The 144179-nt window shown below is 46.3% G+C and overlaps 2 protein-coding genes across 5 annotated transcripts; one reads left to right on the top strand and one right to left on the bottom strand.

Annotated features, from left to right (window-relative positions):
- Positions 1 to 21574: 21574 nt before the first annotated feature.
- On the bottom strand, positions 21575 to 22555 carry LOC127308924 (uncharacterized). Its single transcript, XM_051339858.2, has one exon. The coding sequence runs from the start codon at positions 22479 to 22481 to the stop codon at positions 21816 to 21818; it is 666 nt and encodes a 221-aa protein (XP_051195818.1). The 5' UTR covers positions 22482 to 22555; the 3' UTR covers positions 21575 to 21815.
- A 27860-nt stretch (positions 22556 to 50415) lies between these two features.
- Positions 50416 to 111103, top strand: LOC127308894 (flavin-containing monooxygenase FMO GS-OX-like 2). Of its 4 annotated transcripts, none has more exons than XR_011743716.1 (6): positions 50416 to 51076; positions 51206 to 51276; positions 51430 to 51579; positions 51648 to 51866; positions 51945 to 52138; positions 52227 to 52361. XR_011743716.1 is itself a non-coding variant. In XM_051339800.2 (6 exons), exons 1-6 carry the CDS (start codon positions 50491 to 50493, stop codon positions 52371 to 52373), a joined length of 1347 nt encoding a protein of 448 aa, XP_051195760.1. In that variant the 5' UTR covers positions 50417 to 50490; the 3' UTR covers positions 52374 to 52499. The 4 variants fall into 4 exon arrangements, 3 of the variants coding, with proteins under 3 accessions (XP_051195775.1, XP_071675371.1, XP_051195760.1); XM_051339800.2 differs by having other exon boundaries at positions 50417 to 51076; positions 51965 to 52138; positions 52227 to 52499; XM_051339815.1 differs by having other exon boundaries at positions 51430 to 51866.
- The last annotated feature ends 33076 nt before the right edge of the window (positions 111104 to 144179 follow it).

The following is a 144179-nucleotide window of genomic DNA, read 5'->3' as shown; positions in this document are numbered from 1 at the left end:
CCTGAATCGCGCTATGAGGGGAGACTGCGTGGAAAAGGCACGCTAGGAAACAAAGCAACAACGTGTATGGACGGATATTCTTTCACTCAAGCACACTACACAGTTCTACATAATTCCATCTTGGTGGCTCCGTACAAAGAGGAACACAAGGATATCTTACGCTCTAAATACCCGGAGCAACGTGAAGATTGGATTGATGGAGAACACATGAAGTCTTTTGGCGGTTGGTTGCAAACACGTCTCATGAATGTCACTGATGACGAGCAGCTGTACTTGTTGGCCAAGCAACCATCTTCTACTATATTGACTTTTCAAGGGTACGAGATTAATGGGAACACATTTTACACATTCGCCCAAGACAAAAAGAGCACCAACCAAAACAGTGGTGTCCGCTTTGATGCAGAAGATGACAATGGGAACAAGGTCACATATTATGGGTACATAGAGGAGATATGGGAACTTGACTATGGACCTAATTTCAAGGTCCCTTTGTTCCGGTGCAAATGGTTCAACCTTTGAAAGACGAGTGCAGGTAGACCCGCAGTACGTAATGACTACAGTGGATCTCAAGAATCTAGGGTACGACACCGAACCATTCGTCCTAGCCAGTGAAGTGGCTCAGGTTTTTTATGTGAAGGACATGTCTAGCAAACCGAAAAAAAGAAAAGAAAGGCAAGAGGACACATCATACGATGAGCCAAAGCGGCACATAGTTCTTTCAAGGAAAAAGAAACATCGTGGGAGTAGAGGACAAGACAGACATGTCAGAAGATTATAATAAGTTTGATGATATTCCACCCTTCAAGGTAAAAACTGACCCAAGCATCATCTTAAATAATGAAGATTGTCCCTTTCTTCTGACGAAAGCTTTGAGTCAGCTTTGAGTCAGAAGAAAGGGAAACAGACGAAGAAAACTCAGAAGACTAGCTAGATAGGGATCATAACTTGTGTATCTCAATATGGAAATCACTTTTGTGTAATGATGTTACTGTATGTAAGATATTAACAATGGAGATGGTTGGCTTGTTTTACTAGTTAAGTAGCTTTCACGGGCTTGCAGGGAAATTTTTCCGAGGCGGAACTTCCGAATATGCCATATATAGGGCATGTGCACCAAGGGCATATTCAAGAAGTTCCGCCACGGGAGATTTCCCAACCCTTTCCCCAACATTGTTAGAGGAGATGGAGTCTTTCACGGGCTTGTAGGGAAATTTTTCCGAGGCGGAACTTCCGAAGATGCCATAGGGCGTGTGCACCAAGGGCATCTTTGAGAAGTTCCGCCACGGGAGATTTCCCAACCCTTTCCCCAACATTGTTAGAGGAGATGGAGTCTTTCACGGGCTTGTAGGGAAATTTTTCCGAGGCGGAACTTCCGAAGATGCCATAGGGCATGTGCACCAAGGGCATCTTCGAGAAGTTCCGCCACGGGAGATTTCCCAACCCTTTCCCCAACATTGTTAGAGGAGATGGAGTCTTTCACGGGCTTGCAGGGAAATTTTTCCGAGGCGGAACTTCCGAAGATGCCATAGGGCGTGTGCACCAAGGGCATCTTCGAGAAATTCCGCCACAGGAGTTTTCCCAACCCTTTCCTCCATCCATTGTGATGAAACTCTCCATCCATGTTGGCTTGTTGAGCTGCTTGCCATGGCGTATCGATGCTCCTTTTATAGGCACGACGCCTGATGGCGTGTACAGCACACGTCCGTTGGGAACCCCAAGAGGAAGGTATGATGCGCACAGTAGCAAGTTTTCCCTCAGAAAGAAACCAAGGTTTATCGAACCAGGAGGAGCCAAGAAGCACGTTGAAGGTTGATGGCGGAGGGATGTAGTGCGGCGCAACACCAGGGATTCCGGCGCCAACGTGGAACCTGCACAACACAACCAAAGTACTTTGCCCCAACGAAACAGTGAGGTTGTCAATCTCACCGGCTTGCTGTAACAAAGGATTAACCGTATTGTGTGGAAGATGATTGTTTGCAGAAAACTTGATAAAGAACAAGTATTGCGATGGATTGTATGCGATGTAAAGAATAGGACCGGGGTCCACAGTTCACTAGAGGTGTCTCTCCCATAAGATAAATAGCATGTTGGGTGAACAAATTACAGTCGGGCAATTGACAAATAGAGAGGGCATGACAATGCACATACATGATATGATAAATATAGTGAGATTTAATTGGGCATTACGACAAAGTACATAGACCGCTATCCAGCATGCATCTATGCCTAAAAAGTCCACCTTCAGGTTATCATCCGAACCCCTTCCAGTATTAAGTTGCAAACAACAGACAATTGCATTAAGTATGGTGCGTAATGTAATCAACAACTACATCCTTGGACATAGCATCAATGTTTTATCCCTAGTGGCAACAGCACATCCACAACCTTAGAACTTTCTGTCACTGTCCCAGATTTAATGGAGGCATGAACCCACTATCGAGCATAAATACTCCCTCTTGGAGTTAAGAGCAAAAACTTGGCCAGAGCCTCTACTAATAACGGAGAGCATGCAAGATCATAAACAACACATAGGTAATAGATTGATAATCACCATAACATAGTATTCTCTATCCATCGGATCCCGACAAACACAACATATAGAATTACAGATAGATGATCTTGATCATGTTAGGCAGCTCACAAGATCCAACAATGAAGCACATAAGGAGAAGACGACCATCTAGCTACTGCTATGGACCCATAGTCCAGGGGTGAACTACTCACTCATCACTCCGGAGGCGATCATGGCGATGAAGAGTCCTCCGGGAGATGATTCCCCTCTCCGGCAGGGTGCCGGAGGCGATCTCCAGAATCCCCCGAGATGGGATTGGCGGCGGCGGCGTCTCTGGAAGGTTTTCCGTATCGTGGCTCTCGGTACTGGGGGTTTCGCGAGGGAGGCTTTAAGTAGGCGAAAGGGTAGCGCAGGGGGGCACACGAGGGCTCCACACGCTAGGGCCGCGCGGCCAAGGCCTGGGCCGCGCCGCCCTAGTGTGGCGGCGCCTCGTGGCCCCACTTCCTTTCCCCCTCGGTCTTCTGGAAGCTTCGTGCAAAAATAGGACCCTGGGCGTTGATTTCGTCCAATTCCGAGAATATTTCCTTACTAGGATTTCTGAAACCAAAAACAGCAGAAAACAGCAACTGGCTCTTCGGCATCTTGTTAATAGGTTAGTGCCGGAAAATGCATAAATACGACATATAATGTGTATAAAACATGTAGATATCATCAATAATGTAGCATGGAACATAAGAAATTATTGATACGTCGGAGACGTATCAACGCCGCTTCTACATTGTCTTCTTCCTCCGATAGGGCGTCCTGCGCTACATGCTTTATCTCATCGAGCAGGGCGTCCTTATCCTGCTGACAGCTTTAGTACCGGTTGCACCCACCAGCCGGTACTAAAGGTTACCCACGCGTCCTTATCCCACCGACAGTTTTGTTACATGACAGAAAAAACACCTTTAGTACCGGTTGCACCCACCAGCCGGTACTAAATGTTACCCACGCGTCCTTATCCCACCGACAGTTTTGTTACATGACAGAAAACCACCTTTAGTACCGGTTGCACCCACCAGCCGGTACTAAAGGTTTGCCGCGCCATTGCGTTCCCGCCTATTTTATTCTCGCGCTTTCCACCGGTTCCCGCCTCTGTCTTCCCGCCTCCGTCATCCCGCCATTTTTTCACTATATATATGTAGGCTTGGCCTCCATTTACATATCACATCTAGACTCATATCTGCAAACCTCATCATTCTCTCCCATGGCTTCCATCGTATCTCTAACCCCCCAGGAGGCGGAGGCGCTTTGCGCCTCGAACTACCCCTGCCCGCCGGGCTACCGCGTCCCGACCGGCTGGTTGCTAAGGGTCGGAGGCATACCGGTCCCTCCAGTGCCTCTAGGTGTGGCGCGCGAGATGGCCATCACGAACCACTACTACTTCGAGCTCACGCCAGAGCAGCGGAGGAATCCCCAGTGGCATCCCGACTACAGCCCGACTTGGGAAAGCTTCTTCATCAATCGGCGTGAGAGGGCGCTTGCTAGGCACGAGGAGGGCGGCCCGCCTCCTTCGAACTTCAACGAGGCCGGCCGTCGGCTGTGGTGGCGCGACCGGACTCTCCAGGGCGTCATGGCCTACCGTGGCCCCCGCCTGCGCTACCCTCAGTCCCAGCCCACGCGTGCTCTCCCGCCGAGGTTCGACTACCGCGACCCCAATGCTAGCGACGATGATGATGGCGACTACGACGATTACAGTGGGGAGTACTATAGGGCTAGGCACGAGTATGACTGAATGACTCGAACAGTCAAATCTGGCCATGTATCTTAATTTTTAGTTGAGCTATGTACTTTTAATTCGAGTTCAATCGTAATAAAATTTTATTCCCGCCCTTTCTTTCTCGCCTTTTTTCTCCCACGCGCGGCGTCGTGGCGGGAAACTTAAAAGAAAAGGAACATAAAGGAAAAAGAATACAAAAAGAAAAAGGAACAGCAAATAAGAAATAGAAAATAAGAAATAGAAAAGAAAAGAAAAAAAGAGAAATAGAAAATAAGAAATAGAAAATAATAAATATAAAAGAAAAGAAACATACAAGAAAAGAAAAAAGAAAAGAAAAAGAAACATAAAAAAAGAAACAGAAAAGAAAAAAAGAAAAAGAAAAGAAACAGCAAAAGAAAAGAAAAAAAGAGAAATAGAAAATAAGAAATAGAAAAGAAAAGAAACATACAAGAAAAGAAAAAAAGAAAAGAAAAAGAAACAGAAAAGAAAAAAGAAATAGAAAAGGAAAAAGAAATAGAAAAGAAACAGCAAAAGAAAAGAAAACAGTAAAAGAAAAAAGAAAACAAAAAAAACCCTTTGGTACCGGTTGGTACCACCAACCGGTACGAAAGGTACCACCAACCGGTACGAAAGGTCTTTTGTACCGGTTGGTGGTACCAACCGGTACCAAAGGGGGTTCGCCTCCATTACACTTAGCCGCGCAGGGAAAATTCCCCCACACGCACAGGAGACCGCGCGTGCCGTCCACGCCGCCGCGCACCACGCCTTCGCCGCCGTCGCGCACCACGCCTTCGCCGCCATCCGTCGTCAGCGCCACGCCGTCGCCGTCGTCCATGCCGTCGCGCACCACGCCATCGCCACGCCGCGCCTCTGCGGGTATGTCTTGGGCCGCACCCGTCGCCTCCCTCCCCTTCTCCGGCGCCGTTGGCCGCCGCCGATGCGCCGCCACCGCGCGAGACCGTGGCCGCCGCCGCTACGCGCCACGCCGCCGTGAACGAGTACTGCTGGAGGCCGTCGCCGTCCGCGCCACGCCGCCGCACACCACCGGTCGACGCCGCACACAAGGTGCTCGACGGAATGGCCGAGCGGCGCGAGCACGGCGTCGGCCCGATGGCGACCTCGCCGGTAGGCGTGGAGCGCTAGGCGAGCGTGAGCACGGCGTCGCAGCGCGCGCATGGCGTCAGACGCCTTGCCGATGTCGATGGCGCGGGCCTCGGATGCGGGCAGGGCAGCAGAGATGGCAGCGCGTGCTGGGGCTATGCGGCGGCGGCGTGGCGTGGGCCTGGGCGCGGTGGTGGTCTGGGACTGCTTGGCTTGGCCGCGGGCGTGCGTGGGGCTGCTGCTGGTTTGGTCAAGGCGGCGAGCGGCGGCGTGCAGCGTGGAGGCGGCCGGGTCGGGACGTCTTGCTTGCGGAAGTGGCACGTGGCTCACGCGTGAGAGCGAGGAGGGAGCGGGCGGATGCGAGGGGTGGCGCTGCGTGGAGGCGATTGGCGGCGGCTATGCGCGTGCGGGCTGGATTGCAGCGGCGAGGTGAGCTCGGAGGTGAGCGGCGAGGGATGGATTGCAGCGGCGAGGTAAGCTCGGAGGCGCTCTGGCGTTGGTCGGTCGGGCGGAGTTGCCACCGGTGGTGCTTGCCGATGTCGGGTCCCAATTTCGAGCATCACGCCCGCCGCAGACGCCCCGCCGCGCCGCAGACGCCCCGCCGCGCCGCAGACGCCCACGCTGGCGACGCCAAGCCGCGCTCTGCGGCTTCGTCGACACCACCCTTAGCGCCAAGTAGAAGAGAGAGAGCGAGAGGAGGAGGGGAACGCCGAGTCCTTAGCGCCGAGTCTGTGGCGGTGCCGCCGCGACATAGAGAGAAGAGCGACAGGAGGAGCGCCGAGTGTTAGGGTTAGGGTCGAGAAAAAGAGAGAAGAGCGAGAGGAGGAGGGGGAACGCCGAGACCGTGGCCGTGGCTGAGTCCGTGGCGGTGCCGCCGCGACATAGAGTTAGGGTCGAGAAATAGGAGCACCAAGTATTAGGGTTAGGGTTATTGCTTTCTTCATTTCAATTGTTATCCATCTAGCAATCTGTTATATGATCATGACATGATGAATGAATATAATTGCTTTCTTAATTTTGTAGTGACATTGAGGTATGGCGGACGGCACCTTCGTCCGAGATGAGGAGGGGGAAGAAGCGGTGCAGAAATTGATCTATGAGAGTGCCCGTGGTACGGAACCCGATGGAGATGACAACGAGTTTGAAGACTTTCTGAATGATTTCGGCGAGGGACTTGAGTCTGAACAAGTTAGAAGAGACAAAGAAGTGTCCATAACAAACTCCGGCGAGGTGTATATTTATGTATCAATTAGTCTATGTTCATCCCTAGATGCATTCATTTATTTGTATTGCACTTATTAACGAATAATTTTTTCTTTTAGCCTTCTGCATCATCGAGCAAGTCCGTTAAAACAAAACGAGGCCCGACGAGAGTGTTAAAGAGCGAGGGCAGGTTAGCCCTCACGACATTTAAGGCTAATGGTGAACCGGAGCATCCCAAAGAGTACTGTCGCAAATTTACAAATCAAGCCGGAGTTCTTGTTAGGGACCATGTACCGATCAACATTCAAGAGTGGAATAAGCCGAAGAAAGCGTGGACTGAAGCTAGTTATGTCAACGACGCGATGATTTTTTTTTCTTTGGGACAGTCTACTGACACGATTCAGCCTACTGGAAGACATGACGGAAGGCCAGAAGAATAAAGTCAGGGAATGGACATGGAAGAAGATGGCCATACAATTCCAGACTTGGAAGAAAAATTTATGGGACAAATATAAGAATGAAGATCCAGTATTCGATGATAATCTAGTGAAGATAAAAGATCACTGGCCCGAATTTAAGAGGTATAAGCAATCGTCTACTTTTGTGTCCCGATCGGTCACAAATACGAAAAATGCTTCAAAGAAGAAATTTGGCATCATTTGGGGTTAGGTGGCTACAAGACTGCCATTCCGAAGTGGACAGCGTTTGAATATAAACTGATGGATGCAGGAATTGATGGGGTTCGTAGCATAGAAAACAAAAAAATTTCCTACCGCAAGACGAATAAATCCAAGATCTAATCTATGGAACACCCAAGATCTAATCTACAAGATCGGAGCAACGAGATTGATGTGAGACTAACCCTCGAAGATTTCCAAAGCCTACGAGATTAGATCTCATTGTTGGTGTAGACGATCATCCCCAGTGCTGCAATCCGGCAGCACTTCCATACTCGGTCGCGCGTACGGTGTCGATATATCCCCTACCTCTCCCCGTTCCAGCGGGCATCGGAGGTGTGGTAGATCTCCACGGAATCCCAGCAGCACGACGGCGTGGTGATGGTGGTGGAGAAGAATTGCTGCAGGGCTTCGCCTAAGCCTGCGCAGCATATGGAGGAGGAAGAGAGGGGGCGGCCAGGGTTTTCTGGATGGTGTGGTGGCCGGCTACCCCCTCCCCTCTTTATATCGGGGAGGGGTCGGCCTAGGGTTCCCCCTGGGCCCCACCTATCCCTTTTGGCCAGCCATGGGGGGAGACTTTTCTTCCCCCTCAAGCCTTCCCCTTATCTCTTCGTTTAAACACTTTATTTTAGAGATAGATCTTATCTCTAGATTTAAACCATTTAAATTAAGAGATAGATCTTATCTCCAAGGGGTAGGCCGGCCTGGGCCCACATGTCATAGTGGGTAGGACCCACCATGCCATGTGGCGCCTATGTGGCCTCTCCCGTGGTGGTGGGCCCACTGGTGGCCCTCTATAACCTTCTAGAAGCTCCGGTCAAAACACCGGACTTTTTCCCGAACCCCGGAAAATGACTTCCCTTATATGAATCTGATTCTCCGGACCATTCCGGGCCTCCTCGTGATGTCCTGGATCCATCCGAGACTCCGAACAAAAAATTTGGACTCCATCTCATATTCCAAATCTACTTATGCGACATCGAACCTTAAGCGCGTCACCCTACGGTTCGTGAACTATGTAGACATGGTCGAGACTCCTCTCCGAGCAATAACCAATAGCGGGATCTTGAGATCCATAATGGCTCCCACATATTCAACGATGACTTAGTGATCGATTGAACCATTTACATACGATGCCGATTCCCTTTGTCACGCGATATTTTACTTGTCCGAGGTTCGATCATCGGTATCTTCATACCTTGTTCAACCTCGTTACCGACAAGTACTCTTTACTCGTACCGTGGTATGTCATCTCTTATGATCCAATCATATGCTTGCAAGCTAATCAGATAACATTCCACTGAGAGGGCCCAGAGTATATCTATCCGTCATCAGGATGGACAAATCCCACTATTGATCCATATGCCTCAACTCACACTTTCCAAATACTTAATCCCATCTTTATAACCACCCATTTACGCAATGGCGTTTGATGTAATCAAAGTACCCTTCCGGTGTAAGTGATTTACATGATCTCATGGTCGAAGGACTAGGTAACTGATACGTCTCCGACGTATCGATAATTTCTTATGTTCCATGCCACATTATTGATGATATCTACATGTTTTATGCATACTTTATGTCATATTTATGCGTTTTCCGGAACTAACCTATTGACGAGATGCCGAAGGGCCAGTTGCTATTTTCTGCTGTTTTTGGTTTCAGAAATCCTAGTAAGGAAATATTCTCGGAATCGGACGAAATCAACGCCCAGCATCTTAGGATCACGCGAAGCTTCCAGAACACCCGAGAGAGGCCAGAGGGGGGCCACAGGCCCACCAGACACTACCCCGGCGCGGCCAAGGGGGGGGGCCCGCGCCCCCCTGTTGTGTCGTCGCCTCGTTGACCTTCTGACGCCGCCTCTTCGCCTATATAAAGGTCTCTGACCTAAAACACGATACGGAAAAGCCACGGTACGAGAAACCTTCCAGAGCCGCCGCCATCGCGAAGCCAAGATCTGGGGGACAGGAGTCTCTGTTCCGGCACGCCGCCGGGACGGGGAAGTGCCCCCGGAAGGCATCTCCATCGACATCACCGCCATCTTCATCACCGCTGCCGTCTCCCATGAAGAGGGAGTAGTTCTCCCTCGAGGCTAAGGGCTGTACCGGTAGCTATGTGGTTAATCTCTCTCCTATGTACTTCAATACAATAATCTCATGAGCTGCCTTACATGATTGAGATTCATATGATGATGCTTGTAATCTAGATGTCATTATGCTAGTCAAGTGGATTTTACTTATGTGATCTCCGGAGACTCCTTGTCCCACGTGTGTAAAGGTGACAGTGTGTGCACCGTGTGGGTCTCTTAGGCTATATTTCACAGAATACTTCTTCACTGTTATGAATGGCATAGTGAAGTGCTTATTTATATCTCTTTATGATTGCAATGTGTTTTGTATCATAATATATCTGTGTGCTACTCTAGTGATGTTATTAAAGTAGTTTATTCCTCCTGCACGGTGTAATGGTGACAGTGTGTGCATCGTGTAGTACTTGGCGTAGGCTATGATTGTGATCTCTTGTAGATTATGAAGTTAACTATTGCTATGATGGTATTGATGTGATCTATGCCTCCTTTCGTAGCGTGAAGGTGACAGTGTGCATGCTATGTTAGTACTTGGTTTGGTTATGTTGATCTGTCATGCACTCTAAGGTTATTTAAATATGAACATTGAATATTGTGGAGCTTGTTAACTCCGGCATTGAGGGTTCGTGTAATCCTACACAGTTAGTGGTGTTCATCATCCAACAAGAGGGTGTAGAGTCTAGCATCTATTTATTTATTCTGTTATGTGATCAATGTTGAGAGTGTCCACTAGTGAAAGTATGATCCCTAGGCCTTGTTCCTAAATACTGCTATCGCTGCTTGTTTACTGTTTTACTACATCTTTACTTCCTGCAATATTACTACCATCAACTGCACGCCAGTAAGCACTTTTCTGGCGCCGTTACTACTGCTTATATTCATTCATACCACTTGTATTTCACTATCTCTTCGCCGAACTAGTGCACCTATTAGGTGTGTTGGGGACACAAGAGACTTCTTGCTTTGTGGTTGCAGGGTTGCATGAGAGGGATATCTTTGACCTCTTCCTCCCTGAGTTCGATAAACCTTGGGTGATCCACTTAAGGGAAACTTGCTGCTGTTCTACAAACCTCTGCTCTTGGAGGCCCAACACTGTCTACAAGAATAGAAGCACCCGTAGACATCAAGCTATTTTCTGGCGCCGTTGCCGGGGAGGAAAGGTAAAAGGCACTCACACACCGGATCCCGGCAACGAAGCTATTTTCTGGCGCCGTTGCCGGGGAGGAAAGGTAAAAGGCACTCATACTCCGGTCCCAGGTAAAGTACTTTTCTGTTGCCGTTGTGTGTGTGCTCGAAGCTATTTCCTTTAGATCCTGCAATTGCATCTTTTTGTTTCTTGTTTACACTAGTTAGGCATAATGGACAACAATGAGCTTCTTATTCTATTTCCTGATTTAAGACATGGATGGTTTGATGCGAAAATTAAAAAACCTATGGAACATATTAGTATGAACGCTTTGAACACCATTGTTGCTAATGATATGGAAAATTCTAAGCTTGGGGAAGCTGGCTTTGATGAGCATGATATTTTTAGTCCCCCAAGCATTGAGGAGAAAATTTACTTTAATGATACTTTGCCTCCTATTTATGATGATTATACTGATATTGGTCTTTTAGTACCGCCTGTTATGGAGGATAAATTTGATTATGATTATATTATGCCTCCTATATTTGATGATGAGAATAATAATGATAGCTACTTTGTTGAATTTGCTCCCACTACAACTAATAAAATTGATTATGCCTATGTGGAGAGTAATAATTTTATGCATGAGACTCATGATAAGAATGCTTTATGTGATACTTATATTGTTGAGTTTTTCATGATGCCTCTGAAAATTATTATGAGAGAGGAAAATATGATTGTAGAAATTTTCATGTTACTAAAACACCTCTCTATATGCTGAAATTTTTGAAGTTACTCGTGTTTTATCCTCTTATGCTTGTCACTTTGTTCTTCATGAATTCATTTGTGTACAAGATTCCTTTTCATAGGAAGCATGTTAGGCTTAAATTTGTTTTGAATTTACCTCTTGATGCTCTCTTTTGCTTCAAATACTATTTCTTGCGAGTGCATCATTAAAATTGCTGAGCCTATCTTAATGGCTATAAAGGAAGAACTTCGTGGGAGATAATCCATGTGTTTATTTTGTTACAGTACTTTTATTTTGTATTTGAGTCTTGGAAGTTGTTACTACTGTAGCAACCTCTCCTTATCATTATTTTGTTGCATTGTTGTGCCAAGTAAAGTCTTTGATAGTAGGGTTGATACTAGATTTGGATTACTGCGCAGAAACAAATTTCTATCTGTCACGAATTTGGGCAGGGTTCTCTGTAGGTAACTCAGAAAAATCTGCCAATTTACGTGCGTGATCCTCAGATATGTACGCAACTTTCGTTCAATTTGGGCATTTTCATCTGAGCAAGTCTGGTGCCACTTTACAATTCGTCTTTACGGACTGTTCTGTTTTGACAGATTCTGCCTTTTATTTCGCATTGCCTCTTTTGCTGTGTTGGATGGATTTCTTTGTTCCATTACCTTCCAGTAGCTTTGGGCAATGTCCAGAAGTGTTAAGAATGATTGTGTCACCTCTGAACGTGTGAATTTTTGATTATGCACTAACCCTCTAATGAGTTTGTTTCGAGTTTGGTGTGGAGGAAGTTTTCAAGGGTCAAGAGAGGAGGATGATATACTATGATCAAGAAGAGTCAAGAGTCTAAGCTTGGGGATGCCCCCATGGTTCATCCCTGCATATTTTAAGAAGACTCAAGCATCTAAGCTTGGGGATGCCCAAGGCATCCCCTTCTTCATCGACAACTTATCAGGTTTCTTTTCTTGAAACTATATTTTTATTCAGTCACATCTTATGTACTTTGCTTGGAGCGTCTGTGTGCTTTTGTTTTTGTTTTTGTTTGAATAAAATGGATCCTAGCATTCATTGTGTGGGAGAGAGACACGCTCCGCTGTTGCATATGGACAAATATGTCCTTAGGCTTTACTCATAGTATTCATGGCGAAGGTTGAATCTTCTTCGTTAAATTGTTATATGGTTGGAATCGGGAAATGCTACATGTAGTAATTCTAAAATGTCTTGAATAATTTGATACTTGGCAATTGTTGTGCTCATGTTTAAGCTCTTGCATCATATATTTTTCACCCATTAATGAAGAAATACATAGAGCTTGCTAAAATTTGGTTTGCATATTTGGTCTCTCTAAATTTTAGATAATTTCTAGTATTGAGTTTTGAACAACAAGGAAGACGGTGTAGAGTCTTATAATGTTTACAATATGTCTTTTATGTGAGTTTTGCTGCACCGGTTCATCCTTGTGTTTGTTTCAAATAACCTTCCTAGCCTAAACCTTGTATCGAGAGGGAATACTTCTCATGCATCCAAAATCCTTGAGCCAACCACTATGCCATTTGTGTCCACCATACCTACCTACTACATGGTATTTCTCCACCATTCCAAAGTAAATTGCTTGAGTGCTACCTTTAAATTTCCATCATTCGCCTTTGCAATATATAGCTCATGGGACAAAATAGCCTTAAAAACTATTGTGGTATTGAATATGTACTTATGCACTTTATCTCTTATTAAGTTGCTTGTTGTGCGATAACCATGCTCCTGGGGACGCCATCAACTCTTTGTTGAATATCATGTGAGTTGCTATGCATGTTTGTCTTGTCTAAAGTAAGGGCAGTTTTCACAATCAAATGGTTTGAGTATGCATACTGTTAGAGAAGAACATTGGGCCGCTAACTAAAGCCATGAATCATGGTGGAAGTTTCAGTTTGGACATAAAACCTCAATCTCTTATGAGAATATTAACTGTTGAATGCTTAAGCATTAAAAGAGGAGTCCATTATCTGTTGTCTATGTTGTCCCGGTATGGGTGTCTAAGTTGAAGAATGATCAAAAGCGAGAAATCCAATGCGAACTTTCTCCTTAGACCCTTGTACAGGCGGCATAGAGGTACCCCTTTGTGACACTTGGTTGAAACATATGTCATGCAATGATAATCCGTGTTAATCCAAGCTAATTAGGACAAGGTGCGGGCACTACTAGTATACTATGCATGAGGCTTGCAACTTGTAAGATATAATTTACATGATACATATGCTTTATTACTACCGTTGACAAAATTGTTTCATGTTTTCAAAATAAAAGCTCTAGCACAAATATAGCAATCGATGCTTTCCTCTTTGAAGGACCTTTCTTTTACTTTTATGTTGAGTCAGTTCACCTATTTCTCTCCACCTCAAGAAGCAAACACTTGTGTGAACTGTGCATTGATTCCTACATACTTGCATATTGCACTTGTTATATTACTTTACATTGACACTATCCATGAGATATACATGTTATAAGTTGAAAGCAACCGCTGAAACTTAATCTTCCTTTGTGTTGCTTCAATACCTTTACTTTGATTTATTGCTTTATGAGTTAACTCTTATGCAAGACTTATTGATGCTTGTCTTGAAGTACTATTCATGAAAAGTCTTTGCTTTATGATTCATTTGTTTACTCATGTCATTACCATTTTTTTGATCGCTGCATTCATTAGATATGCTTACAATAGTATGATCAAGGTTATGATGGCATGTCACTCCAGAAATTATCTTTGTTATCGTTTACCTGCTCGGGACGAGCAGGAACTAAGCTTGGGGATGCTGATACGTCTCCGACGTATCGATAATTTCTTATGTTCCATGCCACATTATTGATGATATCTACATGTTTTATGCATACTTTATGTCATATTTATGCGTTTTCCGGAACTAACCTATTGACGAGATGCCGAAGGGCCAGCTGTTGTTTTTGGTTTCAGAAATCCTAGTAAGGAAATATTCTCGGAATCGGACGAAATCAACGCCCAGCATCTTAGGATCACGCGAAGCTTCCAGAACACCCGAGAGAGGCCAGAGGGGGGCCACAGGCCCACCAGACACTACCCCGGCGCGGCCAAGGGGGGGCCCGCGCCCCCCTGTTGTGTCGTCGCCTCGTTGACCTTCTGACGCCGCCTCTTCACCTATATAAAGGTCCCTGACCTAAAACACGATACGGAAAAGCCACGGTACGAGAAACCTTCCAGAGCCGCCGCCATCGCGAGGCCAAGATCTGGGGGACAGGAGTCTCTGTTCCGGCACGCCGCCGGGACGGGGAAGTGCCCCCGGAAGGCATCTCCATCGACATCACCGCCATCTTCATCACCGCTGCTGTCTCCCATGAGGAGGGAGTAGTTCTCCCTCGAGGCTAAGGGTTGTACCGGTAGCTATGTGGTTAATCTCTCTCCTATGTACTTCAATACAATAATCTCATGAGCTGCCTTACATGATTGAGATTCATATGATGATGCTTGTAATCTAGATGTCATTATGCTAGTCAAGTGGATTTTACTTATGTGATCTCCGGAGACTCCTTGTCCCACGTGTGTAAAGGTGACAGTGTGTGCACCGTGTGGGTCTCTTAGGCTATATTTCACAGAATACTTCTTCACTGTTATGAATGGCATAGTGAAGTGCTTATTTATATCTCTTTATGATTGCAATGTGTTTTGTATCACAATATATCTGTGTGCTACTCTAGTGATGTTATTAAAGTAGTTTATTCCTCCTGCACGGTGTAATGGTGACAGTGTGTGCATCGTGTAGTACTTGGCGTAGGCTATGATTGTGATCTCTTGTAGATTATGAAGTTAACTATTGCTATGATGGTATTGATGTGATCTATGCCTCCTTTCGTAGCGTGAAGGTGACAGTGTGCATGCTATGTTAGTACTTGGTTTGGTTATGTTGATCTGTCATGCACTCTAAGGTTACTTAAACATGAATATCGAATATTGTGGAGCTTGTTAACTCCGGCATTGAGGGTTCGTGTAATCCTACACAGTTAGTGGTGTTCATCATCCAACAAGAGGGTGTAGAGTCTAGCATCTATCTATTTATTCTGTTATGTGATCAATGTTGAGAGTGTCCACTAGTGAAAGTATGATCCCTAGGCCTTGTTCCTAAATACTGCTATCGCTGCTTGTTTACTGTTTTACTACATCTTTACTGCCTGCAATATTACTACCATCAATCGCACGCTTGACAAGCACTTTTCTGGCGCCGTACTACTGCTCATATTCATTCATACCACTTGTATTTCACTATCTCTTCGCCGAACTAGTGCACCTATTAGGTGTGTTGGGGACACAAGAGACTTCTTGCTTTGTGGTTGCAGGGTTGCATGAGAGGGATATCTTTGACCTCTTCCTCCCTGAGTTCGATAAACCTTGGGTGATCCACTTAAGGGAAACTTGCTGCTGTTCTACAAACCTCCGCTCTTGGAGGCCCAACACTGTCTACAAGAATAGAAGCACCCGTAGACATCAGTAACTATGTATCAAAAGCTTATAGCAAGTTGAACTTAATGACTTGATCTCATGCTACACTTATTTGGGTGTATGTCCATTATATCATTCACCCAATGATATAACCTTGTTATTAACAGCATCCAATGTTCATGATCACGAAACCATGATCATCTATTAATCAACAAGCTAGTTATACAAGAGGCTTACTAGGGACTCCTTGTTGTTTACATAACACACATGTATCAATGTTTCGGTTAATACAATTATAGCATGGGATGTAAACATTTATCATGAACACTAAGATATAACAATAACTAATTTATTATTGCCTCTTGGGCATATCTCCAACAGGAATCACTCCACAGACATGGGACTGGCCCGAACGGTCCAAGTTCTGGTTGTTCGCGCATGGGGCAGGGTTGGACCCAAAGACAGGGCTGATCGTTGCGAAGGGAAAATGGAAGGAAAAATTGAGGCAATCGTACCGAAGCTTGTAGATGCAATTGAAAATGTCAGAAAGGGAGAGTACATTCCCGATCGAGAGAATGACGAGTTGACACTCGCTCTGGGGAATCCTGAACACATTGGACGGGTACGAGCTCACCCAGGTCTCACCATGAAGGAAGCGTGGCCGGACAGCGCTGACACTTATAGAAGCCGTTCGCGAAAGAAGAAGAAGGACGCCGACACGTTAACAGAATTGTTAAATAGGGTGGAGGCGCTTGAGAAACATCAGAAGGCACCTGATCAGCCGCTGTTTCTACAGGATCCACAAGCCAATGCTGCCCCATCTCAGCGAAGAAGCGGTGTCGGTTCCTCGCATCTTGACGGATGTGGAGGAAGCTACCCCGTGGATTATGTCACGGAGAAGATAGATTGCGAGCTACATATGTTATTCAGGACCGCGTCCGTTAAGGTGGCGGTCGGCTATGTGTACCCAAGTGAAGATGGAGCAACGCATCATCATATGCCCATTCCACCTGGCTGTGTTCGTGTCGGGGTGGATGAAGTTGTTCCGGGTTTTGAAACATTGGAGCTTGATATTCCTAGAGGTGAAGATGAGAGGACACTGGCCGATGTCAAGCACGGTTTTGCCCTATGGCCGAAGAAGTACATCGTCCTTTTGCAAAGGCCACCGACTCCTCCACATGAGCAGCAAATGCCATCGACTCCTCCTGGTAGCAGTCCTCGTGAGCAGCCAAGTCCACACCTACCTGAGAGGGACCCCAGCGTGAGTCCACCATCTCGAGATCCTCTGCGTAAGACAGCGCCCGTTAAGCGGAGCGGTACGCCGCCTAGGAAGAGATCTAGAAAGAGAAACCACAGCTGCCCATTGAGAAGTTACCTTGGGAAAAAGGTGCCGAGGAAAACAGGGAAGCCATTGAGTCCGAGCTGAGAAATTTTTTTGCACCGAAAGTGCCAGAGATACCTTTTGAGAAGACACTCGATCCGGTGAAAGTTGTGTGTACCTTTGAGAATCTATATGACCCTGTACCATCGCCGCCATCTGACTATAGGCGTTCTATTGAAAGGTCGTATGACAAGATGATCGAGGCGACAAAACCCGTTCAATCGGGTATCAAGGAGATAAAAGGGATACACCAAGTCTACCAGCTCGGACAACAACCCATTCAATCGGTCCCCCCTCTCAAGGTGTTTGACGGGAAGCCCGTTCAAAGTTCTCGACAAGACACAACCGATTACGCCATCGCTAAAGTAGCATATAAATTTGTTCAAGGGAAAGATTTGGTCGAGAATCTCAGGAAGCTACCAACATGTATGCGTAACTTGCATTCGTGGTACCTTAATGCCTCAAAGGGAGGGATCGAGACTATCATGATGCGAGTTAGGGAAGAGCACTACTTCCAGGAATACTGTGTGAACGTTGACTTCAGCGAGCTTTTCCAGTTATACAATCTCCGGGCCCTCGACAAATCTATCATCAGTTGCTATTGTCTGTAAGTGATTTATTTCATTTGAGAAGTCTTTAGCTTAGCTCGTTCATTGTCTGCAGATTATAATCTTTTGTGCGCTATATTATGCAGATCGAAGATGCTTGAATGCAAAAGGGACGAAATCACGAACATTGGGTTCATTGACCCGCACACAATGCATGTTAAAACCATAGAAGATCCCCTCTATAACAAGGATACACCGGAGACTTTGCTAAGGTTTTTGAAGCGACAACGTGACAAAAGGCTAATATGTTGGCCTTACAACTTCCAGTGAGTCTTACTGTCTTATAACACATTATATTTTGCTCACCGTATGTCAAAATTTTAACTAATGACTTATATATATGACAGTACATATTTAAACGTGCGTAGGTTTCACTTTATTCTTCTCGTCATCAATATGTATGATGGAGAAGTTGAAGTCTTTGACTCACAAAGCAAAAAATCGGAACTATACATGTCTTATTATTTAATGCTCAAAAGGTAATTTTAATTCTTATCGGTTTGTTTCGTTAATTTCCTGCTATCAACTAATTGATAACTCTTTTATGCATTTTCTTTTGTCGGGCAGCGTATGGGAAACTTTCATCAAGGAAGATAAGTCCCATGAATGGCCACCGAAGCTGCGATGGCGTGCGAAAGTAAGTTGTACTACCTAGGTCCACACACCTTTAATTATCATACTTGACTATTGTTTGATTGAATTATATTCTTGTAAAGAAATGCCCACAACAACCAGAAGGGACTGATCTCTGTGGATACTACGTTTGCGAGTACATCCACAGAATTGTCAGTGAGAGAATGAATAATGACAGAAATAAAGAGGTACGAAAACAATATTCACAAATTTATTTTCTTATCATAAGAATTTTTTTACGTATACATATGCATGTATTTCGGATATATAGTGCAAACTATGGATTCACTTGCATTTTTTTCACCAAATTTGGTTTGGAGTATCTTAGATATAGTATATGAACATACTCAAACCGATAAAGTATTGTATATACTTCCGTACGTAAGTATATAGATATGGGTGTAACTACACCCAGGGGTAGGAAGTATTTATATATAGACACACACACATAGCTCATGTATTCATTTGTATCTTATTATTTTATAGTTGGCAAGAAAGCGGAATAAGCTCTCAATCGAGGACCGCTTCATAGCAATAGGCTTGGAATTGGCGGGATTTTTCCTTCGGGACGTCATACCACCATTCGCAGAGTTCCACTATGAATGAAGATGTACATGTTACATATATAGTTGACTCGAAGAGTACCACTATGCTACATGTAATAGACATATATAGATTATGCCTCGGAGAGTACCACTATATATGCATGAAGATCGATCTTCATGCATATATACTACTTAGTTTGCGATCTTATGCAATTACATGTGTTATATTATATGCACCAAGTTGCTATGCATCACCTTTATCTTCATTTACTACCTAAACCCAAACGCGTAGCAGGCACATCGACGCGATATGAAACGGTCCGATACCCCTAAACCCCTCCTAAAACCCTAAACCCTGAATTCTCTGCCGCGGCAGAGATTTCTGCATTTTCTCTGCCGCGGCAGACAACCTTTGGTACCGGTTCGTATTACAAACCGGTACCAAAGCTCCCTAGCCCTGAGCTCTCCTGTGTGCCCACGTGGAGGCCCTTTAATTCCGGTTCGTAAGCAACCGGTACGAAAGGGGGGGGGGCTTTTGTACCGGATATTTTGTACCGGTTGCTTAACCGGTACAAAAGCCCCTTAGGAACTGGTATTGATGAGCGATTTTCCACTAGTGTTAGTGTTACTTCAACGATCTTCGGTGTTCACTCGCCTTGATGAAGGTTATGCTCCACTGGTCCAGTATCAGGTTAATGGCCAGCTCTATGACAAAGGGTACTTTCCAGCTGATGGTATCTATCCTCAATGGTCCATACTTGTGAAGACGGTCCGTGTAAATAAGAACGAGAAAGAGAGTAGTTTTGCTAAAGAGTAAGAGGCCCGTAGGAAGGATGTGGAGCGGGCATTTGGTGTGATGCAGTCTCGTTGGGCTATAGTTCGGCACCCTTCTATGACATGGAGCCGTAAGACTATGTGGGAGATCATGCCTGCTTGTGTCATCGTGCACAACATGATCGTTGAGGAGGAGTGCGATGAGATCATGTTTGGCCAAGGCTTGGAAGATCCGGGTGAGAAATTGCGACCGAACCTGAACCACCGGCATGATTGGTAGATTTCCTGGTTGTGTAGTATGAAACGCATGACATAACAACTCACATCCGGCTCCAAAAGGATTTATCGAACATATGTGGACTCATTTGGGAAACAACTAGTCCTTTAGTATTTATTTGTTTTTCATTCGAATGATTGTCATTTGTGTAATTAAACTATGTCGTATCACTTTGTGTTTGTTTTATGAACTTGGTTGTTATGATTGTGTCGAATCATCCTGAAATCAAGATATGAATTTGTTTGTACTTATTTAAAATGTAAAGAAATAAGCAAATATTGATGAAAAATGCTAAAAAAGTATGAGGCCGCAGACATTTGCATGCTGCCGTTACGGCCGCTGCCACCCGCAAACGAACCAGCATTTTTTACTTATCTGCGGACTTTCACATCTAGACCAAAATAAACCGAAATACGGTTTGTTTTGCGGGTGATCGTTGAAACTAGCTTAAGTGCACGTACATGCAAAATACAACTGAGACAATCGGAGAAAGAGCGCCGACATGCACGTGAACTCGTGAAGCACCACAAGCTCGGACCTGGCGTTGCAGTAGGAACATGCCCCTAGGATTAGGGCATGGCTGGAAATGAGTACGTCTAGGTGTGCATATTGCATACACCTAGCCCGTGACCGGTAAGTTGCATTCATTGGGAACATTTGAGACGTAGCTCACGTGTTGGACGCAGACTCGAGAATGTTTGTTTGCCGGTTTGTGGTTTTGATTCCTTTTGAGCATGGAAGTACATTTTTCTAAGATCCAACTTGAAGTAGATCTTGAACATCAAGTACAAGTTGAAGTCAAGTAGGCTGGCATTTGGGGGATGGCCCCCCTTTGTAGTTTAGGTTATCTTCAGCAAGGAGCAGAGGATGCATGGCGCGGGTCGCGAATGGAGAAGCCAGGATAATTTTTCTGCGAGGTTGTCACCTCTATTGCAATGTGGTTATTATCTACAAGTGAACAATGTTCACTACTAATTTAATGAACAAATTGCTGATTTTAGCGAGGTCAGCGGATCCCAGTGCTAACAAGTAGTTGCGCACGCACCCTATTATCGGCTTTCGAGTATTTAAAATATGTGAAATAAATAATAGACATAGATTATGTTGTATATTGTGCATCAACAAACTTTCATCCAAAGATATGACGGGTACACATAAACAAATGATGTGTGAATATTGCGCAATGCTATTCACTTTGGTTTTTTTTTTTGCGTAATTCACATATGGTCAGAATATGGGACGAAATTTTGTAGATATATAAGATACAACATAATCCATGTCCTTTATCTATTCACATTTTTGAAAATCCAGAAGTGCGACATCAGATAATGGGTCTGGACGCAAATAATTGCGGAATACTCGCATTCCACAAAGGAGGGGGGTTGAGCCGGGGTGATGGGTGAGCCTTCCACTTTTGTATGATATATCCTAATATTTTCATAGGGTATTAAGATTGCCAATCCATTAAGGATATGGAGGTAATGTGCAGGGCACGCGGATCGGCGGCAAGATTTGTGCCGGTTCACATGAGGTAAGCAACGGTGTGAGGTGAAAGCATTACGGAAAATGGAAGAGAGCGGGCTTGGATGAAGATCTTGCCGAGTTGCCAAGAACAAAGACAGTTGTAAATAATTTGATCATATATCAGCTGACTGCCCTCGGGCAATCACAAATTATCAAACATCTCAAGAAAAACTAAAATTCATTAGATGGCGTGCGCCTTTCATGTTCAAACAAGAATTCCGTCGCCCGCCAAAATGCAATGGGCAGCTAGTACAAGCTACAAAACTCAAACGTTACGAAACAAATTCAGAGAAACAGCTAAATCGAAGCAACAATAGTGTTGATTATTGAACGCATCCATGCATGCATGGAGGTGACCTCTTGATGTGGATGTGGAGGGATCGATCATGCGTGCCACGGTTGTCAGTTAGGGCACATGAAGCCGGTCGGGACGCCCTTGCCGCAGAAGTTGAGGATGAGGCTGAGGTGGATGGGGAGGTTGAGGTGGATGCCGAGCACGTCGGCCTTGATGGCGGTGCACAGGCAGAGGGCGGCGTCCAGGTCGACGAGCCCGTTGAGCAGCGGGCAGCACCGGTCGTTCAATGGAGGCACGCCCACCTTCGCCTTGATCAGGTCCAGCACGTTGGCGCACACGTGCAGCTTCAGCGCGTCCGTTGGGCACTTGCCGTACCATCCGCTCGTCCCGCCACCGCTGCCTCCGCCGCCGCCTCCTCCATACCCGCCGCCGCCGCCGCCACTTCCACCACCTCCGCTCCCACCGCCGATGATCCCACCCACAGGGCCGCCGATGATGCCACCACCGGGGCTGCCGCCGATGATACCACCACCGGGGCTGCCGCCGATGATCCCTCCACCACTCCCGCCGCTTCCACCTCCATATCCACCGCCTCCCCCATGACCGCTACCACCCCCGCCTCCATACCCTCCGCCGCCGCCACCACCATGCCCTCCGCCGCTGCTGCCGTGTCCACCATTGTTGCCCGAGCCGCCGCAGGTAGGGCACGCACTGGTCACTGCAAACACGAGGAGGTTAAGAGCAAGGAAGAGGCCGCATGAAGCCGACGCCATTGCTGACGGGCGGTAGGTCAAGCGAGCACGTAGCTAGCTATAGCTACTGCAAGTGTGTGAGTCTGGATGTACGTCTGGTCTTGGCACTATATAGGGATTAGCCACGAGTATAATGCTGGTGCTCTTCGGGGGATGGGCCGAATGGGACAAGGATCCGTGACGGGATGGCACAGGCGTAGATCCACGATAAGGCAGGCCTGTTTCAACCCGTGGGCTAGGTGCACTGGTTTGGCTCCTGATTGGATCATGGCAGGCACTGCGTGGATATCATGTGTGACAGCGGTGGCATTTTGGAGGTTTACTCGTTTTTAATTGGATGGTTAATCGCTTGAACTTATCACAAAGGTTCAGACCCCGATAATTTAAAGGATCCACGCCATATTAGCATATGTAGTGTTCTGTACAAGCTCATTTCCAATGCTATCGCCAATTGTCTGAAGATCATTCTTAGAGAAATCATTCCTACAAATCAGAGCGTCTTTGTCCTGAGTAAGCTAATGTCGGACAATACAATCTTAGCATATGAAATATCACAATTTATGATGCTGAAGAGAAAGGGAAGGGATGTGCACATGGCACTAACACTCGATATGAGAAAAGCTTATAACAGAGTTGAATGCCCTTTCTTGGAGGGGATAATGAAAAAGATGGGCTTTAAAGATATTTTTCTCCAACTAACTATGAAGTTTGTATCTATGGTCTCATACCGTTTCCGGTTAAACGGTGATCCATGAAGGGGACTAAGATAGGGTAATCCGATAAGCCACTTGATACATGTAAAATTTGTCAATGAACTTGTAGTTTAATCTGTCATATTTCAACATATTAAAAAAATTATGTGGTACTTCACAAAGCTGTAATTCTTATCAAGGATAACCTAGTACAATGCAATTGGCATGGGAATATTCAGCATAGATTTTGTCACCATTATGAGACATTAAAACATTTATTCTCCTCATGCAAGTTCACACATTCTATATATATGGTAAACACTATAACATAGGCCGATGAGAGTGGTTTCGTCGGACCTCTCCAAAGACGTCAATAAGGCTTCAGATTCAACGACTCGTGGGCTTCTTTTACCTGTCAATAACTATTGTGTGATCCGAATTTTCTAGTTACTCCTTTCTCCCGTAACACCTCACAAATATGCGCCTCCAGATCAATCACAGTCGTCGAGCGAGCGTCCCCTCCTCACCGACCTTCTCCCCATCGACTCCTGACCTTATTTGCTTGCCCAAATTACCCCGCCGTGCCTATTAATCCATGCCAAGCACTGGCAGAGGCGGCCAGTTTGTCTTGTGCGCTGCAACACGCACGACGATTTGACGGCAACAATGACAATGACCAACGCAGTAGTTGCACGAGGGGCTCAATCTATCTGAAGCTAAGGGCCAGAGGTTGCTTCCACCGTTCACTATCACCGTCTCTGTACCTTCAATGGCTACGTGATATGAGGTAGAAGGTGATAGCTGGACCTAGGTCTCCATGTGTGTCTATTTCTGAATTTCTGAGCAGTATAAGTCTTTGTAGTCCTCTAGCATTTGGAAATGCGAAATCAAAATTTTCCAGGCAAATCATATAGATAGTTTTTGTTCAATATTAGTAATTTTTTGGTAATATTAGAAATTTTGTGCATCCCTGTAATTCTTGTTTTGCTGTGTGAGATACTTATTCAAGCTTCATATGCCAATAATTATGCACCGATGATGATGAAGTTGGTACATATTGGCGGGAACATTGTCATATTATGCATTTCAATTTTATATGCTTCTACATATATAGATTGTCTCATGCCGCGTACAAAGAACCTGATGCTTCTTTCGTTACCATGCTTCCAAATTGCACAGACTATACATGTACCTATATTTGGTCATATATTGAATCAGCTTCCATGTCTACCTTGTTATTATGCTAGTTATGCTCTGTGAGTCTGTGAGATATATATTAGCAATGTTCATGTTTGGGAATCTGTATGTTCTGCTTCCCATGTACTACTTATTTATGATGTGTCTGATATATATTCATGCTTTGTGTTTACAATGCTTCTCAAATAATTATACACTGAATGATGATGTGAAGTTCGGTACATCCAGATGATTTTGTACCCTCCAGACGGTATAGAGGCTACACTTGGCATGATGAAGAGAGCTGGAGGCTGCTTCCTTGATAAACTAAAGTTGGTAATTGCAATTGACCTATATGTCCGAATCTGAGATTTAGATTAGCTGGCACTCACACTTGAGGTGATTAGATGGCAGTTGAGCTAGAGTCGCACACTCAAGCTAGCGGGCGCACCGACGTGGGTAGCTGGCCAGATGTGCTATACCAGTGTAACGCGCTAACGTACCGAAATTGCATGGGTGAACCTGGGAGCAAGCGCACCCTATATGGAAAAAAAATATAATAATTCAGAAAAATGTCAAAAAAATTCAAATGTTTTTGGGAATCAAAGATGATCATGTATTGTACTCGTATACGAAAGATTCACCATAGAATAACTTCTCTTGTTTCCTGGGTGAAAAAAACAGACTTGAAGGTCCTATATTAAAGTACTATTCACGCTATATTCGTCATAGATTTGTTTTTTTTTTCCTGAAGTCAATGTGAAACATTTTTTGGCCAAACAAATTTATACGAGTGCAATACTTGATTATCTTTGATTCCCAAAAGGATTCGATTTTTTTTGACTTTATTTGAAATTACTACATTTTTTAGAGTATATAGGGTGCGCCTGCACCCGAGAGCCAAAAGTCCGGGTCAGCTAACGTACGTGCTATATTGGCGTCATGTCTGGCCATGGATAGCCCGGACCGAAGCCGGCACGAAATTCCCGGGCTTGGGCCTAGAAAAGTTGGTCTGACCATCAGGCCAGGTTGGGTAGCCTGAAAATGCGAAATAGGGAAGTGACCTCCTGGCGGTGCGACGGGCTTCCTGGCTTTTTGGCCGGGATGGTTATGGGGTTAGATTTTGTGTGTATGGCTTTTTTTGGCCCGACCCAAAGCCCAGCCCAGCCTAATATATGTCCTGATATATGGTTATGGGTAGCTTGGCCTAATAAAAGGGTTAGGGTGACAAAATCTTCTACAGTTTTCAAACGAATGTCATGTTTAAGAATAGCAGAGATCTTCAAGACTTGGCTAAACACTTACACATCGCTGAATCCATCAGAAACTATGTTTTAGATTTTGTTGCCATCCCCGACACAGGCAAACAGAATTACTCAACGAATTTTCTAAATCGCCTTTCAGGCGGGGAAGATTTCGATTGGGTATCCCGTCCGCCACAGGGACGTTCTGGCGGCCTCGGGAGGTGAGTTTCATATAAACTACACATCCGGAATAAGTCGGACAATTTCATTTGGAGTTTGGTTTCTGTATATGGTGTTGCACAGGATATTTCTAAGTCTGATTTCCTTGGTGAGTTGGTTAATCTGGCAAAAGATAATCCATTCAATATTATTATAGGTGGTGATTTTAATATGCTTTGATACTCTCGTGAGAAGAGCAAAGGCAGATTCGACAACCATTGGCCTTTTTTGTTCAACACTCTTATAGACAGTTTAGACTTAAGAGAAGTTGCAATGGTTGGAAGACAGTTTACATGGGCTAACAGAGCCTACGTACGAGAAATTAGATCGCGTACTCATGAATTCGGATTGGGAACAGAAATTCCCTCTCGTATCTGTACGGGTTCTACCTTGGATAGAGTTTTTGTCGGATCATGCTCCTATCTTAATTACTACTGGAACACCATCGCCCCAGCGTCGTCGTCCGTTCAAATTTGAACTTGGATGGATTTTTAGAGATGGTTTCTCAGATATGGTTAAGAATGCGTGGAATCATCCCGTCGCTGGGTCTACCCCCATCCAAAGGTGGAATAACAAACTCCGATCTTTACGAAGATGCCTTGGTGGGTGGGCAAGACATTTGGCTGGGTAGCTTAAGCAGGAGTAGCCCTTTCTCTCATCATCTATCGATGAGGCAATCACGGAAATACGGTGACCGACTACGCAAGAAATTGAACTTAAAAGTCAATACAATGCGAAGTTAGCTGGTCTACTGCGAGAAGGGGAACTCAAATGGTACCAAAGATCTAAAGCCTAATTCATTCTTCAAGGAGATTCGAATACGAGATACTTCCATAACGTAGCCAATGGCTGGCACAGGAAGAAACACATTCATTCTCTTACACAAGATGAGGGTTTAATTGAGAGCCATGAGAAGCTCAAGTCTTATATTACGTCATACTATAAAGGTTTATTCGGCGCACCGGAGGAATAAGATGAATCAAGGATCGATGATATACCTCAGGTTTCTCCGAAAGAGAACGCGGTTCTTACGAATCCCTACTGAGAAGAGGAGGTGAGAAAAGCTGTCTTTCAAATGGAGCTTAATAAGGCGCCAGGATCTGATGGTTTTCCTGCGGAATTCTACCAGAACTTTTGAGACTTTTTTTTTGCGAAAATTCCACCGATCTATTAATAATCATCAACAGTAGTACAAAGAGACCCAAAAGTAATAAAAATTACAAATAGGTCATTGGACCACCTAGCGATGACTACACAGACACTAGCGCGAGCCGAAGGCGCGCCGCCATCCTCACCCCTCCATCACTAGAGCCATGCAAAACTTGTCGTAGTAGAGCTTGTTGTAGTAGACAGACGGGAAGTCGTCATGCTAAGGCCCCAAAGGACCAGCGCACCAGAGCAGCAACCGTCGCCAATGATGACAACCGTAGATCGGAAGAGACTGACCTGAAACCACACCAGTGAACACGAAAACCGACCAGATCCCAGGAGATCCGCCGGACACACAACTCCACACTCCCTCCGCCGGCGCTAGATGCACCATCGGAGCAAGGATAGGGTGGGGAGGACCTTATTCTGAGTTCAGGAAGTAGCCGCCGCCTCACCATCATGAACAAGACACTGAAAACAAACTAAACGCAGAACGGAAACCTTCTCGCCGGCGAGAGGCCGCGATCCGCCACGCCTCCATGGCCCAAAGGCCACCGGAGACGGAGCAGATCTACTGCATCGCTGGCGAGAGGGACGGAACCCTAGATGGGTTTCAGGATCGCTTGCCTCCTGTGTTCTCTCTTCCGTAACTTCTGGGACCTTATTAACAATGATTTGATGGGTTTATTCGTTGAGCTTCATGCTGGACAGCTTGAACTATTTTGAATCAACTTCGGGCAGATAATCCTGCTTCCTAAAGTTAATGATGCGGAACAGATTGTAACATCCCAAAAATTGTCGGGGGGGAAGACCCCGGGTAGGGCAATGGACGCGGAGCAGCCGGCTGGCCACTGGCGGGCTCGCGGCAAAGGCCGGCTGAGGAGCAGCCGGCTGGCGCCGTGGCCGGCTGGTCCGGAAGCCGGCTGGCTCTAGGTCCTAGTCGGCCTGGCTACGGCCGCCAATGCTGTAGCTGGGCCGGCTTCTACAAGCCATATCCGACTGGGGGTTCGTACCTCAGACCGACTCGAGGCTGGTGAGTCTTGCACTAGAAGGAACCGGGTTGGTGATCCGGGTTCCCAAAGTCCACGCTGACTTCATCTTCCATAAAGCGCGGGGCACTGTGGAGCAATAGTGCCACGCGCCGGACAGGCCATCATGGTCTACGTCGATCCGTCAGCTACGATGGGCTGATGGCGACAGGGGCACCTCCTCTCCATACCGCTGACCTTGGCAGCCGGATGGGACAGGCCATGAGGCCTCAACGGCTCCTGACGTCATTACCTCGGGAAGGAGCGGAAGACGGAGCCGGCCGAGCCAGCCAGTAGACTATAGGGTCTTATATGTAAAGTGCCGGTGCCTATATAAGCCGCACTACCCCCTCTCATGCAGGGGATCGATCATTCTGACCTCACTTCCACCCCTAGCGCTACCCTGTGAGAGAGACTCTTGTCTTCCTTAGCCTCCCAGGAGCAGCCGGACACAGCTCAAGGAGCAACCTTGTATTGTGTGATCATCATATACACTCTAGCAGGAGTAGAGGTGTTACCTCCATCGGAGGGCCTCGAACCTGGGTACGTCGCCGTGTCGCTCGTCCCCATACCCGCATCCGGATACCGCCGTGAGATCTCCTAGGAACCACCTTCGTTAGCCACCCTATGGCATATGCCGTGACGATACCACGACATTTGGCGCCCACCGTGGGGCCTTCAGCATCCTCGGCCGGTGTCTTCATCCGGACGGGCCTCACCATCACCACCGGCGAGCGAGTCACTTCAGGCTTGATCTGGAGATTCGGCTCCCTCGACTGCGTCAGCGACAACGCTGGCTGCTTCGCCGACCGGCCCTTCCCAGCCGGCGGCAGCGTCATCTCCTTCGGCGGCCACGACGTCTACGTCGCCACCGTCGCACCGCCATGCTACCCGCGGCAGGTGCTGCGCTGCGCAAGCCCTCCTCCGCGAGCCGGCAGCAGCGCTCCCGCCAGCCCCGCCGTCGTGCAAGTCATGATGGCTGGCGAGGAGCTCCCCACCAAGAACCCGCGCACCCGCGGCCCCAACCTGGAGCGCAACATCGACCCCAACGCCTCTGGCTCGGGCCCAAAGGCGCCCCCACCTCCATCCCGGCTGGACGAAGTCCGGACGAAGTTGAGCTCCCCGCTCACCGCAGGCGGCGTCGCCGCCACCATCGAGGCGGACCTGGAAGCACATCGCCAGCTCCTCCTCCAGCAGGCCGAAGAGCTGGCTGCAGCCAAGCGCCAGCTGGCCATCACCCAGCGTGAGTTCGAGCACGCCCATGGCTTCACGCCAGGCGGCAACAACCCCAGCCGAGCCGGCATGATCCGCAAGCGCGGAGGCGGCTTAGGCGCTGTGATCGAGCGCAACGGCGCGGAAGCGCCGGCTCCGTCCGCGGAGCTGCCCATCTACAACACCCCCGACAAGAACATCCTCGCAGCCGAAGCGGCTTCGAAGGAGCTAGCCCTCCTCGAAGGAGAAGAGCTGCGCCGCCAGATGCAGCGCGTAGCTGACCTATGCCGGGCTGCAGCTGAGCAGACCAAGGACCCCAGGTATGGTGCTTCGAAAGCTCCTCCCGTCTGCGCTGCTGCAGGCACCAGCAAGGACCCCCACAGAGACACGGCTGAATCCGCCTCGCCCGCACCAAGCCGGCACAGAGACTCCCGCGACACCCGCGCAGGTTCAAGCCGGACAAGCCGGCTGGACGGCGGCCACAGTGGCCGCAGCCGCCCACCACCAAACCGGAACGAGGAGTACGACTCCGAGCTGGCGGCGCCAAGGCGCCAGCACAGGCCGGCTCCACAGCGAACCGGCACCCGGTAGCCGGCACGTTCCCGGTTGGGCCCCCGCATCGAGCCCGTCGACGCCAGAGACCGCCTCGATCGGCTGGTCGAATCCCGCATCGCGGAAGAGGAGGCGCCGGCTTGCCCCAAGTGCTTCGGGCCCCGCATCACCAACGAGCCCGTGCTCGACGGCTTCCAGCTCCCCCGCGACACGCCCAAGTACGACGGCACCGCCAAGCCGGAGGACTGGCTGCAGGACTACTCCACCACAGTTGGCATCTCTCGAGGCAACAAGCGCTGGGCGGTGCGCTACTCCCCCCTGATGCTGGTCGGCTCCGCCCGCACCTGTCTCAACAACTTGCCAGCCGGCAGCATCAACGGCTGGCTTGATTTCGAGGAGGCCTTCATCAGCAACTTCACCGGCACCTATCGCCGGCCGGGTCGCCCCCAGCAGCTCGAGATGTGCAAGCAGGGCCCGGACGAGACGGATCGCGCGTACCTGACGCGCTGGTGCGAGATGCGCAACTCCTGCGAGGGTGTGCACGAGATCCAGGCCATCAGCTTCTTTATGGGCGGCTGCCGGCCCAACACCATGCTGTGGCACAAGCTGCGCCGTAGTGAGCCCAAGTCCATGGCCGCCCTCATGGTCATTGCCGACAAGTACGCGCTGGCCGAAGAAGCCGGCAAGGCGACGGCTCCCTCCAGGCGGGACCACCACAAGTCGGCTGAGCACAAGCCGGCAGACGGCGCCTCTCACGGCAGCCGGCGGGACAACTACCGCAGCAAGCGTCACAGCGACCAGCCGGACCACCGGTACGGCTCCGCCCACGTAGCCGCCGTAGCAGACAACGCGGCAGGCGGCAGCCGCCGCCAGAAGCAAGACCGGCAGTGGAAGCCGAAGTATACCTTCGAGCAGATGCTCGACTTGCCGTGCAAGTACCACAGCGGCAAGAACCCCTCCAACCACACCACCCGCGACTGCCACTTCATGAAGCGGCTGACAAGCGGTGAACCTCTCCCGCCCCCACCCCCGCCGCCTCCAGCCGGCGGGCCGGGTGACGCAGCCGGCGCGGAGAACGCCAACCTCGAGCACCACGAGGCTAACCAAGTGCACCATGGCGGCCGATACTTGGCCCAGGACGCCGCCTACATCATCTTCACTTCCGAGCCCGAGGACAAGACGAGCCAGCAGAGCCGTTCCCTCGAGGTCAACGCGGTCATACCGCCGGTCCCCCAGTACCTAAACTGGTCAGAGCAGGCCATCACTTTTGATCGCCGCGACACACCGGCCGTCCTGCCGAAGCCGGGCAGCTACGCCATGGTCCTCGACCCCACCATTGGCACGACTCGGTGCAGCGTGCGTTTTTCGCGCGTCCTCATCGACGGCGGCAGCAGCATCAACATCCTGTACCGCGACACCGCCCGCAAGCTAGGCATCCAGGAAGCCGAGCTGCGCCCCACCCCCACCGTCTTCCATGGCATCGTGCCGGGCCACTGCTGCCAGCCGATTGGCCGAATCATGCTGGAGGTGATGTTCGGGAAGCCGGATCACTTCCGCACCGAGAAGATCGAGTTCGAGGTGGTGGACCTCGTCAGTCCCTACCAAGCGCTCCTGGGCAGGCCGGCCCTGACCAAGTTCATGGCGGTGCCCCACTATGGGTACCTGAAGATGAAGCTGCCTGGTCCCAAAGGTGTCATCACCATAGCCGGCGACTATCGCCGCTCCATGGACTGCGCCACGCAGAGCTCCAAGATGGCCCAGACGCTGGTCATCGCCACCGAGAAGCAGCTCATCCACGACGCCGTCGCCCTCGCCAAGGCCGCGCAGACAGACATGCCGGCTGCAGGCAACCCGGCTGGGACGACTCACTTCCAGCCGGCCGACAACACCAAGAAGATCCTGCTGGACCCGGCGCAGCCGGACAAGTACGTCACCATCGGTGCCGGCTTGAGCAGGAAATAGGAAAGAGAGCTCACCAGCTTCCTCCGTGAGAATCGGGACATCTTCGCATGGACTCCAAAAGACATGCCGGGTGTGCCGAGGGAGTTGGCTGAGCACCACCTCCACGTCCGGCCTGAAGCCAAGCCGGTGAAGCAGCCTCTCAGGCGCTTCGCCGAGGAAAGAAGGAAGGCCATCGGTGAAGAAATCGCCCGGCTGCTCGCAGCCGGCTTCATCATGGAAGTGCTGCACCCGGACTGGTTGGCGAACCCGGTCCTGGTTTTGAAGAAGAACGGCTCCTGGCGCATGTGTATCGACTACACCAGCCTGAACAAGGCTTGCCCGAAGGACCCCTTCCCCCTGCCGCGCATAGATCAAGTCATAGACTCGACTGCCGGCTGTGAATTGTTGTCTTTTCTAGATGCCTATTCAGGCTACCACCAGATTCCTTTGAATCCGGATGATCAAATAAAGACTTCGTTCATTACCCCGTACGGGGCTTATTGCTACACGACTATGCCGTTCGGCTTGAAAAATGCAGGCGCCACCTACCAAAGGTGCATGCAAAAATGCTTGCAGGATCAAATCGGCAGAAACGTTCACGCATATGTGGATGATGTCGTTGTAAAGACCAAGGAGACGACTACCCTCCTTGATGACCTGAGAGAAACCTTCACCAATCTGAGAAGATTTCGGATGAAGCTCAACCCGGCCAAGTGCACATTCGGCGTGCCGTCTGGCCAGCTCCTTGGCTACCTCGTCTCTCAGCGAGGGATCGAAGCCAACCCGGAGAAGATCAGTGCCCTGGAGAAGATGGAACTGCCGCAGTGCCTCAAGGACGTCCAGAAGTTCGCTGGCTGCCTGGCTTCCTTGAGCCGCTTCGTCAGCCGGCTGGGGGAGAAGGCACTGCCCCTGTATCAATTGATGAAGAAGGCGGACAAGTTCGTCTGGTCACCACAGGCGGATGAAGCCTTCCGTGACTTGAAGCGCGTGCTCTCAACCGCGCCAATCCTTGCAACGCCGGCTTCAATGGAGCCGATGCTGTTGTACATCGCAGCCACCAATCGAGTGGTTAGCGTTGTCCTGGTGGTGGAGCGCAAAGAAGCCGGCAGGGAGCAGCTGGTCAGCGCCGATCTACTACCTCAGCGAAGTGCTCTCCCAGTCGAAGCAAAACTACCCCCACTACCAGAAGGTCACCTACGGCGTATACATGGCGGCCAAGAAGCTCAAGCGTTACTTCCAAGAGCACCCCATCAAGGTGGTTGCCACAGCGCCCTTGGCGGAAATCATTGGCAGCAAGGACGCCAACGGCCGGGTTGCCAAGTGGGCTCTGGAGCTAGCCGCCCACACCATCCTCTACGAGCCGCGCACAGCCATCAAGTCGCAGATCCTCGCGGACTTCTTCGTCGACTGGGCCGAGATGCAGTACCTGCCGCCTGTGCCGGATTCCACACATTGGAAGATGCACTTTGACGGTTCGAAGATGCACAACAGCTTGGGAGCCGGCATCGTCATCACCTCTCCCAAGGGAGACCGGCTGGACTACGTCCTGCAGATCCACTTCGCCGCATCCAACAATGTGGCGGAGTATGAAGCGCTCATTCATGGGCTGAAGCTGGCCAAGGAGATTGGCGTGCGCCGCATACTGCTCGGCGACTCCGACTTGGTTGTACAGCAAGCATCGGGCGACTGGGACGCGAAGGACGCCAACATGGCCTCGTACCGCTTCCACGTCCAGCAGCTATCCGGCTTCTTCGACGGCTGTGAATTCCACCATGTGCCACGAGCAAACAACGAAGCGGCTGACGCCTTATCCAAGATTGGCTCAACCCGGCAAGCCATTCCGCCGGGTGTCGCCCTGTCGATTCTCAAGAAGCCGTCCATCATACCGTCACCGGACTCGGATTCAATATTCGTGCCGGCTGACCCGGGGGCTGCTCAGCCAAACCCGGGGGCTTCATCGCCCAAGTCGGGGGCTAACAAGCCGAACCCGCCGGCTACCATGCCGAACCCGGGGACTTCTCAGTCCAACCCGGGGGCTTCATCGCCAAACTCGGGGGCTAGCAAGCCGAACCCGCCGGCTAGCAAGCCGAACCCGGCGACCATGCAGTCGAATCCGGAAGCTCCCATGCAGGAGGCCCTGTTGGTCAGCGTATTCGAGATAAGATGCGTACCTTCATGGGCACAAGAATTCCTCTCCTACCTCACCGACGGTGTGCTGCCTGATGATAGAGTCCAGGCCAGGCAGATTGAGAGAAGGGCCAAGGCCTATACAATCATCAACCACCAGCTGTACAAACGCAGCGTAAGTGGGGTGTTCCAGCGGTGCGTCGAGCCGGCTGAAGGGATTGAACTCCTACGGGAAATCCACCAAGGAGAGTGCGGACATCACGCCTCATCCAGAGCCATAGTGGCCAAAGCTTTCCGGCACGGTTTTTACTGGCCGACTGCGCTCAGAGACGCAGAAGAGTTAGTGAAGAAGTGCAACGGCTGTCAGCGCTTCGCGAAGAAGAGACACCAGCCGGCTTCCGCCTTGAAAACCATCCCCATCACATGGCCGTTTGCCGTATGGGGCTTGGATATGGTGGGCCCGTTCAGAACAGCGCGAGGCGGCATGACACATCTCTTGGTGATGATTGACAAATTCACTAAGTGGATCGAAGCCAAGCCAATCAAGAAGCTGGACGGCTCCACAGCCGTCACATTCCTCAAAAAAATCATCGTGAGGTTCGGCTACCCCCACAGCATCATCACCGACAACGGCAGCAACTTCTCCCAAGGCATCTTCTCTCGCTATTGCGGGGAAATGGGGATCCGGATGGCCCTAGCCTCTGTGGCGCACCCGGAGTCCAACGGACAAGTGGAGAAGGCTAACGGCTTGGTCCTAGCCGGCATCCGGCCCCGGCTGGTGGAGCCGCTTCAGCGAGCAGCCGGCTGCTGGATTGAAGAACTGCCCAATGTGCTGTGGAGCCTGCGCACAACGACAAACCGCTCAGTCGGCTTCACACCATTCTTCCTCGTATACGGGGCCGAAGCCGTCCTGCCGACCGATATCGAGCACGACGCGCCAAGGATCAAGCTGTACACAGAAGCCGAAGCCAAAGAAGCTCGCGAAGATGGAGTCGACTTGGTCGAAGAAGCCCGGCTGCTGGCTGCGTCCAGATCTACTATCTACCAACAGAGCCTCCGACGCTATCACAGCCGGAAGGTCCAGCCCTTAGCATTCCGAGAAGGAGACCTAGTGCTCCGGCTGATCCAGCGGACAACCGGACAGCATAAACTGTCATCCCCATGGGAGGGTCCCTTCATCGTGAGCAAGGCAGTAGGCAACGATTCCTACTATCTCATAGATGCCCAAGAGGCTAGAGAAAACAAGCCGGACAAGGATGACGAGGAGACTAAACGTCCCTGGAATGTCAACTTGCTCCGCCCATTTTATACGTGAGAGCAGGAATGTATGTATCCCTTGTATCCCTTTTATAAGCTATGAAAAAGCATGCGCCAAGAGCGCCGTTTCCGACAAGTTTTTCGCGTACTCTACTTTGTTTCGCCAATTGGCTTAAACCCTCTCACACGGCCGGCTCAGTAACGTGATCCGGCCTCCGACAGCCGGCTTCCGATCCAGCTACAGACCGCAACCCGGCTGTCCGGCTGGCGGGAGTAAGGCCTAGGAAGGCGGCACGCGAAAGACGACTAAGGGAAAGAGTAAAAGCGAGTTGACTTGCAACTTTTCATAAAAGTGCCGGATTGCCGAATTTGGCTCATTCGACTGAAATACTGTCGGCCTCACCCAGCGGCCCGCTCTTGATCCGGCGACGGATCGCAAGTCGGACGTACGACCGACAAGAGCAAAGCCAAAGAGTGGGGCGGATGGGAAAAAGCGAACAAGTCGAAAGAAAGCAAGTCGGCACACAAGTGATTAACAAACACATTAAAGTGTGACATAATAAAAGGGACGATAATATTCATACATATGCACCCGGCATCCCGGGGATTTAGCAAATTGTCTTGGCAAAAGCAACAACTGAAAGACAGGTAAATTAAGCACCGGCTGGAGGAGGACCAGCCGGAGGAGCATCAGCGGAGCCGACTGCCGGGTCGTCCCCAGGCGCATCTTCCGCCTCCTCGTCTTGCATCTCCTCATCCTCGTCGTCAGACGACGGGTTCGGGTCCGCAACGAAGAGGCCCTTGTCGACGAAGTCGGCGATGGCGCTGGCTCGGGCAAGCCGGGCAGTCTTGTATTCGGCCGGGAGCTTGCCCTCCACGTCGGCTCGCCGGTACTCGAGCTGCCCAAGGTCCACCTCGTTGTACCAGGAGAGGACAAAGGACAGCGCCATGTCGGCTCCAGCGCGCATCGCAGACTCCTTCCAGTCGAGGAAGCGGTCCGGCGCCCGCTCCATCCAGGAGATGAGGTCGGAGATATCCTGCGACAACGTCTCCGCTGGCCACAGCAGCTGGATCAGCTCCTCAGCCGCCTTCCGGAGCTCCTAGCCAAGCTTGGTGATGGGCTCGACGCGGGCGGCCATGGATGCCATGTAATCCTCCATGGTGAAGTACTCCGAGCTGCCCTCGCCAGTCGCCCGCCTCCTAGTCTCGCGCGCAACGCCAACGGCTGCTAATGCCGCATCCTGCGTTTCCGGGAAGGCCGCTGCAAGAAGAAGCACGTCAGAAATCGTCAAAGCCGAAATAAGCTGAAAAATGCAAATTTTCGAAGTCCTAAAGTAGGCCAGGCGGCAGCCGGCAAGAGCCGACTGCCCCCAGTCCGAAGATGGAAATTCCGAAGGATAAAAGGAAAAGCCTGGCGGCAGCCGGCAAGAACCGACTGCCCCCAGCCCGAAGATGGAGATAGCAAAAAAATCAGAGTTTCTGCCGCCGGCTGCCAACGAAAGCCGGCAGCCGATAGCCGAAAGCCGGCAAAGGGAAAGGAACAAAGAAGAAATGCACTCACCCGATAAGCCACGGTCGAGCGCGCCAATCTCGTCCACCCAGCGCTTGGCGGTGGCCGACAGCTCCGTGGTCTTGGTGGTGACCTCCTCCTGAAGCGCAAGCCGTTGCTTCTCCACCTCGGTCAGCCGCCGGCTCAGATCCTCCACCTTCTCCTTCTCAGCCGTCTTAAGGAAGGCAAGCTCCTTGAGGTGGTTCTCCTCAAGCCGGCGCAGCCGCGTTAGCTCCAGCTCAGCCACCTTGAGCTTGGCGGCTGCAGATCGGCCCGCCTCCTCGCTCTCGGCGCAGTGAGCGCGAGCAGCCCGAAGATCCGCCTCCAGCCGCGGGACCTTGGCGGCTTCAGCTGCAAGGCAGCCAGAACGAAGCGTCAGCCAACCAGGACTAAAGAAAGAAGACATCAAGTCGGAAGGAGAAAGATCTTACCCTTGACGGCCTCCAGCTCGCGAGCCAAGTTGGCCCGGTCAAGCTTGGCCTTGTGGTAGTGGGTCACGGCGCGGTTGTACAAGTTGGTGCGCCGATCCGCCACAGCCTAAGAGGAAAGAAAATCAGTCAACTAGATGAAACCCGGACCGGCTCCGAGCAGCCGGCCCATGCCTCGGAGGGCTACCAGGATAATAACAAAATTGAAAAACAGATGAAGCGCTTACCTTGCTGGCTTCCTCCACCTTGGCGACGTTGGCCGCGGTCTCGGCAGCCCTGGCCTTGAGGTTGGCCTGCAAGCCGGAGAAGAACATCTTCCCCGACGCTTGGCCTGGGTTCCCCACCCGGCTGGTCACCTCGTAGGAGTCAGCGCTGAGCCACGCTTGCTCCATAGTGCCAGCCGAGCCAAGGCTGGAGTCGGAGGCGGACGGCACGTGCAGCAGCCGGGCGCCCTTGGCCACATGCAGGCTCCCCACCGGCGCCGACGGGGCTTCCGTCCTCACCAGCGCGCGCGAGTCGGCGTCCTCCATGCACGCCGGCTCATCCCTTGCCGGCTCCTGCCTGGCCGGCTCCTCCCTCGTCGGCTCCGGCGGTGGCGGCGCTCCGGCGAAGCGATTGGCGATCGGCGCGATCATCTCCGGCGCTGAGGCTCCCCTCCGGACTCTCCAACACCACCACGCTCGGCCCGGCTCCGGCCCCGGTCACGAGCGGCGCAGCCCCTCGCGCTCCGGCTCCGGTCGAAGGAGGCATGCCCCGGCCCGGCCCTATCGGGCGGGTCCGAGAAGACGAGCACGGCGCGGGAACATGTCGTCCAGCGTCGGCTGGCGCGTCGGCTCGGCCCGCGTGCCGCGGCCAGGCGCTGAGGCCAGTGGCACAGTGAAGGAAGGCGCCCCTGCGGGAGGCAGAGTACCCGCAGGCGGCGGCGGCGTAGGTGCGCGCGATGGAGGCTGTGGCGTCGACTCCCTCCTTTGTCGCGGAAGCGGCGACACGACACGCGGGGCTTGCCGGGAGCCGCCGCCCTGAGCGAACTTGATGGGGGCCCTAGCCGAACAAATAAGAAAAAGATAAGCATAAAGAGTAAGGAAAGAAAAGAAATCAAACAAGCGAAAAAGAGAACTCACCCGGCCTGCTCCGGAACCTTCTTCGGCTGCTGCCGGCGGAGCTTCTTCGCCTTCGCCTCCAAGGCGACGGTGGAGCGGGGGTCGCCGACCCGCTTCTTCCCCTTGGGCGCCGAAGTCGCCGTGGTGCTTGGCGGCCTCGCGCGCAGAGGCATGGCGGGGATTGGCCCTGTGGCGGACGTCGCCGGCTCTTCGTCCTCCTGCTGCTCCGGTGAAGGGGGCGGATTGTGCTCCCCCTGGCAGCCTAGGTCAGGCGCCTGCAGCAGGTCGTCGTCGCCGGCCTGGTCGCTGGCTTGGTCAGCCGGATCGGCGTGATCCGGCGTCCACCTCCTTGTCGCCAGGTCGCCGTCCTCGACGTTCTGGCGGTCGAAGAGCTAGAAAAACAGAAGACATGAGCAAACAGCAAGCCGGAAGTCGGCAGAAAGAAAGAGAAGTAAAGCTTACCAGCTCGGGCGGCAGATCCCTGTTGCGGGGCGCCAACCCGTAGTTCCACTTGTCCGGCATGTTCGCCTTGGTGATGTTATTCACCCGGCGGGCCACCTGGGCCTTGGAGAGCGACGCCTTGGACGTCCGGTTTGGGTCGAACCGGCCGGACATGTGCCCAATCTTGTGGGTGCGCATTTGGAGCGGCAGCACCCGGCGCTCGGCGATGGTGCAGAGGAGGTCCTCGGCGGTCAGCCCGTTCTCGACGGCCGCCCCCAGGAAATCCCAGAGTTGGCTCACCTCCGCATCCGGGTCCGTCGTGCGGGCATTGTAGCCCCAGTTGGTCCGGCTGACTGGAGGAGCCGGGTTGAACTCCGGCAGATTGATCCGGTCGACCAGCTGGCCCTCGTTGCGCACGTAGAAGAATGACATCTGCCAATTCTTCACCGAGTCAACGGTTGGAATCTTGGGGAAGGGCATACCCGGCCGAGAATAGACCGAGGCGGCGCCGCAGGTCCGCAGGTGGCCGTCAGTGGTCTGCGCCTTGATGTAGAAGAGCCGGCTCCAGAAATCTATGTCTGGCCACAAGCCGGCGTACGCCTCCATGAAAGCCACGTAGCAGCTGAGGAGGACGCAGGCGTTGGCCGGCAAGTGGTGCGGCTGCAAGCCAAAATAGTCGAGGAAGCGGCGGAAGAAGTTGGACGCCGGCAGGCCCAACCCACGGTCGAGGTGCGCGCCGAAGACGACGCGCTCGCCGGGCTCCGGCTTGGGCTCCATCTCCGCGTCGGGCGCCCTCGTGGCCACCGTCGACGGGATCCGGTGGAGGCGCACCAGCCGCTCGATGTCGTCGTCCCTCATGTACGACCCCCTCCAAGATCCGCTGGCGGAGGCCATCGACGAAGAAGAGGAAGAAGAGGACCACGAGAGACGGAACGGAGAGGAGGAACCTCGCGACGGCGGCGGCGACGACGGCGGCAGAGGGCGCACGGTTGAAACTCGGGGCCCCGTGGCGCCGGCTCGACGGAGTGGCGGCGGCGGCTTGACGGAGACGCGTTCGCCGGAGCTCGCCAGTGAGAACCTTCGCCGGAACCGCAAGGAGTGAGGGCGCGAAGAAAACAACGAAGAGCTTGAGCGCAGCGGAGCAGGGCGCGGGCGCGAGGAAGAAGAAGAAGTGCGGGAGTGCCGCCTCGATCCCCCCCCCCCCGCGCGGCATTTATAGCCGCCCGGGGCGGACGGTTGGGCTCCAAGTAGCATACGTGGCCACATCGCCCGGATCTTCTGCGCATTAACTCCCCCCACGATCGCTGCAGTTACCGGAAACTGCCACACCACGTCGCCCACAACCGCACCGGATCCGGAAGAGACATTGATGTGACCAGACGAACCGGCGGCAGAGCCCTGACGTCAGACCGGTCAAGTCGGGTGCAGGACCCGAGGCAGCGGAGACTCCTGCGCGCCGCAAGCCGGAGCCGGATACTAAGTTCACCTCGGCCCAAAATTTGCCCAGCAAGGCGGAGACATCGCCAAAACTTGTAAGAAAGCAAAAGTTGCATAAGTGCAAATAGTGGCCGGCTAGGAGCAGCCGGCCGGAACGAGCCGGATGAGGGCGCAGCCGGCTGAATGGAAATTCTCAGTCGGCCCCTCCAAGTGCCGTCAAATATATTCAAGAGATCAAAGGCCAGGAAAACCTGCCTAGGTCCTTCTAACCGCAGGACCTTGCCAGCTTCGGGGGCTAATGTCGGGGGGAAGACCCCGGGTAGGGCAATGGACGCGGAGCAGCCGGCTGGCCACTGGCCGGCCCGCGGCAAAGGCCGGCTGAGGAGCAGCCGGCTGGCGCCGTGGCCTGCTGGTCCGGAAGCCGGCTGGCTCTAGGTCCTAGTCGGCCTGGCTACGGCCGCCAATGCTGTAGCTGGGCCGGCTTCTACAAGCCATATCCGACTGGGGGTTCGTACCTCAGACCGACTCGAGGCTGGTGAGTCTTGCACTAGAAGGAACCGGGTTGGTGATCCGGGTTCCCAAAGTCCACGCTGACTTCATCTTCCATAAAGCGCGGGGCACTGTGGAGCAATAGTGCCACGCGCCGGACAGGCCATCATGGTCTACGTCGATCCGTACTGGCCACAGTGGCTGATGGCGACAGGGGCACCTCCTCTCCATACCGCTGACCTTGGCAGCCGGATGGGACAGGCCATGAGGCCTCAACGGCTCCTGACGTCATTACCTCGGGAAGGAGCGGAAGACGGAGCCGGCCGAGCCAGCCAGTAGACTATAGGGTCTTATATGTAAAGTGCCGGTGCCTATATAAGCCGCACTACCCCCTCTCGTGCAGGGGATCGATCATTCTGACCTCACTTCCACCCCTAGCGCTGCCCTGTGAGAGAGACTCTTGTCTTCCTTAGCCTCCCAGGAGCAGCCGAACACAGCTCAAGGAGCAACCTTGTATTGTGTGATCATCATATACACTCTAGCAGGAGTAGAGGTGTTACCTCCATCGGAGGGCCTCGAACCTGGGTACGTCGCCGTGTCGCTCGTCCCCATACCCGCATCCGGATACCACCGTGAGATCTCCTAGGAACCACCTTCGTTAGCCACCCTATGGCATATGCCGTGACGATACCACGACAAAAATTTCAAGACAAAGAAAATGAATTCCCCTTTTTCCAAATTTTGGAACCAACAAAAACTTTTATTACCTAGGGTGCTATGCATAGTACTCATGCTTAATTCTTGCGCTATTGCCATGATTGTTGGTTAAAGTATTTTGAAAAGATATTAAACCCTAAAACTCACCCTCTTTTCACCATCCAAGATAAAACAAAATAAAAAGAAATTAAATAAGGAAAGGGCCTATGTGCCTATGACTATTTTTGTGAAACTTTTATTTAGACTTTTCTATCTGGTGTAAAGGTTTGGAAAACATTAATCAACCCTACCTAGTGCTCAACAAATCAAATCCAAGTTAAAAACAAAGTAATTTAAAAAGGAAATAAAAAAATGCCATAGAGGCATATGAGAGTAAATAACCAAATTGGGAAATTTAGAATCTTGACCCTAAGACTTGTTGTGAATGGTTGGATCACTCCTCTATACCATTTCAACAATCAACAACATCATTTGGGTCAAAAGAAATCAAATCAAATCAAAGAAAAATCAAAAACCATGTGGCATGTGATAATGGTCACTTGTGCCATTTTTAACAACCTACCCACTTTGAGCCCTTTTATTAAGAGATTCTTAAACCAAACCCTAACAACTCTTTGCACCTCATCCAAGACCTCATCCAGATGAACATTTTTCATGTTGACCACTTTGACCAAAGCTTTGACCATTTCTCCATTTAGTCAAGCCAAGATGCCACCTTGAAACAAATTCTAGATTCCCTCCACTATTTGAATTTTCACAAAACCTCTCCAAATTTCAAACCAATGCCACACATAGTTGCCCAACATCATGTAGAACACATCCATGCAGAAATTTGATCAAAAGTAAATACAAGGGAGGTCATTACTTTAGAAATGGGAGGTACACATAAAGGAGAATAAAGGTACATGCCACTTTTCCCTCACTTTTTGCTTTCTCTCTCTCTCTCTCTCTCTCTCTCTCTCTCTCTCTCTCTCTCTCTTTCTCTTGTCATCCTTGATAGTACACCATGTACTCTGAAAACACATCAATGAGATGACACCACCTTGACCATGATCACCATGCTCATGATTGCCACTCATTGCATGTACCACATACACTTTTGGAATTATTTCATTGTGCACACATTTAGCCTCTCCAACCTGGTGACATAGGCATCCCCAATGGGCCTGCCGAAGATGGTACCTGGGGTTTACTAAAGGCCCACGACCCGAAGAATAAGAAGGCTCGGAAGCCCAAGATGCTATTAAGGAAAGCTAGAATTGTATTAGGAAACAATACTTGTAATCTTGCGGGATGGGTCAGAAACCCTCCCGGACTCTGTAAACGTGTGTATTACGAAACCCTCGGCTCCACCGCCTATATAAGGGGGAGTCGAGGGACAAAGAAAGTATCAAATCGTTGTCTTACAAACCCTAATTTTTACATCGTCGAGTACTTTTCGGCTGAAACCTTCGAGATCTACTTGCCCTCTACATCCAACTAAACCCTAGTCTACAATCTGTAGGCATTGACAAGTTAATACTTTGTCACCTGGTGCACCATGTCAAATAGCTTCACCTCACCACACTCACACTTGCAGCACCATGGTTACACCAGAATTGGGCACAAATGGATCATGCCAAGCCCATGCCATGAAATTGGACACCACCATGCCAAACCCTGCCAAGTTCATAATTAGGAGCAAGTTCTACCAAGGATCTATCTTCAAAATCTTCAACCATACTAACAAGAGTGAAAAATTCTTCTATATTATCTCTTCCAATGATAGACCCTTGCCCTACCGGTATATCTTTCAGAGTGAACTTAGGAGGAAGCATGATGAAATAAAAAAGGTAATAAAGTAAATGCAAGTAACAATTTTTTTTGGTGTTTTTGATATAAAGAACGCAAACAAGACAATAAATAAAGTAATGCAAGTAACTAATTTTTTTTGTATTTTTGATATAGAGAAAGCAAACAAAGCAGAAAATAAAATAAAGTAAAGCAAGACAATAACAAAGTAAAGAGATTGGATGTGAGAGACTCCCCTTGCAGCGTGTCTTGATCTCCCCGGCAACGACGCCGGAAAAAGAGCTTGATAACGCGTGAAGCACACGTCCGTTGGGAACCCCAAGAGGAAGGTGTGATGCGTACAGCAGCAAGTTTTCCCTCAGTAAGAAACCAAGGTTATCGAACCAGTAGGAGATGAAGGCCACGTGAAGGTTATTGGTGAAGGAGTGTAGTGCGACGCAACACCAGGGATTCCGGTGCCAACGTGGAACCTGCACAACACAACCAAAATACCTTGCCCCAACTTAACAGTGAGGTTGTCAATCTCACCGGCTTGCTGTAAACAAAGGATTAAACGTATGGTGTGGAGAATGATGTTTGCTTGTAGAAAACAACAGAGAACAGAGATTGCAGTTGATTGTATTTCAAATGTAAAAGAATGGACCGGGATCCACAGTTCACTAGTGGTGTCTCTCCAATAAGATAAATAGCATGTTGGGTGAACAAATTACAGTTGGGCAATTGACAAATAGAGATGCACATACATATCATGATGACTACTATGAGATTTAATCAGGGCATTACGACAAAGTACATAGACCGCTATCCAGCATGTATCTATGCCTAAAAAGTCCACCTTCGGGTTAGCGTCCGCACCCCTTCCAGTATTAAGTTGCAAACAACAGACAATTGCATTAAGTATGGTGCGTAATGTAATCAACACAAATATCCTTAGACAAATCATTGATGTTTTATCCCTAGTGGCAACAGCACATCCACAACCTTAGAACTTTCTATCACTGTCTCAGATTCAATGGAGGCATGAACCCACTATCGAGCATAAATACTCCCTCTTGGAGTCACAAGTATCAACTTGGCCAGAGCCTTTACTAGCAACGGTGAGCATGCAAGAACATAAACAACACATATATGTTAGATTGATAATCAACTTGACATAGTATTCAATATTCATCGGATCCCAACAAACACAACATGTAGCATTACAAATAGATGATCTTGATCATGATAGGCAGCTCACAAGATCTAACATGATAGCACAATGAGGAGAAAACAACCATCTAGCTACTGCTATGGACCAATAGTCCAAGGATGAACTACTCACACATCAATCCGGAGGCGGGCATGGTGATGTAGAGCCCTCCGGTGATGATTCCCCTCTTCGGAAGGGTGCCGGAGGTGATCTCCTGAATCCCCCGAGATGGGATTGGCGGCGGCGGCGTCTCTGGGACTTTTTCCGTATCGTGGCTCTCGGTAATAGGGTTTTCGCGACGGAGAGTTTAAGTAGGCGGAAGGGCAGAGTCGGGAGAGGCACGGGGGCCCCACACCATAGGCCGGCGCGGGCCCATGCTGGCCGCGCCGCCCTATGGTTAGGGCGCCTCGTGGCCCCACTTCGTATCCTCTTCGGTCTTCTGGAAGCTCCGTGGAAAAATAAGACCCTGCGCGTTCGTTTCGTCCAATTCCGAGAATATTTCCTGTGTAGGATTTCTGAAACCAAAAACAGCCCAAAACAGGAACTAGCGCTTCGGCATCTCGTTAATAGGTTAGTGCCGGAAAATGCATATAAATGATGTAAAGTGTGTATAAAACATGTGAGTATTGTCATAAAACTAGCATGGAACATAAGAAATTATAGATACGTTTGAGACGTATCAACTGCCACCTCTCGACCCTATAAATAGAGCCCCTCCCCGAGCTATCCGAGCACACCATCGGCCTCCCCTCTTCTCACTTGCTCTCCTCGACCCCTTCTCCACCTCGATTACGCCCACCATCGCCGGAATTTGGTCAGAGTCCGCCGCCACAGAAGCTCAGCGACGCCGTTGATTTCCTCCACCCCAAGCTCTGCCGCGACCACCGCTCGCCTCCTCGTCCTCGACAACGCCGCCGCGCACCCTCGCTGAGCCTCGCCGGAGCTCCGGTAAGCTGCCAGCCCCAAACCCTCGCGGTGCCTGTGCCGCCTCTCGTCGACGTAGACGACGACTCTGCGTCGTTAGATCACCATTTAATCCTACGGTCCACAACAGAGCTTACCGTTTCGGTGTTAAAAAGAGACTGACCGCTGGGTCCCACCATGTCAGGCGGCCCGCGGCGTGAGAAGTGCTGTTGGGCTGGCCTTTGCCGTTTCAAACCTTTCTGGCCCAGTAGTTTCCCGCCTAGCCCATTTAGTCCAAATTCGAATTAATTCGTTTCAGTGAATTTCAATACTGGTGCTCACTTAGAATTTGAATAACTCTCAATCCACTTGTCCAAATTTAGTAAATTTGATGTTGTTGGAAAGCCTGTGAAATGCTCTATCCAACCACACTGGTTTCAAACTCATATCTGTTATAGAAATAATGTAGTAAAAATAACAAGACAGAGAGTTTTCAGAGTTCAAATAAATTTATAAAATCAACCATAATGAATTTTGAGATGATTCAAATTCTCATAATTCACATTTCAAATACTCTAATTGTTTATGTAAAAATATGATATGGTTGTTTCACATGATCATGGGCTAGAGCAGAATAATGGCTATGTGGCTATTTCTAGTCCATCTAAATTATCCAAAATGAATTATTTAAATAATATGGGAGATATTCTCTCATTTAAACCATTGTCCTAAGTAATCCAATATGAAGTAATAATCTTAATTTATAGCATCTCACATGAAATTATTTAGTGATATTCAATTGTTCCATAGTGGTATTTAAATGGCATGAGATGAAGTATCTCATTTAAACCATTTTCCCCAAATAAGAAATATGAAGTGTTGACCTTGTCAACATCATATCATACTTGTTATTTGAGGAAATTAAATCTTAAGAAGATTCAATGAGAGGAAATTATTTCTCCCAAACTAAAAAGAAACCCTAAACCACATTTCAATAAGAGGAAATTATTTTCCTAACACTAAGTAAGAAAACCCTAGCATAATTTTGGGTAGAAATGTTAGGTGATGATGCTAGATCATTTGTGTGAGCCATTAAGGCTAGTTAAGTCTACTTAAGTATTGTTTGGTGATTGTTATCCTCGTATTCGTTTATAGACGCTAGTACCGGAGACTATCAAGAGGAGGAGGTTTTCTACCAAGAGGAAGAAGAAGAGAACTTTGATCACTACCCCAATCAAGGCAAGCTAGACTAATGCAAGTTATATTGTTGCAAGCTAATATTCTTGCAAGCTACCCTAAGGCAAAGCTCTACAAGAGCAAGGCCTCATCACCACTTACTTTATGCTTAATGATCCTATCCCAAGTTTTTTACTTTACAAGTTTTTGACTTTGGTTTATCAAAGTTTACTTTTTGATTCATGATTCACTTGGTCTAGAGTAGAACAAGAGCATCAAAGTTAGCCTAGAGCAATACAAGCTAGTTAGCACCCCTCATGACTAGTTGCTAGTGCTAATAAATAAAATTGACTACTCTAGATGGGAACATGTAAAATGAAATGACTTTGAAAACCTTGGAATGATGAGTCATTCTATTGAAAGATTTTGAAGGTGAATATGACTGGTGAATGACTTGGTGAATTTTACAAAAACTGATGGTTGGGTTCGGATGCGATACCATTCCAATTTGAAAGTACCCCCACAATACTCAATATGGGTAAGGGCTTAACTAGAAATTTATGTGCTTTAGTATGGGTTCCCTCTGAACAAGCGTCATAGGGGTTATGCCGAGGCTGCCTCCGTGGGAAGTGAAATGATGTGAAATGAGGTGAATGTCCGGCCCAAGCCCTGTGCAGTTCCCAGGCTGACGGTTTGTCTTCACTGGGACGCCAAGCTCATGGGGAGAGGTGCCTATACTAGAGTGTGTAAGTGAAAGGTTATGGTTGGTAGTCCGCACACGGAGTGTGATAAATCAGGGCCAGTTAACCCTGACGGATTATTGCAAATGTTGTGGCACAAGTGTACGACCTCTGCAGAGTGTAAAACTATTTGAATAGCCGTGTCCACGGTTATGGACGGTTGGAAAGGCCATACTGTTCCGTCATCAGACCCTTTTAAAAAATGTGCCATGTGACATATGACTGGTGAAATTGAACTTGAAAGGTGAATGGTGAATTTGAATTGAATCACAACAGAGTTGTGGGAATGACACTAATATTTTCACTTGAGTTAGTTAGCAAATGAAGAGGCTTTTACTAAATGTTTGTGAACTAAAATTGGCTTTATGCAAATAAACTTAGAGCTTAGCACCCCCTTATTAGAGTTGATAGTGCTTACATTAGTATTAGTTTGCGAGTACTTTAAAAGTACTCATGGCTTTATCCCTGGCTATTCAAATGGCAAGACTTTGAAGGAGAACAGCAGTACGAGGAAGATGGACAGCAGGACGTCTACGACAACTAGGACTACTCCTGACGTCAAGCGTTGGCCTGTGGATTAGATAGCCACTACTACTTCGCTTCCGCTATTTGTGATGTTCGTTGATCAATAGATCAACTGCTATTTGTAATATTGGATCATGTGATCTACCTTTGTAAGACGATTATGTGTTGTAATAAATGATGACTCTATGATATTCAACTGTTATGTCTCGCAACAACAATCTTCTTGGGATTGCGATGTATGGTATGATAGGCATCTGGACTTAAAAATCCAGGTGTTGACACAGATTCAACAGTTTCGACCAATATGTCTTTTAAATGTATTTTTTAAAATTTTCACCAAAGTGGCTACTATTAGATTAAACTCGGTGGCAGATCATGTTGTGCGCCCTACTCAAACTGCTTTCATGCAAGTACGATATATCCTAGATGGATCCGTTGCATGAAACAATCCGTGAGTTGCACCGCAAGAAGTTGAATGGAGTTATCCTCAAAATCGACTTTGAAAAAGCCTATGATAAAGTCAACTGGTCGTTTCTTCAACAAACTCTCCGTATGAAAGGTTTTTCTGACGAGTGACGCGCTTTAATTAATAACTTTATTTTTGGAGGAAGTGTCGCATTAAAGTAAATGATGACATTGGTAGATACTTTCAAACAAAAAAATGTTTAAGACAAGGTGATCCGCTATGTCCAATGTTATTTAAGATTGTTGCGGACATGTTGGAAATTTTAATTGAGCGTGCTAAAGTTGATGGTCAAATTGAAGGAGTGGTACCTCACTTAGTTGATGGGGGTTTATCAATCCTTCAGTATGACGATGACACAATACTTTTTATGGATCATGACCTACAAAAAGCTACAAACCTGAAATTAATTTTGTCAACGTTCGAGCAATTGTCAGGTCTCAAAATAAATTTCCATAAGAGCGAATTGTTTTGATTTGGCGAAGCCCAAGACGAGGCCAACCTTTATGGCGAACTCTTCGGATGTGGGCTGGGCAGTTTTCCACTTAGCTATTTGGGCATTCCGGTTCATCACCGGAGGCTCGCGGTCGTTGAATAGAAACTCGTTGAGGAAAGACTACAGAAACGACTTAGTAGTTGGAAAGGAAAATTACTATCTCTTGGTGGAAGATTGGTACTCATTAACTCAGTACTCACGAACATGGTACTGTATATGATTTCCTTTTTCCAGTTGCCTAAATGAGTCTTACATAGATTGGATTACTTCCGATCAAGATTCTTTTGGAAAGAAGATAGTGAAAAGAAAAAAATACCGGTTGACGAAATGGAGTGTCGTTTGCCGTCCAAAAGATCAAGGTGGACTTGGTGTTCATGATCTTGAGGTTAAGAACAGATCTTTGCTAGGTAAATGGCTAGCTCGGTTATGAACAGAGGATGGTGTATGGCAGAATCTACTGCAGAGGAAGTATATCGGCACAAAAGCGATTTCTCCGGTTATATGGAAACCAGGAGATTTGCATTTTTGGGCTGGTATTATGGCAACTAAGAAATACTTCTTCCCACATGGCTCCTTCTCCATTAGAGATGTGTCTGAGATAAGGTTATGGGAGGATAAATGATGGGAACAACCACCCTTCGTGAACAATATCTAGCCTTGTACAATATTGTGCGACATAGACATGATACTTTATAGAAGGTGATGGAAACATCACCTCCGTCTATGACATAGACGCTCAGGAGTGATCTTGTTGGTCCTCGTTTGGCTTCTTGGAATGAGCTAATACAAAGATTAGCCTCTGTCCAGCTGCTACAAGGATTAGACGAGTTCCGCTAGAATCTCACAAAAAACGGGGTATTCTATGTTGGGTCCATGTACACGACCTTAACTGAACCCATTCAACCGGTAGTAAATTATAAATCCATCTGGAAGATGAAGATACCACTGAAAACTAAGGTTTTTTGCTTGGTACCTCCGCCGGGGTGTTATTCTTACTAAACATAACCTTGCAAAGCGGAATTGGCATGGCTGTACGAAGTGTGTTTTCTGTCACGAAGAGAAGACAATAAAACACTTGTTCTTCCAATGCCAGTTCGCGAGATCTATATGATCAATCATTCAGTTATGTTTGGCAATTGGCTAAACGGAGTGGATGCTAGGTTTAGACTTCTTATCAGAGTGGGAGCGATTGCCGTTATATGGTCGCTTTGGCTATGTAGAAATGACAAGGTTTTTGATAATAAAAGTTCTTCTCTTATGTAGGTCATCTACCGATGTACGACGTTGCTTCGTTTATGGTCGTCGTTTCAGCGCTTGGAGGACCACGACCTCTTTACGGAGGTGTCTTCACGATTGGAGGAACATTTTATTATGCAACATGGGTGGCTGCATAGTCGAAGGATTTTGCCTCCTACAGTCTAGTGATTTGTTTTTTTTTCCAGATTACGTACTCATGTAAATTTTTTTGTCGGTGAGTTTTGAGAATAAAAAACAGCTACATCCTAATTATGAGGCCAAATGTATTGTTTAAACTTGAGTAATAAAACGTCCTTTATCAAAAAAATATGTCAATGTATAATTGACGTCCAAAAACACACGCCGAGATAAGCATCCAAGAATCTTGTACAAACGATTAAAACGCATGCATCACACCAACGATTTCTTGGCACTTTATTGTGGGGAATTTGTTGGGCTAAAGACAATTGTACGTGCACCATAATGGGTGAGCAGCAAGAAAAAAATAGCGCGCTATAACAAAATAGCATGGGTCTAAAAATACGCTATTAGCATATTGTAGCGTGCTATTAACGCTAATAGCGCGCTATAGCGTCAAAATAGCGTAGCGTCGGCTCTCCAGATATACTATTAGCGTTGGAATAGCGCGCTATTTTTTTCCATGACTGAGCAGTGAGCTTCATGACAGAACACATTTGTTTTGGTCAGATCCTATTCTGAAAACTCTCAGCGTCTTCACGATTGGCGATACCCATGGCCAAATCACTCGAGAGCTCACCAGCCCAGGCGGACGGGGTGCCACGCGCGCGGGCGGTGGCCGTGGTGGGTGCGGGTGCGGCGGGGCTGGTGGCCGCGCGCGAGCTGCTCCGCGAGGGGCACGCCGTGACGGTCTTCGAGAGGTCGGACCGCGTGGGCGGCACGTGGGCCTACGACCCGCGCCCCGACGGCCCGGACCCGCTGGGCAGCGGCGGCGCCGTCCACGGCGGCAGCAGCATGTACGCGTCGCTCCGCACCAACCTGCCGCGGGAGCTCATGGGCTTCTCCGGCCACGAGAGCCTCGCTGGGCGGGTCTTCGCTGGCGACCCGCGCGCCTTCCCGGGCCACCGGGAGGTGCTGGCCTTTCTGCGTGCGTTCGCCGAGGATTCCGGCGTCGCTCAGCACGTCAGGTTCCGCGCCGAGGTGGTGCGCGTCGCGCCGCCCCTCGGCCGTCACGGTGAAGAAGGGGAGAGATGGAGCGTTTCGTGGCGCTGGGAGAGCGGCGAGGTGGCCGTGGAGGCCTTCGATGCCGTCGTCGTCTGCAACGGGCACTGCACCGTGCCCCTAGTGCCCAAGCTCCGAGGTGAGTCCCATCCGTTCAACTCTCACTTCAGATCTTTTTTTTTTTTTTGCGTAGAACTCTCACTTCAGATCGGCAAAAGTAAAAAAAAAAAATCAGGTGATAAGAGCAATGCTCATTTGCGGGATACAGGAATCGACAAATGGCGAGGAAAACAAATCCACAGCCACAACTACCGCATTCCTGAACCATTTCGAGATCAGGTACTTCTCCTTTGGTTTGCCGCAAAGAAAACATGAATGTGTGGCGCTGCACAACTACTGCATTCTGAACCATTTCGAGATCAGGTAGTTGTCATTTGGTTTGCAGCAAAGAAAAAAAAAGTACTTTGAACAATTAGTACGATATCTCTGCAGATCGTTGTCGTGGTAGGATTAGGAGCCAGCGGAGTCGACATTGCTAGAGAGATCTCTCAAGTGGCCAAGGAAGTGCACATCGCGTCAAGAAACAACGAACACAGGCTGGGAAAGATTGACCTCTACCCCAATGTTTGGATGCACGCCGAGGTTCAGAACTCTGAACTTTCCTACAGCTATCAAGGCGATAAACACCCACAGTTAAATTTGATGATCAGGTGGACTGCATCCAAGATGATGTCCAGGTGCGCTTCGCTGAAGGTGCAACAGTGGAAGCAGACACGATCCTCTACTGCACAGGGTACCATTACTACTTCCCGTTCTTGGACCTGGACGAGCTCACCGTCGACGAGGACAACAGTGTCAGGCCTCTGTACAAGCACGTCTTCCCCCCAAAATACGCGCCCAATCTCTCCTTCGTCGGACTGCCTTCCAAGGTACGGCCCGAACCTGCCACGCCATCACAAAGTTCAGAGCTTCATAGAGTGCGGAGGCAGCCAATCAAGCTGACGCAGTCTGGTGCTCCTCCGAGCAGACCATCATCTTCCAGTCTTTCGAGCTCGAGTCCAAGTGGGTGGCGCGCACTCTGTCAGGGAGAGCGGCGCTGCCGAGCAAGGAGGGCATGCTAGCCGCCGTGCAAGAGCATTATCGACAGATGGAGGAGAGTGGGAAGCCCCGGCGCCACACACACGTCCTCATGCCTGAATGGGTTAGTAGCGGCTCGATCGGCTTCTAAAACATTTTGGTGAATCATAATCATGTATGATGGTGATTGTGCTTGGGTTTGCCGGCGGCAGGTGGATCACATGAACTGGTTGGCGGCGGAGGTTGGCGAGCCGCGGATGGAGGCGCAGAGACAGGCGATGTACGAGAGAGCTGTGGAGTGCATCTGGTCTCTGGATGGGGGATACAGGGATAGGTGGTGTGAGGACACTGCATTGTAAAGATCAAATGTGCCCATGCTTATTATTTTTTTTGAAAAGAAAATGTGCCCATGCTTATTGCTAACTAGTTGTGCTGTAACTCTGAAAAAAAGCTAGTCCTGATGTAATCGTCTCGTCATTTAGGAATTATGTTTTCCTAAAAAATACTACTCCCTCCGTTCTCTTTTAATTGACTTGGATTTAGTACAACTTTGTACTAAATTCGAGTCAATTAAAAAAGAACGGAGGGAGTACTAGCAAAGTAGCAATATGAATTTTATTTACCCGCCTTTACTTTTGGAACCAAAAGTTATACTCCTACTAGAAGCACTCTCGCTGGGTTGATCTAGAGATAACACTTATCCTTCTGTCGCACACCGCCCAGGTCATCCCATTCCTTCAGGCCATGTACAACACAGGTGCTTAGGTTAGGTGCTAAAGAGGAAAACCAGTTTTTTTTTACCATGTCACAACCGCCAGGTGCTTAAGGAGGGGAAGGGGTACTTGATTTGGCTTCGATGCCACATCGGTGATTAATAAAGGAATAACTGCTCTTCTATCTTTTCTAACTGCATGAGTCAACCAGAGCCTGAAGCATTGAAGCAGACTTGCTAGCGTTGAAGAAGAAATTTAGTAGGTGCTTGGACGCACTCTCATGACGCACCTCAAATTAGTTTTTTTTTTTTTTTTTTTTTTTTTTTTTGCGTTATACATGCCCTTACTTGTGTCTGCGGCTGAAGGATGACCCGAGCAAAGCATTGAAACGTGATGGGATGGCGGTGACAGGTTCAGCATAGCTTATAGATGTGGTCTGCGGTTGCGGCGCGACCATGCGGGAACACATTGGTTGTCATCGTGCTGAAGGCGTGGCTTCATGCCTATGGGATTGGAGGGGTCTTCCCAGCTCAAGCTGGCAATTTTACCCATGGGTATGTGCGCCCACAGGCACCCGATCTGGAGATAGTTAATCTTTGGAATAATCGTCGCAATTCGCTTTCGATTGTGGCTCCTATCTTGTTAGAAATTGGACAGCTAGCTAGTTCTTTTACAGTTTTTTCTATTCATCATGTATTAAGGACGGCTAATGTTTCGGTTCACCTATGTGCAAAACGAGCAAGCACATTGTGTGTGACCGAGAGTTGGTTGTCTGAGACTCCAAGCTTCCTGGTTAGCAGCCTTCTCGCTGACTGCCCAGTGAACACTTTTGTTTAATAAAGCTCTCTAAGTTCCCCACACAAAAAAAATACATATCAACCAGTGGGCTGTATGCACATGCAAAAAAGGAAGTTCCGGCCCATGTGCTTGTAGCAATGCTGCGTTGCGAACACGCAGAGACGGTAGTCTGGATAGTACCACCTCGGAAGTGGAAGCAGGAAGGGAAAGAAGGCATGCATGTATAACAATCAACATGGCAGTGACTTTGCTGTTCCTAGGTGTGTTCTGATTTGGACGTGAAATCTGAACTTTCGGCAACGCCGGCTCTCAAGGAAATGAAAAATTACAGCTGCAGCTTGCAGACCCGATGGGTGCCCGCTTGGGTTGGGTGACCCGTCACGTTCGGGCATGGGTTTGATATCAGACCCGTGGGCAGTGTCATGGGCAAGGACCATCACCCATTTACTAATCGGGCATAGGTCTGGGAGACGTTGACCCGGTCAAACCCGACCCATTGCCGGCCTGATTCCCAGCTCGTCTTTGTGAGGACAAGTAGCGATACACGCGTTGACCTGGCTAGCAGTATTTTCTCATCTGGCGGTAGCGGGTAGGCCGGATGATGCAAAGCAGGCTGGCAGCCCCTGCTTCAAATATGGCTTCCACCTTGGGTCACATGGTCTACCGTCCATAGGAAGGTAATTGAGGCTTCATATGGCCTCATTGCTGCATATTTCACTATGTCATGTATATCAGCTAAACCCACGGAGCAGACACAGTTGTCACATATGTTCAACTCTTTCCTGGTGCCTCGCATGTCTAGCCTAACATCTACGCATCTAGTTCCCTGCCCAAGAGAAATAAGAAACGGCGATGATACATATTTTTGTTTGTCACCACATGTTTCCTTCACCATGTTTATATACATCTCAGGATACGAGAGTTATCCCTCGATTTGAATGCAATACAAATGCTTGTAACGAGCCTTGAGTGCTCAAGATATCTTGTCCTTCATCTAGATGGTATTGCATCGTGTTACTTAGAAATTGCAAAGGACGGCACTACTTTGCTTCATGTAGAAATACTTCTCTTTACACCGATTTTGTTGGATATCTTCCTCGGCAAAATTATGATCATGTGCATCTCAGATTGATTGAATGCTCAAGATATCTTGTCCTTTTACTGACATCATCGTAAATGCGTTTCGACCTTGCTTGCTCCATATTATAGTCTTGTACTACACTCGGCTTTTTCTTATATTTTCTTTTGAGATAATTTTGCAATTTAGTATATAAGCATTTAAATTTAGAGGGTGTGTATGCATGCCATGGTTCTCAGTAACAAGTTTCTCCTACTCGGTTGTCTTGCATTGAATCCTATGTTAGACATAATACGTAATACCCCTTGCATACGAATTAGTATGGAGTAATTGTAACACCCCGACCATCTCCGGCCGGGATTGTTACCCCTGACAGCTCATTAGGACCTCTAGACTAGCCCCACAAAACAACACATGTCTTTCATACGCACTTTGTCCTCACTCGTGCGTACCCGGGAACTACTTCCCGTCACCCATCCTCAAATTACTCTGGGCCAAGCACGCTTAACCTCAAAGTTCTTTGTTGATGAGCTTCCGGAAAAGAAGTTGCAAATTGTTAATATGAGTATGCTATAGTCATATTGAGCCCTGGGCCAGGATGTCACACTCATCCCCCTTAGAAGATCGATGCCCTGGTCGATCAGCATCAGGTCAGGAACATTCCCTCTTGGCACACGTATGTGCGTCCAGTGCAGGCAAATGTGCCATGTTGTGTGCCATGACGGGCCACACCAGCCATGCGCCACATGCCCTAACCCCTGACCCGCACACGCCCGTGTAACCGTGAAGGTCAGCTCTGATACCAAATGTACCACCCCGACCACCCCCCGGCCAGGCCTACCACCCCCCAGCCAGGCCTATTACCCCTGACAGCTCATTATGACCTCTAGACTAGCCCCACAAACCAACACATGTCTTTCCTGCGTAATTTGTCCTTACTCGTGCGCACTCGGGAACTACTTCCCGATCAGTCACCCATCCTCAAATTACTCCGGACCAGCACGCTTAAGCTCGGAGTTCTTTGCTGATGAGCTTCCGTAAAAGATGTTCAACTTGTTGATTTTTTTGATAAAGGGAATATATTAATATCAGAAGATACCAATTACACCCAGCCCTTTGCAACAACGCAACACCCTAATGGCAGTACAGATGCACATAGCCAAAAAAGGAAAAAAGAAAACTAAGAAACAAAAGTCCCGCTACAACATTCTAGGCCTAGCAACAGCAATACATCCACCACCAAGACAACACCTGAAATACAGACTTTCCAAAAGCGACGCCTCCAAGAAGGAAACAATGCACCAGCACCGTCGTCGCACGATCAAAGATCTTAGGTTTTGTAACATCCCAAAAAATTCAATCAATGAGAATGGTGGTTTCCAAAATTCAAAATTTGCAACTAACAAAAACTTTTCTCTTTGCATATAGTGTTATGTATAGTATGTGTGCATTTGAGTGATCTTGCCATGATGAGTGTTTGCAAACCTTACCAATGTATTAAAACCCTACTCTTGATCCCTCATGATCACAAAGAAAAGCAAAAACCCAAAAGAAAAGAATAAAATTAGAAAATCACAAAACCTCACATATGGTTTATGCCATTTTTTGCAAATCTTGAATCTAGACCATTTTGGCTTGCACCATTGGTTAGAGATGGTTACTAGACACTTATAAACACTTTTGGAATCAAAGAAACTCAAATCAAATCAAATTTGAATTCAAAATGAGCTCACATGCACTAATGGTCACATGTGACATTTATAACCTGATGCCTACTTCGAGCCATTATATTTAGAGATTTCTAAACTAAACAAAGCAAACTCCTTGCACCTCATCCAAGACAACATCAAGGTAAACAACTTTGCTCAAGAGCACCCCTGCAAACTCTTTAGGATCAAGCAAAGTGGAGACTTTTTAACAGATCTAAGATCATATGCAATTTGGATTTTCGCAAACTACCCCAAATTTGACCACCACCACCACCACTCTACTCTAAATCTTATTCAATTCAAATCCACAAAAATTCACTCAAAAATTCCAAAGTGGAGTTCATGCGGCCATTGTGTCGAACAGGTGGTGTGCACACTTCTACCAACTACATACTTTGCAATATCCAGCATGTAATCACCTCAACCCTCAATCTGAGGTCATCACTAACACCCTCTAGCACCCAGGAGACAAAGCCTAGCACTTGTACCACGGTACCTTGGCGATGGTGACCAGAACATGGCCATGCCGAGGTGAGCACGGCATGACCATGCCATCATCCTCTCCCTTCACCTCAACCCTGCATCAGCATGTCCTTCCCCTTCCCCTGGTCGTGCTGATCACGTTGGACACGCTCTAAAGCCAAGAGGAAGCCGACACTGGCCAGTACACGCACGCCCAGACACGCCCAAGTCATGCTAGGACACGCGCCAGAGCGCGCACTGGCAAGCCCTGGACGCGCCAGAACGCCAGCTCGCCACGCCGCGTCAACGCTCGCCTGGACCCCTCCTTGCGCCACCAGCTCCGCTACGTCACCAGCCACTGCCTGGACACGCCCATTGGATCGCTCGACGCTCGTACACAACGACGCCATCATCGATGTCCGCCACAGTACTGAGAGCTCCGGTCACGCTCGCGAGCTCGTCCTTGCCTCGTTTTCACCACAATCACACCTAGCGTGACCGCCATGACATCGCCAACATGCGCGCGTCATCACCAGTCCACCAGTTCCCCTGTAGACGCGTCGCCATGATCACCACCTCCGCAGCACATCGGCCTCGCCTCGCCACTATAAAAGGAGGGCCTCCCTCCTCAAATCAAGCACACCACAAGCTCCCCCTCTCCTCTCTGACCATCCTCATCCACTCTCCGCTCAACATTGCCCACCGTAGACCACCAATTGCTTCCTCATTGCCAGTGCTCCGCCGCAGAAGCTCGCCGGAGATAGACGCCGCCCCAAGAGACGCCGCTGGTGCCAGAAGACTCGCCGTCGTCGACAACTTCCTCGCGCACACTGCCAACACTTGCTGGAGCACCGGTGAGCTCGCCAACCCCCTCCCTGCGCCGCTAGTAGCCTCGCCTCTTGCCGGAGATGATGACGGTCGTGCGCCGTTCGATCCGATTCTAATAGTGCAGCGCAGATAAGAGCTTACCGCTTCGCGCGTTAAGTTAGGCTGACGGGTGGAGCCCACCTGTCAGGCAGCCCACGCGTGCTGGACGCGTGGTGGGCTGGCCTTTGCGCTGTTTAAATGGTTTGGGCCCAGTTAGTTTTCCCACCGGCCCGTTTAATTCAAATCCGATTTTCTGTTTAATTCAAAATTGCTCACAGATGCTATTTTAAAATTTGCATAGTTTCAAATCCACGGGGCCAAATTTGATGAATTTGGTATTGTTGGAAAGCTTGTAAAAAGATCTATCCAACCCCACTGGTCTCATCTCAAACTTGTTTGTAGAATTAATTTGACAAAAATAACAAGGCAGGAACTTTTGTAATTTCAAACAATTATTAAAAATCAACCCTAAGTGATTTTCAGTTGATTCCAACTCTCATACATCACATTTCACATACTCTACAAGTTTATGCGAAAACATCACATAGTTGTTTGTATGATCATGGACTAGAGCAAAATAGTGGCTATGTGGCCATTTCTAGTCCATTTAAACTTATCCAAAATGAATTATCAAATAGTATGAGAGGTTCCCTCTCATTTAAATCATGGTCCTAAGCAATTCAAAGTGATGTGTTGACTTAGTCTATATCATCTCATATTGGATTACTTAGAGACATTAAATGGTTGTAAGAGTAGGATTTAAATTGCATGAGGTTAGTACCCCATTTAAATCATTGTTCCCAAATAATAGATATGAAGTGTTGACCTTGATCAACATGAATTCATACCTTATTATTATTTGAGGAAATTAAATTGTAAAAAGATCCAATGAGAGGAAATTATTTCTCTATTACAAGTTTTCTTAACACACAAGCCAAACCCTTTTGATTAGTGTTATGAGGAATGAATAGCTTGTGTGACCCATGTGTGTGATTAGTATAGCCTTAAGACTTGCTTGGTGATTGTATACTTCATATTCGATTTTACACGCTAGTACCGAGGAGTACCAGGAAGAGGAGGTCTACTTCCAAGAAGAAGAAGACCACTTTGATCAATATACCAACCAAGGCAAGCTAATATTCTTGCAAAGTGCAAAGCTCAACAAGAGCAAGGCATCACCCCATTTTACTTTATGCTTAATGGTCCTATCCCAAGTTTTTACTTTACAGGTTTTATTGAATTTAATTAGTCAAAGTTACTTTTTGATTCATGATTCACTTGGTCTAGAGTAGCACAAGAGCACCAAATTTAGTCTAAAAGCAATCAAAGCTAGTTAGCACCCCTCATGACTAGTTGCTAGTGCTACCAAATAAAATTGACTACTCTAGATGGGAACATGTGTTTGAACTGACTTTGAAAACCTTGGAATGAATGAGTCATTCCATTGAAAGAGTTTGAAGGTGAATGTGACTTGAATGACTTGGTGAATTTGATAAAAACTGATGATTGAGTTGGATGTGATACCATTCCAATTCTTGAGTACCCCCACAATATCTGATTATGGGTAAGGCTTTAGCTGGAAATTTATGTGTCTTAGTATGGGTTCCCTCTGAACAAGCGTCATAGAGGTTATGCCGAGGCTGCCTCCGTTGAAAGTGAAATGACGTGAAATGAGGTGAATGTACGACCCAAGCCCTGTGCAGTTCCCGGGATAATAGTTGGCTATCACCGGGAGGCCAAGATCATGGGGAGAGGTGCCTATACTAGGGTGTGTAAGTGAAAGGTTAATGGTTGATGATCCGCATATTGAGTTATGATTATTCAGGATTATCCCTGACGGATGTAATCAAATGTTGTGGCACAAGTGTGCAACCTCTGCAGAGTGTAAACCTATTCGAATAGCCGCGTCCACGGTCATGGACAGTTGGAAAGGCCATACTGTTCCGTCATCAGAATTTTCCCAAATATGACTTGTGATTGGAATTTGAAAGGTGACTTGATTTGAATCACAACAGAGTTGTGGGAATGACACTAATGTTCCCACTTGAGCTAGTTAGCATATGAGGAGTCTTTTACTAAAGTGTTTATGAACTAAAATTGGCTTTATGCAAATAAACCTAGAGCATAGAACAATCTCACTAGAACTATTAGTGCTTACCCTAGTATTAGTTTGCGAGTACTTTAAAGTACTCACGACTTTGTCCCTGGCTATTCAAATGGCCAGACTATGAAGCTGAACAACAGTATGAGGATGACGGCCAACAGGACGTCTACGACAACTAGGAGCTTCTTCTAACGTCAAGTGTTGCCTGTGGAATAGATAGTCCACTACTACTTCGCTTCCGCTACGTATTTGTGTAATGATCATTAGATCAAGTGTTGTAATGAGACTGGATCATGTGATCCTTTTTATGTAATGACCACTATGGTATTGTAATTAATGATGACTCTATGATATTCAACTGTTATGTCTCGCAAAAACAATCTTCCCGGGATTGCGGTGTATGGCATAATAGGCATCTGGACTTAAAAATCCGGGTGTTGACAAGTTGGTATCAGAGCCATTGTTTGACCTTAGGAGACCCTAGTTAGAATGGACATTCTGAAAAACTTAGTTTCAAAAACAAATGAAGTAAATATATCTAACAAAATTATTCCCTCTCTTTTCCCTGAGATCGTTTCAAATTAATAAGTCATGCTCTTCCTTAAGATTCTACATAAAATTTTGACACACTTCTCTAACTTACTCCTCCACTTCACTTTTAGATGGAGCCAATCAACACCAAGTTTTACCAGCTGGGGAATGGCGGGAGTTTGATCTTCGAAAGGGACCTCAATGCCCTCTCGGATTTCCTTGACCGCCCTCACCCTGAGTTCCACGGAGTCGAGGTCAACGACCAGCCCGGAGGGGAACTGCAGTGGATCATCACCGCTGATCTGAGGGACAAGATGGAGCCTCCTACTTCTGAGAGGATCCTCTTCTCTTTCAGGGAAAGCAACTGGATGGACGGACTCGCTCGTGGTATGCAGGAAGGCCTTGCCCGTCTGTGCGGGCAGAATGGGGAAGCACTCCAAGACGCTCGCTTTGCTCACCTCGCAAGGCGTAACTCCGCCGGAGAACCCATGGACATGCAGCCCCACCCCAAGCTGAAGCACCACGTGGAGCATCTGGACTTCATGTTGTACCAGACGCAGAAGGAGCTGGACAACGCCCGTGTGTACGCCAACCAGATTCACGCCCACATCACTCAGCAGGGAGATGCCATCAAGCTGCTTGCCAAGGACCGCAAGTCACTCCGCCAGCAGCGTGCCAAGAAGGACACTACCATTGCGCGTCTTCGCGCAAAGATAGTATCCTTGGAGGCCACTGTCAAGGCCCAGGAGGACCAGATGAGAGAGATGGAAGAAGAGGGTGAAGACATTCAGGGAGGAGGAGCCTTCCTGAGTGATGATAATGACTTTGAGGAAGACGCATACACTGATGGGGAGGACTACGAGTTCCTGGACGCCGGAGAAGATGACTACATCCCGATAGATGTAGATGAGGAGTAGTTTCACATGTTCACTTGCGTAGGTGTGAGTTTGTATCCCGTCCCATGTATCGTAGCTTGGAGAAATGGTTCTTAAAACCATTAGTGTGTTAACTTGTAATGTGTGTTGTTTGCAATGAATGAAGGTGTTGTTTGTGTCAACATTACAAAGTATTCAAGTTTTAAATTATTTGAACTTACTCAAAACAAGCCATAGAAAATTCCCTCTTATCTCATGATCTATCTCAATGTTCAGATGGCCCCTCCAACCCGTAGCGCAAATCAAGATGCCATGATGCAGATGTTGCAAATCATGTTGGAAGATAGAGAGGCTGAACGAGTTGAACGGCAGGCCAACATTGCAGCACTTCAACAGCTTGCCAACAACAACCATGGCCATGGAAACCATGATCACCCTGGGTCTAAGCTCAAGAATTTCCAGAACACCAACCCCCAATGTTCAGCAAGACAGAAGAACCCCTTGATGCCGATGACTGGCTCCAGACCATGTAGAACAATCTAGAGGTTGCGGGAGTTGAAGCCGCCGAGAAAGTCTTGTTTGCCACCCATTACTTAGAAGGACATGCAAGAGCCTGGTGGACCTGCACCCGTACCATGAATGCCGGCCAGATCATGACTTGGGCAGATTTCAAGCTCAAGTTCAGCAAGTATCACGTGCCCCCGGGTCTGATAAAGAAGATGAGGGATGAGTTCCGGGAACTCAAACAAGGCAGAATGTCCGTGGTGGAATACCGCGACAGGTTTCTCACACTGTCAAGGTACGCCCCGAATGAGGCTGACACCACCGAGAAGAGGAAGGAAAGGTTCCTGAACGGCCTGCATGATGAGATGCAGACTGTGTTGGTCAACATCCCCTTTGCCGACCTTGAAGCCCTGGTAGACTCCGCCATCCAAATGGAGGGAAAACTGCATCAAGCCAACGAGAATCGCAAGCGCCGCATGATGAATCAGAGTGGCAATACCCCAAGGTATCGCCCCAGCTCAAGCGGAGGATTCAATCCCAGGAAAAACAAGCCCAATGCACCGATGCCACGTCCGGGTTTTCAGAACCGAAGTGGAGGACACCCTAGGCCAGGAGGCCACCACCACCACCACAACAACAACAACAACTTCAACCGCGCCCCAATTAGAGCCCCCAACAACAACAACAACAACAACAACACCAACACCGCACCAAGGACTGGGAGCAACGCCATCCCCGTCACCCCGAAGACAAGTCCACCATCACTTGTTATGAGTGTGGAATAGTGGGTCACTACTCCAATGAGTGCCCCAAAAGGTTAGCCAAGACCACCCCCAATGCCTCTGCCCCTGCTCAGCAGCAACGCCGTGTCTCCACCGGCAAGAAGTTCACCCCAACAACCCGAACAACCGTGGAGGCCGCCTCTTCCACATGAACGCCGAGGAAGCCCAGGAAGCACCAGATGTAGTGCTGGGTATGTTCTCTGTTAACTCAATACCTACAAGAGTGTTGTTTGATTCCGGAGCATCGCATTCGTTTGTTACCGAAGATTTTGCATGCACTAGTAAGATTCACCCAATCAGTTTGAAACATGTCATGATAGTTCAAATACCTGGATCAACTACAAAAGCTAGAAAAATTTGCAAAGATGTACCCATCAGAATCCATGAAATAGAATTTTATGCAAATTTGATTGTTCTGGAAAAAAAAAGGTTTGGAAGTAGTAATGGGTATGGATTGGATGTCGAAACATCATGGATTGATTGACTGTGCCAAGAAGGCCATCACCATGACTAGTAGCACCGGAATATTAGTAGAACATGTGTCTGAAAGGCTGCCCAAAAAATTTACCTGCAACCAGAGTTTAGCCAAGCCAGCCTTGGATCAGATCAGGGTCGTTTGTCGATACCCCGATGTGTTTCCTGATGATCTACCCGGTATGCCCCTAGATCGGGATATCGAGTTTATCATTGAGTTAATCCCTGGAACATGACCTATAGCCAACAGAGCCTATAGCATGAACCCCGAAGAGTTAGTGGAACTAAAGAAGCAACTGGATGATATGATGTACAAAGGTCTGATTCGACCAAGTGCGTCGCCTTGGAGATCCCCAGTTTTGTTTGTGGATAAGAAAGACGGTGCCACTCGTTTATGTACGGATTACCGTAAGCTTAACGATGTCACCATCAAAAAAAAATACCCCTTGCCAAAGATAGAAGACCTGTTTGACCAGCTGACCGGTGTCAAAGTGTTCTCTAAGATTGATCTTAGGACTGGTTACCATCAACTGAAGATTCGTGCAACGGATATTCCTAAGACTGCCTTTACCACTAGATATGGATTGTATGAGTACAATGTCATGTCATTTGGATTGACCAATGCCCCCGCTTATTTCATGAATCTCATGAATAAGATCTTTATGAACTTTTTGGATAAGTTTGTCGTTGTCTTCATCGACGACATCCTTATCTACTCCAAATCCGAAGAAGAACATGAGAAACATTTGGAAGTTATCCTAGAAACCCATAGGCAGCACAAGTTGTACGCCAAGTTCAGCAAATGTGAGTTTTGGTTGAAGGAAGTAGGATTCCTGGGACACATCTTGTCTGCAGGAGGAATTGCCATAGATCCCGCTAAAATCAAAACCGTTGAGGAATGGAAAGCCCCAACCACTCAGACTGAAGTATGTGCATTTCTCGGATTAGCGGGATATTACCGCAGGTTTGTTGAAGGATTTTCCAGCATAGCTAGACCGATGACTCAACTGTTGAAGAAGGACAAGAAGTTTGACTGGAATGACAAGTGTGAAGAGAGTTTCCAGCAACTCAAGCGCAGATTAACCACAGCCCCAATTTTGATCATGCCCAATATCACCAAGCCATTTGACGTCTATTGTGACACATCCAAGATTGGTCTTGGATGTGTGTTAATGCAAGAAGGCAAGGTGATATCATACCTGTCAAGGCAACTGAAGCAACATGAGCAGAACTATCCAACCCACGACTTGGAGTTAGCAGCCGTAGTCTTAGCCTTGAAAGTTTGGCGCCATTACCTCATGGGTAATCGATGCGAGATCTATTCAGATCACAAGATCCAGAAGTATATCTTTACCCAGAAAGAGCTAAATATGAGGCAGAGAAGATGGATAGAGTTAATCAAGGATTATGATATGGAAATTCACTACCACCCCGGCAAGGCCAATGTGGTAGCGGATGCCCTGAGTAGACTGCCGTGCCAGTTGAATTCCATGATCGCGATAGAGCAACCTAGCCTGTTTCAAGAATTTGAGCAGTTTAGACTTGAACTAGTTAGTGAAGGATCCCTAGCGAGCATTGAGCTCTAGCCCACTTTGATGAGTCAAATCAAGGAAGCTCGGAAGGGAAATGCCAGCATTGACGGAATCAAGAGTCAGATAGCTGCAGGAAAGGCACCAGGATTCACCGAAGATGAAGAAGGAGTTTTGTGGTACAATGGACGCCTGTGTGTGCCGTCAGATTCAGAGCTGAAGCAAGTCATTCTGAAGGAAGCCCATGATACCATGTATTCCATTCACCCCGGAGGAACCAAGATGTACCAAGACCCGAAGGAACAATTTTGGTGGCACGGAATGAAGGGAGAAATTGGAAGCTACATCGCCAAGTGTGACATCTGTCAACGAGTCAAGGCGGAACATCAGCGACCGGTAGGACTGTTGCAGCCGTTGCAGATTCCCGAATGGAAGTGGGATTCTGTAGGAATGGACTTTATCACATGTTTGCCCAAATCAAGTAGAGGAAATGATTCCATTTGGGTAGTGGTCGATAGATTAACCAAGGTCGCCCATTTCATCCCCGTCAAGACCACCTATCAAGGCCCAAAGCTAGCTGAGTTATACATCTCCAGAATAGTCAGCCTGCACGGAACCCCGAAGTCTATTGTGTCAGATAGAGGATCCCAGTTCACCTCAAGATTCTGGCAGAAGGTACATGAAGGACTAGGAACCCGGCTAAATTTCAGCACCGCCTATCACCCCCAAACTGACGGACAGACCGAGAGAGTCAACCAGATTTTGGAAGATATGTTGAGAGCCTGTGTGCTAGAGTATGGATCTAAGTGGGAAGACTGCCTTCCATACGCATAATTCTCTTACAACAACAGTTATCAAGCCAACCTACAAACGGCCCCCTTTGAAGCCATGTACGGAAGGAAGTGCCGTACCCCTCTGAACTGGTCCGAAGTCGGAGATAGCCAAGTCTTCGGCCCAGATATTCTCCGTGAAGCCGAAGAAAAGGTTCATAAGATCCGTGAATACCTCAAGGCCTCTCAGTCAAGACAGAAGAGTTACGTCGACAAGATACGCCGAGAGATGACCTTCGACATCGGAGATTTTGTGTATCTCAAAGTCTCACCCCTCAAAGGAATGCATCGATTCCAACTCAGAGGAAAGCTCTCCCCTAGATATGTCGGACCTTTCAAAGTTCTGAGTCGCCGAGGAGAAGTTTCATATCAGCTTGAACTACCGAAAGAAATGACCGCGGTGCACAATGTGTTTCACATATCACTACTTCGGAAGTGCTTAGAAGTGCCGGAGAAGACGGAAGTGTTCAAGAACATCGATCACAGATCTGTGGATATCAACAAGGACTTGACGTATCACGAAGTGCCTATTCGCATCCTGGAAGAAGCTTTCAGAACCACCCGCACCAGAAGTATCAAATTCCTGAAGATTTAATGGAGCAATCATACAGAAGAAGAAGCCACTTGGGAGCAAGAAGAATATATGAAGAAGGAATTCCCCGATCTCTTTAGTACCTAGTTTTTCTTTAAGATCTCGGGACAAGATCTTTTGTAAGGGGGAAGGGTTTGTAACATCCCAAAATTTTCAATAAATGAGAATGGTGGTTTCCAAAATTCAAAATTTGCAACTAACAAAAACTTTTCTCTTTGCATATAGTGTTATGTATAGTATGTGTGCATTTGAGTGATCTTGCCATGATGAGTGTTTGCAAACCTTACCATGTAATAAAACCCTACTCTTGATCCCTCATGATCACAAAGAAAAGCAAAAACCAAAAAGAAAAGAATAAAATTAGAAAATCACAAAACCTCACATATGGTTTATGCCATTTTTGCAAATCTTGAACCTAGACCATTTTGGCTTGCACCATTGGTTAGAGATGGTTACTAAACACTTATAAACACTTTTGGAATCAAAGAAACTCAAATCAAATCAAATTTGAATTCAAAATGAGCTCACATGCACTAATGGTCACATGTGACAATTATAACCTGATGCCTGCTTTGAGCCATTATATTTAGAGATTTCTAAACTAAACAAAGCCAACTCCTTGCACCTCATCCAAGATAACATCAAGGTAAACAACTTTTCTCAAGAGCACCCCTGCAAACTCTTTATGGATCCAAAGATAGGATCAAGCAAAGTGGAGACTTTTTAACAGATCTAAGATCATATGCAATTTGGATTTTTGCAAACTACCTCAAATTTGACCACCACCACTCTACTCCAAATCTTATTCAATTCAAACCCACCAAAATTCACTCAAAAATTCTAAAGTGGAGTTCATGCAGCCATTGTGTCGAACAGGTGGTGTGCACACTTCTACCAACTACATACGTTGCAATATCCAGCATGTAATCACCTCAACCCTCAATCTGAGGTCATCACTAACACCCTCTAGCACCCAGGAGACAAAGCCTAGCACTTGTACCACGGTACCTTGGCGATGGTGACCAGAACATGGCCATGCCGAGGTGAGCCCGGCATGACCATGCCATCATCCTCTCCCTTCACCTCAACCCTGCATCAGCATGTCCTTCCCCTTCCCCTGGTCGTCCGGATCACGTTGGACACGCTCTCAAGCCAAGAGGAAGCCGACACTGGCCAGGACACGCACGCCCAGACATGCCCAGGTCATGCCAGGACACGCGCCAGAGCGCGCACCGGCAAGCCCTGGACGCGCCAGAACGCCAGCTCGCCACGCCCGTCAACGCTCGCCTGGACCCCTCCTTGCGCCACCAGCTCCGCTACGTCACCAGCCACCGCCAGGACACGCCCATTGGCTCGCTCGACGCTCGTACACGACGACGCCATAATCGACGTCTGCCGCGGTACTGAGAGCTCCGGTCACGCTTGCGAGCTCGTCCTTGCCTCGTTTTCACCACAATCACACCTGGCGTGACTGCCATGACATCACCAACATGCGCGCGCCATAGCCAATCCACCAGCTCCCCTGTAGACGCGTCGCCATGATCGCCACCTCCGCAGCACCTCGGCCTCGCCTCGCCACTATAAAAGGAGGGCCTCCCTCCTCAAATCAAGCACACCACAAGCTTCCCCTCTCCTCTCTAACCCTCCTCATCCACTCGCCACTCAACATTGCCCACCGTAGACCACAAATTGCTTCCTCACTGCCCGTGCTCCGCCGCAGAAGCTCGCCGGAGATAGACGCATCCCCAGGAGACGCCGCTGGTGCCAGAAGACTCGCCGTCATCGACAACCTCCTCGCGCACACTGCCAACCCTTGCTGGAGCACCGATGAGCTCGCCAACCCCCTCCCTGCGCCGCCAGTAGCCTCACCTCTCGCCGGAGATGACGACGGCCGGGCGCCGTTCGATCCGATTCTAATCGTGCGGCGCAGATAAGAGCTTACCGCTTCGCGCGTTAAGTTTGGCTGACGGGTGGAGCCCACCTGTCAGGCAGCCCACGCGTGCTGGACTTGTGGTGGGCTGGCCTTTGCGCTGTTTAAATGGTTTGGGCCCGGTTAGATTTCCCGCCGGCCCTTTTAATTCAAATCCGATTTTCTGTTTAATTCAAAATTGCTCACAAATGCTATTTTCAAATTTGAATAGTTTCAAATCCACTGGTCCAAATTTGATGAATTTGGTATTGTTGGAAAGCTTGTAAAAAGATCTATCCAACCCCACTGGTCTCATCTCAAACTTGTTAGTAGTATTAATGTGACAAAAATAACAAGGCAGGAACTTTTGTAACTTCAGACAATTATTAAAAATCAACCCTAAGTGATTTTGAGTTGATTCCAACTCTCATACATCACATTTCACATACTCTACAAGTTTATGCAAAAACATCACATAGTTGTTTGTATGATCATGGACTAGAGCAAAATAGTTGCTATGTGGCCATTTGTAGTCCATTTAAACTTATCCAAAATGAATTCTCAAATAGTATGAGAGGTTCCCTCTCATTTAAATCATGGTCCTAAGCAATTCAAAGTGATGTGTTGACTTAGTCTATATCATCTCATATTGGATTACTTCGAGACATTAAATGGTTGTAAGAGTAGGATTTAAATTGCATGAGGTTAGTACCCCATTTAAATCATTGTTCCCAAATAATAGATATGAAGTGTTGACCTTGATCAACATGAATTCATACCTTATTATTATTTGAGGAAATTAAATTGTAAAAAGATTCAATGAGAGGAAATTATTTCTCTATTACAAGTTTTCTTAACACACAAGCCAAACCCTTTTGATTAGTGTTATGAGGAATGAATAGCTTGACCCATGTGTGTGATTAGTATAGCCTTAAGACTTTCTTGGTGATTGTATACTTCGTATTCGATTTTAGATGCTAGTACCGAGGAGTACCAGGAAGAGGAGGTCTACTTCCAGGAAGAAGACCACTTTGATCAGTATACCAACCAAGGTAATCTAATATTCTTGCAAAGTGCAAAGCTCAACAAGAGCAAGGCATCACCCCCTTTTTCTTTATGCTTAATGGTCCTATCCCAAGTTTTTACTTTACAAGTTTTATTGAATTTAATTAATAAAAGTTACTTTTTGATTCATGATTCACTTGGTCTAGAGTAGCACAAGAGCACCAAATTTAGTCTAAAAGCAATCAAAGCTAGTTAGCACCCCTCATGACTAGTTGCTAGTGCTACCAAATAAAATTGACTACTCTAGATGGGAACATGTGTTTGAACTGACTTTGAAAACCTTGGAATGAATGAGTCGTTCCATTGAAAGAGTTTGAAGGTGAATGTGACTTGAATGACTTGGTGAATTTGATAAAAACTGATGATTGAGTTGGATGCGATACCATTCCAATTCTTGAGTACCCCCACAATACCTGATTATTGGTAAGGCTTTAGCTGGAAATTTATGTGTCTTAGTATGGGTTCCCTCTGAACAAGCGTCATAGAGGTTATGCCGATGCTGCCTCCGTTGAAAGTGAAATGACGTGAAATGAGGTGAATGTACGACCCAAGCCATGTGCAGTTCCCGGGATAACAGTTGGCTATCACCGGGAGGCCAAGCTCATGGGGAGAGGTGCCTATACTAGGGTGCGCAAGTGAAAGGTTAATGGTTGATGATCCGCATACTGAGTTATGATTATTCAGGATTATCCCTGACGGATGTAATCAAATGTTGTGGCACAAGTGTGCAACCTCTGCAGAGTGTAAACCTATTCGAATAGCCGCGTCCGCGGTCATGGACAGTTGGAAAGGCCATACTGTTCCGTCATCAGAATTTTTCCCAAATATGACTTGTGATTGGAATTTGAAAGGTGACTTGATTTGAATCACAACAGAGTTGTGGGAATGACACTAATGTTCCCACTTGAGCTAGTTAGCATATGAGGAGTCTTTTACTAAAGTGTGTATGAACTAAAATTGGCTTTATGCAAATAAATCTAGAGCTTAGAACAATCTCACTAGAACTATTAGTGCTTACCCTAGTATTAGTTTGCGAGTACTTGAAAGTACTCACGGTTTTGTCCTTGGCTATTCAAATGGCCAGACTATGAAGCTGAACAACAGTATGAGGATGACGGCCAACAGGACGTCTACGACAACTAGGAGCTTCTTCTAACGTCAAGTGTTGCCTGTGGAATAGATAGTCCACTACTACTTCGCTTCCGCTACGTATTTGTGTTATGATCATTAGATCAAGTGTTGTAATGAGACTGGATCATGTGATCCTTTTTATGTAATGACTACTATGGTATTGTAATGAATGATGACTCTATGATATTCAACTGTTATGTCTCGCAAAAACAATCTTCCTGGGATTGCGATGTATGGCATAATAGGCATCTGGACTTAAAAATTCGGGTGTTGACAGGTTTTCACCCTGAAGATAGTTCTCGCTCTCAAAAACAATGCCTCCAACAAAGTCATTGCCAGGCACAACCAGTTAAGGCCAGACCTTGGATTTTCACCCTGAAAGGTAGGACTCTGAACTTCACATGTATTGCCGCCCCCACTTGCATACCACTGCTGCGAAGCCCGGAACACCAAGCAAGTCCCTCAACAGCGCGGAGACTTAAATCCCCATTAGCTAGACCTCCGATCCGGCCTTCATGATATTCTCTTCTTCTGACTTCACCATGGACCAAAATGTCACTGTGTGTCAACACAGAACAGAGCTTCGCGCCGCTCCCTCCAGAACCAAACGGCTGGAATAAAAACATAGGTGCGCACGAGCGAATACCACCCGATCCACCAAACTCCAGGCAAAAGAATCACTTTTATATTCGCCGGCGGCGCCTTCCGGAACTCAACACTCCGTCTAGATCAAGAAGGGCAGACCTCAGGAAGGTCTCCATCTTCGCGCAAGAGAAACCCTAGGACCACCACCTTAAAACTGCGAAACAGATGAACAGGCCCCCTCACCGTCATCTGCTAGCCAGCGAAAACGAAGGAGGAATCGGTGAACACACCATCCGAGACCCACGCGACCCAGATCAAAGATCGGGCCTGCCATGCCACGCGGTCTTGGACGCCGGTACCACACCATCCTCACCTCGCAAAGTCGCTGCCCCCTCCTCGCGCCATCAGGAGAACCGACGACGGATCTGTGTGGGAACCAGACCCGCGGCCACCACCACCCCCATCACCGGGAAGCCATGGAAGGAGCAGCTGCCGCCGCACACCAGGGGATCGCCGCCCCTGATGCCGTGCTCGCCTCCCCGCAGCAGCCGCCCCAGCCGCCACATCAGGTCGTCGCCACGGCCACCCCCGACTCCCTTTGGCGCCGGGGCCCGCCGCCACCGTGGCCAGCGCCGACGGCAGCGACGGAGGGAAGGGTACGGAGGGGAGACGGTGGATGGCGGTGCTAGGGTTCGCCCTGACTTGTTGATATGAGTAACCTATCAATCCTATTGAATTCTGGGCCAGGATATCATAGTAATTCTCCACCTAATATGTATACCTCCTCCTGTATACGCGCATGTGGGGCTTTTCCACCGATATAAGAGCATCTATGCCGGATACCCATCAGGTTGAACCGCATCGTGTGAATGGGGTTAACTCCATCTGCTGATTTCGCATCGTGCTCGCTAGGTAGAGCGGCGTTGCCGAGCAAGGAGGGCATGCTGGCCGCTGTGCAGCTGCAATACATGCGGATGGAGAAGAACGGGATGACGTGGTGCCACAAGCATGTCCTCGTTCCTGAATGGGTTAGTACTGGCTCGATCACCTTCTGAAAATATTTTGGTGACTGATGATGTATGATGGTTATTATGCTTGAGTTTGCCCACGGCAGGTGGATACATGGACTTTCTGGCGGAGCAGGTCGGCGAGACGTGGCTGGATACGGAAGATGTACAAGAGAGCTGTCGATTGCATTTGGTCTCTCTAGCTACCTCAGATAACTGGGTAGGTGGCTTTATCGGAAAAAAAAGGTCTCTCTAGCTACCTCAGATAACTGGGTAGGTGGCTTTATCGGAAAAAAAACTAGACACATGTGGAAAGAGAGAGTGGCGATCTCATTTTAAAGATCAAATGTGTGCGTGGTCATTGCTAGCTAGTTGTAGCGTATCTCTAAAAAGAAGCTAGTTGTGGTGTACTCTCCTAATTATTTCCAGGAAAAGTCTCATCATTTGGAAATGCCGTTTTTCAATAATAGTAAAAATATTTTTTGTTTAAGCGTCATTACTTTTAAAAAACAAATTTGTACAGGCTCACTAGGTTTAATGTAACATCCCAAGTTTTCAATAAAGAAAGAAAGAAAGAGTTCCAAAAACCCAAAAATTAGAACCAACAAAAACTTTTTCTCATCATATAGGACTATGCATATAGATCATCTTATTAATTATTTGAGTGTGCATTTTGCCATGATGCTTGCACTAAAACCCTAACCATGATCTCATGATCATCCAAATACAAAGAAAAAGAAAAAAAGAAAAAAAGAAAATATAAAATTCACCTCAACACACACATATGGCCTATGCCATTTTTGCAAATCCTTAACCTAGACCATTTTGGTTTGCACCATTGGTTGTAAATGGATACTAAACACTTACTAACACTTTTGGAAGCAAAGAAACTCAACTCAAATCAAATTTGAGCTCACATGCAATTATGGTCACTTGTGTCATTTTTAGCCTGATGCCCACTTTGAGCCCTGATATTTAGAGATTTCCCTTCTACACTTTGCCAACTCTTTGCACCTCATCCAAGACAACAACCAGGTGAACAACTTTGCCCAAAACCATCACCCCAAATTCTGTCCCAAATTCAAATGGTGAGCAAGCAAAGTAGGGACCATGAAACATATGTAAGATCATATGCCAAATGTGATTTTGCAAATCAACACCATTTTGACCACCACCACCACCAATCTACTTCAAATAATATATGATGACAATCCACCAAAAATCTTTCCAAAATTCAAAAATCTTTTTCTTGCGGCCATTTAATCAAACACCTTGTGGGCAGGGGAGAAAATGAAGCCCATGCTGGAAATTGGAGGAGACCAAGTCCACTCTGGCCCTCCTCTGATGCTCTGGAGACCCTCTCCACCTCTCTGCATCCATGCCACCCCTTGCCAGTGCGTCCACTTGCCCAAAGTGACAAGGGCATGACCATGCCGTGGCATGGCATGGCCACCCCGAGCCATCTCCCTCGCCTCTCCCATCCAAGCCACTCAATGTCTCTGAGCCTGCCCTGACGCTGCTGATCCTGACCATGCACTCCCTTGACTGAAACAGGGTCAGCACTGCCGAGGACTTGCGCGCCCAGACACGCCCAGAGACGCCCACGCGCGCCAGGACGCGCATGGTGACGCCCCGGAGCGCGCCAGGACATCACCTCGCCCCGTCGACACAGCACTCCCCTCCCTCTCCCTGGCGCGTGCACGCTCACCTCGACGTCAGCTACCGACTGGACAACTCCACTTGGACGCGCCAGCCCTGTTGACGACGACACGGACGGCGACCATCCGCCGTAGTACACGGGTACCCGATGACGGTGACGACGCGACCGTTCCTCCCCTGCCGCGCCACGACGCGCGTCAGCCTCGCCTGGACGTCGCCAACACTCCGCGACCATCCCTTGCCCCTTCGCCGCCCTGGAACGACGACGCCATCGACGACCTGCCAGCTCCGCCACGGCCACCTCTCGCCACTATAAAAGGAGCCCTCCGCTCCTCAAATTGCTCACACCATCAACTTCCTCTCCCTCTTCTCACTCGCCTCGCCCACCGCACTTGCTCGATTAGCCACCAGAGAGCTCCAATTGCAAGATCGCTGCCGCGCTCCGTCGCCGAAGCTCGCGGGAGAAGGAGACCGCCCAGGAGACGCAACTGCTACCATCGGCTTCCCCTTCCTCGACAACGTAGCTGCGCACACTTCCGACGACTGCCAGAGCTCCGACGAGCTCGCCGACCCCCTACCTCCGCCGCCAGTGAGTTCCCCTCTCGCCGGAGACGACGACCTCCCTCGGCCGTTGATCTGGCTTCTAATCGCACGGCTCGCGTTGCGCGTACCGATTCGCTTGCTAAGCCCCACTAACATGTGGCCCCCACGCTGTTAGCTGGCCCATAGCGATACTGGGCCGGCCCATTTCTCTCTCTCTCTGCACAGCCCGTTTAGTTTCCCGCCAGCCCACGTAGTTCAAATTTGAAATTTCAGAATAGATAAATATTGCAATCTGATGTCAACTTCAAAAATCAATAGGGACAAATCCACTTGGCCAAATTTCACAAATTTTATATATTTGGTATCAAAAGCTCTATCCAACTACACTGGTTTGAAAGCTAGATATGTTGTAGAATTAAAGTAGCAAAATAAACAAGGCAGGGACTTTTGTGACTTAGAATAATTATTAAAAATCAACCAAAAATGCTTTTGAGTTGATTCCAACTCCTATAAATCAAATTTCACTTGCACTAACTGTTTCTGCAAAAATATGCCATGCTTACTTTGAATGATCATGGCCTAGATTAATTAAAGGACTATATGGCTATTTCTAGTCACAGATATTGTCCAAAACTATTTAAAAATCACATGGGAGTTTTTCTCTCATTTAAATCTTGTCATGAACATTTCAAAATGAGATAGAGACTCTGGTCATTTAGTTCTCATATGATTTGTTTGATGATATTAAATAATCACCATGTTAGGATTAAATTGCATGAGGTGCTCCACCTCATTTAAATCATTTTCTTAAATGATAAGTATGAGGAGGTTAACTTTGGTCAACCTAGGTCATATATTATTCATGAAAGAAATTAAATTTTAATAAGATAATGAGAGGAAATTATTTCTCTAAGTAATTAAAAGTAACACCTAAGTTAGTATGAGACGAAATTATTTTTATTAAATAAAAAAACAAATCCACCAACTTAATAGTAGTGTGTGATGATAGCTTAAGTTGTGTGATTCATGTGTGCTTAGTTTAGTACATAAATTTGGGATGATGATTGTATACCCCGTATTCGTATTTTACACGCTAGTACTGAGGAGTATCAAGAGGAGGAGGAGGTCTACTTCCAAGGAGAAGAAGACCACTTCGACCAATTCCCCAACCAAGGCAAGATAATACTCTTGCAAAGTGCAAAGCTCACCATGAGCAAGACATTACCCCATTTACTTTATGTTTATAATCCTATTTCCAAGTTTTACTTTACAAGCTTTACTTCCCTTTATTTTATCAAAGTACTTTTTGATTTATGATTCACTTGGTTAGTATTTGATTAGTACAAGATTATCAAAGTTAGCCTAGAAGCAAAGCAAAGTACTTAGCACCCCTCATACCTAGATGCTAGTGCTAAATTAAAATTGACTACTCTAGATGGGAACATTGTGTTTGTGAAATGATGATGGTGAAAACCTTGAAATGATGAGTCATTTCCATTGAAAGATTTTGAAGGTGAATATGACATGAATTTGACTTGGTGAAATGGCTAAAAACTGATGATTGAGTTGGATGCGATACCCTTCCAATTCTTGAGTACCCCCACAATACCTGATTATGGGTAAGGCTTAACTGGAAATTTATGTGTTTTAGTATGGGTTCCCTCTAAACAAGCTTCATAGAGGTTATGCCGAGGCTGCCTCCGTTGAAAGTGAAATGACGTGAATTGAGGTGAATTGTACGGCCAAGCCCTGTGCAGTTCCCGGGATAACAGTTGGCTATCACCGGGAGGCCAAGCTCATGGGGAGAGGTGCCTATACTAGGATGTGTAAGTGAAAGGTTAACGGTTGATGATCCGCGTACTGAGTTACGATTATTCGGGGTTTATCCCTGACGGATGTAATCAAATGTTGTGGCACAAGTGTGCAACCTCTGCAGAGTGTAAACCTATTCGAATAGCCGCGTCCGCGGTCATGGACAGTTGGAAAGGCCATACTGTTTCCGTCATCAGATTCTGATCTCTTTTTGACTTATGAAGTTTTGAACTTGAAAGGTGACTTTGAATTTGAATCACAACAAGAGTTGTGGGAATGACACTAATGTTCCCACTTGAGTTAGTTAGCACATGAGGAGTTGTTTACAAAAATGTTTCTAAACTAAAATTGTCTTTATGCAAATAACCTTAGAGCTTAGAACACTCTCCATAACAATGTTAGTACTTACATTAGTATTAGTTTGCGAGTACTTGAAAGTACTCACGGCTTTGTCCCTGGCTATTCAAATGGCCAGAATATGAAGCCGAACAGCAGTACGAGGATGACGACCAGCAGGACGTCTACCACAACTAGGAGCTTCTAACGTCAAGTGTTGCCTGTGGAATAGATAGTCCACTACTACTTCGCTTCCGCTACGTATTTGTGTAATGATCAATAGATCAAGTGTTGTAATGAGACTGGATCATGTGATCCTATTCGTGTAATGACTATGTTGGTATTGTAATGAATGATGACTCTATGCTACTTAACTATTATGTCTCGCAAAAACAATATTCCTGGGATTGCGAGGTACGACATAATAGGCATCTGGACTTAAAAATACGGATGTTGACAAGTTGGTATCAGAGCCATTGTTTGACCTTAGGAGACCCTAGTTAGAAATGTACGTTCTGAAAATTTAGCTTCAAAAACAAATGAACTGAGTATCTCTGAAAAACTAAGTCTTTGTCTTCTCTTTGAGTTCTTTGGGAAAATAAAAAGTCATGCTCTTCCTTAGAAATGTATCTAAAATTTTGCCACACTTGTTCACTTCTCTAACTTAATCCTTCACTTCACTTTCAGATGGAGCCCATGAACACGAAGTTTTACCAGCTTGGGAATGGGGGAAGCTTGATCTTCGAGCACGACCTCAACGCCCTGTCCGATCACCTTGATCGCCCCCACCCGGAGTTCCACGGAGTTCAGGTCACTGACCAGCAAGGAGGCGAGCTGCAGTGGATCATCACCGCTGACTTGAGGGGCAAGATGGAGCCTCCCACTTCTGAGAGGATCCTCTTCTCCTTCAGGGAGAGCAACTGGCTGGACGGACTTGCCCGCGCCCTTCTGGAGGGACTCGCACGCTTGAGCGGGATGAGCGGGGAGGCCCTCAAGGACCCTCGCTTTTCTCACCTCGCGAGGCGTAACTCTGCTGGAGAGCCCATGGACATGCAGCCCCACCCGGAGCTGAAGCACCATGTGGAGCATCTCGACTTCATCATGTACCACACTCAGCAGGATCTCGACCACGCCCGTGAGTACGCCAACCAGACTCACGCCCACATCATCCAGCAGGGCGAAGCCATCAAGATGCTCGCCATGGACCGCAGGACTCTCCGCCAGCAGCGTACCAAGAAGGACGCTACCATCACTCGCCTTCGCGAGAATATAGCAGCACTGGAGGCCACTGTCAAGACCCAGGAGGAGCAGATGAAGAAGATGGAGGAAGATGGAGAAGACATTCAGGGAGGAGGAGCATTCCTGAGTGACGATGACGACTTCGAGGAGGATGAGAACACCGAGGAGGAAGACTACGAGTTCCTGGACGCCGGAGAGGATGACCACATCCCCATAGATGTAGATGAGGAGTAGTTTCACTTGTTCACTATCGTAGGTGTGAGTTGTATCCCGCCCCATGTATCGTAGCTTGGAGAAGAAGAGTTCTTAAAACCCTTAGTGTGTTATCTTGTAATGTGTGTTGTTTGTTATGAATGAATGTATGTTTGTGTTATCATGAAAAGACTTCAAGTTTTAAACTTTTTAACTTAAACCCAAAACAAGCCATAGAGAATTTCCCTCTTATCTCATGATCTATCTCAATGTTCAGATGGCCCCTCCAACTCGCAACGCGAATCAAGAAACCATGATGCAGATGTTGCAAGTTATGCTGGAAGATAGAGAAGCCGAAAGAGCTGAAAGACAGGCCAACATTGCAGCACTTCAGCAGCTTGCCAACAACAATCAGGGCCATCATGATCACCCAGGATCAAAGCACAAGAACTTCCAGAACACAAACCCGCCAGTTTTCAACAAGACTGAGAAACCCCTGGATGCAGATGATTGGCTCCAAACTATGGAGAACAATCTAGAAGTGGCTGGAGTAGAGGCCAATGAGAAAGTACTGTTTGCCACGCACTACTTAGCAGGACCAACAAGAGCTTGGTGGACAAGCACCCGTGCCATGAACGCGGGACAATTCATGACTTGGGCAGATTTCAAGCTCAAGTTCAGCAAGTACCATGTGCCCCCGGGTCTGATAAAGAAGATGAGGGATGAATTCCGTGAACTGAAGCAAGGCCGGATGTCCGTGGTGGAATACCGCGACAGATTCCTAACTCTGTCAAGGTACGCCCCGGATGAGACTGATACTACTGAGAAGAGGAAGGAAAGGTTTCTGAACGGACTGCATGATGAGATGCAGACTGTGTTGGTGAATATCCCTTCGCCGACCTCGAAGCCCTTGTTGACTCCGCATCCAAATGGAGGGCAAACTGCATCAAGCCAATGAGAACCGCAAGCGCCGTATGATGAATCAGAGTGGGCCCAGCAATGCCCCAACGCCCCAACTCAAGCGGAGGCTCCGCCTCTAGGAACAGCAAGCCCAATGCACAGATGTCACGTCCGGGTTATCCGAACCGGAGTGGAGGAAACCCTAGGCCAGGAGGCCACCACAACAACAGCAACTACAACCACAACAACAACAACAACTTCAACCGCGCTTCGCCGAGAGCCCCCAACAACAACAACAACAACAACACCAATACCGCTCCAAGGACTGGGAGCAACGCCATCCCAGTTGCAACCAAGGACAAGGCCACAATCACCTGCTATGAATGTGGAGTTGTGGGACACTACTCCAATGAGTGCCCCAAAAGGCTAGCCAAGATCGCCGGCAACACCGCTGCACCTTCTCAGCAGCAATGCCGTGTCTCCACCGGCAAGAAGTTCGCCCCCAACAACCCGAACAACCGTGGAGGTTGCCTCTTCCACATGAACGCCGAGGAAGCCCAGGAAGCACCAGACGTGGTGCTGGGTATGTTCTCTGTTAACTCAATACCAGCAAGAGTGTTGTTTGATTCCGGAGCATCGCATTCATTTGTTACCGAAGATTTTGTTTGCGCTAGTAAGATTCAACCAATCAGCTCGAAACATGTCATGATAGTTCAAATACCTGGGTCAACCACCAAAGCTAGAAAATTTTGCAAAGATGTACCCATCAGAATTCATGAAATAGATTTTTATGCGAACTTGATTGTTATGGGAACAAAAGGATTGGAAGTAGTACTGGGTATGGATTGGATGTCGAAACATCATGGATTGATAGACTGTGCCAAGAAGGCCATCACCATGACTAGTAGCACCGGAATAATAATAGAACATGTGTCTGAGAGACTACCCAGAAAGATCACTTGCAACCAGAGTTTAGCCAAGCCAACCTTGGATCAGATCAGGGTCGTTTGTCGATACCCTGATGTGTTTCCAGATGATCTACCCGGTATGCCCCCAGATCGGGATATCGAGTTCATCATCGAGTTAATCCCTGGCACAGGACCTATAGCCCAGAGAGCCTATAGCATGAACCCCACAGAGCTAGTGGAACTGAAGAAGCAACTGGATGATATGTTGTACAAAGGTCTGATTCGACCAAGTGCGTCGCCTTGGAGATCACCAGTTTTGTTTGTGGATAAGAAAGACGGTGCCACTCGTTTAGTTACAAATTACCGTAAGCTTAACGATGTCACCATCAAAAACAAATACCCCTTGCCAAAGATAGAAGACCTGTTTGACCAACTAACCGGTGCCCAAGTGTTCTCTAAGATTGATCTTAGGACAGGTTACCATCAACTAAAGATCTGTGCAACAAACATTCCCAAGACTGCCTTTACCACCAGATATGGATTGTATGAATACAATTTCATGTCATTTGGATTGACCAATGCCCCTGCTTATTTCATGAATAAGATTTTTATGGACTTTTTGGATAAGTTTGTCGTTGTCTTCATTGACGACATTCTTATCTACTCCAATTCCGAAGAAGAACATGAGCAACATTTGGAAGTGGTCCTAGAAACCCTTAGGCAACACAAGTTGTACGCCAAGTTTAGCAAATGCGAGTTTTGGTTGAAGGAAGTAGGATTCCTGGGACACATCCTGTCTGCAGGAGGAATTGCCGTAGATCCCGCTAAAATCAAAACCGTTGAGGAATGGAAAGCCCCAACTACCCAGACTGAAGTCCGGGCATTTCTGAGATTAGCGGGATATTACCGCAGATTCGTTGAAGGATTTTCCAGCATCGCAAGACTAATGACTCAACTGCTGAAGAAGGATAAGGAGTTTGACTTGAATGACAAATGTGAAGAAAGCTTTCAGCAACTCAAGCTCAGATTAACCACAGCCCCAATTCTGATCATGCCCGATGTCACCAAGCCATTCGACGTCTATTGTGATGCATCCAAGATTGGTCTTGGATGTGTATTGATGCAAGGGGGCAAGGTGATATCATACCTATCAAGGCAATTGAAGCAACATGAGCAGAACTATCCCACTCATGACTTGGAGTTAGCAGCCGTAGTCTTAGCCCTGAAGGTTTGGCGTCATTACCTCATGGGTAATCGATGCGAGATATATTCAGATCACAAGAGCTTGAAGTACATTTTCACCCAGAAGGAGCTGAATATGAGACAGCGTAGATGGATAGAATTGATCAAGGATTACGACATGGAAATTCACTACCACCCCGGCAAGGCCAATGTGGTAGCGGATGCCTTGAGCAGACTGCCGTGTCAGTTGAATTCCATGATTGCAATAGAGCAACCCATCCTGTTTCAAGAGTTTGAACAGTTTAGACTAGAGCTAGTGAGCGAAGGATTCTTAGCCAGCATTGAGCTCCAACCCACCTTGATGAGCCAGATAAAGGAAGCCCAGAAGGGAAATGCCAGCATTGACGGAATCAAGAGTCAGATAGCTGCAGGAAAGGCACCGGGATTCACCATAGATGAAGAAGGAGTTCTTTGGTACAACGGGCGCCTGTGTGTACCGTCAGATTCAGAGTTGAAGCAAGTCATTCTGAAGGAAGCTCATGATACACTATATTCCATTCACCCCGGAGGAACCAAGATGTACCAAGACCTGAAGGAACAATGCTGGTGGCACGGAATGAAGCGAGAGATAGGAAGCTACATCGCCAAGGGGTATATCTGTCAACGAGTCAAGGCAGAACATCAGCGACTCGCAGGACTGTTGCAACCATTACAGATTCCTGAATGGAAATGGGATTTTGTCGGTATGGACTTTATCACAGGTTTGCCCAAATCTAGCAGAGGAAATGACTCCATTTGGGTAGTTATTGATAGGTTAACCAAAGTTGCACATTTCATCCCCGTCAAGACCACATACCAAGGCCCAAAGCTAGCTGAGTTATACATCTCCAGAATAGTCAGCCTGCACGGAACCCCGAAGTCAATTGTGTCAGATAGAGGATCGCAATTTACCTCAAGATTCTGGCAGAAAGTGCATGAAGGACTAGGAACCCGTCTGAATTTCAGCACAGCTTATCACCCGCAGACTGACGAACAGACCGAGAGAGTCAACCAGATACTTGAAGATATGTTGAGAGCCTGTGTGCTAGAGTATGGATCCAAATGGGAAGACTGCCTACCTTACGCAGAATTCTCCTACAACAACAGTTATCAAGCCAGCTTACAGATGGCCCCCTTTGAAGCCCTGTACGGAAGAAAGTGCCGTACCCCTCTGAACTGGTCGGAAGTCGGAGATAGTCAAGTCTTCGGCCCTGATATTCTCCGCGAAGCTGAAGAGAAGGTGCACAAGATCCGTGAATACCTCAAGACTGCCCAGTCAAGACAAAGGAGCTATGCCGACAAGAGACGCCGAGAGATGACATTCGAGATCGGAGATTTTGTGTATCTCAAAGTCTCACCCCTCAAAGGAATGCAGAGATTTCAACTCAGAGGAAAGCTCGGCCCCAGATATGCCGGACCCTTCAAAGTTCTGAGTCACCGAGGAGAAGTTTCTTATCAGCTTGAACTACCAGAAGAAATGTCCGCTGTGCACAATGTGTTTCACATCTCACTACTTCGGAAGTGCCTAGAAGTGCCAGAGAAGACCGAAGTGTTCAAGAACATCGACCACAGAGCCATTGATATCAACAAGGATCTAACCTACCGTGAAGTGCCTATTCGCATCCTTGAAGAAGCTTTTAGGACCACCCGCACCAGGAGTATCAAGTTCCTGAAAATTCAATGGAGCAATCACACCGAAGAAGAAGCCACTTGGGAGCGCGAAGAGGACATGAAGAAGGAATACCCAGATCTCTTTAGTACCTAGTTTTCTTTAGATCTCGGGATGAGATCTTTTGTAAGGGGGAAGGGTTTGTAACATCCCAAGTTTTCAATAAAGAAAGAAAGAGTTCCAAAAACCCAAAAATTAGAACCAACAAAAACTTTTTCTCATCATATAGGACTATGCATATAGATCACCTTATTAATTATTTGAGTGTGCATTTTGCCATGATGCTTGCTTGTGTGTTTACACTTACACTAAAACCCTAACCATGATCTCATGATCATCCAAATCCAAAGAAAAAGAAAAGAAAAAGGAAAATATAAAATTCACCTCAACACACACATATGGCCTATGCCATTTTTGCAAATCCTTAACCTAGACCATTTTGGTTTGCACCATTGGTTGTAAATGGATACTAAACACTTACTAATACTTTTGGAAGCAAAGAAACTCAACTCAAATCATATTTGAATCAAATTTGAGCTCACATGCAATTATGGTCACTTGTGCCATTTTTAGCCTGATGCCCACTTTGAGCCCTGATATTTAGAGATTTCCCTTCTACACTTTGCCAACTCTTTGCACCTCATCCGAGACAACAACCAGGTGAACAACTTTGCCTGAAACCATCACCCCAAATTCTGTCCCAAATTCAAATGGTGAGAAAGCAAAGTAGGGACCATGAAACATATGTAAGATCATATGCCAAATGTGATTTTGCAAATCAACACCATTTTGACCACCACCACCACCAATCTACTTCAAATAATATATGATGACAATCCACCAAAAATCTTTCCAAAATTCAAAAATCTTTTTCTTGTGGCCATTTAATCAAACACCTTGTGGGCAGGGGAGAAAATGAATCCCATGCTGGAAATTGGAGGAGACCAAGTCCACTCTGGCCCTCCTCTGATGCTCTGGAGACCCTCTCCACCTCTCTGCATCCATGCCACCCCTTGCCAGTGCCTCCACTTGCCCAAAGTGACAAGGGCATGACCATGCCGTGGCATGGCATGACCACCCCGAGCCATCTCCCTCTCCTCTCCCACCCAAGCCACTCCATCATGTTTCTGAGCCTGCCCTGACGCTGCTGATCCTGACCATGCACTCCCTTGACTGAAACAGGGTCAGCACTGCCCAGGACTTGCGCGCCCAGACACGCCCAGAGACGCCCACGCGCGCCAGGACGCGCATGGTGATGCCCCGGAGCACGCCAGGACATCACCTCGGCCCGTCGACACAACACTCCCCTCCCTCTCCCCTGGCGCGTGCACGCTCACCTCGACGTCAGCAACCGACTGGACAACTCCACTTGGACGCGCCAGCCCTGTAGACGACGACACGGACGGCGACCATCCGCTGCAGTACCCGGGTACCTGATGACGGTGACGACGCGACCATTCCTCTCCTGCCGCGCCACGACGCGCGTCAGCCTCGCCTGGACGTCGCCAACACCCCGCGCCCATGCCTTGCCCCTTCGCCGCCCTGGAACGACGACGCCATCGACGACCTGCCAGCTCCGCCACGGCCACCTCTCGCCACTATAAAAGGAGCCCTCCGCTCCTCAAATTGCTCACACCATCAGCTTCCTCTCCCTCTTCTCACTCGCCTCGCCCACCGCACCTGCTCGATTAGCCACCAGAGAGCTCTAATTGCAAGATCGCTGCTGCGCTCTGTCACCGAAGCTCGCCGGAGAAGGAGGCCGCCCTAGGAGACGCAACTGCTACCATCGGCTTCCCCTTCCTCGACAACGTAGCTGCGCACACTTCCGACGACCGCCGGAGCTCCGACGAGCTCGCCGACCCCCTACCTCCGCCGCCAGTGAGTTCCCCTCTCGCCGGAGACAACGACCTCCCTCGGCCGTTGATCTGGCTTCTAATCGCACGGCTCGCGTTGCGCGTACCGATTCGCTTGCTAAGCCCCACTGACCGGTGGCCCCCACGCTATCAGCTGGCCCGTAACGATACTGGGCCGGCCCATTTCTCTCTCTCTCTCTCTGCACAGCCCGTTTAGTTTCCCGCCAGCCCACGTAGTTCAAATTCGAAATTTCAGAATAGATAAATATTGCAATCTGATGTCAACTTCAAAAATCAATAGGGACAAATCCACTTGGCCAAATTTTACAAATTTTATATATTTGGAAAGCTAGATCTGTTGTAGAATTAAAGTAGCAAAATAAACAAGGCAGGGACTTTTGTGACTTAGAATAATTATTAAAAATCAACCAAAAATGCTTTTGAGGTGATTCCAACTCCTATAAATCAAATTTCACTTGCACTAATTGTTTCTGCAAAAATATGCCATGCTTACTTTGAATGATCATGGCCTAAATTAATGAAAGGACTATATGGCTATTTCTAGTCACAGATATTGTCCAAAACTATTTAAAAATCACATGGGAGTTTTTCTCTCATTTAAATCTTGTCATGAACATTTCAAAATGAGATAGAGACTCTGGTCATTTAGTTCTCATATGATTTGTTTGATGATTTTAAATCATCACCATGTTAGGATTAAATTGCATGAGGTGCTCCACCTCATTTAAATCATTTTCTTAAATGATAAGTATGAAGAGGTTGACTTTGGTCAATGATACGTCTCCAACGTATCGATAATTTCTTATGTTCCATGCTACTTTTATGATGATACTCACATGTTTTATACATACTTTATGTCATATTTATGCATTTTCCGGCACTAACCTATTAACGAGATGCCGAAAAGCCGATTCTTTGTTTCTGCTGTTTTTGGTTTCAGAAATCCTAGTAAGGAAATATTCTCGGAATTGGACGAAATCAACGCCCAGGGGCCTATTTTTCCCCGAAGCTTCCAGAACACCGAAAGGGAACCGAAGTGGGGCGACGAGGCGCCGCCACACTAGGGCGGCGTGGCCCAGGAGGGGCCCGCGCGGCCCTAGCGTGTGGGGCCCCCGTCAGCCCTCCGACTCCGCCCTTCCGCCTACTTAAAGTCTTCGTCGCGAATACCCCAGTACCGAGAGCCACGATACGGAAAACCTTCCAGAGACGCCGCCGCCGCCTATCCCATCTCGGGGGATTCAGGAGATCGCCTCCGGCACCCTGCCGGAGAGGGGAATCATCTCCCGGAGGATTCTTCACCGCCATGGTCGCCTCCGGAGTGATGTGTGAGTAGTTCACCCCTGGACTATGGGTCCATAGCAGTAGCTAGATGGTCGTCTTCTCCTAATTGTGCTATCATTGTCGGATCTTGTGAGCTGCCTAACATGATCAAGATCATCTATTTGTAATGCTACATGTTGCGTTTGTTGGGATCCGATGAATATGGAATACTATGCTATGTTGATTATCAATCTATCTATGTGTTGTTTATGATCTTGCATGCTCTCCGTTGCTAATAGAGGCTCTGGCCAAGTTGATACTTGTAACTCCAAGAGGGAGTATTTATGCTCGATAGTGGGTTCATGTCTCCATTAAATCTGGGGGAGTGACAGCAACCCCTAAGGTTGTGGATGTGCTGTTGCCACTAGGGATAAAACATCAATGCTATGTCTAAGGATGTATTTGTTGATTACATTACGCACCATACTTAATGTAATTGTTTGTTTTTTGCAACTTAATACTGGAGGGGGTTCGGATGATAACCTGAAGGTGGACTTTTTACGCATAGATGCATGCTGGATAGCGGTCTATGTGCTTTGTCATAATGCCCAATTGAATTTCACACTACTCATCATAACATGTATGTGCATGGTCATGCTCTCTTTATTTGTCAATTGCCCAACTGTAATTTGTTCACCCAACATGCTATTTATCTTATGGGAGAGACACCACTAGTGAACTGTGGACCCTGGTCCATTCTTTTACATCGAATATAATCTACTGCTATACTCGTTCTACAGTTCTCTGCAAACATCATCATCCACACTATACATCTAATCCTTTATTACAGCAAGCCGGTGAGATTGACAACCTCACTGTCACGTTGGGGCAAAGTAATTTGGTTGTGTTGTGCAGGTTCCACGTTGGCGCCGGAATCCCTGGTGTTGCGCCGCACTACACTCCGCCGCCATCAACCTTCAACGTGCTTCTTGGCTCCTACTGGTTCGATAAACCTTGGTTTCTTACTGAGGGAAAACTTGCCGCTGTACGCATCACACCTTCCTCTTGGGGTTCCCAACGGACGCGTGCTGTACGCGTATCAAGCACTTTTTCTGGCGCCGTTGCCGGGGAGATCAAGACACGCTGCAAGGGGAGTCTCCACTTCCAATCTCTTTACTTTGTTTTTGTCTTGCTTTACTTTTATTTACTACTTTGTTTGCTGCACTAAAACAAAACACAAAAAAATTAGTTGCTAGTTTTACTTTATTTACTATCTTGTTCTCCATATTAAAAACACAAAAAAAATTAGTTACTTGCATTTACTTTATCTAGTTTGCTTTATTTACTATTGCTAAAATGGGTACTCCTGAAAATACTAAGTTGTGTGACTTCGCAAGCACAAATAATAATGATTTCTTATGCACACCTATTGCTCCACCTGCTACTACAGCAGAATTCTTTGAAATTAAACCTGCTTTACTAAATCTTGTTATGAGAGAGCAATTTTCTAGTGTTAGTTCTGATGATGCAGCTGCCCATCTTAATAATTTTGTTGAACCATGTGAAATGCAAAAGTATAAGGATGTAGATGGTGACATTATAAAATTAAAATTGTTTCCTTTCTCCTTAAGAGGAAGAGCTAAAGATTGGTTGCTATCTTTGCCTAAGAATAGTATTGATTCATGGACTAAATGTAAGGATGCTTTCATTGGTAGATATTATCCTCCTGCTAAAATTATATCTTTGAGAAGTAGCATAATGAATTTTAAACAATTGGATAATGAGCATGTTGCACAAGCATGGGAAAGAATGAAATCTTTGGTTAAAAATTGCCCAACCCATGGACTGACTACTTGGATGATCATCCAAACCTTTTATGCAGGATTGAATTTTTCTTCACGGAACCTATTGGATTCAGCTGCTGGAGGTACTTTTATGTCCATCACTCTAGGCGCCGCAACAAAGCTTCTTGATAATATGATGATTAATTACTCTGAATGGCACACGGAAAGAGCTCCACAAGGTAAGAAGGTAAATTCTGTCGAAGAAACCTCTTCTTTGAGTGATAAGATTGATGCTATTATGTCTATGCTTGTGAATGGTAGGACTAATGTTGATCCTAATAATGTTCCGTTAGCTTCATTGGTTGCCCAAGAAGAACATGTTGATGTGAACTTCATTAAAAATAATAATTTCAACAACAATGCTTATCGGAACAATTCTAGTAACAACTATAGGCCATATCCTTATAATAATGGTAACGGTTATGGTAATTCTTATGGGAATTCTTACAACAATAATAGTAATACTGAAGGGGTTCGTAGCATAGAAAACAAAAAAATTCCTACCGCAAGACGAATAAATCCAAGATCTAATCTATGGAACACCCAAGATCTAATCTACAAGATCGAAGCAACGAGATTGATATGAGACTAACCCTCGAAGATTTCCAAAGCCTACGAGATTAGATCTCGTTGTTGGTGTAGATGATCGTCCCCGGTGCTGCAATCCGGCAGCACTTCCATACTCGGTCGCTCGTACGGTGTCGATGAAGCCCATCCTCTCCCCGTTCCAGCGGGCATTGGAGGTGTGGTAGATCCCCTCGGAATCCCAGCAGCACGACGGCGTGGTGGTGGAGGTGGAGGAGAAATTCCTGCAGGGCTTCGCCAAGCCTGCGCAGGAAGAAGGAGGAGGGAGAGAGGGGCGGCTAGGGCTTGGGGGGATGATGTGCTGCGCCCCAGCCCTCCCCTCCCTCTTATATAGGCGTGGGGGGGCTGCCTTGGCCCCTCCTCCAAGCCTTTGGGTCGGCCAAAACAAGGGGGGGAACTTCCCCCCAAGTTAAGTCCCTATTTTCATGGGATTTGATCTTATCCACTTGGTACAGCCACATGGGCCTTGGGGGGTTAGTGTGCATGGCCCATGTGGGCCTATGCGACCCCTCCGGTCCATGTTGGTCGTCTGGGATAGGTGGGCCCCACTATGGTACCCTCCGGAACCTTCTAGAACCTCCGGTACAATACCGAAAAATCCTGAACTTTTCCGGTAACCCTGAAAATGACTTCCCATATATGAATCTTATTCTCCGGACCATTCCGGACCTCCTCGTGATGCCCCGGATCCCATCCGAGACTCCGAACAAACTTCGGTCTCCATCCCATATTCCGAATCTACTTATGCGACATCGAACCTTAAGCGCGTCACCCTACGGTTCGCGAACTATGCAGACATGGTCGAGACTCCTCTCCGAGCCAATAACCAATAGCGGGATCTGGAGATCCATAATGGCTCCCACATATTCAACGATGACTTAGTGATCGATTGAACCATTTACATACGATGCCGATTCCCTTTGTCACGCGATATTTTACTTCTCCGAGGTTCGATCATCGGTATCTCCATACCTTGTTCAACCTCGTTACCGACAAGTACTCTTTACTCGTACCGTGGTATGTCATCTCTTATGATCCAATCATATGCTTGCAAGCTAATCAGACGACATTCCACCGAGAGGGCCCAGAGTATATCTATCCGTCATCAGGATGGACAAATCCCACTATTGATCCATATGCCTCAACTCATACTTTCCGAATACTTAATCCCATCTTTATAACCACCCATTTACGCAATGGCGTTTGATGTAATCAAAGTACCCTTCTGGTGTAAGTGATTTACATGATCTCATGGTCGAAGGACTAGGTAACTATGTATCGAAAGCTTATAGCAAGTTGAACTTAATGACTTGATCACATGCTACGCTTATTTGGGTGTATGTCCATTATATCATTCACCCAATGACATAACCATGTTATTAACAACATCCAATGTTCATGATCACGAAACCATGATCATCTGTTAATCAACAAGCTAGTTATACAAGAGGCTTAATAGGGACTCCTTGTTGTTTACATAACACACATGTATCAATGTTTCGGTTAATACAATTATAGCATGGGATGTAAACATTTATCATGAACACCAAGATATAACAATAACTAATTTATTATTGCCTCTTGGGCATATCTCCAATAGTCTCCCACTTGCACTAGAGTCAATAATCTAGTTTACATTTATAAAGATATAACACCTAGGCCTTCTGGTGCTTATCATGTTTTGCTCACGGGAGAGGTTTTAGTCAACGGATCTGACATGCTCAGAAACGTATGTATTTTGCAATTCATTTGCGTCTCAACGCATCACTCATTTTACAAATGAGTCGGCATCTATGCTTAGTCCTCTGGTGGATCCTTAATTCCGTGGTCTGAAATATGTCACTAATATTGCCACACACAATATAGCTTCAAAGTTCTGACATTATCGGAACTACACCAAGTTCTCAAAGAACTCCTCGACTTAAACATCCTCAGTCATTGTCAAAACAATGTCATACTCTGCCTTTGTTTGTAGAATCCATCACAACATTTAGAACTCATCTAAATCTAGCATAGACAACTTCTAGCTCATTGTGCTACCTCAACACTTATCCTAATTGAGATTGAAATTTTATTTTCATATGTGACCAAACTAATATCGGTGTAACATCTTACAGCGATTTGTTTGTCATTACCCCATACAAAACTATATATATCCTTGGTTCTTCTAAAGTACTCAAGGATATTCTTACTGTTGTCCAATAATCATCACATGAATCATTCTGGTTTATGCTCGTAACACTTTAGAGCACAAGACATCTGACTTTGTACATATTGTTCGTGATCTAAAGTCACTCATGTGTTTTTACTCATTGAGTGTCAAATACACTCAAGTCTTGTTAAACCTTCACATGAAAAGAACACCTTCTTAATATTTCTATATTGAACTACTTCAATATTCATTCTATGTACTTTGACTTAAACTTATTATGTGTTTCAATCTATCTTCATAGATCTTGACACTAAATATGTTTCAGTCCATATCCTTTCATTGAAGTTAATTCTCAATGAAACCTTTTTAATCAATTATATAATTACATTATTTATAATCAACGATATGTCATCCACATAAAGTATTACAAATATGTCTCAGCGCTCCAACTTAATTTCTTGTAAATGCAAGCATCATCATCGTTTCTGATGAAATCAAAAACTCTTTGACTATTTCATCCGGTGAAGATTCCAACTCCGCGATACTCACTTCATCCAATTGAAGTTCGTATATCTATCTAGTATTCCACGGACTAGCAAAAAACTCTTGGTTATATCTAGTATACATCCTTCATACACACTTCTGGCAAGGAATGTATTTCTGCCATCCTACTATCATATCTCATAAAAGAAATATGTAGCGATTACTAGAATAATCCACATAGACTTTAAGCATTGCCACGGAAGATCTAATCTTATCGTAGTCAACTCTTTGAACTTTGTCGTAAACAACTTTTCGATAAGTCAAGCTTCTTTAAGGATATTCCATCCAAGTCCATCTATTTTATAGATCCATTTACTTTCAAAAAGCATTCATCTATCTTGGATTTCATGGCGCATGGCCATTTTAACGGAGTCAGGGCCCATCATAACTTCTTTGTATGTAGTTGGTTTATTATTGTTCAAAAATCAATCCTTTGTCCACAAATCATTTATTTGATCACAAAGTAAACCATCCCTACAAGGTTCAATAAGTACTTGATCTCCATGACTATAACACTTTGTAGACATGGGAGCCATGATTGTCGTAGCCGCTTCCAGAACCATTTCCGATGCTGCGCTACTCTGATCATTATGCTCAGGTTCGTAAACCTTATCAAGTTCTATTGTCCTCCCACTCAAATACTTCGCTAGAAAACAATTTCTTGGAAATAAGCAAGTAATATTAACAAACACTTTTGTCTTTTACTTCATAATGAGAAGAATTCCCAATCCATTTTCTTGGGATAACCAACAAAGACATTCATCCGATTTTGGTTGTAAACTTATTTATTTATGCTATGCATACCAAAATTTAAGAAAGGACTATTAGGGTTCATACCCATGCCATAACTCGTATGGTGTCATTTCAACGGATCATGATGATGCTCTATTCAGTGTAAAAGCGGTAGTCTCTAAAGCATAATCCATAAAAAATATAATGGCGTCATTTTATATTATCTCATCATTAACCCAACAGGTTTGGATACGTCTCTCGGATACTCCATCATCACTATGATACTCCAAGAAACGTGAGGTTGTAAAATGATTTCATAACTCTCTTAGATGTTCGCCAAAACCCGTAATTCAAATATTTCCGCCATGATCCAATCATAGATATTTGACTTTTCTATTACGATGATTTCCACTTCATGCTGAAATTTATTTGAATCCATTCAAATGTTTCAAACTTCTTCCTTATCGAATATAACCACATATATATACTCAATTCATTGTTGGAAGTTTTCATGAAGTAGAAGAATCTCCCGCACACAACTATGCCCAGTGAACCATATACATCACCATGTATGTTTCCACTAAGTTAGTTGCCCGTTCAACTCTTGGCCTATGAACGATATTTAAGTCATTTCCTTTTAGAAGAGATTTGCAAGCACGAAATGATTCAAAAATCATATGACTCCAAAAATCCATTTGCATGGAGTTCCTTCATGCGTTCCTCTCTAACATGACCTAAACGGCGGTTCCACAAATAAGTGGATTCAAATCATTTGCCTTATGGCATTTTAGCGTCAGTGTTATGTATGTGTGTTTCACCATTAAGATTTATAATAACTTATCCATCGTACATGGAGCAATGTCATAATTTGAACAACTCATTGTTTTCATTCGGCCAGAGCAAAATAAAAATTTATTAAGTTCTTTATTATAAATTCTAAGGGCTAGGTAGAATGCCAATGACAAACATAATAACACTTTATTATGTTCCAGGCGTGCATTATTACCATATTCCTTATCAGTCACTTAGGCCATCATATTCTTGTATTGCGTTGTATTGTATGACATCTCATACCAACCAATCTGGTAAAAATACCCAAGAATTTCATTATGTGACCAAACAAGGAGTACATCCATAACATGTATATCATCTACATACACCTGAGCTAGACTTTCTAGTCTTTTCTTTCTTTCTGCCAAAATATCTTTTGTAGTTTCTCTTTTAGCTTTCCTCATTCTCAGAAAACACCTCACCTTCAATAACTTCTAGGTTTGTTGGTCAAACACCAATAACCTTGAGGATCTTACCTTGAAGTTGATCATCACATGACAAGTGTTCCAGATTTCACTATTAGTAACTTTTAATGTGATGAACAATTTCACTCACAATTTTAACCATCAAATCATGACGACTTTCCGAGACCATGTCTGTACATGCTAGGCTCGTGAAGTTTAACCTCAGTATTCGCATGTGCAAATCTGGCTTGCACCCGTTGTATGCACACGTAGAATCTATAACACCCGATCATCACGTGATGCTTCGAAACGACGAGTCTTAGCAACGGTGCATACTAAGGATGATCATTTCATGGATATACGAATATCATTAGTGCCCAACTAGTTGGAGGATCGGGACGCCTAGCATCGTCAACCTTCGTACATTCCCATAAAACTTATGAGTTTATGTAGTCTCACTAGATTATATTCTATCATCTTGCAATAAGGTCTTAGATATCACATATATCTCATACCTTGCTTATTTCTGAAAACAAAATTTCCAGCTCCTTACTTTTCAAACGGATTTTAACTTCAAGTTTCATGGGGACAAGATGATTTGGTACTAATTAAAACCATTGCTCTTTGAATCATCAATGTGAGGTTTACTAAAAGTTTGCATTAGGACTTAATCATATCTTGATTCTTTAACAATACGGTACCAGTCCGTAAAGTTACTTGTCAGACTTAACAATATTTCTATCTCAATTACAAGACTAGCGCATGGTAGATAACGGATGCCAATTCTACAAATTTAATTCAAAATACTATTCAGACTATGTTCATGATAATTAGTTCATGTTTTAATCTAATTACTAATGAACTCCTGATGTCTATGAGAGCTTTTATTCTTGTAGACAGTGTTGGGCCTCCAAGAGCAGAGGTTTGTAGAACAGCAGCAAGTTTCCCTTAAGTGGATCACCCAAGGTTTATCGATCTCAGGGAGGAAGAGGTCAAAGATATCCCTCTCATGCAACCCTACAACCACAAAGCAAGAAGTCTCTTGTGTCCCCAACACACCTAATGGGTGCACTAGTTCGGTGAAGAGATAGTGAAATACAGGTGGTATGAATAAGTATGAGTAGTAGTAACAGCGCTAGAAAAGTGCTTTGCTGGCCAGGACTGGCGTGTGGTGGATGGTGGTAATATTGCGGACAGTACAGATGTAGTAGAACAGTAAACAAGCAGCGATAGCAGTATTTAGGAACAAGGCATAGGGATCATACTTTCACTAGTGGACACTCTCAACATTGATCACATAACAGAATAAATAGATAGATGCTAGACTCTACACCCTCTTGTTGGATGATGAACACCACTAATTGTGTAGGATTACACGAACCCTCAATGCCGGAGTTAATAAGCTCCACAATATTCAATGTTCATATTTAAATAACCTTAGAGTGCAAGATAGATCAACATAACCAAATAGATCACATCAATACCATGATAGTAATAGTTAACTTCATAATCTACAAGAGATCACAATCATAAACTACGCCAAGTACTACATGATGCACACACTGCCACCTTTACACCATGCAGGAGGAATAGAGTACTTTAATAACATCACTAGAGTAGCACATAGATAAATAGTGATACAAAGCTCATATGAATCTCAATCATGTAAGGCAGCTCATGAGATCATTGTATTGAAGTACATAGGAGAGAGATTAACCACATAGCTACCGGTACAGCCCCGAGCCTCGATGGAGAACTACTCCCTCCTCATGGGAGACAGCAGCGGTGATGAAGATGGCGGTGGAGATGGCAGCGGTGTCGATGGAGAAGCCTTCCGGGGGCACTTCCCCGTCCCGGCGGCGTGCCGGAACAGAGAGTCCTGTCCCCCAGATCTTGGCTTCGCGATGGCGGCGGCTCTGGATGGTTTCTCGTACCGTGGCTTTTTCGTCTCGAGGTTTTAGGTCGAGGGGCTTCTTATAGGCGAAGAGGCGGCGTCAGAAGGTCAACGAGGCGACGACACGCTAGGGGGCGCGGGCCACCCCCAGGCCGCGCCAGGGTCATGTGTGGTGGGCCTGTGGCCCTCCTCTGGCCTCTCTCGGGTGTTCTGGATGCTTCCGGGGATTCTAAGATGCTGGGCGTTGATTTCGTCCGATTCCGAGAATATTTCCTTACTAGGATTTCTGAAACCAAAAACAGCAGAAAACAGCAACTGGCCCTTCGGCATCTCGTCAATAGGTTAGTTCCGGAAAACGCATAAATATGACATAAAGTATGCATAAAACATGTAGATATCATCAATAATGTGGCATGGAACATAAGAAATTATCGATACGTCGGAGACGTATCAGCATCCCCAAGCTTAGTTTCTGCTCGTCCCGAGCAGGTAAACGATAACAAAGATAATTTCTGGAGTGACATGCCATCATAAACTTGATCATACTATTGTAAGCATATGTAATGAATGCAACAATCAAAACAATGGTAATGACATGAGTAAACAACTGAATCATATAGCAAAGACTTTTCATGAATAGTACTTTCAAGACAAGCATCAATAAGTCTTGCATAAGAGTTAACTCATAAAGCAATAATTCAAAGTAAAGGCATTGAAGCAACACAATGGAAGATTAAGTTTCAGCGGTTGCTTTCAACTTGTAACATGTATATCTCATGGATAGTTGTCAATGCAAAGCAATATAACAAGTGCAATATGCAAGTATGTAAGAATCAATGCACAGTTCACACAAGTGTTTGCTTCTTGAGATGGAGAGAAATAGGTGAACTGACTCAACATAAAAGTAAAAGAATGGTCCTTCAAAGAGGAAAGCATCGATTGCTATATTTGTGCTAGAGCTTTGATTTTGAAAACAAGAAACAATTTTGTCAACGGTAGTAATAAAGCATATGTGTTATGTAAATTATATCTTACAAGTTGCAAGCCTCATGCATAGTATACTAATAGTGCCCGCACCTTGTCCTAATTAGCTCGGATTACCTGGATTATCATCGCAATGCATATGTTTTAACCAAGTGTCACAAAGGAGTACCTCTATGCCGCCTGTACAAAGGTCTAAGGAGAAAGCTCGCATCGGATTTCTCGCTATTGATTATTCTCAACTTAGACATCCATACCGGGACAACATAGACAACAGATAATGGACTCCTCTTATATGCATAAGCATGTAGCAACAATTAATTTTCTCATATGAGATTGAGGATTTGTCCAAAACTGAAACTTCCACCATGGATCATGGCTTTAGTTAGCGGCCCAATGTTCTTCTCTAACATTATGCAATGCTCTAACCATTTTGGTGGTAAATCTCCCTTACTTCAGACAAGACGAACATGCATAGCAACTCACATGATATTCAACAAAGAGTAGTTGATGGCATCCCCAGGAACATGGTTATCGCACAACAAGCAACTTAATAAGAGATAAAGTGCATAAGTACATATTCGATACCACAATAGTTTTTAGGCTATTTGTCCCATGAGCTATGTATTGTAGAGGTAGAGGATAGAAATTTTAAAGGTAGCACTCAAGCAATTTACTTTGGAATGGCGGAGAAATACCATGTAGTAGGTAGGTATGGTGGACACAAATGGCATAGTGTTGGCTCAAGGATTTGGATGCATGAGAAGTATTCCCTCTCGATACAAGGTTTAGGCTAGCAAGGTTATTTGAAACAAACACAAGGATGAAGCGGTGCAGCAAAACTCACATAAAAGACATATTGTAAACATTATAAGACTCTACACCGTCTTCCTTGTTGTTCAAACTCAATACTAGACATTATCTAGACCTTAGAGAGACCAATTATGGAAACCAAATTTTAGCATGCTCTATGTATTTCTTCATTAATAGGTGCAAAGTATATGATGCAAGAGCTTAAACATGAGCACAACAATTGCCAAGTATCACATTATCCAAGACATTATAGCAAATTACTACATGTATCATTTTCCAATTCCAACCATATAACAATTTAACGAAGAAGAAACTTCGCCATGAATATTATGAGTAAAGCCTAAGGACATATTTGTCCATATGCAACAGCGGAGCGTGTCTCTATCCCACACAATGAATGCTAGGATCCATTTTATTCAAACAAAACAAAAACAAAAACAAACCGACGCTCCAAGCAAAGCACATAAGATGTGATGGAATAAAAATATAGTTTCATGGGAGGAACCTGATAATGTTGTCGATGAAGAAGGGGATGCCTTGGGCATCCCCAAGCTTAGACGCTTGAGTCTTCTTGATATATGCAGGGGTGAACCACCGGGGCATCCCCAAGCTTAGAGCTTTCACTCTTCTTGATCATATCGTATCATCCTCCTCTCTTGACCCTTGAAAACTTCCTTCACACCAAACTCGAAACAAACTCATTAGAGGGTTAGTGCATAATCAAAAACTCACGTGTTCAGAGGTGACACAATCATTCTTAAAACTTCTGGACATTGCTCAAAGCTACTGGAAGTCAATGGAACAAAGAAATCCATCCCACATAGCAAAAGAAGCAATGCGAAATAAAAGGCAGAATCTGTCAAAACAGAACAGTCCGTAAAGACGAATTTTATTGAGGCACCAGACTTGCTCAAATGAAAATGCTCAAATTGAATGAAAGTTGCGTACATATCTGAGGATCACTCACGTAAATTGGCATAATTTTCTGAGTTACCTACAGAGAATTAGGCCCAGATTCGTGACAGCAAGAAATCTGTTTCTGCGCAGTAATCCAAATCTAGTATGAACCTTACTATCAAAGACTTTACTTGGCACAACAATGCAACAAAATTAAGATAAGGAGAGGTTGCTACAGTAGTAAAAACTTCCAAGACACAAATAAAAAACAAAATTACTGTAGCAAAATAAACACATGGGTTATCTCCCAAGAAGTTCTTTCTTTATAGCCATTAAGATGGGCTCAGCAGTTTTAATGATGCACTCACAAGAAATAGTAGTTGAAACAAAAGAGAGCATCAAGAAGCAAATTCAAAACACATTTAAGTCTAACATGCTTCCTATGCATAGGGATCTTGTAAATAAACAAGTTCATGAAGAGGAAAGTAACAAGCATAGGAAGATAGAACAAGTGTAGTTTCAAAAATTTCAGCGCATAGAGAGGCATTTTAGTAACATGAAAATTTCTACAACCATATTTTCCTCTCTCATAATAACTTTCAGTAGCATCATGAGCAAACTCAACAATATAACTATCAAATGAAACATTCTTATCATGAGTCTCATGCATAAAATTATTACTCTCCACATAAGCATAATCAATTTTATTAGTTGTAGTGGGAGCAAATTCAACAAAGTAGCTATCATTATTATTCTCATCATCAAATATACGAGGCATATTGTAATCATAATCAAATTTATCCTCCATAACAGGCAGTACTAAAAGACTACTATCATTATAATCATCATATATAGGAGGCAAAGTATCATCAAAGTAAATTTTTTCCTCAATGCTTGGGGGACTAAAAATATCATGCTCATCAAAACCAGCTTCCCCAAGCTTAGAATTTTCCATATCATTAGCAACAATAGTGTTCAAAGTGTTCATACTAATATGTTCCATGGGTTTTTTAATTTTCGGATCAAACCATCCATGTCTTAAATCAGGAAATAGAATAAGAAGCTCATTGTTGTCCATTATGCCTTACTAGTGTAAACAAGAAACAAAAAGATGCAATTGCAGGATCTAAAGGAAATAGCTTCGAGCACACACACAATGGCGCCAGAAAAGTACTGTTACCTGGAACCGGAGTATGAGTGCCTTTTACCTTTCCTCCCCGGCAACGGCGCCAGAAAAGTGCTTGATGTCTACGGGAGCTTCTATTCTTGTAGACAGTGTTGGGCCTCCAAGAGCAGAGGTTTGTAGAACAGCAGCAAGTTTCCCTTCAGTGGATCACCCAAGGTTTATCGATCTCAGGGAGGAAGAGGTCAAAGATATCCCTCTCATGCAACCCTGCAACCACAAAGCAAGAAGTCTCTTGTGTCCCCAACACACCTAATAGGTGCACTAGTTCGGCGAAGAGAGAGGGAAATACAGGTGGTATGAATAAGTATGGCTTGATAGTAATATGGCCCTTGAGAAAAGTGCTTTGCTTGCCAGGACTGGCGTGTGGTGGATGGTGGTAATATTGCGGACAGTACGGATGCGGTAGAAACGATAAACAAGCAGCGATAGCAGTATTTAGGAACAAGGCATAGGGATCATACTTTCACTAGTGGACACTCTCAACATTGATCACATAACAGAATAAATAGATAGATGCTAGACTCTACACCCTCTTGTTGGATGATGAACACCACTAATTGTGTAGGATTACACGAACCCTCAATGCCGGAGTTAACAAGCTCCACAATATTCAATGTTCATATTTAAATAACCTTAGAGTGCAAGATAGATCAACATAACCAAATAGATCACATCAATACCATCATAGTAATAGTTAACTTCATAATCTACAAGAGATCACAATCATAAACTACGCCAAGTACTACATGATGCACACACTGCCACCTTTACACCATGCAGGAGGAATAGAGTACTTTAATAACATCACTAGAGTAGCACATAGATGAATAGTGATACAAAGCTCATATGAATCTCAATCATGTAAGGCAGCTCATGAGATCATTGTATTGAAGTACATAGGAGAGAGATTAACCACATAGCTACCGGTACAGCCCCGAGCCTCGATGGAGAACTACTCCCTCCTCATGGGAGACAGCAGCGGTGATGAAGATGGCGGTGGAGATGGCAGCGGTGTCGATGGAGAAGCCTTCCGGGGGCACTTCCCCGTCCCGGCGGCGTGCCGGAACAGAGAGTCCTGTCCCCCAGATCTTGGCTTCGCGATGGCGGCGGCTCTGGATGGTTTCTCGTACCGTGGCTTTTTCGTCTCGAGGTTTTAGGTCGAGGGGCTTCTTATAGGCAAAGAGGCGGCGTCAGAAGGTCAACGAGGCGACGACACGCTAGGGGGGCGCGGGCCACCCCCAGGCCGCACCAGGGTCATGTGTGGTGGGCCTGTGGCCCCCCTCTGGCCTCTCTCGGGTGTTCTGGATGCTTCCGGGGATTCTAAGATGCTGGGCGTTGATTTCGTCCGATTCCGAGAATATTTCCTTAGTAGGATTTCTGAAACCAAAAAACAGCAACTGGCCCTTCGGCATCTCGTCAATAGGTTAGTTCCGGAAAACGCATAAATATGACATAAAGTATGCATAAAACATGTAGATATCATCAATAATGTGGCATGGAACATAAGAAATTATCGATACGTCGGAGACGTATCAACTCCCACTTAACACAACATCCCTCATGGTTGTTAAGTGGTACACGATCCAAATCCACTACACCAAAACCGATCATCACGTGAGATGATGTAGCTTCGATGGTGAACATCAACATGTTGATCATATCATCCATATGACTCGTGTTCAACCTTTCGGTTTCCTGTGTCCCGAGGCCATGTCTGTACATGCTAGGATCGCCAAGCAAACCCAAGTATTCCGCATGTGCAAACATGGCTTACACCCGTTGTATGTGAACGTAGAGTCTATCACATCCGATCATCACGAGATGCTTCAAAACGACGAACTGTAGCAACGGTGCATACGAGGGGAGAACACTTTATTATCTTGATATTAATGTGAGGGATCATCTTATAATGCTACCGTCGCGATCTAAGCAAGATAAGATGCATAAAGGATTAACATCACATGCAATTCATAATATGTGATATGATATGACCTTTCTTCTTGTGCTTTTGATCTCCATCTCCAAAGCACACGAACATGATCTCCATCATCACCAGCATTGCACCAAGGTCCATGGCGCCGCTTCATGGTTGTCCATCACTTATAGCTACTATAACAACTACTTGAAATAAAGCTATTACATGATGAATAGACACGCAGGTCTTAACAAATTTAAAGACAACCATTAGGCTCCTGCCGGTTGCCATAATAGAATAATGAACATCTCATACATCAAATATAATCATCATCACATCATGGCCATATCACATCACCAAACCCTGCAAAAACAAGTTAGACGCCTCTAATTGGTTTGCATATTTTACGTGGTTTAGGGTTTTCGAGTAAGATCCAATCTACCTACGAACACGAACCACAACGGTGATACTAGTGTTGTCAATAGAAAGAGTAAATTGGATCTTCACTATGGTGGGAGAGACAGACACCCGCAAAGCCACTTATGCAATACAAGTTGCATGTCAAGCGTGGAGCAAGTCTCATGAGACGCGGTCATGTAAAGTTAGCCCGGGCCGCTTCATCCCACCATCCCGCAAGATGCAAAATACACAAACTAAAGCAACAAAAGCATCAACGCCCACAAAACCATTGTGTTCTACTCATGCAACAGATCTATGCATAGACATGGCTCTGATACCACTGAAGGGGTTCGTAGCATAGAAAACAAAAAATTTCCTACCGCAAGACGAATAAATCCAAGATCTAATCTATGGAACACCCAAGATCTAATCTACAAGATCGAAGCAACGAGATTGATATGAGACTAACCCTCGAAGATTTCCAAAGCCTACGAGATTAGATCTCGTTGTTGGTGTAGACGATCGTCCCCGGTGCTGCAATCCGGCAGCACTTCCGTACTCGGTCGCGCTTACGGTGTCGATGAAGCCCATCATCTCCCCGTTCCAGCGGGCAGCGGAGGTGTGGTAGATCCCCTCGGAATCCCAGCAGCACGACGGCGTGGTGGTGGAGGTGGAGGAGAAATTCCTGCAGGGCTTCGCCAAGCCTGCGCAGGAAGAAGGAGGAGGGAGAGAGGGGCGGCTAGGGCTTGGGGGGATGATGTGCTGCACCCCAGCCCTCCCCTCCCTCTTATATAGGCGTGGGGGGGCTGCCTTGGCCCCTCCTCCAAGCCTTTGGGTCGGCCAAAACAAGGGGGGGAACTTCCCCCCAAGTTAAGTCCCTATTTTCATGGGATTTGATCTTATCCACTTGGTACAGCCACATGGGCCTTGGGGGGCTGGTGTGCATGGCCCATGTGGGCCTATGCGACCCCTCCGGTCCATGTTGGTCGTCCGGGATAGGTGGGCCCCACTATGGTACCCTCCGGAACCTTCTAGAACCTCCGGTACAATACCGAAAAATCCTGAACTTTTCCGGTAACCCTGAAAATGACTTCCCATATATGAATCTTATTCTCCGGACCATTCCGGACCTCCTCGTGATGCCCCGGATCCCATCCGAGACTCCGAACAAACTTCGGTCTCCATCTCATATTCCGAATCTACTTATGCGACATCGAACCTTAAGCGCGTCACCCTACGGTTCGCGAACTATGCAGACATGGTCGAGACTCCTCTCCGAGCCAATAACCAATAGCAGGATCTGGAGATCCATAATGGCTCCCACATATTCAATGATGACTTAGTGATCGATTGAACCATTTACATACGATGCCGATTCCCTTTGTCACGCGATATTTTACTTGTCCGAGGTTCGATCATCGGTATCTCCATACCTTGTTCAACCTCATTACCGACAAGTACTCTTTACTCGTACGGTGGTATGTCATCTCTTATGATCCAATCATATGCTTGCAAGCTAATCAGACGACATTCCACCGAGAGGGCCCAGAGTATATCTATCCATCATCAGGATGGACAAATCCCACTATTGATCCATATGCCTCAACTCATACTTTCCGAATACTTAATCCCATCTTTATAACCACCCATTTACGCAATGGCGTTTGATGTAATCAAAGTACCCTTCCGGTGTAAGTGATTTACATGATCTCATGGTCGAAGGACTAGGTAACTATGTATCGAAAGCTTATAGCAAGTTGAACTTAATGACTTGATCACATGCTACGCTTATTTGGGTGTATGTCCATTATATCATTCACCCAATGACATAACCATGTTATTAACAACATCCAATGTTCATGATCACGAAACCATGATCATCTGTTAATCAACAAGCTAGTTATACAAGAGGCTTACTAGGGACTCCTTGTTGTTTACATAACACACATGTATCAATGTTTCGGTTAATACAATTATAGCATGGGATGTAAATATTTATCATGAACACCAAGATATAACAATAACTAATTTATTATTGCCTCTTGGGCATATCTCCAACAAATACACCCCCTGGAGTTGAAGCCATGCTTAAAGAATTTATTAGTACAAAAACTGGTTTTAACAAATCTGTTGAAGAAAAGCTTGGGAAAATTGATATACTTGCTTCTAAAGTCGATAGTCTTGCTGCTGATGTTGATCTTTTGAAATCGAAAGTTATGCCTAATGAAAATAAAGATATTAAGTCATTTTCTACAGCAAACGCCATCCAAGTTAGAATTAATGAGAATATAAGATTGATGGCCGAATTGCGTGCTAGGTGGGAAAAAGAAGAAAATGCGAAAGAAGACAATATAGCTAAAGTTTGGACTATTACCAGCACTAGTAATGCTAATGCTCCACATGTTGCTGCACCTCCTACTATCAATGGTAAAATAATTGGTGTTGGCAATGTTTCTACTTCTAATGCAAAGCCTGCAAAACTGCCGGAAACTGCTAAAACTGCTGAAACTGCCTGTGATAAAACTGCTGCTTTTTTTCCAACATTGGGGACAATGATCCCATTGCTTTAGATTATAATGGTTTGGATTTTGATGATTGTCACATCTCTGAAGTTATAAAGTTCCTACAAAAACTTGCTAAGAGTCCTAATGCTAGTGCTATAAATTTGGCCTTTACAAAACATATTACAAATGCTCTCATAAAAGCTAGAGAAGAGAAATTAGAACGCGAAGCTTCTATTCCTAGGAAGTTAGAGGATGGTTGGGAGCCCATCGTTAAGATGAAGGTCAATGACTTTGATTGTAATGCTTTATGTGATCTTGGTGCAAGTATTTCCGTTATGCCTAGGAAAATCCATAATATGCTTGACTTGCCACCATTGAAAAATTGTTATTTGGATGTTAATCTTGCTGATAACTCTACAAAGAAACCTTTAGGGAGAGTTGATAATGTTCGCATTATGGTTAACAATAACCTTGTCCCCGTTGATTTTGTTGTCTTGGATATTGAATGCAATGCATCTTGTCCCATTATATTGGGAAGACCTTTTCTTCGAACTGTTGGTGCTATTATTGACATGAAGGAAGGTAATATTAAATATCAATTTCCTCACAAGAAAGGTATGGAACACTTCCCTAGAAAGAGAATGAAGTTACCTTTTGATTCTATCATTAGAACAAACTATGATGTTGATGCTTCGTCTCTTGATAATACTTGATACACACTTTCTGCGCCTAGCTGAAAGGCGTTAAAGAAAAGCGCTTATGGGAGACAACCCATGATTTTACTTCTGCACTTTTGTTTTATATTTGAGTCTTGGAAGTTGTTACTACTGTAGCACCCTCTCCTTATCTTAATTTTGTTGCATTGTTGTGCCAAGTAAAGTCTTTGATAGTAAGGTTCATACTAGATTTGGATTGCTGCGTAGAAACAGATTTCATGCTGTCACGAATTTGAGCAATAGTTTCTGTAGGTAACTCAGAAAATTCGGCCAATTTACGTGAGTGATCCTCAGATATGTACGCAAGTTTCATTCAATTTGAGCATTTTCATCTGAGCAAGTCTGGTGCACCTATAAAATTCGTCTTTACAGACTGTTCTGTTTTGACAGATTCTGCCTTTTATTTCGTATTGCCTGTTTTGCTATGCTTGATGGATTTCTCTATTCCATTTACTTTCAGTAGCTTTGGGAAATGTCCAGAAGTGTTAAGAATGATTATGTCACCTCTGAACATGTGAATTTTGATTATGCACTAACCCTCTAATGAGTTGTTTTGAGTTTGGTGTGGAGGAAGTTTTCAAGGATCAAGAGAGGAGGATGATACAATATGATCAAGGAGAGTGAAAGCTCTAAGCTTGGGGATGCCCCAGTGGTTCATCCCTTCATATTTCAAGAAGACTCAAGCGTCTAAGCTTGGGGATGCCCAATGCATCCCCTTCTTCATCGACAATATTACCAGGTTCCTCTAGTGAAACTATATTTTTATTCCATCACATCTTATGTGCTTTACTTGGAGCGTCTGTATGTTTTTATTTTTGTTTTGTTTGAATAAAGTTGGATCCTAGCATTCATTGTGTGGGAGCGTCTGTATGTTGCATATGGACAAATATGTCCTTAGGCTTTACTCATAATATTCATGGCGAAGGTTGAACTGCTTCGTTAAATTATTATATGGTTGGAAAAGAGAGATGCTACATGTGGTAATTGGTATAATATCTTGAATAATGTGATACTTGGCAATTGTTGTGCTCATGTTTAAGCTCTTGCATCATATACTTTGCACCTATTAGTGAAGAAATACATAGAGCTTGTTAAAATTTGGTTTGCATGATTGGTCTCTCTAAGGTCTAGATATTTTCTAGTAAGGGTTGAACAACAAGGAAGACGGTGTAGAGTCTTATAATGCTTACAATATGTCTTTTATGTGAGTTTTGCTGTACCGGTTCATACTTGTGTTTGCTTTAAACAACCTTGCTAGCCTAAACCTTGTATCGAGAGGGAATACTTCTCATGCATCCAAAATTCTTGAGCCAAACACTATGCCACTTGTGTCCACCATACCTACCTACTACATGGTATTTCTCCGCCATTCCAAAGTAAATTGCTTGAGTGCTACCTTTAAAATTTCCATTCTTTATCTTTGCAATATATAGCTCATGGGACAAATAGCCTAAAAACTATTGTGGTATTGAATATGTACTTATGTATCTTATCTCTTATAAGTTGCTTGTTGAGCGATAACCATGTTCCTGGGGACGCCATCAACTACACTTTGTTGAATATCATGTGAGTTGCTATGCATGTTCGTCTTGTCTGAAGTAAGGGCGATTTACCATGAGTTGAATGGTTTGAGTATGCATATTGTTAGAGAAGAACATTGGGCCGCTAACTAAAGCCATGATCCATGGTGGAAGTTTCAGTTTTGGACAACTATCCTCAATCTCTTATGAGAATATTAATTTTTGCTAAATGCTTATGCATTAAAGAGGAGTCCATTATCTGTTGTCTATGTTGTCCAAGTATGGATGTCTAAGTTGAGAATAATCAAAAGTGAGAAATCCAATGCGAGCTTTGTCCTTAGACCTTTGTACAGGCGGCATAGAGGTACCCCTTTGTGATACTTGGTTAAAACATATGTATTGCGATGATAATCCAGGTAATCCGATCTAATTAGGACAAGGTGCGGACACTATTGGTATACTATGCATGAGGCTTGCAACTTAGAGGATATAATTTACATGATACATATGCTTTATTACTACCGTTGACAAAATTGTTTCTTGTTTTCAAAATCAAAGCTCTAGCACAAATATAGCAATCAATGCTTCCCTCCGCGAAGGGCCTTTCTTCTACTTTTATGTTGAGTCAGTTTACCCATTTCCTTCTATCTCAAGAAGCAAACACTTGTGTTAACTGTGCATTGATTCCTACATACTTGCATATTGCACTTATTATATTACTTTATGTTGACAATATCCATGAGATATACATGTTACAAGTTGAAAGCAACCGCTAAAACTTAATCTTCCTTTGTGTTGCTTCAGTGCCTTTACTATGAATTTATTGCTTTATGAGTTAACTCTTATGCAAGACTTATTGATGCTTGTCTTGAAAGTACTATTCATGAAAAGTCTTTGCTATATGATTCAATTGTTTACTCATTGCATTTACATTGCTTCGAATCGCTGCATTCATTACATGTGCTTACAATAGTATTGATCAAGATTATGATGGCATGTCATTTCAGAAATTATCTTTGTTATCGTTTACCTACTCAGGACGAGTAGGAACTAAGCTTGGGGATGCTGATACATCTCCAACGTATCGATAATTTCTTATGTTTCATGCTACTTTTATGATGATACACACATGTTTTATACATACTTTATGTCATATTTATGCATTTTCTGGCACTAACCTACTAACGGGATGCCGAAGAGCCAGTTGCTGTTTTCTGCTGTTTTTGGTTTCAGAAATCCTAGTAAGGAAATATTCTCGGAATTGGACGAAATCAACGCCCAGGGGCCTATTTTTCCACGAAGCTTCCAGAACACCGAAAGGGAACCGAAGTGGGGCGACGAGGCGCCGCCACACTAGGGCGGCGCGGCCCAGGAGGGGCCCGCGCGGCCCTAGCGTGTGGGGCCCCCGTCAGCCCTCCGACTCCGCCCTTCCGCCTACTTAAATTCTTCGTCACGAATACCCCAGTACCGAGAGCCACGATATGGAAAACCTTCCAGAGATGCCGCCGCCGCCAATCCCATCTCGGGGGATTCAGGAGATCGCCTCCGGCACCCTGCCAGAGAGGGGAATCATCTCCCGGAGGATTCTTCACCGCCATGGTCGCCTCCGGAGTGATGTGTGAGTAGTTCACCCCTAGACTATGGGTCCATAGCAGTAGCTAGATGGTCGTCTTCTCCTAATTGTGCTATGATTGTCGGATCTTGTGAGCTGCCTAACATGATCAAGATCATCTATTTGTAATGCTACATGTTGCGTTTGTTGGGATCCGATGAATATGGAATACTATGCTATGTTGATTATCAATCTATCTATGTGTTGTTTATGATCTTGCATGCTCTCCGTTTCTAGTAGAGGCTCTGGCCAAGTTGATACTTGTAACTCCAAGAGGGAGTATTTATGCTCGATAGTGGGTTCATGTCTCCATTAAATCTAGGGGAGTGACAGCAACCCCTAAGGTTGTGGATGTGCTGTTGCCACTAGGGAAAACATCAATGCTATGTCTAAGGATGTATTTGTTGATTACATTACGCACCATACTTAATGCAATTGTCTGTTGTTTGCAACTTAATACTGGAGGTGGTTCGGATGATAACCTGAAGGTGGACTTTTTAGGCATAGATGCATGCTGAATAGCGGTCTATGTGCTTTGTCGTAATGCCCAATTGAATTTCACACTACTCATCATAACATGTATGTGCATGGTCATGCCCTCTTTATTTGTCAATTGCCCAACTGTAATTTGTTCACCCAACATGCTATTTATCTTATGGGAGAGACACCACTAGTGAACTGTGGACCCCGGTCCATTCTTTTACATCGAATACAATCTACTGCAATACTCGTTCTACTGTTCTCTGCAAACATCATCATCCACACTATACATCTAATCCTTTGTTACAGCAAACCGGTGAGATTGACAACCTCACTGTCACGTTGGGGCAAAGTAATTTGGTTGTGTTGTGCAGGTTCCACGTTGGCGCCGGAATCCCTGGTGTTGCGCCGCACTACACTCGGCCGCCATCAACCTTCAACGTGCTTCTTGGCTCCTACTGGTTCGATAAACCTTGGTTTCTTACTGAGGGAAAACTTGCCGCTGTACGCATCACACCTTCCTCTTGGGGTTCCCAACGGACGCGTGTTGTACGCGTATCAGTCAACCTAGGTCATATATTATTCATGAAAGAAATTAAATCTTAATAAGATAATGAGAGGAAATTATTTCTCTAAGTAATTAAAAGTAACACCTAAGTTAGTATGAGAGGAAATTATTTTTCTTAAATAAGAAAACAAATCCACCAACTTAATAGTAGTGTGTGATGATAGCTTAATTTGTGTGATTCATGTGTGCTTAGTTTAGTACATAAATTTGGTATGATGATTGTATACCCCGTATTCGTATTTTAGACGCTAGTACCGAGGAGTATCAAGAGGAGGAGGAGGTCTACTTCCAAGGAGAAGAAGACCACTTTGACCAATTCCCCAACCAAGGCAAGATAATACTCTTGCAAAGTGCAAAGCTCACCATGAGCAAGACATTACCCCATTTACTTTATGTTTATAATCCTATTTCCAAGTTTTACTTTACAAGCTTTACTTCCCTTTGTTTTATCAAAGTACTTTTTGATTTATGATTCACTTGGTTAGTATTAAATTAGTACAAGATTATCAAAGTTAGCCTAGAAGCAAAGCAAAGTACTTAGCACCCCTCATACCTAGATGCTAGTGCTAAATTAAAATTGACTACTCTAGATGGGAACATTGTGTTTGTGAAATGATGATGGTGAAAACCTTGAAATGATGAGTCATTTCCATTGAAAGATTTTGAAGGTGAATATGACATGAATTTGACTTGGTGAAATGGCTAAAAACTGATGATTGAGTTGGATGCGATACCGTTCCAATTCTTGAGTACCCCCACAATACCTGATTATGGGTAAGGCTTAACTGGAAATTTATGTGTTTTAGTATGGGTTCCCTCTAAACAAGCGTCATAGAGGTTATGCCGAGGTTGCCTCCGTTGAAAGTGAAATGACGTGAATTGAGGTGAAGTGTACGACCAAGCCCTGTGCAGTTCCCGGGATAACAGTTGGCTATCACCGGGAGGCCAAGCTCATGGGGAGAGGTGCCTATACTAGGATGTGTAAGTGAAAGGTTAACGGTTGATGATCCGCGTACTGAGTTACGATTATTCGGGGTTTATCCCTGACGGATGTAATCAAATGTTGTGGCACAAGTGTGCAACCTCTGCAGAGTTTAAACCTATTCGAATAGTCGCGTCCGCGGTCATGGACAGTTGGAAAGGCCATACTGTTTCCATCATCAGATTCTGATCTCTTTTTGACTTATGAAGTTTTGAACTTGAAAGGTGACTTTGAATTTTAATCACAACAAGAGTTGTGGGAATGACACTAATGTTCCCACTTGAGTTAGTTAGCACATGAGGAGTTGTTTACAAAAATGTTTCTAAACTAAAATTAGCTTTATGCAAATAACCTTAGAGCTTAGAACACTCTCCATAACAATGTTAGTACTTACATTAGTATTAGTTTGCGAGTACTTGAAAGTACTCACGGCTTTGTCCCTGGCTATTCAAATGGCCAGAATATGAAGCCGAACAGCAGTACGAGGATGACGACCAGCAGGACGTCTACCACAACTAGGAGCTTCTAACGTCAAGCGTTGCCTGTGGAATAGATAGTCCACTACTACTTCGCTTCCGCTACGTATTTGTATAATGATCAATAGATCAAGTGTTGTAATGAGACTGGATCATGTGATCCTATTCGTGTAATGACTATGTTGGTATTGTAATGAATGATGACTCTATGCTACTTAACTATTATGTCTCGCAAAAACAATATTCCTGGGATTGCGAGGTACGGCATAATAGGCATCTGGACTTAAAAACCCGGGTGTTGATATTTAACTAGACATATCAATATCCACTCACATGCTTCTGTGGCACCAGACACGTCTCCGGTCATCGCTATTCCCTTTTGTGGCTGCCGCCGAAGGATGAGGCGGGCAAAACCCCGACTCGACATGGCGGAACGGCAGTTTCAGCGTGGCTTATGGTCTGGGGCTACGGTATATGTTGGCGTTGTTGTTGGTTTGAAGGCATGTCTTGATGCCTATGAGAGTGGAGGGATGGACTTGAGGCTAAATTTGTGGTCTCAGATGCTGGTACTGAGTTGTATTTCTTGGAGAAAATACTATGACTACAAGATGACTAGTGAGCGTTCCGTTGTTGTGCAAGCTCATGAGATACAATCACTTGCCAAAGAATTTGAGCAGTTTAAGTGTACCTTACTGGACAAGTTTGTGGCCGGTGGCATTATTGCCAAGCATCCTTATTCATGGAGGAACTTTGCTAGTTCTCTAAACGTAAGATACAAGAGTTTTACGTTTCGAATATCATTGGGTCTCTTCATGTGGAAGAAAAGGTGAGAGCAAATGACACACATGCTCAAGGATTTGAGGGAGATTCTAGTGCTAATGTTTTACAGAAGAAAAAATTCCATTCCCACAAGTTCAAGAACAAGAACAAATTTAAAGGCAAAGAAAAGTTTGATAGCAAGAACAAGGTCTCACACTCAACCAACTTCAAGAAGAAGACTGATAGGAAGAAAGAGGCTCGCCACGTCTTTGGTGAGCTCAATCATTGGGCTCCTAACTGCCCGATTCACTTTAACAAGCGTGGGAACAGTGGCAAGACCACAAATATTGTTATTGATGGTGATACTAAGATGAAGGACGTATAGTACGGTATTTTTCCTTTTGTCCTTTGAGTTTGTAACTCTCCTGATTGGTTCATTGATACAAGTGTCAATACACATTTATATTGTGATGTTCACATGTTTTCTTCTTATCAGACTCATGTGCTTCTCATGGTGTTGGTACGGTAAATCTGAAGTTCACTTTCGGGAAGACCATCCATCTGAAGAATATGCAGCATGTTTCCTCCATCAATAAGAATCTCGTCAATGGATCGCTTTTATGTCGAGATGGTCTTAAGATGGTTTTTTAGTCCAATAATGTAGTAATTTCCAAGTATGGAAAATTTGTTGGACGCACGCCGAGGTTCAGAATTCTGAACTTTCCTGCTCCTTAACCAATCTCTATCTTTTCAAGTCGATATACGCCTATGTTAACTTGTTGATCAGGTCAGGTGGATTCTCTTCTTCCCATTCATATTGATCTGTAGCTGATTTGATGATCAGGTGGAGTGCATCCAAGATGATGGCCAAGTGCGTTTCGTTGAAGGTGCAGCGGTGACAACACACAAGATCCTCTACTGCACAGGGTACCACTACCACTTCCCGTTCTTGGACCTTCGACAAGGACAACAGTGTCGGGCCTCTGTACAAGCACGTCTTCCCCCTAAAATACGCGACCAATCTCTCCTTCGTCGGACTGCCTTCCAAGGTACGGCTCCGAACTTGCCACGCCATCACAAAGTTCAGAGCCTCATAGAGCGCGAAGGCAGCCAATTAAGCTGACGCAGTCTGGTACTCCTACGAGCAAACCATCATCTTCCAGTCTTTCGAGCTCGAGTCCAAGTGGGTGGCGCGCACTCTGTCAGGGAGAGCGGCACTGCCGAGCGAGGAGGGCATGCTAGTCGTCGTGCAAGAGCATTATCGACAGATGGAGGAGAGTGGGAAGCCCCGGCGCCACGCGCACGTCCTCATGCCTGAATGGGTTAGTAGCGACTCGATCGGCTTCTGAAACATTTTGGTGAATCATAATCATGTATGCTGGTGATTGTGCTTGGGTTCGCCGGCGGCAGGTGGAGCACATGAACTGGTTGGCGGTGCAGGTCGGCGAGCCGTGGATGGAGGCGCAGAGACAGGCGATGTACGAGAGAGTTGTCGAGTGCATCTGGTCTTGGACGGGGGATATCGGGACAGGTGGCGTGGGGACACTGCATTATAAAGATCAAATGTGCCCATGCTTATTGCTAACTAGTTGTGCTTTAACTCTAAAAAAAGCTAGTCCCGATGTAATCGTCTCGTCATTTAGGAATTATGTTTTCCTAAAACATACTACTAGCAAAGTAGCAATATGAATTTTATTTACCCGCCTTAACTTTTGGAACCAAAAGTTATACTCCTACTAGAAGCACTCTCGCTGGGTTAATCTAGAGATAACACTTGTGCTTCTGTCGCACACCGCCCAGGTCATCCCATTCCTTTAGGCCATGTACAACACATGTTCTTAGGTTAGGTGCTAAAGAGAAAAACCAGGGTCTTTTTTTGCCATGTCACAACCGCCGATAATCCTAGACATACGGCTTACAAAAACTTCTACGGGCTGACGTGGAATGAATTTGTTGGCTGGATTTTGATTCTTCCCTTGAATCATGGGCCATGTTCTGATTTTGTGAACTGCTTGATGCTATCCGTAAGAAAATTTTGTAAGAATTTTTTGTAGGTGCTAAAGAGGAAAACCAGTTTTTTTTTACCATGTCATAACCGCCAGGTGCTTAAGGAGGGGAAGGGGTAATTGATTTGGCTTCGATGCCTCATCGGTGATTAAGGAAATAACTGCTCTTCTGTCTTTTCTAACTGCATGAGTCAACCATAGCCTGAAGCATTGAAGTAGACTGGCTAGCGTTGAAGAAGAAATTTAGTAGGTGCTTGGGCGCACTTTCTTATTAAGCACCTCAAATTAGTTTTTTATACGTTGTACATGCCCTTACTTGTGGCTGCCGCTGAAGGATGACCCCAGCAAACCATTGAAACGGGATGGTGGTATAGCGGTGACAGGTTCAGCCTAGCTTATGGATGAAGTCTGCGATTGCAGCGCGATCTTGCCGGAGTACACTGGTTGTCGTCGTGCTGAAGGCGTGGCTTCATGTATCATGCCTATGGGAGTGGAGGGGTCTTCCTATCTCGCCTAGGCGAGGACACAGGTTGATCTCGGGCTGGCAGTATTTCCTCATCTTGTGGTAGCAGCTAGGCCGGATGATGCAAAGCCGGCTGGCAGCCCCTCCTTCCAATATGGCTTCCATCTTGGGTCACAGGGTCTTCCTTACACATGAAGGTGATTTAGGATGGGTCACGCTAAGCGTCCCCCAGGGGATTAGATTTCTAATCCCCCGGGTGGACAGCCGTTGGATTAGCTCGATTGGACCGTCCAGATCATGACACGTGTCACAGTATACCTCAGTCCCACTTTTGCTACCATAATGTACCAAAGTAGCAAAAAACGGTTCGTTTGTAGCAAAATCAACACAATTGTAGCAAAACACGGTTCACCCAAAATACACACAGATCTCGTCGGAGACTCGCCGGAGACCTCGCCGGAGACGATGTAGCAAAAATGTTGTATTATTGTAGCAAAAAAAATCGGGTATTGTAGCAAAGTTCGAGACATCACCGGAGATGTCGTCGGAGACGTCGCCGGAAACCTCGTCGGAGATATCGCCGGAAACCTCGTCGGAGAATTAGTAGCAAAATATATATGCTATGGTAGCAAGAAACCACAAATATTGTAGCAAATTTATTTTTCTATTGTAGCAAACCATATAAAAAAGGTCTATTATTGTAGCAAAACTGACATCTCTGGTGAGCACGCCGGAAAATCTCGCCGCAAACTTGATAGCAAAAAATGTATACTATAGTAGCAAGAAAAGAACGAATATTGTAGCAAAGTTTCTAGCTATTGTAGCAAAACACCATCACTACAGGGGCAAAAAACACCGTCGCCGGGATGCAGATGGAGGCGCAGGACAACGCCGTCTTTCGGGATGCAGTGGAGGAGGAGTAGTGGCGCGCTATGGAGGAGGTTCGGCGGCGCTGCGTGGGGCCGCGGCCAACACCGGCGGCGCGCAGCTTGGAGCACCTCCATGGCGGCGGCCCGGAGGACGTCGATGAGGCCGCGATGCCGGTGGCTTGGAAGACGGGCATGAGGTCGCTGTCGAGCGGCGCTCTGCTGGTAGGCGGAGAGCCGTGGGCGGCGGAGGGAATCGGGGCGGCGGCGGCGCTGCTGGCGCGGGAGGAGAGGAGGGGAGGGAGGCCGCCATGGATGGAGCTCCGGGGCGGCGCGGGAGAGGAGGAGGGCCGGGGATGGCCGCGGCGGATGGCCGCGGCGGATGGCCGCGGCGGATGGCCGCCGGGCGCGAGGTGGGCGGCGCCGGGAGCGGAGGCGCATCCATGGGGCGTGGGCGGCGGCGCTGCCTGGTGTAGCCTCCGTTCCTATCGATGGAAGAGACGAGAGTAAGATAAGATCGTGGTGGGACCCACTCTATCGCTCGATTTTGGAAGGACACGGGTCGGTCGCTCCATCCGGACGATTTCTGCGCTGTTCCCCCGGGGGATAGACAGCGTTTTCACGCTAAGCGTCCCCCAGGGGATTAGATTTCTAATCCCCCGGGTGGACAGCCGTTGGATTAGCTCGATTGGACCGTCCAGATCATGACACGTGTCACAGTATACCTCAGTCCCACTTTTGCTACCATAATGTACCAAAGTAGCAAAAAACGGTTCGTTTGTAGCAAAATCAACACAATTGTAGCAAAACACGGTTCACCCAAAATACACACAGATCTCGTCGGAGACTCGCCGGAGACCTCGCCGGAGACGATGTAGCAAAAATGTTGTATTATTGTAGCAAAAAAAATCGGGTATTGTAGCAAAGTTCGAGACATCACCGGAGATGTCGTCGGAGACGTCGCCGGAAACCTCGTCGGAGATATCGCCGGAAACCTCGTCGGAGAATTAGTAGCAAAATATATATGCTATGGTAGCAAGAAACCACAAATATTGTAGCAAATTTATTTTTCTATTGTAGCAAACCATATAAAAAAGGTCTATTATTGTAGCAAAACTGACATCTCTGGTGAGCACGCCGGAAAATCTCGCCGCAAACTTGATAGCAAAAAATGTATACTATAGTAGCAAGAAAAGAACGAATATTGTAGCAAAGTTTCTAGCTATTGTAGCAAAACACCATCACTACAGGGGCAAAAAACACCGTCGCCGGGATGCAGATGGAGGCGCAGGACAACGCCGTCTTTCGGGATGCAGTGGAGGAGGAGTAGTGGCGCGCTATGGAGGAGGTTCGGCGGCGCTGCGTGGGGCCGCGGCCAACACCGGCGGCGCGCAGCTTGGAGCACCTCCATGGCGGCGGCCCGGAGGACGTCGATGAGGCCGCGATGCCGGTGGCTTGGAAGACGGGCATGAGGTCGCTGTCGAGCGGCGCTCTGCTGGTAGGCGGAGAGCCGTGGGCGGCGGAGGGAATCGGGGCGGCGGCGGCGCTGCTGGCGCGGGAGGAGAGGAGGGGAGGGAGGCCGCCATGGATGGAGCTCCGGGGCGGCGCGGGAGAGGAGGAGGGCCGGGGATGGCCGCGGCGGATGGCCGCGGCGGATGGCCGCGGCGGATGGCCGCCGGGCGCGAGGTGGGCGGCGCCGGGAGCGGAGGCGCATCCATGGGGCGTGGGCGGCGGCGCTGCCTGGTGTAGCCTCCGTTCCTATCGATGGAAGAGACGAGAGTAAGATAAGATCGTGGTGGGACCCACTCTATCGCTCGATTTTGGAAGGACACGGGTCGGTCGCTCCATCCGGACGATTTCTGCGCTGTTCCCCCGGGGGATAGACAGCGTTTTCCATTTAGGATTCCTGTGGCATCATTGCTGCGTATTTCACCATGTGTTGTATCAGCTAAACCCGCGGAGCAGACACATTTGTCACATATGCTCCACTCGATCCTGATGCATCGCATAACTAGCATGTTGTCTATGTACAAACGCTCTAAAGATATACACATGTAAGTTCCCCGTTCAAGAGAAATAAACTACATTTCTTTAGGCACCGAAGAAACCTATTTTTGTTTGACACCACATGTTTCCTCCACCATGCTTATATGCATCTTGAGAATACGAGAGATCGTCCTCGAATTGGATGCATTATAAACGCTCATAATATATAAGGCTTGAATGCCCAAGATATATTGTCCTTCACCGAGATGGTATTGCATCATATCATGGTGAAACTACAATGAACTACACTACTCTGCTCCATATAGGAATACATTTCTTTCCACGAATTTCGTCAGAAATATTTATCATCAAAATTATGGTTGTGTGATTAAATGCTCAAGATATATTGTCCTTTCACCGAGATTGTATATTCAATGTGGACCGTGCACCATTATGCAATCTAGAAAATACAAATGACTGCAGTGGTTTGCTCCATAGTATATTTTTTCGAAATGGGAGCATACCGAGCGAGGATGACTTGCCAGCCGTGCTTGAACACTACCGGAGGATATAGGAGAACAGGAAGCCCCGGCACCATACACACGCCGCTATGTCTGAATAGGTTAGTAGGGGTGTCGAGGGTACTCCTCGGCAATGCCCTCCGATTGGGGCTTAGGGTTGATGGAATCCTGTAGGCTGACACGAGACATCGGTTCACAGACAAGCTGGGAGAGCAATTTACCAAGGTTCAGGGCCCTCGATGAGGTAAAACCCTTATATCCTGCCTGTCTGATCTTGATTATGAGGATATTGGGTTACAATGGGGTGCCGAAGGTTTCGGCTGTGTCCTCTTCGAGAGGCTAAGTACTATGACGACCTAGCTCTAGACTTCTGGTGGCTAAAATTGCTATGATTGATTGTGTCCCTCGGTAGTCCCTCTCCTGGCCTTTATATAGGAGGCCAGGTCCCAAGAGATCCAACTGGGTACGACTAGGTTTACAGTAGTCCTAGCTCTAAACTTTCCTTGTTCGGCTCCTTCCTTGTCTTGTCCGCCAAGGAATCTTCTACTATGCCATCCAAGTGGCCCGCCTTGCCATCGAGTACCTTCATGGGCCTCCAGTTAGATTGTATAGGATAGGGCAATGTCGGTTACCCGAAGGGTAATGCCCACCTCAGTAGCCCCCGAGTGTCTAGCCGAAGATAGTTCGGGTAGAGACTAAAGCATGCCTCAACCTAACGTTCTTCTCCTTGATTGTTCTTGTCCATCTTGTATCAGCATCATCGTCTTCTATCGGGTGCGCGTCCAGCGCTCCCGATGGGAGTAGGCCCCGAGTCTAGGTACAAATGCTTGCAATCCGTGCGTAGACTCAAGTTGTACCACTCGAACGCTTCTACTCTGTCGAAGTTTTTCTGCAAGTCTTCATGAGTCATCCGATACATTTGTATTGAGGCTTGTATTCTTCAATAAGTTTTTGATGCATAAGGGATAATGAGTAACGTGCCCAACTTTTGCTGGTTAACTGCCGATGGCAAAACAACGTCACCCTACGCAGAATCAAGTCCCCGGGCATGATCCTGGAGTGCAAAAAAGTTTTATCGGGTGCGCGTCCAGCGCTCCCGATGGGAGTAGCCCCCGAGTCTGGGCACGGGTGCTTGCAACCGGGTGCAGACTCAAGTTGAGCATTCCATCCTTTCCTCCAAATGTTCCTTCAAATGTTTCTTCGGGTTCTCATTTTATCGGGTGCGCATCCAGCGCTCCCAATGGGAGCAGCCCCCGAGTCTGGCCCTGTTGAAAAGAAAAGGAAAACTAAATACTATTCATCCGCCTAAGCAAGGAAAGGGTTCTTCTTATCTTCCGGCTTGTCCACCGCGTTAGCGGTTTTCGAAGCGTCGTTGACTTCACTAGGGGTCTCGACGGCGACTGCCAGTGTCTTGCTTTCTCCTATAACTGCTGTGCTATCAACTGCCGAAGCTTTGACTGCCAAAACTTCTGGGTCAAGGTCGGCTGGCTTCTTCTTCGTTTCCCTGACGCGTTTTTCTTCCTTATTATCGCGTGTCGATGACTTGGACGGGAGGTCGATGATTTCCTGTTTTAACCCAAACTTCGCAGCAATCCTTTGAAAGTCGTGATCACAATTGTCTGAGCGTGAGAAACTTCCATAGACTGTGATGTTTGTCCCGTTGCTCGCAGGCATTTTCAGCTTGAGGTATGCGTAGTGCGGTACAGCCATGAACTTGGCATAAGCTGGTCTTCCGAGTATAGCATGGTACTGTGATTCCCAGTTCACGACTTCAAACTCGATCTTTTCCTTCCTGAAGTTGTCGGGTTTTCCAAAGATGACGTTCAGGTAAACTTTGCCAAGAGAGTACGCCGGTGAAGTGGGGAGAATCCCATGAAAACAAGTGTCAGTATCTTCTAGCATTCTCATGGTGATCCCCATACTTTTGATTGTGTCAATGAATATCAGGTTTAGTCCACTTCCACCATCCATGAAGACTTTGCTCATCTTGAACCCCCCCGATTTGCACCTCGACTACTAAGGCAGCGTGTCCTGGTTTTGGTATGGTCATCGGGTGATCTACTCGGCTGAATGTATTGTTCTGAGAGGACCGCTCGACATACTCAGGGATGTTCGCCATGATACTTTCTGCCAGATTTATTTCTCGGGTGAGCTTCTTCATTTCTCTTCTTGAAACACCTGTCCTGTGGATCATGCTCATCTGCCCACGTGGTGGTGGAAACGCCTCATTGGGTTGGTGAGGCTGAGCCTGCTGGATCTGGTGTTGCGGTGGGGATGGTGGTGGTGGCGGCTGTGGCTGCTGCTGGATGAGTTTCTGCATTTCAATGAACTGCCTACAATCTCCGAGCAGGTGGCTTGACTTCGTTTTGTTGTCCTTGGAGTCGACGTACGAGTGCAAGTAGCAAGGGGCGTTTATCTATTCGGCGAAGGGTAGCTCGAGAGTCCTCTGTGGTCGCGGTTTGTAGTTGCCGCGGTTTCCAGAGTTGTTCCGATTGCCGTCCTGCCGATCGTCTCGTCTGTCGTCGTACCGATCGTCCTGCCAATCAGAATATCCTGCGGCTACCAGGTTACTATCGTTGTAGCTGCGGTTTTTCCTTTTCTTATGGCGATCTCTTCGTCCACCCGAGTCATGCTTCGGCTGGTCGTCGTCTTCGTCGTCACTGCGCTGTCGCGGCCTTCGGATGTTGTCCTCGCCATCAGCCTAGCTGTTGGCAATTTCCATTAACTTGGTTATAGTTTTTGGCTTTTTGCGCCCAAGTTCCTCTATGTAGGTTTCACGTCGGATGCCATCGCTGAAGGCATCAATTGCTCTGTCGACAGAGACATCTTCGGTAGCATTTAAGAGCTTGGTGAATCTCCCGATGTATGCACACATCGATTCCTTCTGCTTTTGCTGGCAGTGCCGTAATTCCTCAATCCCGACATGCCTTTTGTATGTTGCTTGGAAATTGGCGACGAAAGCGTCTACTAGGTCGTCCCATGACTTGATGGAACCCTTCGGTAGGCCTCTTAGCCAAGCTCGCGTTGAATCCTTCAGGTAAAGCTGCAGGCATTGCATTGCTGCTATCTGATTTCCCTTGTGCAGAATCACAGTCTGCAAGTAGTCGTCTATCCAAGACCTCGGCTCCTGCTGTCCATCGTATTCGGCAGCGTCAGTAGGGGTGGGCTTGAACTTTTTGGGAGGCATCGCCTCGCGGATTTTTTAGCTTACGCAATCGGCTCCCCTTAACTCGCCGTCGTTCTCCTGGCTTTCATCCGAAGAATCACTATCATATTCCTCCCTAGCGGCACGTCGCCGTCTCGCTTTGTCGATTCTACTCTGAGTGATCTCATCTCGAGCATCTCTCGCACGATGCTTTGAGCCGCTGGCCTGTAGCGTAGTTTTCTCCTTCCGTGGGACCAGGTTGTCTCCTAATATCGCGAGACTTTCTAGGGCACCCCAATGGGCTTGGGCCATAGAACCTTCAGGGCGCTGATTGATGAGGTATGCTGCCAGATTGGCAGTTGCTCCCGCGAGTCTGGATAACCTTGGTCAGATTCGACGTTATTTCTCTGGCGTCATCTTCCGAAAGTCTGGATAACCTTGATCGGTGCTTGCCTGCTCCTTGAATGCTTCGAGAGGTGCTTCCTCGTGAGCCCCTCCGTCGTTCACTAGATTGGTCTGCAGCGGATAGGCGTCTTTCGAGGGTGGCTTGCTCCTTCGACAGGCGCTCCCGGTTTTTCTCCAATATAGAGCGATAAGCGTTGAGGGTTCCAACCGAGGTTCCTGCGGGGAGCGGTGTGTTGTTAAGCACGGCTGCCTTGGCTGCTGCCCACTCTTCCTCTGCGATGGTGTAATCGCTGTTGTTGTTACTGGCGCTGCTTCCAAAACTCGCTCGTCTGCTGGAGCGGGGGGTGTGATCTCCATCTCCCCTGTTCCTTGCGTTTCCTGTGTTATTGGCGACATAGACCTGGTGGTGTGCCTCTTTCCGGGTGGCACCTTGGACGATGCTGTCGACACTGTCCTCTCCCGATGAATACTGGGCGTTGCAGATGAACGGTGTGTCGCTTGATCCTAGCCCGTGCCTGGTATCGTAGTTCAAGCAATAGTACGAGGTCATCTCCGAAGATGCGGGATTATCGGATCCAACCGACATCAAAGACGTCGAACGAGGAGTTGATGGCGAAGGCGAATTCGTTGAGTCCGTTAGACCAGCCGAAAGGTCGACTGATGACGACGCGCCTAGACCTGTCGATCTGGAGGCGAGTGGTTTTAGCAGTCGAAGGACTCCTTCCGAGTTGACGTTGTAGTGGACGTTGCCGAAGGTCATCTCCCTGTTTCATTGTAGATCAGAAAAGGTCGAGCAAGAAGAGTCGCGGTGCGGGGTGAATTCGTAGGAGCCGAATCGAATCGGGCTTCCTAGACTTGGCGATGATGGCGTCGATGAAGCTGCTGATGACATGACTGGATCTGCCGATGACCGATCTTGTGCCGACAGGTTTCCCACAGACGGCGCCAATTGTCGAGGGTACTCCTCGGCAATGCCCTCCGATTGGGGCTTAGGGTTGATGGAATCCTGTAGGCTGACACGAGACATCGGTTCGCAAATAAGCGGGGAGAGCAATTTACCCAGGTTCGGGGCCCTCGATGAGGTAAAACCCTTACATCTTGCCTGTCTGATCTTGATTATGAGGATATTGGGTTACAATGGGGTGCCGAAGGTTTCGGCTATGTTCTCGTCGAAGTACTACGATGACCTAGCTCTAGACTTCTGGTGGCTAAGATTGCTATGATTGATTGTGTCCCTCGGTAGTCCCTCTCCTAGCCTTTATATAGGAGGCCAGGTCCCAAGAGATCCAACCGGGTACGACTAGGTTTACAGTAGTCCTAGCTCTAAACTTTCCTTGTTCGGCTCCTTCCTTGTCTTGTCCGCCAAGGAATCTTCTGCTGTGCCATCCAAGTGGCCCGCCTTGCCATCGAGTACCTTCATGGGCCTCCAGTTAGATTCTATAGGATAGGGCAATGTCGGTTACCCGAAGGGTAATGCCCACGTCAAGGGGCTCTATCGAGGCATACAAATCGATGTCATGAGACCCCCGCGCCTCCTCTCACCTTCGGTTCGGGACACAGCTTTCCTGAGCATTCTTTCCTCTCACTAGCCCATCCTATCTGCCACTGCCGCTAGCTCTAGCCACAATGGCGGAGGGCCTCGCTTCCCAAAGGGATAGGGTTCTCTAGCCATGCTCGACACGAGAGAGCTCAGGATCAGGGGCGGTGGCGGCCGGTCGTGGTCGTTTGGATGGCTCAGTGAATGGATCCCATCAATGACCTCCTGCGGGTAGTAAGGCGCTTCCAGCTGCCCAAAAGCTCGGCGGCCTAGCGGTCGTGACTTCATGTGTTGGCTCGCTCCTTGCGGTACCTTTTTTAAGTTGATGTATATTGGTGTATGTTGTAACCTGTTTGCGTCATTGCAAATGAAGGCTGAGATGGAAAAGCGGCTAACTATACCTACGACAGATGGAGGACGCAAGACTAAGATCCAGGTTTTATCTGAGGTCCTCTCAAAAAATACAGCAAAACCTGGCTTTCTTTAGAATGTGGAACTTATTATTCCTTCTGGATCGAAAATAAGCAATCTGGCTACAGAACTGGAGACAGAGAAGAGGGGTAGTGCAAAGCTACAAGATGTTGTTAAGAACCAGCATGATCAAATGGTTGAGCTGACCAGCCAGGTACAAGACACTACAAGAAAAGTTCTGATAGACAACGTCTCAAAATCGTCCGCTAAGGGGTGTTTTTCGTCGCCTATGGGCCTAACCCGACGATATGGGTTCTGTTGTCGAAACTGCGTCAGGCAAAGTCCTACCACGTTTTTTTCGGTCCGTCGCGCTTGGGTGCCCTTCCGCCACGGAAAATCGGACCGTTGCAGAAGTGTTTTCGGGAGCCCGTTGACTGCTGACGTCATGCAAACTGCCACGTGGCAGACGCCGTTAATCGCGCGATTAACGGTGTTAACGTGAAACCCGTGGTAGATGGTAGGCCCACACGAGGCCTGCCACGTCTTAAGCGGGCCAGCCCATTAAGTTTGCGGGCGGGCCGGTGACTTAGTTTGACCGGTCAACTATATAGCTGGGCTGGTCCATTAGTTACGTGGGCCGGGCCTAACCTCTAAGGTTGACTGGTCAAAACATTAATGGGCCGGCCCACTAAGCATGTGGGCCGGGCCGAATGCACTCGTTTGACCGGTCAACAAGCAAAAGGGCCGGCCCACAAAACATGTGGGACCCACTTTCATGTTATCGGGCCGGCCCATTTACCATGTGGGGTCCACCTTAAAGCAAGTGGGCCGGCCCAAGAAATTATTGGGCCGGCCCAATTAGCATGTGGGCCCCACTTTCCTGCTATCGGGTCGGCCCATTTAGTACGTGGGGTCCACATTAGATCAAATGGGCCGGCCCACCAAGCCAGTGGACCGGGCCAAAAGCACAGGTGGGTCCCACTTTCCTGTTAATGGGCCAGCCCATTTAGTATGTGGGGTCCACCATATAGCAAGTAGGCCGGCCCAACAAGATAGTGGGCCGGGCCAAAAACACAGGTGGGTCCCACTTTCCAGTTAAAGGGCCGACCCATTGAGTATGTGGGGTCCACCATATAGCAAGTGGGCCGGCCCAACACGCTAGTGGGCCGGGCCAAAATCACAGGTGGGTCCCTCTTTCCTCTAAAAGGGCCGGCCCATTTAGTATGTGGGGTCCACCATGTAGCAAGTGGGCCGGCCCAACAAGATAGTGGGCCGGGCCAAAAGCAAAGGTGGGTCCCACTTTCCTGTTAAAGGGCCGGCCCATTTAGTATGTGGGGTCCACCATGCAGCAAGTGGGCCGGCCCAGCAATATAGTGGGCCGAGCCAAAAGCACAGGTGGGTCCCACTTTTCTGTTAAAGGGCCGGCCCACCTTAAAGCAAGTGGGCCGGCCCAATTAGAGTGTGGGGTCCACCGTAAATCAAGTGGGCTGGCCCAATAAGTTAGTGGGCCAGCCCGTTTAGTTGCTGTTTATATGCCGGCATAATAGGCGCTTTAGGATTTTGCGGGCCGGCACATATGTGATTTCGGTTAATTGGGCCGTTTAAGGGATGGGAATTCGTGTTTTAGATACTGAGAATATTTACGCAGCAATGATTTCTGTCGGATAGCCTCACTTACCACAAGCAACAAAGAAAAAAAATGCGTGAAAGAACTATAAAAACTAACTAAATATTACATCAGCTGCACGGCTTTGAAAAAATATTACAGAACCCAGAGAAATTGAATGGTAATTAAACCTAGCAATATAATGAAGCGATCCGGCAATCTTTTAAGTTGTCCATGCAGCACCTATATCTGAAACAAAGACATTACAAGTTAAGACAGCAACAATGGAAAGGCAAAGACACTACAATATTGTTTGCCAAAGAATTTGGAACTCATCATTTCGTCGTTATAACAAGATCATTGTAATGCGCACAATAAGCAAACAAAGAGTGCATGCCGCATACCAACAGCCAATATAACAGCATGTTAGAATGAAACAACAGACTTACTACTGTCGAGTCCCATGCAAACCAACATGTTCAGGGAGTACAAAATTGGCATGAACAACATAGTAGCAGGCTATAAATTTTGTAACAACGACTGAGCAAGATGAAGTTATGATGGCTACATCTAGAGAGCAGGGAATGTAAACCAAACATAGTAGCAGGCTATAAATTTTGTAACAACGACTGAGCAAGATGAAGTTACGATGGCAAAAGCTAAAGAGGAGGGAATGTGAACCAACATGTGCCAAGTGCAATTACTTCATTTTGGCCGTGAACTAAATAATACTCCTGAACTTATAGTGAAGGGGATGCAAATCAAGATGTTTCGGGATATAAACTTGTAATGAGCAACACATAGAGGATAGTTAATGCTTTGGAGCTTAGGATGGACCAGATACGAATATAGTGGGATCACCTGTGAACTTGTATAAGAGGGAATGCAAACCAATATGTTCAGCATTCCATATGTGAGCGTCATGCCAAGTCAGAGAAACAAGTCAATAATGCAGCTTTTGAAGAACAAGATGGCACGCAAAATTATTATCTAGTAATATGACAAGTTTATTTGTACTACATGCTAGATAGCAGAGTGATAGCAGGCCAAACTAAGTCCTTACTTTGTTAGCTTACAATGAAGTAGATACAAAACAATGGCATCACCTGTAGTACAGGGAATGCAAGCCAACATGTTCATGGAGTAAAAAATTGGCACAAACAACATAGTAGCAGGCCATAATTTTTGTAACAACGACTGAGCAAGATAAAGTTATGATGGCTAGATCTACAGAGCAGGCAATGTAAACCAAATATAGAAGTTACGATGCCAAAAGCTATAGAGCAGGGAATGCGAACCAACATGTGCAATTACTTAAAATTGGCCATGAACTAACTAATAGCAGGATGTTACTATAATACCTATAATTTTTGTAACAACGACTGAGCAAGATAGAAGTTATGATGGCTACATCTACAGAGCAGGGAATGCAAACCAAAATGTTCAATCGCTTAAAGTTAGCAATGAACTAGAAAATAGCAAGGTGTTACGGTCATAGCTAGGAATGAACTAAAAGAGCTTCAGACAAACAAGCATCTGAACCCAGAACATGGCGCTAAAACAAGGGACTTACATTAGGAGAAGCACTCTGTGGGAGTCACAGCAGATCTTCCTGGGGTTGATAGATCCGGTGATGAAGTACGCAACATGTGCTACTTGGGGTTGGAGAGACGGCCATTACACTTCATGGTTACTCATCTCATCTGCAAAAACGTAACGGCGCGTCGTTAGCACAAACAGGTTCCCCCAAGATTAAACAAGAACTTGCAGGCAAGCAATAGAAAAGCGACAGTAGAAGAGTTTAGATCATGCACAGCGCCGGTGAAGCAGATCTGGTTCATGCACAGCGGTGTCGGTGAGCAAGATCCGATGCGGTGGACGACGGATCCGGCGAAGCGGCTCCGGTGGGGTGGACGATACCGCAGCTGAAGCGACTGCGGTAGACTGCTGGATGAGCATATGGTTTCGAGGTTCGGCGGGGATGATCCGGTCCGGTTGATGACGGCGTCGATGAAGCGGCTCCGGCAGGCAGCCGGAAGACGAGGATCGCGAGGCCTCGGGTAGGCCAGGGAAGTCCGGCGGGGATGTTCCGGTGCGGTGGTCGTGGAGGTGGGAGAGAGGGACTTGGGAAGTTCCGGTGGGTGGTCTGACGGAAATGAATTTTTTTTGGGAGGGTTTCTGGGCTAGGGAGGTGGTGATCCAAAAAATGACGGGCAGACCCCCCCACCAACCGACTTTGCTGTCATCTCCACAGGGGTAGAATGGGAATTTGAAAGCGTGTGAAATTTTTGTATTTTGTGGGCGGGAAGATTTGCCGCTATGAGATTTTGAATTTGGCTACCGTCAAATTATAATGATAAAAAACTGTGACACCGTACTAGTACCTCTGTTCAAGGCCGAGTGATACGTCTCCGACGTATCGATAATTTCTTATGTTCCATGCCACATTATTGATGTTATCTACATGTTTTATGCACACTTTATGTCATATTCGTGCATTTTCTGGAACTAACCTATTAACAAGATGCCGAAGTGCCAGTTCCTGTTTTCTGCTGTTTTTGGTTTCAGAAATCCTAGTAACGAAATATTCTCGGAATCGGACGAAATCAACGCCCAGGTTCCTATTTTACCCGGAAGCATCCAGAACACACGAGAACCGCCAGAGAAGGGAGGCAGGGCCACCACACCACACCCCGGCGCGGCCTAGGGGGGGGCGCGCCCCCCTAGGGTGTGGGCCCCCCTTCGACCTTCCTGCGCCGCCTCTCCGCCTATAAAAAGCCCCTGGATCAGAAAACCCTACACCAATTGACGAAACTCCAGAAAGACTCCAGGGGCGCCGCCGCCATCACGAAACTCCAATTCGGGGGACAGAACTCTCTGTTCCGGCACCCTGCCGGACGGGGAATTGCCCCCGGAGCCATCTCCACCGCCGTCTCCACCGCCATCTTCACCGCCATCGCTGCCTCCATGATGAGGAGGGAGTAATCCACCTCCGAGGCTGAGGGCTCCGCTGTAGCTATGTGGTTCATCTCTCTCCCATGTACCTCAATACAATAATCTCATGAGCTGCTTTACATGATTGAGATTCATATGAGTTTGTATCACAATTTATCTATGTGCTACTCTAGCAAAGTTATTAAAGTAGTTCTATTCCTCCTGCACGAGTGTAAAGGTGACAGTGTGTGCACCGTGTTAGTACTTGGTTTATGCTATGATCATGATCTCTTGTAGATTGCGAAGTTAACTATTGCTATGATAATATTGATGTGATCTATTCCTCCTACATATGCATGAAGGTGACAGTGTGCATGCTATGTTAGTACTTGGTTTAGTCTGTTGATCTATCTTACACTATAAGGTTACTTAAATATGAACAAATTGTGGAGCTTGTTAACTCCGGCATTGAGGGTTCGTGTAATCCTACGCAATGCGTTCATCATCCAACAAAAGTGTAGAGTATGCATTTATCTATTCTGTTATGTGATCAATGTTGAGAGTGTCCACTAGTGAAAGTGTAATCCCTAGGCCTTGTTCCTAAATACTGCGTTACTACTGCTTGTTTACTGTTTTACTGTGTTACTACTGCTGCAATACTACCACCATCAACTACACGCCAGCAAGCTATTTTCTGGCACCGTTGCTACTGCTCATACTTATTTATACCACCTGTATTTCACTATCTCTTCGCCGAACTAGTGCACCTATTAGGTGTGTTGGGGACACAAGAGACTTCTTGCTTTGTGGTTGCAGGGTTGCATGAGAGGGATATCTTTGACCTCTTCCTCCCTGAGTTCGATAAACCTTGGGTGATCCACTTAAGGGAAAACTTGCTGCTGTTCTACAAACCTCTGCTCTTGGAGGCCCAACACTGTCTACAGGAAAAGGAGGGGGAAGTAGACATCACCGAGTGCAAAATCAAATCATCATAACAGTAAATAACGGTCACTACCATGATCATGTTCTATCTCTGAAATTAGCGTATCCGCTAGATCTTGCAAAGTATAATGATAAAAATAATTGTGAGACCGTACTAGTACTTCTCTTCTAGGCCGAGTGCAACAGCAAATCATCATCACGTTGAAAAATTGTTACCATGATCATGATCTATCTCTAAAATTGGCACATCCACTATATCTTGCAAAGTATAATGATAAAGAATTTGTGAGACGGTACTTCTGTTCAAGCCCGAGCGCAACATCAAATCATCATCACGTTGAAAATTTGTTACCATGATCATGATCTATCTCTAAATTTGGCGCATCCGGTAAATCTTGCAAAGTATAATGATAAAGAAATTGTGAGACAGTAGTAGTACTTCTGTTCAAGGTCGAGTGCAACATCAAATCATCATCACGTTGAAAATTTGTTACCATGATCATGATCTTCTACATGGCGCGGCGCACCGCCCGTCGAGAACCAGTCACATGTGATACCGATGTGGAGACGTTGCCGGCATCCTCGAGGTGCGACCGCCCTTCTTCGAGCCAGCGTCGACTCAAGGTATGAATCCTTGCGTTGTCGCGCCCGAACATGTGTCCTCTTTCTCTGAATATATTGCTTGAAAAGCTAACCAAGTTACTTAAATTCACTTCATTCTTAATCTTGCATGCTAATTTTGTTATTTTTGCTGACAGTGGTGCGCGCAAGGAGATTTATTTGTGGGTGTGTTGAGCTGTTAGGCAGTGGCGGACGCAGCAAAGAATTGGAGGGGGGCACACCCCCCAAAAAAAAATTGCACCGTCAAAATTGTGAAAAACGTTTGCCAAATGAACAATATATAAGGCTCTGTTGGGATGTTTATATTGGGAGACTTGTCATTGCGTTTAGTTGAATGTTGATAACCTAGGATATTGAGATTGAATGCCAATATTTCTGTTTGGATATTTAGATATTTAGAAGCTCGACTTAATATGGAGGGTGAATGCCAAAATAGTCGGATCAACTTTGAAATTCTGAAAAACTAAGAAACAATGTGTACAACACAAGGAGCTCAGTGGAACCACGCGCTAGGGTTTCCGTCTTGCCGCCGCCGCTCCGGCCGCCGGCGGGGTGGGCGCCGCGTGTCCGCGTTTTTGAGATCGTCCACAACCACCTCAACATTTTGCTACATATATGCAACTCAGTGATGAAAATATCTTCAGTACTTTACATTTTTGTGACATACAACAAGCACCCATTTTCTGAACATCATTATTTTAGGAATTATTAAAAACTAAACTTTTCAATGTGGGGAGAATAGCTGAATATGGGCAATTTTAAGTTTTGAACACTTAACACTAACATACAGTATAGCACATGGAAATAGAAACAGAGAATGGGGAGGCGGAAGCGGACACTGGACGTGGACCTGCTAGAGCGCAGTGGTGTGGCGGCCGGCGGGAAGAGCCGGGGAAGGTGTACAATGGCGGTCGGTGGCCAGCGCTGCGACGGCCGAGCCCCAGCCCGCTTATTTTTGAGCGTCGAGCGGCGGCCATCCGCAAGCCTCAGAAGTGCAGAGGGAGTCCAGAAAGGGGGCAGTGACGAGCGGATAGGCTAACAGGCGGGCGACAGCCCCGGACGGGAGAGAGTGTAGAGGGCGAAGCGAGAGATTGGCGGCGGCGCGGCGGGGAATTGTGTGGTCGCTCACCTGGTCTCTCGTCGATCCTTGATACGAGACAGGCTTATTGGGCCTTTTTCAGCACTTAAATTAGGTGTATCAAAAACGTTTTCAACAATTCTGGGTGCCCCCCCCCCCGCTGTGTACGCCCATGCTGTTAGGCCTAAGTCGAAATCCTCAGCTAAACGAGGCCTCAGCTTAACACATGAAAAAGGTGTTCAATCTCGCCCACAATGTCCTCTTCTTTCCTCTTCCTTTATTGGAACTTGTTTTGCAGACAAGGAAAGTGGCACATGTAATGTGAGAAAAACCCTCTTAGCCAAAATCAGCTACGAGCAAGATTTTTACGTATTGTAGATGCCCCAATTGACTCTCATCCCCAATGTAGTCTTTTTTTATGTCAGTATAGACTTCTTTACATGGCATGCATTTGCCTAATGAGCAGCATTGTATTGCCATTCTAGCCAACCTGATCGATATGTCAAGCTTCATGCAGGAGATGCCATGTTTAATTTACTCCCTCACTCCGATCCATATTTCTTGGTGTAAAATGAATGTGAATCGAAGGGAGTACTTTTCTTGGATAGTACTATACCAGTTCAAAAAAAAGTACTACTCCTACTACATCACAAATGCATCAAAAGAGTACTACATCACAAGACCACCACGGTTGTACTAGTAGAGTTTAATGCTGAACTTCCAAAGGGAATAAGATTACACATATGAACTTTAAACAGGACCAGGAGCATGAGGGCCGACAACGGGGCGTTGACCGGGAACAAGCCAGGCAAGACGTAATTCTGGAGGAAGAGGCCATATGCTGCGTGCTTGGCCTTGGTTGCAGGGCGGTGCTTCCCCGATGTACTTAGGCCTACACCCGTCGCATGTTGGATCAGGCTGCGGATGTCCTTCTGGAGGATTTTGCCACAGAATGGGCAAAATAGCTCCCCGCGCATGCGGAAACGAATTTCACCACCCTTCAGCCACTTCAGAACGTAGCGGCTCTTCTGGTCCCTGCGCTCCTTGTTGTTGTCCATGTCATCAGAATATTCCTGTGAATTATAAAGTACATAATAATCAGGTGTTTAATGACAGATCGAATAAATACTGCACTATCATAAGCAAACCTTAGAAACCCTAAAATTAAATGTGTAGAACAAGTAAATGGCAGAAGAAATCATACTAAATCACGAGAAAACCCTATGAACAGCAATGAACATAAGCCACAACAATTGCAAGTCCACTAAGTATGAACACATAAATTAATTATATGACTAATCAAGCCAACTACATGGCAGATTAGTCGAAATTAAACTAGAATCTGACCGTACGAGCCGTAGAATCAAGTACGTCTACAAGAACAAGGTAGGAGATCAAATCAATCAAGAACCAGGTTCGTGCAAACCACGTGAACAGTAATATGACACAAAGAGGATCGGGACAGTTTCGGTAAAAGAGCAGTACCTCCTCGTCGTCACCCTCGACATCCTCCTGGAACTGAACGTTTGGGCCGAAATCGTCGAAGGGGTCGAGGTCCGCGTCCAGCACCGGGTCTAGGAAGACCTCGCCGTGGTGGCCTGCAACGCCTTGCAGATCTTCGGCGGGAGCAACGGCGTTGCTATCCACCTTCTCCTCGACGGCCAGGACGCCCGTTTCGACCGAGGTCGAAGAATCAGACAAGCAGAGGAGATGAGCGGCCTGGGTGCCCGGTGAAGCGACGGCCACTACCGCAGAGGAATCCTCTGCGCGAGCGGCCGCCGATTGCTCCGCCTCGTACGCAAGACCTGTCTTCATGCTGCTGCGGTTGGAAACGAGGAAGTCGATGCCTCGGAGGTGCGGTGAGTTGATGGGGGTTTTCACAGTGTGGGGGAGGGGAGAGGACGAGCTCGCGAGAGACGATGAGGCCGATTATTTTATAGCCTCTGACTCTCTGTATCGAGTTGTGGACGCGTGAAGTCGTGCATGTACTCGATTTTCCACTTTCTGAGAAACGTGTACGAAACCTTTTTTTCTTGGACCATTTAACTTCATGTGGGGCTCATGTATACCAATACTTCTAAACGTCATAAGTAATTCACAATCATTCAGAAAAATATGAGACCTTAACATTTTATTGTTTGTGTCAGATATTGTCCATGAAAAATAACATCCTTCAAAAAATAAATCCCCTATGCCAATCCGGCCATGCCCGTCTACTCCAACTAGCTTCCTCGAGTAATTTGTCACCTTACATTCTTAAAATGAACCAAAATTTGGCACAGGGGCAACACGTGGAAAATGATGTTACCATTCTCTCTTCCCATTTTTGTTTGAATTTTTCAAAATTTTCATGCCCTAACGGAAAAAATGTATGTTCCTTCTATGAAGCATGTATCAAATGGCATTACCAAAACCTGGGGGTGGCGGGGCACATGGTGGTGTGATGATACATCACATTTGGACCACACAACACAATTTGGACCAACAAAAAAAATCAACCACCCTACACAAACCCTGGTCAAAACTAGTTTGACCAATATTACAAAAGTTGTACATAATTCAGAAACCGTCAGAAATATACGAAGCATTCCGGAGTCAATACTGAAGACAAAGCAATTATGCCAAAAGACGAAGGCTGGAGAGGAACAGGTCTTGCTATATTGCATAGCAAAGCCAAATTCAACTTTTCATTGATTGCAAAATTCTGGCTGCAATTAGCACACCCTGGTCTCCTGATGATGTCGCAATAGTTGGCTGCTGGGAGCGGAGACACTCGACTTCCTTCTTCAACTTATCGCACTCTGTGCGAACTTTCAAGTACTTCGTCTCGAAATATTGCGCATGTTCAGCATGCAACTCCACTTCTGTCGAAAACTTTCACGATCCACGGTTGCAATCACACTGACCAGCCTTGTCAGTGACCACACTCATCGGTGGCTGGGCGCATAGTTCCTTGACTTCCTTCTTCAACTTCTTACACTCAGCGACAACGTCTGAGTATCGTTTATCAAAAGAAGATTGCACGGAACGGGCATTCTCCTCCGACATGGCACGATCTAAAATGCACCTGCCCACGAGGTGGCGGATTTTCTTATGAAGGATGGTGTTGTGGCCCTTGATCTGGTCCAGTTTCACGGAGAATCGTGTTATCACATCCTGCATTGCAAATTCAAGAGCAATGAAGTATGCAGAGTGCAGATGAGGGGGGAGAAATAAACAAATGGAGTGCCAACCTCTTCAATATGCCTGAGAGCTGCAAAGTCCTTGTCCATAGGAACCTCTTCAACGATGGAACCGCCATTCCTGGAAGAAAGACAGTTAAGTAGTTGGATCTGGCATCCAACAAGGAGGCGATGAAACTGCGGCACGGCAATGGAAACATACATGGCCGAAGATGCATACACGCGCACTGGCTGCTCCTCTCCCGGAGACTGAGCATTCGTCTCTGATTCTGCATTCAGGATACCAAACCTATGCATGTTCTGGCCCTTGATCTCGGCGGCTGTCGCCGATAATCTCATAATCCCTTCCTGCATTGAAAAATTCACCAGTAACGAATCAGGGATCCTTTTTCATTCACAGGATAGGAAAATCATAAGATTAGGAAAAGCATAGGATTTTGTATACATTAGAGTGGGTGTATGCGCTATTTTATGGACTATTTGGAATGTACAAAATGAATTCGTGTTTAATAAACCTAAATCTCATCCCTTCTTGCAGGTTATCCCTATGATTATTCACTAGATCCGTATGTTTCTTATCTCCCACCCGAGGATCAGCAGGATATCATGGAGTCTGGGTGCAACTGACTAGAGACAGCCGCACGGGATTTTTACAGCCAGGGTTGCTGGCAGTTTCCTTATAGAATTACTTACTGGTGTGTTTTTGCCTTTTTGGCACCCGCTGTTTTCTATGTTTCGTTGGTGGATCTTTGTGTCGACTCTAGCTGATCCGTGAGAAGTTGTCATAATTTGTGTATGAACTGAAGAAAGCAATAAAGCAGCCATATACATCATTTTGATGCAGAGGCTGTGGTATGTCCCCCATTTCGAAAAAAGGAACAAACATAGGATTGAGATGTCATGGCTAGTTGAATTAATGTTTTATTCCTATATTATTCGCACTACTAGATTCCTATAGGATTAGTTCCTATAGGATATGTTCCTATAAATCAAACAACTAATGTAGGAAAAAATCCCATAGGATCTAAATGCTACACAATTCTTATAGGAGTCCTACGAATTAAAGAAGCCCTCATGCAGTACGGAGATGAAGAGGAAGAAAAAAAAAGCAATGGATATATATTATATAGTGCATACATTATTAATGCTCTTGAGAGCTAACAAGTGCTCATCAAACAACGGGTCCTCGATAGCTAAGTACGAAGTGGATCCTGCGGTAGAAAGCACGAGCCTGGAACCGTCGGACCTGGAAGATGATAGCCGGTTTAGTTGGCACCGCCTGCCAGCAAGGACTCAACAAAAATCCGGCATGGCGATGGAAACATACCCAGGAGCTTCGTACCCACCAGGTTGGCGAGAAACGAGCGATTTCTCAACTTGGGTAGGAATGGCGCTGAAACCAGCCGCCATGGAAGAAAGACGGTTAAATTGTTTGATCCGCTAGCCCGCCAGAAGGCAGAGAAACTTCGGCATGGCGATGGAAACATACCGGGGAGCTTCGTACCCACCATCTTGGCAAAACACGGGCGATTTCTCGGCATCGGTAGGAAGGGCGACACTTGAACGGGCGGCCCTGGAAGAAAGACGGTCAAATAGCTGGTTCTCCCGGGTAAAAAAAATAGTTGGATCTGTTTGCCTTGCTGTAATCTGCGTTCATGGGAGCAAAGAAAGCACATGGCGATAAAAACCTACCAGGACACTTGCTGGATTACTCTTCCCTGACCCAACAAGCCCGAAGCAGACTGAGCTTGCGATGGAAGCGCAGACATGCCTGTCCGCCGGCGCCGCTGGTACACTTTCAAAGTCGGAGTTTGCAGGACTTTCAGTGGGATGGATTTCACCGCGGATTTAGTCTCAGACACCAACGCATCCTTCCTCTTCTTACTCTTCTTCATGTTCTTCTTAGGCAACTTGTTGAACGAGGGATGAATCGCTGGAGGAAGAAGGAAGGGACAAGCAGGTGGGGATAGAAGGGGTCGGTGTAGAGCTCTCCGAGGAGGGTTCCCCGGGGAGGAGGATGAAACTGGAACGAACAGGACAGGGATGGGACTGGGCAATCTTGTCCGTCCATCCAAAATCGAAGGGCGGGAGCGCATAAGACTTTGGGCCATTGACAGGCTGGTCCTGCCACAGGCGGACCCCAAGTTTCAGCGATTCAATGTCAGTGAAAAGATATATCGGCAATGTAAAAGATGAAGGAGATATGCCCTAGAGGCAATAATAAAGTGGTTATTATTTATATCTTTATGTTTATGATAAATGTTTATATATCATGCTATAATTGTATTAACCGAAACATTAGTACATGTGTGATATGTAGACAACAAGAAGTCCCTAGTATGCCTCTTAAACTAGCTTGTTGATTAATGGATGATTAGTTTCATAATCATGAACATTGGATGTTATTAATAACAAGGTTATGTCATTGTATGAATGATGTAATGGACACACCCAATTAAGCGTAGCATAAGATCTCGTCATTAAGTTATTTGCTATAAGCTTTCAATACATAGTTACCTAGTCCTTATGACCATGAGATCATGTAAATCACTTATACCGGAAAGGTACTTTGATTACATCAAACGCCACTGCGTAAATGGGTGGTTATAAAGGTGGGATTAAGTATCCGGAAAGTATGAGTTGAGGCATATGGATCAACAGTGGGATTTGTCCATCCCGATGACGGATAGATATACTCTGGGCCCTCTCGGTGGAATGTCTTCTAATGTCTTGCAAGCATATGAATCATAAGAGACCACATACCACGGTACGAGTAAAGAGTACTTGTCAGGAGACGAGGTTGAACAAGGTATAGAGTGATACCGAAGATCAAACCTCGGACAAGTAAAATATCGCGTGACAAAGGGAATTGGTATCATATGTGAATGGTTCATTCGATCACTAAAGTCATCGTTGAATATGTGGGAGCCATTATGGATCTCCAGATCCCGCTATTGGTTATTGGTCGGAGTGAGTACTCAACCATGTCCGCATAGTTCACGAACCGTAGGGTGACACACTTAAAGTTGGATGTTGAAATGGTAGAACTTGAATATGGAATGGAGTTCGAATATTTGTTCGGAGTCCCGGATGAGATCCCGGACATCACGAGGAGTTCCGGAATGGTCCGGAGAATAAGATTCATATATAGGATGTCATTTTATGTGAATTAAAATGATCCGGAAGGTTCTACGGAAGGTTCTAGAAGGTTCTAGAAAAGTCCGGAAGAAATAAGGATGGAAGGTGGAGTCCCAGAGGGACTCCACCCACCTTGGCCGGCCAACCCAAGGGAGGAGGAGTCCTAAGTGGACTCCCCACCATGGTGGCCGGCCACCCCACCAAGGAAAGGGGGGAGTCCCACTCCCCCTAGGTTTGGACACTTGGAAGGTTTTGTTGGGGTCTTATTCGGACTCTTTGACCTAAACCTTGGGGCCTCCACCTATATAAAGAGGGGGAGAGAGGGGCTGGCTGGCCACTCAAGCCACCACCATGGCCGCACCCCTCAAGGGTGCCCTAGCCGGCGCCCCTCTCCCCAAACCCTAGCGGTCTCTCTCCTCCACCACATCCCGCACGCTTAAGCGAAGCTCCGCCGGATTTCTCCACCACCACCGACACCACGCCGTCGTGCTGTCAGATTCAAGAGGAGCTACTACTTCCGCTGCCCGCTGGAACGGGAGGTGGACGTCGTCTTCATCAACAACCGAACGTGTGACCGAGTACGGACGTGCTGCCCGTTCGTGGCGCCGGAAGCGATCGTGATCAAGATCTTCTATGCGCTTTTGCAAGCGGCAAGTGAACGTCTACCGCAGCAACAAGAGCCTCATCTTGTAGGCTTTGGAATCTCTTCAAGGGTGAGACTCGATACCCCCTCGTTGCTACCGTCTTCTAGATTGCATCTTGGCTTGGATTGCGTGTTCGCGGTAGGAAATTTTTTGTTTTCTATGCAACGTTATCCTACAGTGGTATCAGAGCCGTGTCTATGCATAGATGGTTGCACGAGTAGAACACAATGGTTTTGTGGGCGTTGATGCTCTTGTTGTCTTTAGTTTGAGTACTTTGCATCTTTGTGGCATAGTGGGATGAAGCGGCTCGGACTAACTTTACATGACCGCGTTCATGAGACTTGTTCCTCGTTCGACATGCAACTTGTATTGCATAAGAGGCTTTGCGGGCGTCTGTCTCTCCTACTATGGTGAAGATTCAATTTACTCTTCTATTGACAACACTAGTATCACCGTTGTGGTTCATGTTCGTAGGTAGATTAGATCTTACTCGAAAACCCTAAACCACGTAAAATATGCAAACCAAATTAGAGACGTCTAACTTGTTTTTGCAGGGTTTGGTGATGTGATATGGCCATAATGTGATGATGAATATGTATGAGATGATCATTATTGTATTGTGGCAACCGGCAGGAGCCTTATGGTTGTCTTTAAATTTCATGTTAAGTAGTATTTCAAAGTAGTTGTAATAGTTGCTACATGAGGTGAACAACCATGAAGACGGCGCCATGGACCTTGACGCTACGTCGACGATGATGGAGATCATGCCCGTTGATGATGGAGATCATGTCCGTGCTTTGGAGATGAAGATCAAAGGCGCAAAGACAAAAGGGCCATATCATATCACATATGAATTGCATGTGATGTTAATCCTTTATGCATCTTATTTTGCTTAGTACGCGACGGTAGCATTATAAGATGATCCCTCACATTAATATCAAGATAATAAAGTGTTCTCCCCTCGTATGCACCGTTGTAACAGTTCGTCGTTTTGAAGCATCTCGTGATGATCGGATGTGATAGATTCAACGATTCACATACAATGGGTGCAAGCCATGTTGCACAGGCGGAATACTTGGGTTTGCTTGACGAGCCTAGCATGTATAGACATGGCCTCGGGACCACGGAAACCGAAAGGTTGAACACGAGTCATATGGATGATATGATCAACATGTTGATGTTCACCATTGAAGCTACATCATCTCACGTGATGATCGGTTTTGGTGTAGTGGATGTGGATCGTGTACCACTTAACAACTATGAGGGATATTGTATTAAGTGGGAGTTCATTAGTAATTAGATTAAAATATGAACTAATTATCATAAACATAGTCTGAGTAGTATTTTGAATTAATTTTGTAGTATTGGCATCCGTTTTTCTACCATGCACTAGTCTTGTTATTGAGATAGAAATACTGTTAAAATCTGACAAGAAACTTTACGGATTGGTACCGTATTGTTAAAGAATCAAGAATTGATTAAGTCCTATTGCAAACTTTTAGTAAACCTCATATTGTTGATTCAAAGAGCTATGGTTTCAATTAGTACCTAAAGTTATCTTGTCTCCGTGAAACTTGAAGTTCAAATCTGTTTGAAAAGTATGGAGCTGAAAATTTAGTTTTCAGAAATAATCAAGGAATGAGATATATGTGATATCTAAGACCTTATTGCAAGATGATAGAATATAATTTGGTGAGACTACATAAACTCATAAGATTTATGGGAATGTACGAAGGTTGACGACGCAAGGCGTCCCAATCCTCCAACCATTGGGACACTAACGATATTCGCATATCCATGAAGTAATCATCCTTAGTATGCACCGTTGGTAAGACTCGTCGTTTCGAAGCATCACGTGATGATCGGATGTTATAGATTCTACGTGTGCTTACAACGGATACAAGCCAGATTTACACATGCAAATACTAAGGTTAAAACTTTACGAGCCTAGCATGTACAGACATGGTCTCGAAAATTCGTCATGATATGATGGATAAAATTATGAGTGAAATTGTTCATCATATTACAAAGTTACTAATAGTGAAATCTGAAACACTTGTCATATGATGATCAACTTCAAAGTAAGAACCTCAAGGTTATTGGTATTTGACCAACAAACCTAGAAGTTATTGATGTTGAATTGTTTTTCTGAATAATGAGGAAAGCTAAAAGAGAAACTGCAAAAGATATTTTGGCAAAAAGAAAAGAAAAGACTAGAAAGTCTAGCTCAGGTGTATATAAATGATATACATGTTATGGTTGTATTCCTAGTTAAGTCACACTATGAAATTCTTGGGTATTAGTACTATATTGATTGGTATGAAGTGTCATACAAAACAACGCAATACAAGAATACAATGGCCTAAGTGACTGACAAGGAATATGATAAGGATGCACGTCTGGAACAAAATAAAATGTTATTATGTTCGTCGTTAGCATTTTATCTAGCCCTTACAATTTATAATAAAGAACTTAATAATTGTTATTTTGCTCTGGTCAAATGAAAACAATGAGTTGTTCAAATTATGACATTACTCCATGTACGATGGATGAGTTATTATAAATCTTAATGGTGAAACACACATACATAACACTGACGCTAAAATGCCATAAGGCAAATGATTTGAATTCCACTTATTTGTGGAACCGCCATTTAGGTCATGTTAGAAAGGAACGCATGAAGGAACTCCATGCAAATGGATTTTTGGAGTCATTTGATTTATGAATCATTTGGCGCTTGCAAATTTCTTCTAAAAGGAATGACTGAAATACCTTTCATAGGGCAAGATTTGAACGGGCAACTAACTTAGTGGAAAACATACATGATGATGTATATGGGCATAGTTGTGTGCGGGAGATTCTTCTACTTCATGAAAACTTCAAACAATGAATTGAATATATATATGTGGATATATTCGATAAGGAAGAAGTTTGAAACATTTGAATAGATTCAAATAAATTCAGCATGAAGTGGAAATCATCGTAATAGAAAAGTCAAATATCTATGATTGGATCATGGTGGAAATATTTGAATTACGAGTTTTAGCGAACATCTAAAGAGAGTTATGAAGTTGTTCTACAACTCACGTTTCTTGGAGTATCATAGTGATGATGAAGTATCCAAAAGACGTATCCAAACCTTGTTGGATTAATGATGAGATAAAATATTGATGCCATTATATTTTTGTGGATTATGCTTTAGAGACTACCGCTTTTACACTAAATAAGAGCATCATCATGATCCGTAGAAATGACACCATACGAGTTATGGCATGGGTATAAACCCTAATAGTCCTTTCTTTAAATTTTGGTTTAAAAAGTTTACAACCGAAATCGGATAAATGTCTTTGTTGGATATCCCAAAGAATTGATTGGGAATTCTTTCCACTATGAAGTAAAAGACAAAAGTGTTTGTTAATGTTACTTGATTATTTCCAAGAAATTGTTTTCTAGCGAAGTATTTGAGTGGGAGGACAATAGAACTTGATAAGGTTTATGAACCTGAGCATAATAATCAGAGTAGCGCAACATCGGAATTGGTTTCGGAAGCGGCCACAACGATCATGGCTCCCATGACTACAAAGTGTTTTAGCCATGGAGATCGAAGTACATATTGAACCTTGTAGGTATGGTTTACTTTGTGATCAAATAAATGATTTGTGAACAAAGGATTGATTTTGAACAATGATAAACCAACTACAAACAAAGAAGTTATGATGGGCCCTGACTCCGCTAAAATGGCTATACGCCATGAAATCCAAAATAGATGAATACTTTTTGAAAGTAAATGGATCTATAAAAATTGATGAAAGCTTGACTTGTTGAAAAGTTGTTTACGACAAAGTTCAAAGAGTTGACTACGATAAGATTAGATCTTCCGTAGCAATGCTTATAGTCTATGTGGATTATTCTAGTAATCACTACATATTTCTTTTATGAGATATGCTAGTAGGATGGCAAAATACACTACTTAACAGAAGTGTGTATTAAAGGTGTATACAAGATACAACCAATTGTTTTGCTAGTCCGTAGAATACTAGATAGGTATACGAACTTCAATTGGATGAAGTGAGTATCACGGAGTTGGAATCTTCACCAGATGAAATAGTCAAAGAGTTTTTGATTTCATCAGAGACGATGAAGAGGCTTGCATTTGCAAGAAATTAAGTGGGAGTGCTGAGACATATTTATAATACTTTATGTAGATGACATATAGTTGGTTATAAATGATGTAATTATATACTTGATTAAAAGGTTTCATTGAGAAATTAATTTCAATGAAAGGATATGGACTGAAACATATCTAGTGTCAAGATCTATGAAGATAGATTGAAACACAAAATAAGTTTAAGTCAAAGTACATAGAATGGATATTGAAATAGTTCAATATAGAAATATTAAGAAAATGTTCTTGTCATGTGAAGTTTTAACAAGACTTGAGTGTATCTGATACTCAATGAGTAAAAACACATGAGTGATTATGGATCATGAATAATATGTACACAATCAGATGTCCTGTGCTCTAAAATGTTATGAGCATATACCAGAATGATTCATGAGATGATCATTGGACGACAGTAAGAGTATCCTTGAGTACTTTAGAAGAACCAAGGATATATATAGTTTTGTATGGAGAAATGACAAACAAATCACTGTAATGTGATTACGCTGATATTTGTTTTGTCACATATAAAAATAGAATTTCAATCTCAAATTAGACTAAGTGTTGTTTTAAAAGTAGCACAATGAGCTAGAAGTTGTCTATGTTAGATTTAGAAGAGTTCTAAATATTGTGACGGATTCTACAAACGAAGGCAGAGAATGTCATTGTTTTGACAAATGACTGAGGATGTTGAGTCAAGAAGTTCTTTGAGAACTTGGTGTAGTTCCGACAGAGTCAGAACTTTGAAGCTATATTGTGTGTGACAATATTAGTGACATATTTCAGACCGCGGAATTAAGGTTCCACCAGAAGACCAAACATATTTAATGCCGACTCATTTGGAAATGAGTGATGCGTTGAGATGCAAATGAATTACAAAATACATACGGTTCTGAGCATGTCAGATCCGTTGACTAAAACCTCTCCTGTGAGCAAAACATGATAAAGCACCGGAAGGCCAAGGTGTTATATCTTTACAAATGTAAACTAGATTATTGACTCTAGTGCAAGTGGGAGACTGAAGGAGATATGCCCTAGAGGCAATAATAAAGTGGTTATTATTTATATCTTTATGTTTATGATAAATGTTTATATATCATTCTATAATTGTATTAACCGAAACATTAGTACATGTGTGATATGTAGACAACAAGAAGTCCCTAGTATGCCTCTTAAACTAGCTTGTTGATTAATGGATGATTAGTTTCATAATCATGAACATTGGATGTTATTAATAACAAGGTTATGTCATTGTATGAATGATGTAATGGACACACCCAATTAAGCGTAGCATAAGATCTCGTCATTAAGTTATTTGCTATAAGCTTTCAATACATAGTTACCTAGTCCTTATGACCATGAGATCATGTAAATCACTTATACCGGAAAGGTACTTTGATTACATCAAACGCCACTGCGTAAATGGGTGGTTATAAAGGTGGGATTAAGTATCCGGAAAGTATGAGTTGAGGCATATGGATCAACAGTGGGATTTGTCCATCCCGATGACGGATAGATATACTCTGGGCCCTCTCGGTGGAATGTCGTCTAATGTCTTGCAAGCATATGAATAAGTTCATAAGAGACCACATACCACGGTACGAGTAAAGAGTACTTGTCAGGAGACGAGGTTGAACAAGGTATAGAGTGATACCGAAGATCAAACCTCGGACAAGTAAAATATCGCGTGACAAAGGGAATTGGTATCATATGTGAATGGTTCATTCGATCACTAAAGTCATCGTTGAATATGTGGGAGCCATTATGGATCTCCAGATCCCGCTATTGGTTATTGGTCGGAGTGAGTACTCAACCATGTCCGCGTAGTTCACGAACCGTAGGGTGACACACTTAAAGTTGGATGTTGAAATGGTAGAACTTGAATATGGAATGGAGTTCGAATATTTGTTCGGAGTCCCGGATGATATCCCGGACATCACGAGGAGTTCCGGAATGGTCCGGAGAATAAGATTCATATATAGGATGTCATTTTATGTGAATTAAAATGATCCGGAAGGTTCTACGGAAGGTTCTAGAAGGTTCTAGAAAAGTCCGGAAGAAATAAGGATGGAAGGTGGAGTCCCAGAGGGACTCCACCCACCTTGGCCGGCCAACCCAAGGGAGGAGGAGTCCCAAGTGGACTCCCCACCATGGTGGCCGGCCACCCCACCAAGGAAAGGGGGGAGTCCCACTCCCCCTAGGTTTGGACACTTGGAAGGTTTTGTTGGGGTCTTATTCGGACTCTTTGACCTAAACCTTGGGGCCTCCACCTATATAAAGAGGGGGAGAGAGGGGCTGGCCGGCCACTCAAGCCACCACCATGGCCGCACCCCTCAAGGGTGCCCTAGCCGGCGCCCCTCTCCCCAAACCCTAGCGGTCTCTCTCCTCCACCACATCCCGCACGCTTAAGCGAAGCTCCGCCGGATTTCTCCACCACCACCGACACCACGCCGTCGTGCTGTCAGATTCAAGAGGAGCTACTACTTCCGCTGCCCGCTGGAACGGGAGGTGGACATCGTCTTCATCAACAAGCGAACGTGTGACCGAGTACGGAGGTGCTGCCCGTTCGTGGCGCCGGAAGCGATCGTGATCAAGATCTTCTACGCGCTTTTGCAAGCGGTAAGTGAACGTCTACCGCAGCAACAAGAGCCTCATCTTGTAGGCTTTGGAATCTCTTCAAGGGTGAGACTCGATACCCCCTCGTTGCTACCGTCTTCTAGATTGCATCTTGTCTTAGATTGCGTGTTCGCGGTAGGAAATTTTTTGTTTTCTATGCAACGTTATCCTTCAAAAGAATCTTGTTCGGGGTTGGCCGCGGAAGCCAAATCTCTGTGTCGCAAAGTCTACTACGAGTAGTAGTCTACTTCTATATAGGTATAGCTGCATAGCCATCATACCATTGCATTGATCGAGCTGTACGCCTTCACCACTCTGATTCATGTCCAAAATATTAGTGTTCTCTTGTCAAATCAAAGGCCATGTCAGTTTGACGAAAGGGACGTTCTTTACGGACTACTCAGTTCGGCAAAAAGATTCTTGAAGCCATGTACATATTTTCTGGATCGATTTAAGTAATTTGCTACAACTGTAATATTATTTCCAATTTTCAGCAATTTATTTGAATTTTAGGATTTTACTTATAAATTTCACTAATTGACATGTGTAGGGAAAGATAGAAAACAACTAGTGTATGCATGACCAATTAATCTGACTAAATAAATCTTATAGTGGCCACTTTGCATCACTCAAACTGAGAGGGCATGTTCATATGATAGAAAAATGGAGAATCACTATGACATATGCCTCCTTGAATCCTATGGGAAAATCTACGGGAATTGGTAAAGCTAGGTGTGTGATGGTATCATAGGAAAGCCAAAGGAAATTTCTACTAGAGATTGAGAGTGCATAGCATAGTTGTCACAAATGCATATGAATTTTTCCAAGAGGTCTAACCTCTTATTAGAAATCCTATAGGGTTGTACTAGTATAAGAAAACAATACATAGAAATTTTGGAGGATTCAATTCTTCAAATCAAACAAGCTATATAGAGGGGAAATCATATCCTTTGATTCGTACAATTTGTATAGGAGTTATGTAGGATTTGACTATAGGAGTTATGTAGGATTTGACTATAGGATTTGAATATTTGTACGGTTGTGTAATATTTTTACCCAGATCAATTCACATACCACCGGTTATGTTTTTTTGGGCTATAAAAATAGGATGTGTGGTATATTTGATGTGTGTAGAGATAATCTCACCATCTTATAGCCACCCATAACACTTCGAGCAAACAAAAAAAATCTATACTACCACTAACCACCTCTCGTCCTACACTCAATTCCTACACAACCAAACAACAAAAATTGGCTATCCCTAGCCAGGTGGTTGGGGATACTCTCATCCCATAAACCTATCCCCTAAACCAAACAACCCCTAATAGGGAGGGAAGGAAAACCTAGTATCTGATACTGTACAAAAAACACATAAAGCAATCTGGAACCGTCCACATAGAATCAACGGGCCAGAGCAGATGCCTTCTTTAGGAAGGGTCTTGCGCGGAAGCCAAGGAACCTCTGCGTCGACAATCTGCTGTAGCAGTAAAATTGACCATCATAGCGGAACATTGATGGAGCCACTGCAATGCGTCCAAATCCGGGTATAGTCTTGTCATATCAATGGCTATGTCAGTTTCTCCAGATATAATCTACTATCCGTTAGCTAGTACTACTACTCTAGAGGCTTCTACAACCATCTTTTACGCCACATGCAGAAGTTGTACAGTACTACGACTACTATCAGGTATCGACTAGTCCGATCACGTCCAGGTCGCAACTACTAAAATATGGCCGTAAAGAAAATGTAGAAGTAGGATGGGGCCACGACAAAAGACATATCATATCAGCATGCATAGCATCTCATTTGCAACTAGTTGCACCCGCATCCTATTATCGGATATCACACTTCTGCACTTTTAAAAAATATGAAGAAAATCAAAACTGGGACACATATTATGTTGTGTATTGCTCCACGCCTCCACAGGTCACAGATGAGTATGCATCTGTG

Source organism: Lolium perenne, chromosome 1 (assembly GCF_019359855.2).
Source record: "Lolium perenne isolate Kyuss_39 chromosome 1, Kyuss_2.0, whole genome shotgun sequence".
Lineage (NCBI taxonomy): Eukaryota > Viridiplantae > Streptophyta > Magnoliopsida > Poales > Poaceae > Lolium > Lolium perenne.
This window is presented reverse-complemented; position numbering and strand designations above follow the sequence as displayed.

Bases quoted from the DNA above. Each gene is read 5' to 3' on its own strand.
- LOC127308924 (XM_051339858.2), bottom strand. From the start codon at position 22,481: ATGGCGTCGGCTTCATGCGGCCTCTTCCTTGCTCTTAACCTCCTCGTG.
- LOC127308894 (XM_051339800.2), top strand. From the start codon at position 50,491: ATGGCCAAATCACTCGAGAGCTCACCAGCCCAGGCGGACGGGGTGCCA. The intron at 51,580-51,647 runs GTTCAGAACTCT...TTTGATGATCAG, and splicing joins ATGTTTGGATGCACGCCGAG to GTGGACTGCATCCAAGATGA. The intron at 52,139-52,226 runs GTTAGTAGCGGC...TGCCGGCGGCAG, and splicing joins ACGTCCTCATGCCTGAATGG to GTGGATCACATGAACTGGTT.